The sequence below is a fragment of the Terrapene carolina genome, unplaced genomic scaffold, assembly GCF_002925995.2.
Source record: "Terrapene carolina triunguis isolate 2854851 unplaced genomic scaffold, T_m_triunguis-2.0 Scaffold234, whole genome shotgun sequence".
NCBI lineage: Eukaryota > Metazoa > Chordata > Testudines > Emydidae > Terrapene > Terrapene triunguis.
In genome coordinates, this window is record NW_020664585.1 from 6,613,760 (window position 1) to 6,737,214 (window position 123,455).

The 123,455-nt window shown below is 41.5% G+C and overlaps 4 protein-coding genes and 1 long non-coding RNA gene across 7 annotated transcripts in view; 2 read left to right on the plus strand and 3 right to left on the minus strand.

The window, feature by feature from the left end:
- The window catches only part of SETD1B (SET domain containing 1B, histone lysine methyltransferase), a 65,383-nt gene extending 47,057 nt beyond the window's left edge, over positions 1–18,326 (minus strand). Inside the window, exons 1-6 of the mRNA XM_029912633.1 lie at positions 18,169–18,326; positions 17,818–17,972; positions 17,292–17,390; positions 16,566–16,836; positions 11,822–11,934; positions 7,306–8,481 (exon numbers count right to left, since the gene is read on the minus strand). Coding sequence (XP_029768493.1) covers positions 7,306–8,481; positions 11,822–11,934; positions 16,566–16,836; positions 17,292–17,390; positions 17,818–17,972; positions 18,169–18,241 — 1,887 coding nt within the window. The 5' untranslated portion in view covers positions 18,242–18,326. The remainder of the gene's footprint in view (positions 1–7,305; positions 8,482–11,821; positions 11,935–16,565; positions 16,837–17,291; positions 17,391–17,817; positions 17,973–18,168) is intronic.
- Positions 18,327–40,658: 22,332 nt separating this feature from the next.
- On the plus strand, positions 40,659–64,540 carry RHOF (ras homolog family member F, filopodia associated). Its single transcript, XM_026656930.2, has 5 exons — positions 40,659–41,008; positions 42,164–42,251; positions 58,626–58,735; positions 60,813–60,947; positions 62,962–64,540. Exons 1-5 carry the CDS (start codon positions 40,838–40,840, stop codon positions 63,124–63,126), a joined length of 669 nt encoding a protein of 222 aa, XP_026512715.1. The 5' UTR covers positions 40,659–40,837; the 3' UTR covers positions 63,127–64,540.
- On the minus strand, positions 49,974–60,871 carry LOC113407665. The gene is made up of 3 exons (XR_003370042.2): positions 60,787–60,871; positions 57,497–57,715; positions 49,974–50,065 (listed from the first exon to the last, which is right to left on the minus strand). It is a non-coding gene; the product is annotated as an uncharacterized LOC113407665 (long non-coding RNA).
- A 694-nt stretch (positions 64,541–65,234) lies between the features above and the next one.
- TMEM120B (transmembrane protein 120B) lies at positions 65,235–103,246 on the minus strand. Of its 3 annotated transcripts, none has more exons than XM_024196195.1 (12): positions 98,739–98,874; positions 93,931–94,049; positions 90,332–90,448; positions 89,430–89,489; positions 87,288–87,383; positions 84,192–84,281; positions 74,758–74,823; positions 73,647–73,708; positions 72,917–73,009; positions 72,368–72,432; positions 68,169–68,237; positions 65,235–66,123 (listed from the first exon to the last, which is right to left on the minus strand). In XM_024196195.1, exons 1-12 carry the CDS (start codon positions 98,838–98,840, stop codon positions 66,010–66,012), a joined length of 1,053 nt encoding a protein of 350 aa, XP_024051963.1. In that variant the 5' UTR covers positions 98,841–98,874; the 3' UTR covers positions 65,235–66,009. The 3 variants fall into 3 exon arrangements, with proteins under 3 accessions (XP_024051963.1, XP_024051964.1, XP_024051965.1); XM_024196196.2 differs by lacking the exon at positions 98,739–98,874 and adding an exon at positions 103,059–103,246 and having other exon boundaries at positions 65,236–66,123; XM_024196197.1 differs by lacking the exon at positions 98,739–98,874 and adding an exon at positions 102,622–102,679 and having other exon boundaries at positions 65,237–66,123.
- A 15,696-nt stretch (positions 103,247–118,942) lies between these two features.
- MORN3 (MORN repeat containing 3) overlaps positions 118,943–123,455 on the plus strand; it is a 24,371-nt gene continuing 19,858 nt past the window's right edge. The window contains exon 1 of the mRNA XM_024196111.1: positions 118,943–118,968. The gene's annotated coding sequence lies outside the window, so the exon portion shown is untranslated. The remainder of the gene's footprint in view (positions 118,969–123,455) is intronic.

Consider the following 123,455-nt stretch of genomic DNA (forward strand, 5'->3'; position numbering starts at 1 on the left):
ACACACACACACACACACACACACACACACACACACACACACACACAGCCTTAAAAGCTGCAGTATGACCTTAGAGTATGAGAACTTCTACAGATTTCACAATGCAAATTCTGAGCAGTATGCTTACTTATTATTTAAATAGGAATAATATATAGCCATTCCTTTAAATGGCTGAAAATGTTAAGAAAACCACATACGGTAAAACTGTGAGAAAACTGAATTAAAAGAGGATATATAACCAGCAACAGTGATTTATAAAAGGGTATGAAAATGTCACTTATATTAGATATGCAAACTTTAAAAGCCTCAAAGTCCTAGCATGACACCAGACAGTGAAAGAAGCACTGGACCTCTCAACCACAACATGCTTTCTATTTTTCAGTCAGACTCAAAAGCATTTCACCATTTCTAGTTTTGTTACTAACAAGACACGTGTTCCTTTGTTCTTCTGTTTCACTATCAGGGCTATGTATAAAAATCTAGTGAAATATTTCTTCATTTAAAAAACACATTTATCCCTGCATATATGTATGTATGAACGCAATACAGTACGTACATAACCAAACTGAAGTTCTGACCAGTCCTATGTAGTTCTACTCTGAAAAGTGACTGTAAAAAAATGCAATTCCGGGTTTGTCATCTCCCTTCAACTCCATATCCGATGTGCTCTGTTCAGAAGCAAGTTACTATTTTCCTAACTACCCGCCCTGCAAATGCAACCAGGTATGTGAGAATCAAGTTGGTCTCCTTCTCGCACCATCACCAATAATATGGATTCTACAGAGCAAATTATGACTGAAGGTAACAATTGTGCAACTCCTTTGCCTTCAATGAGGTTTCGTAGAAGGGACCAACTGGAAGTTAGAAAACAAATCCAAGACTGTACGAGGAAGAGAGCCCGTCCATTTCAGTCTCTTAGCCGTACTGGCTCTGCCGGCGTATAAACCAGTAACAGCTCATTTTCACCACTCAGAGCAGCAGACAGGACACCAAATCCACACAAAGGTTGAAATCCTGTGCTGGACCTCCAGGAGGCTCTGGGGGAGGGAAAAGGTGGCTTTCGTTTAAGCAATTTTTGCACCCTCAGAATTCTGCACTGCTTCAGGAGCCAGCGCAGCCCCCAATTTACAAGAGCCTCGTGAGGGCGGCCTCTGGTTTGCTCTGCAGCCTGGAGCAGTCCAAAATTCCCCCCCCTAGCACTTGGGGGCATGAACCTGCCCCTAGCATGCCCTCTACCCTGAGGTTTAAAGGGTGGTCAGGGTACTGAGTGCCTGTGCCAGGATGGGGGTGGGAATTCTCCTATGGCCCTTTTGAGGGCTATTTGTGGTCCCTATATGCTGCTGCGGTGGCTCCTATCCTAGGGTGACCAGATGTCTCAATAATAGGGGCTTTGTCTTATATAAGCAACAATGCGCACAAACACCCCGAGAAAATAGTGCCCTGATTTATCACTCTTGCTATCTGGTCACACTCTACACAAGAGCAGAACCTGTCCCAAGGAGCACATTCAAATAAAATGATTATACATAGTCTGTTTTTACAGTAGACCCACACTTGGAAATGAACAGACCTCTGAGGATTTGAAAAAGATAAATGTAATGTCCTGTTTAAATAATCTTTTAATGGATTTGAGCATTTGCCTTCCCTTGAGTAACCTTACACTCTTAGGGTCCAATCCTCCAGTAACAATGTCTTCTATGAGGCACTTTGTTTGAGTAAAAAATGACAGAACGGAATCCATAGTTTAAGTAGTTCTCTCTCACTGCTTACATTGCACAAGCTTGGCATAAGTGACATCATGCACATATACAACAGAGCTACTGTGCCAGACTCTGCTACACTGACATTGGCTGGCTGCATAGATGGAAATTAATGGTCACAACATGTACCTATTTCTTGAATTTCGATTATGAGCAGGTTCTGTGAAGCATGATCGCATTCTAGAGACCTCAGAGCTCAGAAAAATGCCTGCTTTATTTGAATCACACAAGGTGTGTTTATGAGACTGGGCAATAAGTCATAGGTCTCAGGGTTTTTTCATCTTTAATTAACACAAAGAAATTCAGTGCAACTTTCCCACACAACTACCCCGTCCTGAGATGATGGTTCCTATTTTAGCTGTAAATGGGGTCCCAGGTCCGCATACAAATAATGCACATACATAACAGTTTGCACAGCTATTTATGGGCATGAGTGCTGAGACACTGCTACTGTGGAAACCATAGCTCTGAATTTCCTGGCTCTTAGGTTTTAAATTCTCAGCCTCAATGTGCATTTACATTGCTTTTTGCCTTGAATTAAAACTTCTGTGCCTTACAGAAAAGGATACGGCAGAAACGTCCAGCCTCAACAAATATGAACCGAATCACTGTGTATTTAAAGGATCCCCAAGCAGTTAACATATGATGAGCCAGATCATGCCCTGGGTTGAGTGGGAATGAGAATGGGGAAAAGATGACATGGGGGGGTCTCTTCCGCCCCACTCAGCAGCATTTAAGGATCTTAACCTTTTGAACTATAGGCAGGGGCGCTGGTTCTTGCCTGCACAATGCAGCATAGCTCCAAAAAGATATGGGCCACACTCCCTGATCAAGAGAGAGCTTCCCAGGCAGCTCATGCATCCTTTTACAAAGCAGCAGCAAGGCGTAGCTGGCTAGGAGTGCTCCTGTGGCCCCCCTTCACTGGCACGATGGTTCTAGTACTAGAAGCACAGATGGCATTGCTCTGCTCCCCTGAACAGTCACTACTGCGAAAGGCAAATTTAGATGGACGTTTAATAGGAATTCATTCAACAGCTACTGAAATGCAACCAACTCTAGGGTGCGAATATAGCTGCTGTTTGACAGCACACAACTCTCTGCAGTACTTTAGAACAGGAGGGGAGGAAGAATGCCATATCCAGTTAAAACTGAGGAGGGGAATTAGGGAGGTAGAATGGAACTGGCTTGTCTGATATTTTTACAGAGACAAAGTGAGTGAGGTGAAAGAGACAAGTTTTCGAGCACACACAGCTCTTCTTCAGGTCAGCTCCACGGTAAAGTTTCCAAAGTCTAGGCATAACTACGGAGGAACAAAAGCTCAAATACATTTAAACATGTAGGGCAAATTCATCCTGGATGGAACTCCAATGACTTCAGTGGAGCTTAACTAGGGATGAATTTGGCTCATTTCAATTTATGCTGATCAATAATTTTAGATGTAGAAAGTCTCTACAAAAAAAAATATAAAATAAAGTAACTGCAATCCTGTGATGACACATTTCAGCATCAACTGACAAAGAAAAACTGTGCCACCGCATTAAAACAAAGTTTGCTCTTGGAGCTGGTTTCATCAGCAGTTTTTAGGTGTCCTCAGGACAACTGCATATTATGTAATCTCCATTTCTGTCACAAAACCCTTCACTAAAACTTACAGCAAGTAAAGTACAGAGCAGAGCAACAGCCTCCTCATTATTATTTCCGAGGAGTCCTATTTTCATTATCATCTTAGGCATTTATAAGGCACCCGTCACTCTGGTATCTAGGTGCATAGGCAATTTACAAGGACGGTTGGTAGGCTGTTGATCATCAACATAAAAGTATTTCCTAATAAGTGAAGTGCTAATCGGATGACATTCTTATCATAAAAAAAGCTGCTTTAAAAAAAAAAAAAAACACCCCAAAGTCTTCATACGCTGGAACACAAAAGGCACCATCAATATAAAACAAAGTGACTTGTTCTGATCCTACCGTCCTCCCCAATATGCATATGCAGGGCCTCTTCCTGTAGCAGGCCTCAAGCAAAAACAAGACCTGGCTCAAATGGGATGTCAAAACATCAAATGTTACATATTTAACTCTTGCGCTTCTGAAACCCCACGCAAAGATTTTTTTTTTTTTTTAAAAGAGCTTGATATGATTACACCTTCCTCACTGTCGCTCAGTTAGGCAGGACAAAAGGTTTTTCTCAGTGTTACCTATGGAATCTTGCTAAAATAAAATTTTAACTAAACTCTATTTCACTGCCCCAGTTTTTGTTCCCAAACTCGAGACTACTTTGAATGAGCTCTACAGGTTTTCTTAAATTCTTGCATGTGCTTTTTGTAAAGGATCCCTTCCTCCTGCCCCCGCCCCTTTCCCCGCAGCCCACATTTCAACTCCACTTTAGGCTCTGCTTCTTAAGCGTCCCTTGGCTGAAAGAAAGCAGCTAACAGGACTTTCTTTGGAGCCCATAATCACTATCCTGAGATTAGCCGTGGGTAGGTGTTGCCGATAGAAGCATGGCATTCCCTTTCTCAGAGCCAAACACACTGCCAAGCTCAACGAGTCAGGCCAGATCCTGGAATCAAACTCGGGTGTCTTGCAGAGTTAATGCGGGACCAGCCTCACTCTCTTCATTTTAACCTCTGCAACTGCAACTCTGGGTTTCCTGCCTTTATGCAGGGTCCATGGTGCTTTCCCTAGAGAAGAAGAGTTACTGCATAACAGCAATTCTGAGGTAGAGCCAAAACCTGCTCCCACTGACAAAACTCCCATTCATTTTGGTGGAAGCAGGATTGGGCCCATGAAAAGCTGCTGCCACCTTAAACGAAAACTTCCCTGCTACCTTTTGGGGGGTATTATTATTACAAGTATTGAGACGTCACAGTCTGCGTGTGTACAGACAGAGCGTGCACTCAGACTGTACATCAATACACAGATGGACACTTTAAAAGCGAATTATGAAGGAAAGAGGTTCCAAGTATCTGCCCTTGATTGCTTCTTTAAGACACAAAGATGGCTACCACGGGCCCCTCCCCACCCAAATATTAATTCTGGCTCTGCTCTTCCCCCTCACACATTAGAAATACTAGGTCCTGGCTTCCTTGTTTGCTGAAGGATTCTTTGAAGGACTGGAGCTGAACAGTAACATCACAATAGGCTGATGCCTGAGCTGCAGTTTTCCCAGCCCAAGACTCAGTACTCCTTTCTGACTCACTTGAAGTTTGGAAAGCTACAGCTCAAATTTCAGCCTCTGGTGGAGTCGCTATTCAACTCCAGTCCTTCAAAGAATCCTTCAGCAAAAGGGAGGGTAGCCAGGACCTAGTTTGTGGAAAACTGGGAGGGGGCGGTCACTGGGGGGAGAGAAGCAAAAAAGCACCCAGCCCACACATCATAAAGGAGCAGTGAAAGGCACATACATTTTTTTAAATGCACTGGAATAGTTTTAGGGTGATTTGTAAATAATAGGAAGTTCTGAACAAACAGCTCTAAGAAGAAAAAAAAAATAGAATACCTTTTTGTAAGAAGACAACAACAGCAAGGAGAATAGGTTTTGAGATACTGTTAGCAACTTTTTGACTTTTAAATAGGCTTTTAGAACGTATTCCGTTTTGTGCAACAAAACCGTGAAGATGAACTTCTGACACTGATATCTCGCTAAGGGAAGACTAAGATTAATCACAGGCTTCAACTTCTGCACACTGTTGTCCCATGTTACAATCTGTTAATACAATATACCGGGAACTCCTCTGAGGCCAGTAAGGGACGTTAACATTGCAGTTGTAGAAAGTCCCTGACCCCAAACTATCACAGTGGCATTCGTCCAATTTTTAAAATGTGATGAAATGCTCGTCGTTAGAAGAAAGCAGATTCACGCCCATAATGCCCAACAGATCATGCAGAGTTTCCATCTGTGAATAAGCTAGTCACAAAACGTGGGTTTTTCAAAAATATCCTCTCTCAATCCTGCAGGGCCAGTCTTCTGGTTTAAAACCCACTTCCCAACCAAGACTGGGGCGTCAAAGGAAACATGTATTAGAGAGTATCAGAGGGGTAGCCGTGTTAGTCTGGATCTGTAAAAAGCAACAAAGAGTCCTGTGGCACCTTATAGACTAACAGATGTATTGGAGCATAAGCTTTCGTGGGTGAATACCCACTTCGTCAGACCTCTCCAGTCATGTTACCAGAGGGGTGGAGACTGGGTCAGCCTATAAAAAGAATGGGGGCACACCAAGTGGTTGAGCTGCTTCTAAAGCAGGACCAGCACTGCCGTCCAAGTTCAAAAAGATTTGAACAGGTACTTACTTACAAAACACACACAAAGTATCGGTCATCATTTAGGCATAAAAAATAGATCTGAGGAGAATGTTCCTATTAGCCTTATTTAACATTTTAAAACGTGTGATCTGATGATTGCGGTGCCTTTCAACCAAACAATCCCAAAGCATTTTGCAAACCACAGATGCACAGGAATGATGCACCTGCTCCTGAAATGCAGCCACTTCTAGGGTGAAAACACAGCAACTGTTTACTGGAGCATGGAAGTATTTTCTGCCAGTTTAATTACAGAAATGCTTTATAAATAAAGCAAATGATCTTTTACACCGTGTTCACTTATTAGACAGAACCAACCTAGAATACTAGATGTCTCCCTGAATGCGTTTTTTTCTTTTACTCAAATTATAATAATTTCATCTGCTTGAGATCCTGTTATAAACAGTACTGAATAGAAGGGTCAGGCACTTGTGTAGATATATATTTTGACTGTCAGTGACATGTTATACTGGGACCCAACTGTACATTACAGTATGTTACTCACATTTGTTTCAATTGAAACACCAAATAAAACACCCACTGCAATGCACTCTCTGTCTGCTGGCAGCATTCCATATAGTTACGCTCCTGAAGTCGTTCATCCCCAAATGCTCCATTAGAGGCAGCAGGCTGTGCTCTATTGTTGGAAGACTCAGTGGAACACATCCCCAGTAGGTCAGTTACCTCTCGTCTAAATCGCTTAAGGAAAGAGTATGTTAGAACCCAACAACTGTTTCCTGTTCACACCTGATGGAATAAACAATTTGACAACTACCAAAGTAGATGTATTTTTTAAAAGGGACATCAGAGCTGGCAAGCGGAATTGGACTGACAGCTCTGGTGACTCAAAAATCTGTTGATCCACAGGACAGTAACTGCATGAGCAGCGGTAACGCAAATTTCCTCAGTCTCACCAATAAGTTTCAACCCTAAGCTGGAATGAAGCACCACCAAGATGGAATTCAGTTTTTATGGCCTATTCAATCTTAGAGCTCCCTACGTGAAACTACCAATTACAGGGGTTGTCCTTGAAATAGGGATGCCTGTTAACCAGGAACCGGACTAAGACCGGTCACATCTACCCCATTACCAACTCCCTGAGTCAAACCTGGTTAAAACCACCCTCGCTCAAAAAACAACAAACAAACAAACCACAGCAGTTTCTAAAGACCACTTTTTGAATAGAGTACATGCTCCACCTTGTTCTAGTCACATAGACATTCATGTAGCTGATCTGAATTCTCTCTCTTACCTCATCCATTTTTTCTGATGTTGGTGTCTGGTCACCAGGCAGCATTTCTTTAGTCTCAGAAGTCTCAACTTTGGATGTCCTACTCAGCTGATCAATAGGAGTCATACTGGCCTCTGACGTTCCTCTTGAATTCTGACTCAGAGGAGCTGTCCCAGGGATTGGCTCGTCGTCATCAGAATCTGGTAACGGTGTTGGACTAATGTCCTCCAAGCCAGTGCTGGAGGGACGTGAGGATGGGGTTTGAGCTCTATAACTGGGCTGAGAGTTAGAGCCATACAATGGGATAGGAGAAAGCTGGGAGGAGGAGGAAGAGATAGGGCTACCTTCCATTCGGATCTCATTGTCCGAATCATGTTCGTTGAGAAAAGGTAACTTTGTTCTCTGCTCTTTCAAGAGCATCTCAATCCTTGAGTCTAAACTGTTATGCTGCATTTCAGACTCCATGGTTGGGGTGCCAGGTGTCTCACTCCTTTCTGGAGTCTGAGAGAAGGATGCTGTACTTTGTTCGGTAAGACAGTTTGACTGCGGCAGGGATGGGAGTTCCTCCTGTTTTTCTTTCACAGGAACAAAATCAATATTCGTAGCAGCACTACTTTCTACTAAGATCTCAGCTGGAGGTGGTGCAGGTCTCCGGTACTCAGTGTCTCTGGAAGTTTGGGGATACTGCTGTTCATCAGATGGGGGAAATACAGCTGGTGCTTGGTATGGAGAGAAGGCAGATTTATAACTTGAAGAACCAGAGTGGCTCAAGGGAGGAGTGTGAGAATATTGTACTGGCTCTTGCTGATGAGACTTGAACGTGCTAAACTGATGTTCTGACCCTCTGTAAACACCTGCCGAGTTATGGACATAGTGATGTCCTGGTCGTCTATTATAGGCATCTGTAAATTTTGTTTCATGTCTCCTGGGTTTATACCCAGAGTCCTGTCCGTAATGGTAAGCTGGTGTCGTTTGACGACTGGAATAGGTTGAATCTTGGGAAAACGGAGTCCCCAGTCGGGGGGTGAGTGGGGTTCCTTGGGACTGTGGGGTATACTGGCTATACGAGTTTGGGGTGTCTTGCCGACTGCTGGAATAGGCTGTATCATGGGAAAACGGGGTGCTACTGTTTGGGGTAATGGATGATCCCGCAGAAGAAAGGTTACTGTCTTTCAGACGTTTTACAGAATCAGTCAACTATAAAAAATAAAATAAAAGTAAATAATAGATATAGATATATACACACACACATACACATTCAAAAACTATTTGTCTGATTTTCTGAGAAGCTGAGCACCAAGACTTCCAACTGACTTCCATGGCAGTAGTGGGTGCTTGCAGCTCTGAAAACCAAGTCATACACAAATAATTATCCGTTAAAATATGTAGGCAGTTATTTTGGTTTTAAAAGTCTGTAGGAGAGGAAGTGAAGGAAATGGGCAAATACTATTTATTCTTTGGCAGCAATGTTAAGGTCAAGAGAATCAGGTGAACACGAGACATCAAGAATACTGAAAATAAAATAAAAAATTCTGTCAACAGTTTCTGAATGTAACTAGAGAAGAGAATGAAAGAGTACCATTGAAACCAAAAGATTAAGACTGTTTTACACAGTATGAAGGGTCTCAAGTAGCTAGTTTACATATCAGACCATATACATATCAAATCAGACCATATACATATACACACTGGCCCCACACCTGCAATCAGTTCCACATAGTAGACCCGTATGCAAGCACAGAACCTGTGGAAGTCAATGGGGCTTTGTGTTGGTCTGATTGTCAGCTCAGACCCCCGATCTGCCCACCTGCCACATGTTAAGCTCTAGCAGAAGAGTCAATCTATCTACTATATGTAAAGAGGTTGTGTTTGAACTGCAAACAAACAAACAAAAATTAAACAGAAACTTCACAAAGACACATGATCAGGTAGAGTGTTTCCAGATATGGAATCTAAAAACTAAAAAACACAAACCTCGCAGAACAGCCAAATAATCGATCTCAATGAAATTTACTTCAAAGGTACATTGAGGGGTTTATCCAAACAATCCGATTAAAGTTTGAAGCCAGTAACAAAAAAGAAAGAAAGAAAAAAAAAATCCCTCAAACAATGATGAGTCATATCAGCATCATGCCAAAATCAATGTTCAGTAATGTAGATAGGCAGCAGAGAGTTACCCAGTCCAAATCCCTTTCAGATCAGCAGGATATGGCCTGAGCTCTAACACAGCAACAACAAAAAACAGAAACAACCAACCAAAAAACAGAGAAGATTTTATTGAGGCCGCAGTGAAGTAATAGTTTTTAAAGTTCCTATTTAAAAGTTATCTGCTACTTTTTTAATTAAAATTCACATTTCAGTGGCTCCACAGAATCATCGCCACTGTCAGGTTTCGTGCAGCACCCAACTGTCTGATACACTGACACAAACACACTTACAGATTTAGTTATTTTTTGCATGGTACGGCTGTTGCAGACCATAAAGATTTGGCAGTTGAACTTTCTCTTCCTCACTCCACCCCCTCCTCCAAAGGTTACAAAGGCAGCTTAGGTCATACTTACTCCTCCTATAATTAATTTATGTATCAACTCCCTGGGTATTTGATTGCCTGCAGGTGAGAGCCAAGAGCGCACTCCCAGCCAAGGGCAACATAAGAGCCAGATCCAAAGCCCGCTGAAGTCAATGGGAATTTTTCCATTGACTTCAATAGGCTTTGGATCAGGCCCTGAGTGAGGGAGGGCTCTAAGGAGGGAGCAGGCAGACCAGCTGACCTTTGGGGCTGAAACAGGGGGAGAGGAGGCAAATCAAGAAATTTCAAGCTACTCTACTGGAATTACTACAGCACATTAGCAGTGTCTTGGGAGAATCTGGTAGATATTAACTGAAGGAATCACCAGAATTATTGTTCTGTGGGTCACCCCAAAAAAATTCAGTTCAGGGTAATATTGTATAATAAATTGCAAGACCTTTAATCAAACAATAATGGTGGTGACTGATGTAAACAAAAAATGATGAAGCAATTAGAGGTCTCATTAATAACTGTGAAAACCAACCCACAATAGTGGACGTGTACACATTCATTTTGGATCCTCTGTAACGAGGCAATAAGTACAACCCTGTGAAGTGCCGAGCACCATCCACTCCTTCTGAAGTCACTGGGAGTGGAAGGTGCCCAACATGGGATGCTCAGCACGTGGCAGGACTGGGCTATCTAGTCAAATCACAACCTCTTTCAGCTCCACTCTTCCACATTTAAGGGTGACCTGCTGAGGAGGAAATGAGGCCTCTTTATGATGGAGAAAGATGACCTGAAAGGTTTTGCTTTGAGGGACTTTGGAGATTGGGGGGGGGGGGGGGGGGGGAAACAGTTTGGTGTTCACGTTCAGTATTCAAGACTTGTCTATCTGGAGAACTAGTGAAATGAGGATATAAGAAGAATCAAAGAGAGAGAAAGGTGAGCAACTGAGAGGGGGGAAAAGATTTATAGCTACAATGTTTAAAACTATTAAAGCCAAAACTTCCAAACCTGGATGCCTCAAGTCGGGCACCTAAATCCATAATCAGACTCCTACATAAATGTGGACAGAAATCCATGGGAGCGCAGGGTGCTCAAGACCACCGAAAAAAGTCAGGCCACTTTTATTTGGAAGTCTATGGCTCCAAACCAGCAAGTGATTGCACACAGAACGTGGGCCCATAAGAGTCTCTCTAATTTAAATGGAGGTCCGTGAAGAAGCAGGTGACTGCCTGTCAGTCAGTTGCAAGAGAGTTGTTTACACAGACTACTACTTAAGAGCCAAACTTTAGACACCCCAGTTTGGAACTTCTTGGCTCTGTTTTTGTTAACCAAGTGATTCCAATGACCATTTTGGAGAACTGATGTGTCTTTAACAATGACACAACACCTCTATTCTTCATTTTAAAAGGTGTGAGGAAAAAATCTCAAACGCATGAGACAACCTCCTGAAAAACTACGGAGGAACCAGGATGGGCATTCCTGATATTTTTAAAGAGAAAAAAAGCAGAAAAGATACCCTAACCTTTAAAATTCAAAACACACATCTTTCCCATCTTCTAGCAAAAACCTAGAATAACCTTTAAAGTGAAAGAAAAGAGGACAAGTTTATCCTTCAAGTCACTCCATGGACTTCAACAGGGGGACTCGATGGATGGATTTGGCCCGGCATCCTTAATTATAGAAATTACTAAAGTTACTTGGATGCATTTAGTTGGTTCTGTATATTTATAACAGGACACAGATCACTCACAATATTCACTTAGACACAGCGTGAATTTGCACATGACACTTATAAAGAATTAAATTTGCTCTGGCAAGTTCCAGTTATTAAATTCAATGTATTTAAATACAGATAATGAATTTTAAAGTAATTTTTACAATGTACTGACAAAACTACCCCATGATGGAATAAAACAATACCACACGTCACATGTCATAGGAGAATCGATTTGAATCAACCACTGTCTGCTTGTAAGTTTTTAGAAATGTACTATTAAAATACACCCAAGCAAACTGTACCTGCTGAGTTTCATTCACAGTTGGCGAGACATCCTGCTCATTGCCTACAGGAAGGGTCTGCGGAGTGTAAAGACCATTAACCAGCAGTTCATAGAACCGCATACGGGTTTCACCTGCACAAACCACAATGAAAGTTTATTAAAAAAAAAAAAAAAAAGCCACACACCGTACATCGAAAGTCTCTTTATTAAGCCTTCCCCAGACACAGCTAGCCCTCTTAATAGCCCCCATTTCAGCAAACATCTTTCCACCAAAGGAGGCCAGGGCAACACTTAAGGTAAGTGCCACCGTTTCTTAAAAATCTGCCGGACAAGTGATGCAAGGCGCTCCCTTCTCTGATGATGGGAGCGACCACATCTTCAACCACAGCATCTGAAAAAATGCATTAACAATAGGCCACCTCTCTTTGAGACAAATGGGAAAGGGTACCAGAAAGCATTAAAAAAATTAGCCAGGGCAAAATCCAGCATTAGTAGTTACACTTGAAACTTGATGTATATATAATTAAGGATACTGTAGTCTCTGTTAATGTGCTCCCTTGAGAGGGGTTTCTAAGTAGTCTTTTTCCCTCTTATTCTATTTGGCTGCTCTTTCTCTGTGCCATGCTTTCTGGAAAGCAGTAATCTCTTTCTTCGCAGAAGTGTCAAATGGTTTACGTGTGTCAGAACTGTAACTTTTAGAAAAGCTTCATCTCACTAAATGCAACACCAATTCTGCCAATACCTGTAGCCAGTTTAGAAGCCTTTTTCACATAAACCTTTCCAATAGAATATGAGGTGTTATTAATACAAATGAGATGCAATCTAACACAATGGACAAAATAATTATCACTTCTTTTCCAAGAAGGTTCTGGCTAACCTGTGTTTTGATGTAATGCGTATGTAGCACTTTCCTAGCATGAACATTCTAAAGCAGTGGTTTTCAAACTGCGGGTCGCAACCCAGTACTGGGTCATGGAATGTAAGGTACTGGGTCACGGCGGCTCTGGTCAGCACCGCCGACCGGGCTGTTAAAAGTCCCATCGGCGGTGCTGCCCAGTTAAGGCAGGCTAGTCCCTACCTGTTCTGACACTGCGCTGTGCCCTGGAAGCGGCCAGCAGGTCTGGCTCTTGGGCGGGTGGGGCCATGGGGATCCTGAGCTGGAGGGGGCTTGTGCACCTCCGCCTAGGAGCCAGACCTGCTGCTGGCCGCTTCCAGGGCACAGCGCAGTCCGCGGTGCCAGGACATGCAGGAAGCCTGCCTTAGCACCCCCGCTGCGCCGCTGACCAGGAGCCGCCTAAGGTAAGCCCATGCCCCAACCCTACACCCCAATCCCCTGTCCCAGCCATTAGCACCCCCCAAACCCAGCACCCCTTCCTGCACCCAAAACCCATCTCTGGCCCCACCCCAGAGCCTGCACCCCCAGCCCAGAGTCCTGACCCCCTCCTGCATCCCAACCTCCTGCCCCAGCCCTGAGGCCCCCCCAAACCCAGAGCCCCCTCCTGCACCCCAAACCCATCATCCCTGGCCCGACTCCAGAGCCTGGACCCCCAGCCCAGAGCACTGATCCCCTCCCGCACCTCAACCCCCTGCACCAGCCCACAGCCCCCTCCCACACTCTGAACTCCTCATTCCTGGCTCCACCCCACAGCCCTCACCCCTGCACCCCAACCCTCTCATTCCCCAGCTCTGTTGGGTCGCAGGCATCAACAATTTTCTTCAACTGGGTCGCCAGAAAAGAAGGTTGAAAACCACTGTTCTAAAGAATGCAAACCCTCATGCAATACTGATATCTGTGTTTAACATTCTTATTTTCAGGCTGCTGAATTCTAGTAAATACACAGTTTCTTAATATTAGACAAGTTTGTTTACTTTGAGCCTGAGCCTGCTCATTTTGCAGTCAGTAAGTTTTTCACGGATTTCAAAAGAAGCTGGATCAGACCCTTTGAGATATTTTCAGTTTTGCTTACATGCGGGGTGGGTTCTTTGTTTTTTTAGAATGTGAGAATAATTTTTTTTAAATTGAAAGTTTAAGTCAACACAGCAGAAGATGTTTCTTACCGAGGGTTTTTATCTTTTTCTTTTCAATTACAAATAAAAAAAAAAAGTAATGTATAACTGAAAAAGAAATAAAATATAGTAAAAATGCACAACCCCAACGCGTGAACCTGCAGCTCACACACACATAGTATGTATTCATGTGAGTGAGTACTCCCACTTAACAGGACTACACGAGTAAGTGCTGCAGGATCAAACACCCAATTCTCGTACATAATTGTGCATAACTAGTATCTACAAATGCACTTGTCTAAAGAATCTGCTCCAGATTAAGACCTTGATCCTGCATTATTCAGATTAAACGCCCATTAAATAAATACTGCCTATCAGTCTCCAATAATGTTCGGTTTTACAACACTGCTTCACATATATAAATATTGGGCCAGATTTTCAACTTGTGTAAACTGTCATCGCCCAGTTAATGCAGCTATGACAATTTGCAGCTGGAGATCTGGCCCAGAGCATTTGAAATATTGAATTCACATGAAATTATAGCACTTGCCATCAATGTTCTAAAGTAGAAGTAAGTTTAAAATTAGTTTTTTTAAATAGCACATATACCTTAGCTTCCTCATTCCCCTTTTTATTCAGTAAAACATTAATAAATACTTAGTATTTATATTTTCGTTTTCACAGAGCTTTGAATTACCCCCATAGAGGTACTGAGGTAGGTAATTAACTATTATATCCATTCTACAGATGGAGAAAGATAAATTAACTGAATTGCCTTAAGCTACAAAGGAAGTCCATCTCAGAACTGGGAATTGAACTCATGAATTCCAAGCTCCTAGTCCTGTGCTCTGACCACATGATCATTAAAAATACAGATAAAACACTTCTTGCACTCCTTTTTATACTCATTTATTTTACTAAAATTTGGAATCCAATATTGAATTTTTATAAAAGTATATTTTACTACCTTCTTGAAAAGCTGAATATTGTGAATAAATGGATAAGTAAAATAAAAATTATAGACTGTGTAGCCAAAGATGTCATAAGCTACAACTGCTATTTTTAGCATTATATTTTAACTGATCTTGCCATACCACAAAGCATTGCTGGTATTATTGCATCTTTTAAAAGAACCAAAGTAGCCACAAGTTTTTAAAAGGTTAAAATTAGAGGCATAGAGAGAGTTTATGAGTTATATGTAAAAATAAAAGTGCAATTTAAAATTAAGAAGTCTTCGTGTTTTCACCAAAGTAATTAAAACATGCAAAACCACGAACTTCTTAACATGCACTTAACTTTCCTAGCTCTTGAACGACCACCTGTTCTAGGATTACAAAAGTGAAATATAAAATCAACAAAAAACAGAGAAAAACTCTCCAATCAGCTTGCTCAAGAAGTCTCTTAATACCTACTTTCACCCCCTGTGAATCCACTTTAATTCCCATTATTAAAACTGAAAGTGGCTTTTGCTCCAATTTCAATGTATATGTTAATCTTCCTCAAATTTCAAATCAACAGGATATATATCAATTTAAGATGAAATAGTGCTAAAAATATTAAATCCCAAAATCAAAGCATATGCATTTCACAGTCATGGTTTATTTATACTGGCAAATGATTTAAAACACTTTTCTGGGTGTTCTTTTACTATTTAGGCAGTAATGTCAAAAATTATTCCATTATACTCACATAACATGTGTTACATACCCAATGTTATGTAAACACTGCACTTGAAGGTTGTTGAAACTTTTTTTTATACTTTGTATGGTTAACTGAGACAAACATAGCACTTTTTTTCTTTGAGAGAAAGGTGTTCATGGGCTCTTCCTCTTTCTTAAAGAAAAACAGTGCAACACGTGCTTCAAACTCGAATTATCATGCTTACAATGCAAATAAAATAATAATAATAATAATAATAATAAAAATTACAAATAAATGCCTGTAACGTTTTGCGTACTTCGCTGCTTTAGCTTTTAGCCAGATGTTTAGAAAGGTCCTTCACTAGCATGCTTGGGGAAAAAACAACACACATAAAACAATAATAATAAGCAGAATTTTAATATTTTCAGTACTTGAATAGTTACTGCACTGTTAATTCCTATAGTACCACCATTGTGGCTCAATCACGCTGAGGATTAAAAGTGTTACTGTCCCTTTAAGAGAGAGAGGAGACACACACACACTCGCTCACTCTCACACAGTGTCAAGTGCTGTACACTTTTTACTGCCAGACTTGGGTTTGTTGCTAAGTACCAGTGAAACACCAGGAGCTCAAAAAATAGGATCCTGCTGGAGTTCAGTGTGGTGTTTTTTTTTATATATATATATATATAGTAGTTTCTAAGCCAGGAAAAAACTTTACAACCATATTTCGAAGTGCATTTCTAAGCCTCTGAAAACGGTCACCAGTTTAGATCAAGGCATTTGTAAAGAGATTCTGAAAAGGGACGAGGGCGATGGCAAGGGCAGAGTTTGCCAAACCGGGTGTCAGTGTGAGTGAATGAAATGGACAGGATGGCAGCATTTTGTAAATTACAGGACTGTCTCCTAGCAACAGACAACACATTCAGCTCCACGTGACTTCCAATGGCCCAGAGAAAAGGAGAGACAGACAGAGGGGGAAGGAGCAACATTCACTTATTAGTATTTTTAATCATCCAGTCCCTCCAGTCTGGAAAAGCATCTCACTTTAAGAGGGGAGAGGGGATGCAGGGGTTGCAACTAGACAGAGCATGGAGCTAAAATCTGCTTCCCACCTTTTGTATCCAGTTCCACGTGGATGATGTTGCCCATGACTGATGTGTTGTGCAGGTGCTGGACGGCTTCCCTGGCACCCTTCACTGTGGCAAAGATCACTTTGGCAATGCCCAGGTGCTTCTTATTCTTGGGATTGTAGAGAATCTCTACTTCTTCCACTTCACCATATTTCTTGCACATGTCGGTCAGAAAGTTTTCACGGATGTTGTCATTCAACTTGGCAAAGGTTACCTGCTTGGGGGGCACTGGCCCCACGTAAAACTCATCAATCTGGAGATTTATACAAACACAAAATTAAATACAAATAATTAAGAACCAGGAGGGAGACTGGCAGCAGAAAATTAAATCATTTGGAACCGACAGACAGAGTTAGTCTCCTTAGAACTCTTGGGAAAGAAACTGTCTACAAACAATGTCACACCAGTCTGAAGAGAAATCCAGCCTCTACACTCTCAGAAATTTATATGGAAATGGTTACTTTTTCCATCTTAAAAACGTATTTTCAGCAGCTATATCAAGCATCAGAGTTCTAACTCAAAACAGGTAAACTGATCCTATCAGACAGATGTATTGATTTCTTTATGGAATAGGATTATTGTTAAACGGTTTGCCAGATAATGTTAATAAGAATCTGTCATTTAAATGGCCCATTACATTATTGCAAACTCAAGCTCAGTTGACAGATAACAAGAATCCAAACTATACCTAAAGGCTAGGGCAGGTACCTTGAATTTGGGAACAGAAAGCTCCAACTCCTTGGTTTTGGTCCATATTCTTCCTATCCTGGGATCTCTGACACAATCCACCGGGGCAATTCCCGAGTTCTACAAGGGGGGGGGGTGGATAGAACACACAAAAAACATCAATAATATTGCTAGAAATTTCGGGGGGGGGGGAAACATACCACAAGGAAGCAGGGGAAGCCTCAGGGGGAAGAGAAAAGCACACATACACACGTGTCAAATTGCAATACTGCTGGGAAATAGACACAGATTGGAACCACAGAGAAATAAAGCTCCAGGTTTTAGCTCGTTCTTGGGATCCTGACAGTTGAATACATTGTGTCAGGTGTCAGTAACTTTCGTGCCTTTTCCTCCCCTCACCCTCCAACATTTGTTACAACATGAATTATTACAGCATTAAAAATCCCTTTCCCCCATCACACCTCCCCTAAACAAGGTCTGCTAGAGAGGGGGGCGAGGTAGGGGTCTGCGGGGGGTATATCATTTATTTAAAAAACAAAACACTTACAGGCATGCTAAAATTTTGCCCATCATAACGATAGAGTTTATGCTGTCCTTTTTTCAGAGCTGGGTCAATAATCAATTTGTAACTTCTCCAGTGGTGATTTCTTTTCTCGACAGAAGTGCTGGCTTGTGTGCTATTCTCCATTCCGTTGATCCAACCTGGGGGGGGGAAAAACACAAAGTTTTTAAAAAATGTAATAAAGATCCCATTTTAAGAATCACCCATTAAACACATCAAAGCTGCGGGGGGGAAATACACAACCGGGAAGACTCTAAAATGGGGGAATTCTTAGACAACCCCTTCACCCCCGTGAGACAAGAGACAGAAAGGGGGGAAAAAAAGACCCAATCTCACTTGAACTCTGTTTTTTGCCATGATCTTCTGGGTGCTTGGCTTTTTCCCCTGCCTTGATCTCCTTGAAAGACATTGTGTGAGGTGGCCGATCGTCTCCTTGCAGCGAAAGGCGAGCTCCTTTTCACATTTGGCTGGTCACATTACACTGCTTTTGAAAGGCTCCTGCCTCCTTTTTTTGCGAGCCAACACATATTGTGTGTGTGCTTTCTGCTTGCTTCTCAGGCATCCCACAATACACCACTATGGAGCTCGGCTAATGGCTAACCGCCCTCAACCGGAGGCACATTCACGGCAGCTGCAGCGCGCCGCGATGCCCCCAGCCCCGCCGAGCCGTGGCACCTCCCCACCCGAAATAAAGGGCCATGCATTTTCCCGAGCCCGGCTCGCCTCGGGAGGGGAGTTTCCCCCGCTTTAATTGCATGCAGGGAATTCCTTGGAATCTGCGGGCTGCGTTTACCTTAGCGCAAACTGTTTCTAAACAAGATGGACAGAGGTGGGACAAGTTTGGGGGCACTCATTGAGCCTTGCAGGGACAGCCAGGGAGCAGCCCGGGGCACGGGGTGACGAGCTGTGGGTCTGCCCCTCCCTGCTACAGTGTTTCCCCGCAGCCCCACCGAGCCCCGCTGGCTCGCGAGCCGCGTTGTTACAATGTGTCCATTGCACAGGACGGGAACAAGGGGGAGAAAGTAGCAGTTTTGCTTATTAAAGGTCCTGGGGTTGCACCAGCCAATCAGCGTGGAGCTTCCATTTTGTTTGAGCGGTGAAAGGCAGCTGGGGATCTCTCTTTTTGCCTCTTTTCCTGGGCGAGGAGCGTCTCGCCTGGCTTTGGGCTTCATGTTGTTTTAGCTCATCTTGTGCTTTTGGTTTGTAATTTGGCCGTGGTTAGGTAATTGGCTGGTTAAAGGCACCAGGAGCCCGCAGCCAATCAGCGCGCAGCTTCCATTTGGCTTGAGTTATTAGACGCTGATCTAAAAACATCCTTCACCAGACAGCTAAGGAGAGGCCAACAGATCAGGCAGCCATTTTTCTGCAATGGAATTAAATGGCCAACTGGGTTTTCCTTTGTTCCAAAAGGGGATACTTTATTTGAATCCACACCATCCATTTCAGGACTTCTCAGTGTTGTATTAATGTCTGACAACATTTGAAAGGACTCAATGAAGAAGGAAGATAAAAAAGATTTGGATTTTTCCTTATGATTTGGAATCCATCTTTGTCTTGTGTAACTAGGTCATGGCACACCCTTATGTCAGCAGTAACAATTTTGAATTCAAAAATAAGTAAATACATAATTTTTGTTTGGGTTTTTTAAGCTTTAGAACTATATTATGACTGAACAATAAATTTAAAAAAAAAGTTCCTGTATTAAACACTTAATTCCTGGCCATTTTTATTAACTCCTTTGGTGCTTATAAGGTAACGTTTTAAATATAGACTTAGGAATAGTGAATTCTGGCATAAAAATTTAATATGATAAACTTTTTTTCTTTTACATTGTAAGTACCCAATCCATTCTGTCCTTACTAAGTGTAGTTTTCATGTTAATGTTACTGGAGTTGTCCTTATTTCTGAGCCTTCATTTGCATGTCTTATGTTTTTTTTGTCTGTTTAGCTAAAACAATTTTATGCTTTTAAAATATTTTATTTATAAAGCAAAATATCTAGCGAGAGATGTTTTTAAAATGTTTACATACAGTAAATGTTAACCAGGTGTTTTCACACTAACATGTACAGACTAAAATATTTGGGGGAAACATTTTTGAGTTGCTGTGTAGTCTGGAAAGCCACTGGTTGTCCTTTTAATGTACAGCGTAAATCTGTCACAGGAACCTAGATTTAAACCTCGAGTACCAGTTCTAACGAGACTGCCAGTCACCAGAACTGGACAACATTTTCTATAGCTTTTTGATGCTACACCATTGCCATATAACGATCTCTAAATGTCTTAACAAGATACGTTTTGACTTGCAAATTTACCAGAGAAGTGGGGATACAGATTATATAGCTTATATATTTATAAATCTGTTTTTTAAAAAAGCTAAACAACACAACTTCACCTTCAGAACTGCATTCATCAGTGGTGAGCGGGTAAGTAAACCCTTTTGCCCTTGCAGAGAATCAGATAGCCCAGGCCTGTTCGACAAATGTGATTGCCCTGGACAGAGAGAGCCTAATGGTCGTCTGTAAAACGGTAGCTATCTTGTTCTTGTGTCATCGATACATATACAGACTATATTAATATCTATTTTTCAGAGGTTGATTTCTTTTTCTCCACAAAGCGCTTGTTAGCAGCTCTGCTGTTTGTGGAAGGAGACTGAGGATCCATGCTGGCACTACATGGCTGTTAAATTCTCCCCCCCCCTCCCCCCGAGCTACCTCCAAACAGTAAGATTAGGAAGGAGGATTTTAGAAGACGAAAGGGAACCCCCCTTACGTGTTTATCCATCTAATTACTGAAGAATCTGGCTCGCGAAAAACAAAAAGGGACTGTTTTCAGAACGGTGACCAGGAGCCTGTAAAGGGCTCACTAAAATGCGCTGCAAAATCCTTCCCCACGAGAGGCAGCTACTTTAGAAACGGTCTGAGAATAGATCCAAAATGAGGGAGGCTGCCTCCAAAGGAGGGACACGCTGCAGCCTGGATTGTTACAGTCGGGAAGAAGTGACGCAGTTGATGTTCACAGCAGTTCTGTGCTTTCATGCAGCTACTGAGCCCCTGCAACTAACTCCCAGCTGAGTTTTATTTTAAAATCTGCTAATGCACCAAGCCTGTAATGCCTTTGCAGCCCAGTGCCACGAGAAAAAACCGGGAGGCTGTCTGGCATTTCAGCATGCAGCTCCAGGTTGTACTCCATATTGTTTGTGAGAGGTGGGGTGGGGTAGTGGTTCGTAATGGCTTCTTCTCTGTAATGCTGTATTCTTGTCAGGTTTGGGGGCAGCAGCACGTCTGTGTCTCCCAGTGTCTAGCGTTGTTTCTATTTCCGATCATTGCAGGGAGGTGACTGCCCGCCCCCCCCTTGGTGAGGCTCGTGGAAAGTGAAGAAGAGAAGTAAGAGGGGGGTTTGTTTTTTAAGGCGCAGGGGGGAAAATGGTTGCCATTTCGTGAAAGCCCTTTGCAGCAGCAGAAGGAAGCGAGCAGGGGCTTGTAATCGGAGATCCTGGCAGGGCTCCAGCTGTTGCCTGCTGTTCTGCTAGGCACTCCCAGGGGGGTTGGGGGGGGGGGCGGGAGGGGGAGGGGAGGCCAGGCCAGGGCTAGGCTGGCAGCTCTCTTAAAGAAACAGGACACTAGCTTGGGGAAGACAAAGCAGGATCGAGTAATGCAGTCAAAGCCCTCCTGGCTATAAATAACACGATTGTTGCTATGAAGATCCTCCAGGTCACTTTTTTTAAAACTTAAAAAAACAATGACCGTAGCACAGCACAGGCATTTGAAAAGCGAGTGCAATACAAAAACAGCCAAATGGCCAGGAAATGGCATGAGGCGCCCTTCTCGCTCTAGAAGGCGGTGTTTTCTTTAAACAGATCAGACGACGGGCTCGCTGTCTGGAGTTCAGATGAATGTAATGGGGTTTATGCTGCTAGCAACGTCTAAGGCTACGTAGAGACCGGGACAAGTCCTGTGATCTTGAGTTCAGCCTTTTAAACCGTCCCCTAGCTCTTAGCCCATTGTTTTTCAAAGTAGGTTTCACTGGATGTTGCTAATCTTCCTCTGTCCTCTTCGGCCCATCAACAGGGTGGGTCCAACGTTGAGATGGGAGGGAGGAGCAGCTGACAGCAGAGCGCATGGCCTGTGCCAGATCAGGTTGCTGGCTGCCCTTGCTTCTCTGCTGACTGCACGGATCTGTCTGTTCATTGTAGATCCTGCGGCCATTGTATTACTTATGGTCTCTGCACCACGCTGTGTACGTGCAGGGGGATCCTTGCCTTTCCAAAAGGAGTTGGAGAGGCCTCTCTCCCTCACTTCTCGCCTATTGTCAGCCTCAACTTTTAGTAAATGGAGGGTCATATTAGTCCATTGATCCATTTCTCTCCACTTACAGAAAGGATCAAGGCGAGAGGCCAGCTCATATTCTGTATTTCTAGAAAAAAAAATCTAGGGCACGATTGAAACTAGTGTAGGAGGTTCGCTCACAAGGAGAATTAACAGATGTCCGTTTTCAGTGCAGTTAAATCCATTATGGGTGGTTTTGAAATGCAAAATGTGTCCGATTAAATAGATTTTCCTACATCTAGCTAAGTATGAGGGTATTCTGGTTGTTTCAGAGTTTATAATACTCATTTTGCTCTTTGGGGAGTTGTTCATTCCACTCCACTCCACTCCATATTAAAATTAGATCAGATAGTGCAACCTGCCTTAATCAACCATCCAAAGGGCCAGCAAAACCCAGTTGTAGAGGTGGCCTTCTCTTAAGGGTAGAAGAAAATCATACTGTGAACCTTTATGGGAGGAAAAAAGGTAAGTGGCTACTTAAGACAGATGCTTGCCTCTTGGAGGTGGGATCCATAGTGCAGGGTTTACTGTACCAGTTTGTCTGTAAAGTTAGTCATTTTCTTGTTTTTTGTAAAAGGTTTGGTATGTGATGAGAAGGTTACGGTAGGGTAGGGTAGGGTTGTGCAAATAAGGCATTGCATTTTCATCTTTTTCACAATAAATATAAGGGTTTATTTTACTCTTAACAGTTGACTATATTTTCATCCATAATCCTTCCACAACCTGAATCAAACTGTTATACTAGAACAAGCAATGAACCTGCGTGTGTGTGTGTGTGTGTGTGTGTGTGTATGTGTATGTATATATATATATGTGTGTGTCTATATGGGATACACAAACAGAAAGAAACTCCCACGTGAAAATGCCTCTAAAACACAAGGCTTACTATTAAAATTAGAAAACTGGCTCCCCTGCCTTCCCTCTCCAAGCCACCTCTCCTCTCTAATTGGGGTGCAGTGGTTCAAAAACATTACTTTTTTTGTTTTTCTTCCCCTGCTTTTCTGGAATCGCTTTGGAGCCATTATGCACTTGAGCCTTCTTGTCCCTTGTATAGTGAAACAGGAAACTATCTGGGCTAATTTCAGAAAGTGGAGTGCATATTTGTATTCAGTAAAATATCTCTTTGTTAGCAACATGTAAAACTCAGAGTGCCCTAACCCATGAAGTCATATTCATGTGCATGGCTCTTGCTCATGCCTGTAGTTCTGATCACTTTAAATAATAAATAGTAAAGATATTTGCATAAACTACTATATAGTTTTTCTTTACCATAAATCCTTGTTAAGATGTTCCTTGACTATTTTTTATTAGACTAGACGTCAAAACCATTTTAATTTACTGAAAGACAATTAAAACCAAACAGCATCCAAATCAAAACAGTGCTGCAGATTATTTTTTACTATAGTAAAACAGTTCTAGATCTTGCACTATATTGTGCAAGCTGAACATATAAGTGATGAATGAGGAAGTGGTCAGTTAATTTTAAGCAACATCTCTCAACTTTCTGGTGCTTGTTTTTTATTTTGAAATGCATATTAAACTATAAGTGTTCAGATATTTTAACAGATGTTAAAACTGAAATTATCACCTCCTTCTCCCCTCGTCCCCCAAAAATGGTTTAATACTGAAGTTCTGTTCTTCAGTTATACCCAACTGTGATTATGGTTTCCAAATAGTAGGTGATCTTGTGTATCAAGGCCCTACTTTTGTGTGTGTTTGCACAACTCTGTCCAAGCACACATCTGTGTAGTTACTTTTCCAGTGCTAATTCCTTTGTGTGCAATTAACCACTTTGCAGCATGCAAAACCATCACCTGTGTCCTCAGGCGGTGGAATCTTACAATCTATGAATTGCCCTAGCAAGTATTGGTGCTAGAAAAGTATGTGTAGAGAGTTGCACGTACACCTCTACCTCGATATAATGCTGTCCTCGGGAGCCAAAAAATCTTACTGTGTTATAGGTGAAACCGCGTTATATTGAACTTGCTTTGATCCACCGGAGTGCGCAGCCCCGCCCCCCCGGAGCACTGCTTTACTGCGTTATATCTCAATTCGTGTTATATCGGGTCGCGTTATATCGAGGTAGCGGTGTATATGCAAGTGAAAGCCAGTGTGATGGAGCACTGAAAACCCGGGCCCAAATGTGCTGCAGTAAGTACCATAAAGTGGGTTGAGGCAGAGATTAGTGGCCTATTTTTCAGAAGTGCTGAGCACCTGCAGCTTTTGATGAATAAGAGGCTACCTAGCACCCCTGAAAATCACATCATATATGTCTGAACTTGGAATTTCCTTGCTTTTGTAAGGTTGTTAAATAGTAAGTGTTTTTAAATGTAGTCTAAAAGTTGTTGAGGCAATCTGAGCGCAGTTATAACTGTAGAGTGGATGGCTTAGCGACCAAGCATCAGGTCTGAAACACTGGGTTATCACTGCATTTTAAATTCCAGAAAGGTCAGCCCAGACTTTCTTTGTATTAGACTGACTCAGTTTTAGTCCTGAGATTTCTGCTCTGTGTGCTCCCTAATGATTCAGTAATGCTCCTTCTCATAGAAACAGGATTTGTTCTTGCCCAACGTATCCCACTGCTTCATTATTGAGCAGCATGCTCTGTGCCAGTCGTCCAAGTGGCTGTCATCTCTAGGATGAGAGACACTATAGAAGCAGATATTTATATGATAAGTTTTGTAGCTACCCTGGTAAACTTTAATTTTGACTGTATTCAGTCTCACGACACTTATACGAGGGTCCTGTACCAGTTTTTTTACAATAGTAAATTAGAAACTAATACAGTAGTACAGTGTCTGTGCAGGCATGTGTAGCTACTCTCATGCGGCTTTGGACACTAGATTAATAGAAGGACAGACGGTATCACTGTGATCATCTAGTCTGACTTCCTGCATAACACAGTCCATAGGACTTCCTGCAGGTAATGACTGCTTCAGGTCCAATAGTTGCGGTTGAACTAGAGTATATCTTTTAGAAAAATATCAAGTCTTGGTTTTAACCTTTCTAGGGTGGAGAATCCATCATACTCCTTGATAAATTGTTTCTGTGATTAATTACCCTCATTTACAAAAAAAATGCAATAGCCCTATGTTATCAAACTTCTGTTTGTAGGTACTTGTACTTCTAGACTGTAATCACATTACCCCTTAACCTTCTTTTGGTCACCTAAATGGATTGAGCTCCTTAAGTCTCTCACTATAAGGCATGTTTACCAATCCTTTAATCAGTCTCATGGCTTTTCTCTGAATTTTCTCCAATTTTTCAACCACCTTCTTGAAATATACACACATGAATTGCTCACAGTATTCCAGTAACAGTGTCCAATACAGAGGTAATATGACTTCTCTACTCCTACTTAATATTCCCATGTTTATAAATCCATGGATCATATTAGCTCTTTTTGGCCACAGCATCGCACTGCAAGCTCATATTCAGATGTTTATCCACAATGCCCCCAAGTTCTTTGAGTTATTGTGTCTCAGAGTCTCCCATCTTGGAGGCATGGCCTGGATTTTTTGTTCCCAGATGTATGTCTTTACGTTTGGCCATAATAAAACACTTGGCTATATTAAAAATATTGTTTGCTTGAGCCCAGTTTACCAAGCAATCCAGATCACTCTGTATCAATGACCTGTCCTCTGCATTATTTACCCACTACCCCACTCTGTCATCTGCATACTTTGTCAGTAACCATTTTATATTTTCTTCCACGTCATTGATAAAAAAATATTTAATAACATAAGGCGAAGAACCAATCCCTGCAGGATCCCACTGGGAACATTCCCACTCATTGATTTCCTGTTAACAATTTACATTTTGAGACCTATCAGTTAGACAGTTTTGAATCCATGTTGATTTTATATCGTTCTAGTTTCTTAATCAAAATGTTGTACGGAGTCAAGTCAAATGCCTTACAGAAGTCTATTACATCAACACTGTTACCTTTATCAACCAAACTTGTAATCTTATCAGAACATTATATAATTTACACTAGAACCTAAAATAGTAAGAATGGGAACGTTCACCAAGGAAGATGGTTTTCCTTTAGAGAGAGAGAGAGAGAGAGAGTGTGTGTGTGTGTGTGTGTGTGTGTGTGTGTGTGTGTGTGCGCCATACAATTTTTAACCTCTGCCAGAGTGGGGCAGAAAAGATGTCTGTAATTTCTCAGCTAAAGTATGCCATCTCTAGATAGGGCAGCCTTTCACCTTTATCCTATCCTGCAATATATTCACTGGGAATATACATATGATCTAGCACAGGGTTTCTCAACCCATGGGTCGGGACCCAAAATTGGGTCACCAGAATGTTTCGAAGGATTACATGGCAACTTCTGTTGCTCCTGTCCCACAGGGCTGAGTGGGATTGCCTCCCTGCTCCAGGTACTGCAACCTCAGGGGGTCCTAGCACCGCTCAGGTTTGGCCCAGCTGTCACGATGACGAGAGTCTGGGTTGGCCAAATTTGAGTGAGTGGCACTGCAACCCCATGATCCAGGTCACAATTCCACTCTCACAAATCTGGTCCAGTCAGGGAGCCGGGGCCAAACCTGAGTGGTGCTGCAACCATGGAGGTTGAAACACCTGGAGTGGAGAGCCAAGTCCAGCCAGCCTCACAGCACAAGAGCTGCAGGAGCTGCCATTGTGGGGCAAGTGCTGGGCAAGCAGGACTCAACCCCCCAGGGATAGGATCTGACTGAAACCACCCCAGGGCCTCCACCCCCTACCCCACCCCAGTCTATTTTCTGGGTCGCAACAGGCCATAAACATTTGCAAATGGGTCCTGAGCCCAAAAAGGTTGAGAACCATTGATCTAGCATGAGACTTGGAACCTTTTATCTATTGTATTGTTTTCACGGTCTTGATACAAGATCTGTGTCCATAGCTAATCACATATGATGGAAAGAACATGTCTGTCGTCAGAAAAAAAATCCATATGACACTTGATGCACATATGATTTTTGTAACGTCAATATATTGGTTATTCATTATACTTTCTGTAATACTAAGCATGAGCAGCACATCAAGACAGTTTTTGGATGCTTTAAAAAATTATAATTTTTGAGCTATAAAAGAATAACAAAGCAAATTCAATTCCTGTCATACCCCAGCTTGTTGCATCTCATTTCATTCACAATTGAAATAGAGCTACTGCTGAAGTGAAATGATTCCTTTTGTGTTTACAGCTGGTAATTGTATAAAGTACTTTGAAACTTTCAAAAGTTGTTAAAAACTGATCAATACTTAGAAGTCATGACATCATTTCAAAATTTTAGCTTAATGCTTCTTGGCCTAAAACTGTCAAGTTTTAAACAAATTACTTCAGTAGTTATGAATTTTGGCATTCATTGAGGTTGTGTTATTGATAGGAAATGAAAGCATACACTATGAGTGGTAAACTACAAACATATATGGATCAAAATACTTGTGTATTGAGGCTTCAATCGCTCAAACTGTCTAGAGACACTATTGTACTTGAGCTGTTTTAACAAGTGTGAACGCAGAGCGTGTGATAATTATAACTGGCTGATGGAAAATGCTGTTAGAAGTTATTTTTAAAAAAAAAAGTTGTGAGCTATTGTCTTTTTTTCTCTTGTGATGACTTTCAAATTTGTTCAGCTTATAAGTGAAACAGTTTTTTCTAACTGCTGCATTGCAAGCTCCACTTGTGATATGAAATCAAGCTGAGTTCTTTCTCCCCCGTATGTTATCGCTATTCCTGATGGTATCCCAGTTTTGATTATTTTTGGACAGGGCAGTTGGAGTGCTCCAGCTGGTTTATTAAGCCAGGGTTTTTCAGTAGAACTGGCTTGGATATGTGGCTGCCTAATATTGGCTGGTCCACTATAGCCCTATTCTGCTGCATAGCACAGCAGCTTACAGTTGCTAAGCAGCTGCAGATTCTTCTTTACCTTAGCTACCAATCAGCTGTTCAGTGGAAGAAACATCAGTTCCCTTTGATCCATTAAGAAGCATAAGCAGCATGAAAACATGAGCAGTGGCCATGGCAAAACTGTTCCTTTTCTGCTGGCTGGTAGGGCCCCTGGCAAAAATACTCGAAGATGAGAGATGAAGGTAAACTTTATGGAGCAGAGGAAGGAAGTGCTGAGGAAAGAGACATTGATGGCAGCGGTGAGGGAGAACTAGCATATGTGCACAATGTAGATTACAAAGAGAGCAGATCTTACACAGAGCAGGGGAACACAGTGAGGGGAAAAGAAATAGGAGAGAGGCCAAGAGCGCAACTCAGAAGGGAAAGAAACAGGAGAGAGAACAGTATACACAGGAGCAAGAAATAAGGCAGGAACTTAAAGGCCTGCAAATGATGGGATAGAAAATATAGGAAGAAGAAAACAGCTTATTTCACCTGCACCCTGTGTAGACACTTATCCCAGTGCAAAGTGGGTGAAAACTGCTACCACATTAGAATAGTACCTTGCATTTATGCACATTTCTTGCTTAATCCTACGTGCATTTTTAACCCTTGCCTTTTATATTTTTTAAAATTTATTATAGCCAAGCCTATTTCCAAATATTTGTTTTTATTTTTAACCCTTTCAGACTACTTTCAGATTGCAAGACAGCTCTAATCCCCGAACTCAAGTAAACTCTCTCCACGCCTCCAGAGAGCTGCGGCCTGCTCATTTTCTCCACTCCCTCCTGAGAGGAGTTGGTGATGATGAGCAGAGCTCACTTTACTTCCCAGCACCTTCCCTGCTGATGAAGTCCTTCCTTTTCTCTCAGTGCAACTCCTCTCTCGACTGATTACTAATATGCTGAGGTAAGACTAGCGGCTATTGGGGTGGGAGCAGGTTTCTGTGACAGGGAAAGTATTACATAAGAATGGCCATACTGGGTCAGACCAAATGTCCATCTAGCCCAGTATCCTGTCTTCTGACAGTAGCCAATGCCAGGTGCCCCAGAGGGAATGAACAGAACAGGTAAACATCAAGTGATCCATCCCCTGTCGCCCATTCCCAGCTTCTGGCAAACAGAGGTTAGGGACACCATCCTGCCCATCCTGGCTAATAGTCATTGATGGACCTGTCCTCCATGAACTTACCTAGTTTTTTTTTTTAACTCTGTTATAGTCTTGGCCTTCACAACATCCTCTGGCAAGGAGTTCCACAGGTTGACTGTGTTGTGTGTGTGTGGGGGGGGGGAACTTGCTTTTGTTTGTTTTTTAAAACTGCTGCCTATTAATTTCATTTGGTTACCCCTAGTTATTGTGTTATGAGAAGGAGTAAATAACCCTTCCTTATTTACTTTCTCCACACAAGTCATGATTTTTATAGACCTCTATCATATCCCCCCTTATTGGTCTCTTTTCCAAGGTGAAAAGTCCCAGTCTCATTAATCTGTCCTCATATGGAAGCCGTTCCATACCCCTAATAATTTTTGTTGCACTTTTCTGAACCTTTTCCAATTCCAGTACATATTTTTTGAGATGGGGCAAACACATCTGCACACAGTATTGCCTGTGCTCCTCCCATTCCAGGTCTCTTTCTCCTGAGAGGACTCTGTAAACCAGCCTCCTGAGGGAGATGCTCTCAAGGACCAGGTATTGGACTACAGGAGGGGGCTGGTGCCACAAAGGACCGGAGGAATCAGTTTGTAGTGCCCAAAAATTATTCCTATCTGACAGCTGTTCAGTTATCCATATTAAATAAGCTGATGATTTGTGCCCATCTCCTAGTGTGTAGTTATTCACATCATAGAAAACAACCACGGCTGGCATTTGTTGGCAGAGAAGTCAAGGACTGAATGGAGAGTAGGGATGTAAAAGGTTAACTGGTAAGCATTAGGCTTACCGTTAAACGACCTTAACCATTAACCTCGGCGGGCCCGCACCAGCTGGAACAACCTGAGCCCCGGCTGCCTTGTGTCTGCCATCCAGAGGGACCCCAGCCCCAGCCGTGCCAGGCCCGCCGGAGCAACCTCGGTTAACCAGTTAAACGATATAATTTTAATTGGTTAACCTTTTTAACCGATATTTACATCCCTAATGGAGAGGTAGCTTGCACTCTCCTCTGTTCAACCCCTCCAGAGCAGAGTTGAGGGACATATTCTGGGGGAGCGTGGAAGGAGGAGAAGCTTCCATAGCTGCTGCCTACGGTGTGCCTTCTCAGTGGACAGTGCGCTTCAGCTTCTAGGGCTGTGAGCACCACCCCTTTCACCAGTGCTAATTCACTCAACACTGAGATTCGGAAAGTCATGTCAGCCACATAAATACCCCTGGCCCACATGATTGACACCCCTGATTTAAGGGATATCAGAGAAAATAACCTGAAGAGGAACAGTATGCATTCCCTATGAATGTCTTCTACCTAGAAAACAGCTAATCTGTGGTTTATGAACCAGATCTGTCCCATCTACGTAAGAGTTGCTGAACATTCCCTGCCTGGTTTTGCTGAGTTGTGCTTCTAGTTTGGCTGTCAGTTCCATTTTCCTGCCACAGACAGTTGTCCAGTTTTCCTTTTTTTAGCCCTTTGAACATTATGGTAGCATTTGGATGGTTTATATGCATAGTTTGCCTAAGTGTTTGCACTGGGTTAGTGCATGAGCCACTTTGAGCCAGATTAAACAGGAACTCTGTTTCCAAGACATGGAAAAGCAGATAGAGTATTTTCTCATTGAAATTTCCTTTTTCCACATTACTTAATATTCTAGAAAATTGTTTTAGCAGCTTTCTGCTGAAAAGAATTGGACAGTGTATTATTTCCTACTTGGCCAAGTAACAATTTAATAATGTTATGGTTTGGGCTAAACCTTATTTAAACTGGTGCGTGTAACAGCCACCTTTCATTCTGGATAAGTGTAAAAAAGTAATTGAGCTCCTTTATGGAACAAAAAAAAAACAACCAACGAGGAGTCCTTGTGGCACCTTAGAAACTAACAAATTTATTTGGGCATAAGCTTTCGTGGGCTAGAACCCACTTCATCAGATGCATGAAGTGAAAAATATAGGAGCAGGTATAAATACATGAAAGTATGGGGGGGTTGCTTTACCAAGTGTGAGGTCAGTCTAACAAGATAAATCAATTAACAGCAGGATACCAAGGGAGGAAATACCACTTCAAAAGAGATAAGAGAGTGGCCCGTTACAGAGAGTTGACAAGAAGGTGTGAGTAACAGTAGGGCGAAATTAGTATTGGGGAAATTAAATTTAGGTTTTGTAATGACCCAACCACTCCCAGTCTTTATTCAGGCCTAATTTGATGGTATCCAGTTTGCAAATTAATTCCAGTTCTGCAGCTTCACGTTGGAGTCTGTTTTTGAATTTTTTTTGTTGAAGAATTGCCACTTTTAGGTCTGTTGTTGAGTGACCAGAGAGATTGAAGTGTTCTCCTACTGTTTTTTGAATGTTATGATTCCTGATGTCAGATTTGTGTCCATTTATTCTTTTGCACAGAGACTGTCGGGTTTGGCCAATGTACATGGCAGAAGAGCATTGCTGGCACATGATAGCATATATCACATTGGTAGATGTGCAGGTGAACGAGTCCCGGATGGTGTGGCTGATGTGGTTAGGTCCTATGATGCTGTTCCTTGAATAGATATGTGGACAGAGTTGGCACCAGGGTTTATAGCAGGGTTTGGTTCCTGGGTTGGTGTTTTTGTTGTGTGGTGTGTAGTTGCTGGTGAGTATTTGCTTCAGGTTGGGGGGCTGTCTGTAGGCGAGGACTGGCCTGTCTCCCAAGGTCTGTGAGTGAGGGATTGTCCTTCAGGATAGGTTGTAGATCCTTGATGATGCGCTGGAGAGGTTTTAGTTGGGGGCTGTAGGTAACGGCTAGTGGCGTTCTGTTACATTCTTTGTTGGGCCTGTCTTGTGACTTCTCGGTACCCTTCTGGCTCTGTCAATCTGTTTCTTAACTTCACCAGGTGGGTATTGCCATTTTAAGAACGCTTGATAGAGATTCTGTAGGTGTTTATCTCTGTTTGAAGGATAGGAGCAAATGCGGTTGTATCTTAGAGCTTGGCTGTAGACAATGGATCATGTAATGTGGTCTGGATGAAAGCTGGAGGCATGTAGGTAAGTATAGCAGTCAGTAGGTTTCCGGTATAGAGTGGTGTAGTGTTTAGGAAGTGGACCTCTTGTGTGGACTGGTCCAGGCTGAGGTTGATGGTAGGGTGAAAATCGTTGAAATCTTGGTGGAATTCCTCAAGGGTCTCTTTCCCATGGGTCCAGATGATGAAGATGTCATCAATGTAGCGCAAGTAGAGTAGGGGCGTAAGGGGACGAGAGCTGAGAAAGCGTTGTTCTAAGTCAGCCATAAAAATGTTGGCGTACTGAGGGGCCATGCGGGTACCCATAGCAGTCCTGCTGACTTGAAGGTATAAATTGTCCCCAAATCTGAAATAGTTGTGGGTGAGGACAAAGTCATAAAGTTCAGCCACCAGGTTTGCCGTGATGGTATCGGGGATGCTATTCCTGATGGCTTGTAGTCCATCTTTGTGTGGAATGTTGGTGTAGAGGGCTTCTACATCCATAGTGGCTAGGATGGTGTTTTCTGGAAGATCAGCAAAGGATTGTAGTTTCCTCAGGAAGTCAGTGGTGTCTCGAAGATAGCTGGGAGTGCTGGGAGTGTAGGGCCTGAGGAGAGAGTCTACATGAAGTACTACCCAAACGTAGGCACAAGGTAGGGCTTGAGTAAAAGCTGAACAATGTGGCCCAAGAGGTTTCTCTGGGGACTGGTATGGCAAAGGCAGGGGGTAGAGCAGTGACTGATGAAGCTGGTTGTGAGAGAAGTAGAGCGACACACCACAGAAACAGACATGGAGAAAGCAGAATGATCTTGAGCATGGCCCTGAGAAAAAGCCTAGAGAACTTTTTGTCTGAGCGATGGTTGAAAGAGGCTTGGAACTGTGAGCAAAGAAACTCTCTCCTGTTTGATTCCTACTGTGCTGAGGGAAACAAGACTTTGACCATTCTTTGTAAATAAACAGGATTCCATAAAAAAAAAACCACCTGTCTCCGTCATCAGTTTCTTCTCCTAACTGAAACAACCTGCAGGACTCTGGAAATTAGGTAACCACTTGGGACAAAAAGAGGTAACAATAACTTGTACTGATCGTGCTTTGCTCTTACATAGTGCCTTTCATGGGTGGAGCTTGAACTGCTTTACAAACATTACAATTCACAGTATCCCATTGACCTATTTTTGTATGCATTTTACAGGTAGCACAAAAGTTAAATGACTTAACTAAATTCATGTAGGCCTAGTTTATACAAATCTGCGCTCTTACTGGTATAGCTAATTTCATTTGTGGGGGGTGGCTTTACTATACCAGTACAAAGCACAGTTTTGCCATTATAGCTGCATCCACACTAGGAATGCTTTGCTGGAATAGTATCCTGATATTCCAAAATCAGTAAGTGCTTAGTGTAGACACAGCCTAGGAGGTTTTTGCTAGTTTAGCTATGCTGGTTGGTGTAACTATCTTGGCAAAATTTTCGTAGTGTAGACAAGGCCATAGAGCGGTGGTGATGCCGACAAAAAAATTGACAATGCTCCTGTGCAGAGACCGCAGCCTAAAATGCTGACCAATACTGTCTCATTATTTACTCATATTCCCCCTTCTGTCTATATATGCATCTGTTGTCTCATGTTATATTTAGATTGTAAGCTGTTTGGGACAGGGACTGTCTCTCTGTTCTGTGTTTTTACTGCACCTTGCACAGTGGGGTCCTGGTCCATGACGAGGGCTCCTGGGTGCTATGGTCATACAAATAATAACAGTAGAGCGGGGAAATGAATTCAGTATCCAAATGTCTGCTCCCTCACTCTAAACACTAGCTCATGCTTCCTGAATGGCATGTGGGAAAGATGTTAAATATAATACACTATTATCTTTCCTAAACAGGCTTCCTCCCTAAAATTAATGTGAAAATATAGCCTACCTTGATGAGAAAACATTCTGTGTGGTAATACAGAAACTAGTTTGCTTTGCCACTCATTGGCAGACAGCATATCAACTTGTCATTTCTCTGGAAGTATAGGATTTGAGGGAAACATTAAGAAACTGTTAAGTTCTTAAGTGTTGCTTAATTACTGAGTCATCAGTGTAGCACGATATTAATATATTCCATGATTAGATTTTTTTTTTTTTAAGACAATGCAAAAATCTGTAAAGTGAAAATTGTAGTCCTGAGGCAGGGGCTTCAGGATTAAATTAGCAATTCAAATTAAAACAAGTTGAGCTATTTACAGGATCAGATTTTTTTTTTTTTATTGGAAGATTATATGAGTCAAACTATATGTTTTTAGAATATTGTTACTCAGAAGAAGAAAATTCTGCCTCAGGACTGGTTGAAAAGAGTCTTGTGACAGTTTACTAAGTTTCTGTTTACCTTCTTAGCACCAGATTTCATTACTGTTGAACTATCAGATTCCAATGGGGCTCTGCACTGAGACAGGGCTATGCCTGAGTGCGTCACATCACAGGGTATTGACATGTATGGGAATTATATGTTCCAGTGTGTGATATACCTATACATGCTCTAAAACATATTTTAATCACATTATTAAAAAGTTGTGCCTGAATATAAAAAAAAAAGACTATTTGGCATCTAATTTCTGGGATAGAATGCTTCCAGTTTCCTCTGCCTTGGCTTGATACCTGCAAAATTTATAAGATGAATTTCAAGTGCTGCAGGGTGGGATTCACAGGTTGCTCATGTTAATTTCAACCTAAATTCTCCGTCCTGGGCCTTCAGAGTAAAGTGGATACAAATAAATGTTTTTAATCAGATTTTTTTATTTAAATTTGTTTTTATTTAAGTGTATTTTTATTTTTAAATATAAACCTGCTTAAACTTAAATTTGAAATTGACAACCTATGTTCAGAGCTAAATTTACTGTAAACTACTAAAATAAAAATTTAAAAATATGCTGCATCAATGACCCCTCTTTGAATTTTAATGAATTAAAGGATGTTACTTTTTAAATTTATATATAGAATTAGGAGGAAACATTTTTAACTTTTGAGATCAACTCCAGCTTTATAAATATGTCACAATATCATGCATCTCATTAAGTGTATCTCTCTCTTTTTTATTTTTATTTTTATTTATATATATATATATATATATATATATATATAAAAAAAAATTACTGTCAGTCTTTACAATGGAGAGAATGCTGCTATTTACATTTTTCGAAATGTAAGTTATTTCAGTTTCTGTTGCACAGAAAAGATTTTGCCTTAATTACTTTTGTTTTCAGTTTAATTAGCAGGTGGAGAGAGAGTTAAGCACCTAAACTTCTGCAAATCTCACTAGGCACCTATCTGGATCTTTAGGTACATATCCATGATGACAGGAAATGATCCATCAGTTCACTATTTACTGTTCATTCTTCCATTGTTTTGCATTTGAAACTGATTTATTAAACATGTTTTGATAAACTTACTTTTTCTTGATATAATCCAGCACATTTAAGGTAGCTTTATTTAATAAAAACATTTTTAAAATGCCATTTTTGTATATTTTAATCAAATTTATATTTCTGTTCAAATGCAGCTTGATACAAATAGAGAGTAAAATTATCTAATAAGAAATGAATCATTCACCATTTTCTAATATAAAAGTAAAAATATAAAGTAAAAATTAAGACTGAATAAATGTATGTTAAGCTACATAATTACTTAAGTATATATGTAAAGATATAGTGCTGTCCTTGTTAGCAAAAAAAAACAACCCCAACACCCCCCCCACCACCACCACCAAATTTGGTACATAGGCAATCAGATGTGTTTTAATTATTATACCAACCAATTAAATAAGTTTATTCTTTAGAAAAATAAAAAGTACAAATGCAAAACAAGATTAAATTCAGTTATTTAAATCAAAGTTTCCTGTTCTGATTTTTAAATCACTTTTATTAACATCAGTCCATGCCATTTGAGTGTATTTACCCTCTGAATTTAGGCAAGCTCTGTCAGCTCAGTGTATGAAAGCACAAGGTCTTTCATACAAAAGCAAAATGCAGTCTGACAAATCAAACCTGCAAATTTTGAATAATAAAAAAAAAAAGAATAAAACTGCAATCATGTGTGTAGCTTTTTATTTTTTGAAACTTAATACTAATAACTAGTAGGTTTTTTGTTGATGTATTTTAATGTTTTTAGTGACTTCAGTACTGCTGAAAAGTATGGGATTGACAGCTCTTGACCACTGAGTTCTCTTATTGATCCACCATAAAGAAATATCCTTGACACTGGCATTAAACTTCCCCACAGGGTCCTAATCATTTGCCTCAACCTTAACATGATGTGCTTTCATTATGTCTTGGGGGCAGAGGAGTTCAATCTTTATGCCCCTTCAATCCCTGTCCTCTGCTGAAACTGTCAATTAGTGCCAGTTGTGATGAGGACACACAATCACTGACTACTGCTCTAAGACCACTAAACTTATCTCTCATTGGGTACCCAAGATTATATAACGACTCTCAGTAGCTACCAGTCTGGGCTAGATTTGAACTGGCAACCCATAAGTGAAAGTCTCTATATCCCAATGCAAAGAACCAAATATATTTTTAAAGCAAAAATCTATTCTTTATTGCCTTTTTATATTAATTACAACAAAATTTTTAAGTGCAATCCTAGCATCCCCTCTCAAATAAAAGGAAGTTCTTCTTCACACAATGCACAGTCAACTTGTGGAACTCCTTGCCTGAGGAGGTTGTGAAGTCTAGACTATAACAGCGTTTAAAAGAGAACTGGATACATTCATGGAGGTTAAGTCCATTAATGGCTATTAGCCAGGATGGGTAAGGAATGGTGTCCCTAGCCTCTGTTTGTCAGAGGGTGGAGATGGATGGCAGGAGAGAGATCACTTGATCATTACCTGTTAGGTTCACTCCCTCTGGGGCACCTGGCATTGGCCACTGTCGGTAGACAGGATACTGGGCTAGATGGACCTTTGGTCTGACCCAGTACAGCCGTTCTTATGCTCCCCACTTAGATTGGTAATATACAAAATTTCTCTATCTTCTGCTATTGTTTTCATTTCATATTATCTACCTAAAAAAAAAATGCTGATTTTTCTTCCCAAGAAAAACACAATAATTCAGGTGGATTGCTGTGTAGTAATATCTGCTTAACGGATTGACTTTAACTGCAGTTTGTAAAGTAGATAAAACATTTTAAAATGATAGGGTTCCAGCATGGTTTTCGTGGAAGTGTGGACAATGTTTTCTCTTTTTCTCCTGATAACTATGTCACCAAATCACAATAGACAGTTCCCCTCTACTAAATACACTACGGCATGGTTTTATGACACCCGCAGGCCAAAAATCCTTGTCCACCTTGGTTAAAGAACCCCTCTTCTAATGTTAATTTTTAAACATGGCTATACCTAGCATCATTTTGCCTCCAGTGTAAACAGGACCCCAATTTAATGTACAATCTATTTCATTTGTGTCTTGTGGCAAACATAAACCAAGTATCAGTTGATGAAGTGGTGAGCACTGTACATTTAATTTGGTAACCGATATTGGTGGTAATAAAAATGCAATATAGACAAAACATGTACATACCACTATCAGCAGATTCTTGTTTTTCCAGAGTCACTGCATGTGTTTATATGCTTAGTGCTTCACAGTATGTAGTGGATAAGAGTTGAGCTTTAATGTACTGGTGCTAGACTTGTTATATCTGCAATAAATAAATAAATGGGATAAATACTTACAGGTTTTAAAAATCATATTTGCAATTTGTTAATAAAAGGCCAGGCCCTGCTTCCACTGAAGTCAGTGGCAAAACTTCCACTCAGGATCAGACTCATAATACAGGTGTGTGCATTTATCACAACTAGGAAAAATACTTAGCATTTATATACTACTTTATATGTGCAAAACATTGTGCAAACATTAATTTAAAATAATGAATGTAACCAAAATATTGAATGATTCCATTTTTCAAATGTTAGGTTGACTATCTATTACTTTAAAATACTATATCTATCTATATGTTGATGAGAGTAGACTAAATTGCTCATTTGTATTATGTTGAGTCCTGAATCTAAAATGCTTCCCCTAACACAAAGTATTAAAGGGGAAGTTTAGACATATTTTTTGTAAACAATCAAACAAATCCTACCTTGAATTAGTTATTGAATTAAAACTCTACGAATTACAGTAATTCATTCAAGGAACATGAAGAAGCATATTTATGGGTTATAACATATCTGTTGATTTTGAGATGAGTATAAGGGCCTAATCTAGCAAAATGCTGAGCCATTCCTGGGCAGTGCTGAGTTCCTTCAGCTGAAGTCCATACAAGTTGAGTCCCTTACCATCTTGCAGGATCAGACTTTAAGAGCATGTTTAGGTCAGGAATGTTCATAAGGTTTTGTATTATCTTTTGACAGATGTATATACTCTAAATGTTTGTTATATTTTCTCAAAAATAAAATGTTAACATCATATAGGAGTGAGCTCAGATGCCCATTGTCTTTAAATTTTGATTTTACAGCTCCTACCTGGGTATTTATATGCCCCCCCCCCCCACTGTAATATCACCTCCTTTTTCTAATCAGTTCTCTGTATATGAACCAATGTCTTCCTTGAAACATCACTGACTCCAAGGGCATGAGACAATTCACTGGTAGTGAAAGTGTGTTTTGCATGCAGTCTCGAAGGCCATCTAGTGACACAACTATGCAGGAAGAAATGTCAGACCCCATGTGAACTGTAATTTAAAAAAAAAATGAAGTAAAATTGGGGAATGATAAACTCAACAGTTCCGTTGGTGGATTGTTACCCCTTACACAAGTAATATTTCAGAAAGTTTTAGGGGTGAGCCAAATTTCCCAAGGAATTTAGATTTGCAAGGTAAATAGGAGAAGAGTTGAGACACTCTTCACTCAAGAGGGAGCAAGTGGTTCATCTATGCTAGGTATAGGACTTAGTCCCTACAGAGAGTGGGGCCCAATTTTGATCTCAATTACCACATTGTAAATGCAGAGTAACTCCAGTGAAATGCAAGATCGGGGCCATATTTATAATCTTATCCCTTTGGTTCTTATCTTTAAACAGATGCTACTTATGTGTGTACAGTTAAGTCTGTGCATAAACATTTACACAGGGTTTGGTCTATGTAACTGAAATAAACACAATATTAGAGCTAAATTTGATGACAGTAAGGTTAGTATTTTACCAATAACTTTGAACACAGTTGACATTTCCTAATTTAAGACTAGGGCAGCTAAGTACCATGGTGATAGATGCATTAGAAATTAATAAAGTGAGCCACATGAATCTCTGGTGAAATACTGACATAATCTGGAGTTTCATCAAGGATGAACTTGCCTCAGTACGTTACCTTCATTGTCCTAACAGCTGTTCTTTTCGCCTGTGATACCGCATCACTTGCAGCCTGAAAAGGAGTACCTGGTGTGTCAGATATAAATATTTTTGGCTGCTTTTATTTCTGGAGAGAGTAAAAACCATGTTGCTCCTCCAACAAGTGTTTCCTGCAGCTGCCAGAGACTTTAAACAAATAAAATACATGTTTAAAGCCCAAGGAAATGCTCTTGAGAAAAGGTGAGGATGCCAGAACAGTTAGGGGGAGGGCAGGGCTTAGGAACAGTGCAGTGGAGCTCCTGTAAAGGGATGGATATCTGACAGGGGGCTTCTCAATTCACCAGGTGCTTCTGAGTGTAAGTACCTATGTACAAGTCTGTCATACACTGAAGATTCCTATATAAATGGGGTTGATCTCGGTGCAATGTGAGGGGTCTGCATGAAGGTTTCCAGATAGAAGTCCATGGGGGGGGGTCTTAATGCACCCTCTTGTGTGTGTAAAGGGGTCTCAGTTCCCTAAGGCCCCTGGGTGTGTAGGGGAAGGGGGTCTCAATTCCCTAGGGCCCCTGGGTGTAGGGGAGTCTCAGTTCCCATAGGGCCCTTGTGTGTGGGGGGGGTCTCAGTTTCCATAGGGCCCCTGGATGTAGGGGGGGGTCGTCTCAGTTCCCATAGGGCCCCTGTGTGTAAAGGGGTCTCAGTTTCCTAGGGCCCCTGGGTGTATGGGGGGTCTCAGTTCCCTAGGGCCCCTGGGTGTAGGGGGGGGTCTCAGTTCCCATAGGGCCCTTGTGTGTGAGGGAGTCTCAGTTCCCTAGGGCCCTTGTGTGTGTGTGTGTGTGGGGGGGGTCTCAGTTCCCATAAGGCCCCTGGATGTAGGGGGGGGTCTCAGTTCCCTAGGGCCCCTGGGTGTAGGAGGATCTGTGTGTGGGGGGGGGTGCGGGGGTGTCTCAGTGCCCATGGGGCCCCTGTGTGAGGGGGTATGTGGGTGGGGGGTGTCTCAGTGGCTGCACTGAAGGCTCCCGTAGCGACGTCTGCCTACGGGCCGTGAGGCGGAGGCGGGTTTACGGGCAATGGCGCCACCGCGGGGCGGGGTCCGGCTCTGCGGTGTGTGGGGCACCTCCAGGGAGCGGAGCCGAGCCGGGGCTGCTGCGGCTGGCGCAGGCGGCTCGAGCCGAGCGCGTTCCCCTCAGCCAATCCCCGGCGGAGCCGGGAGCGGGGCAGCTCGGCCCCTTCCCCGCCCTCCTCAGCCCGGAGCTCGCGGAGAGCAGCGACCCCCGGCCGCACAGGGAGCCGAGCTGACAGCGATGCCGCCCGCTCCCGCAGGGCTGCTGCTGCTCTAGAGCCGGGACCATCCCCCCGCACTCCGGGGACCCCCGCCCATGGCGGTGCCGAACGGGTCCGTCCCCGGCGGGGGACCCGGGGACCCCAAGAAGAGCGAGAGCCCGCCCGCCCCCTCCGGGAAGAAGGAGCTGAAGATCGTGATCGTGGGGGATGGAGGCTGCGGGAAAACGTCTCTGCTCATGGTGTACGCGAAGGGAGCCTTCCCGGAGGTGAGTGCCGGGGCCTGACCCCCATCCTGCCCCTCCCTGAGGAGCCCCTGCCCGGCAGCCCTCCCGCCCCAGCAGGGGGCAGCCCGCTGGCATCTCCAGGAGCCCCCCCTGCAGCCCACGACAAGAGGGGGCTCTGCCCACCTCCCCCAGGACTACCCCCAAGAGGACGAGCCTAGCCCTCCCCTGGGCCGCCGGGCTCCCCCTCCCCCCACCCAGGGGCTCATTTGCGGAGCTCTTGCCCGGAGGCCGGAGAGATGAGGGGACACTCATGCCCTAGAAGTGGTTCCTCGCTGGCCAGAGCTGCAAGAGCGACAGCAGGTGCCGCGCCGGGCTCGGCGCTAGACGAGGCAGAGGCGCGCGCTGCTGGCGCTAGCGAGAGGCTGGGGAGGTTTGTCATGGGGGTGCAGGGGGTTTCCAGGAAGCGGGGTGGGGGCTTTCTGGAGCCTGTTCAACTCATCGCTAAACCAAGTCGTGGCAGGATGTGCAGGCGACTGGTTTGTACCTGCCTGAGAGAAGCAACTGCCAGGCGGTGGCTGAGCTATTCTGAGTAAATTTGAGAGTTGGTTTTAGACCCCTATCTTGCCAGTTGTGCCTTCAATTTTTTTAAGTTCAAGAATGACTTTCCTTCTGGGCATTTGTAAACAGCCTTATTTTCAGAGACGTCTCTGTATTGAAACCTGTAATGTGAAGATATGGTTGGGGCTTTCTGGTAACACAAAAGGTTTAGGAGGGAGAATACCGGGTATCGGGCTCAGAAAACAGCTGTACCTAGAATATTGGTGGGGAGGTTCAACTAAAGCTTGAAACCTGTAACAGCTGAATCATTCCTTTCTCTTTGTATAGATGCATTTCAGAGAATTAAAACTTGTTGTTAGAGTACATACACCAAATATATGGGAACATAGCCTACAGGAGATGTCAGTGCTGTTTCTAGCCCTTCTGCTCTTTGCCACCTGAAAGTGGACAAGTCATTTTAACCTGTCTGCTTCACCTTCCTCATCAGTAAAATGGGGATAATATCTGTCTACCATAGTTCCTGTAAGGCTTAATTCATTCATGCTTATAAAGTGCTTTGAGATCCCTGGAGTGAAGGGATTACTGAACTGCAAAATAGTATTATCATTTAACTAGAATTGTATTTCCTTTTTTTGACAGAAATATGCACCTTCTGTATTTGAGAAGTATACCACCAGTATTACCGTTGGCAATAAAGAAGTAATTCTGAATTTGTATGACACTGCAGGTAAATCACTTTAAACAAGATCTTGCTTATTTGAAAAATAAATAAGTAAACCAGCACAGCCAATTTTTCTGCAGCACCTGGTAAGGGATTACACAGGGGGACTGACCTTAGGCAAGTAGGAAGCTGGCTGAAATTTTTTTGTGGTATTAATAGCAATACAGCAGATCAATTTTTGCACTACAGAAATGATTTAGTTGATTGTGCTTTTTTATTTGATATATCAAGTATTCTTTAATATTTCAGACATTTGAGGGGATGTTATTTATGTGACCCCTTTTACCAGCAAAATACTAGACATTCACCAAACTAGATTGTTCTTGTTCTCTTTTGGATGTACAGCAGGCTGATATTGGAAAGATTGTAAAACCAAGCAAATTTTCTTTTTGCTTTCAGTTAAGGTACTTTTATTGGTTGTGTTAGAGTTAAAACTACAAGAGGTCAAAACACACAGAACCCTTAAAGAATAAAACAACTTCTATTATCAATTTAGTCATGTCTATGTGACTGCCAGTGAGAAGAACGTCACTAGTCCTAATGAATTTACAGTTTTAGTCATGGCTTTGTTCTTAATAGTGAAGACTATTAAGAAAGTCACCAAATAGCATGCATATCTTGAAGGTATTAAAAATCAAGTGCCCAGAAGCAAAATGTAATGTAATCAACCAGGAAAATACTTTAATCTCCCACCATGTGTGATCAAAACAGTAAAAGGGATTTTTGAAAAAGCCTGTTAGTGTTCAAAATAGAAAGCCCACAATGCTAAATGTATGTTAGAACATTGACAGTTTTTATGGTTTCTTCCCAGGGATGAATGGAATGGTTTGTGTTCAACTTTGTTCATTATAGTTTCTATAGCAATGACTCTCAATTGTCCAACTGTGTTCCAAAAGAGAACCCTAACATTAAGATACACTGTGTCAAATTCTGCTCTGTTACACCAGTTTGAACGAGGAGCAATTCTATTTGGTAAATAATTAAGAGGACAGGTCACTGATTCAGAGCGATCTGGATTGCTTGGTAAACTGGGTGCAGGCAAACAATATGTATTTTAATATGGCTAAATGTAAACGTTTACATCTAGGAACAAAGAATGCAGGCCACACTTACACGATAGGAGACTCTATCCTGGGAAGCAGTGACTCTGAAAAAGATTTGGGTGTCGTGAGAAATAATCTACTGACCACAAGCTTCCAGTGTGTCCAAAACATGACCCAGTGACCAAAAGAGCTAATGCAGTCCTGGTGTGCATAAACAGGAAAATCTCAAGTAGGATTAGAGAGGATATTTTACCTCTGTATTTGGCGCTGGTGCATCCACTGCTGGAATACTGTGCCCTGTTCTGGTGTCCACAATTCAAGAAGGATGTTGATAAATTGGAGAGGGTTCAGAGAAGAGCCACAAAAATGATTAAAAGATTAGAAAACATGCCTTATAGTGATAGCCTCAAGGAGCTCAATCTATTTAGTTTAACAAAGAGAAGGTTAAGGGGTGACCTGGTTACTGTCTATAGGTATCTACATGGGCAACAAATAGTTCATAATGGGCTCTTTAATCTAGCAAAGAACTGTATAACACGATACTGGCTGGAAGTTGAACCGAGACAAACTCAGAGAGCAAATAAGGCGTACATTTATAAAGGTGAGAGTAATTAACCACTGGAACAATTTACCAAAAGTTGTAGTAGGTTTACCACCACTGACAATTTTGGATTGGATGTTTTTCTAAAAGGTATGCTCTAGGAATTATTTTGGGGAAGTTCTATGGCCTGTATTATATTTGAAGTCAGCCTAGATGATCCAGTGTCCCTTCTGGTTGTGGAATCTATTAATTTATGAACGCAGTGCAGTTACTCCAAATTTACATCAGTTTAACTTACAGCTGAAATTGGCTGATTAAGCAATTTTTTAATTTTTATATTTAAAAAAATAGTTGGCCTTTTAAATCCATTGTAGGACATCAGAGTAATCTTCTTTCAGCACTATTTTTTATATTAAATGATCTTTGCGGTGAACCTTTTGTCTAGTACAGTAGGATCTTGATTACCCACATTTTCCTAATAAATTGCCAGTATGTCTCCCTATTTTTTTTGACACACTTGCTCTTGAATCCAGTGACACAGATAATCTGGATCCTACCATACACTAGTTTGGAGTTTTTTTTAAGTTCAGGAAAGAACGGTGTGAAATCTACTATGCATAACCAATGTCTGGAACTTGTTAATGTAGAATTTTGGGGTGCAAATACTGTGTCACTTATTTTTTGTAAACTTGCTGGGTCATATTGACTGTCCTCTGTCAGTGCAGGGTTTTATCTATTAGACAGTTTTCTAGGGTTTTGTCAAGTCTAATTTTAAATGACTCAGTGATGTGTTTTCTACCACGTGTCTTGTGAGACCATTCCAGTTTCTTATGGACTATGTGGCCATGCCCACAAAACACTGTGGTTAAAACTATGATTGTTGCTAGCACAGTTTCAAGCATAGATCCCAATTCTTTACTGCGATCTGCTAGTGTGGATCCTTATCCCAATATGGAGTCCCATTAAAGTCAATGGGGCCTTTTTTGGCGGTTTGGGTCCACACTACCAGATCTCAGTGTTGGACTGGGTTCACACCGTAAAGAATAGATCCTCTTAAATTCACCTTTTTCTGAAGTTGGTAGTTTACTCAGAGTAAAAGTTTATAATATGAGTACATCTTCTAAGGTCCAAACGTGCTCCAAGGGGCTAAACTCCCATTGACTTCTTTGGTTGCAGGATTAGGGCCAAGAATTATGTGTTCTTTCTTGTAAATCTTAATGGTGCAGTACTATGGGGGGAGGGATAGCTCAGTGGTTTGAGCATTGGCCTGCTAAACCCAGCGTTGTGAGTTCAATCTGTGAGGGGGCCACTTAGGGATCTAGGGCAAAATCAGTACTTGGTCCTGCTAGTGAAGGCAGGGGGCTGGACTCGATGACCTTTCGGGGTCCCTTCCAGTTCTATGAGATAGGTATATCTTTATATTATTATTATTAAAAGTGGGCTTAAGAGAGCATTTAACTGGAACAGAACACTATCAAAGGATGGGGTTTGTCCTTCTGCTACATAAGTGCTGAGGAATTCATTTTCAGGACACGAGATGTTGGTACAGGATCAATGTTCCAGTACAGTGACTTTATTTCTATCATATCACATGACTTAGGTATATTAAATCACTTTGCCAGATGAATGTTGATGCACTAATGTGGCAGTTACGTATGGTAGCATTATTGAATTACTGCATTCCCATTGGGCTAGAGAAAAGCCCTCGTGTGTGCTATAGCCTAATGGAGACCAGTTTTGTCATAAAAGTATCTATCTTAAAAGCACATTATATTGGCTGCAGTTTATTAATAAATTTCTGATTAGCTGAAATGTTTGGGGTTTTGTTTTAATTTTTTTTAAAGATGAGTCATGCAGCCATCGGACTAGGTGACCCTGTTTCCACTAGCAGAATGGCCTACATTTCCAAAAGTGTCTAATGATTTTTGGTGCTTCCATTTTTCAGTACCCATCATGAGACACCTTATTGCACCAATCACTATGGGGCCTGGTCTATTACTGGGGCCCCTAGGCACTACCATAGTACAAATAGTACTACTACTACTACTAAAAAATAAAGTCCCACATGACCTTATCATGAGCAAACTAGGGAAATATGGTCTAGATGAAATTACTGTAAGGTGGGTGCAAATCTGGTTGAAAGACCCTATTCAAAGATTAGTTATCAATGATTCACCATCAAATTGGGGGGGGGGGGCATATCTCGTGGGATGCTGCAGGAGTCTGTCTTGGGTCCAGTACTATTCAATATTTTCATTATTGACTTGGATAATGGAGTGGAGAACATGCTTATAAAATTGTCAGATGACATAAGCTGGGAGGTGTTGCTAGCAGTTTGGAGGACACGATTAGAATTCAAAATGACCTTGACAAAATGGAGAATAGGTCTGAAATCATCAAGCTGAAATTCAATAAAGACAAGTACAAAGCATGACACTTTGGAAGAAAAAAATCACATGCACAACTATAAAATGAGGAATAACCGGCTAGGCAGTAATACTGCTGAAAAGGATTTGGGGGTCATAGTGGATCACAAACTGAATGAGTCAATGTGATGCAGTTGCAAAAAGAGCTAATATCATTGTGGGATGTAATAACAGGAGTGTTATAAGGTAATAGTCCCGACCACTCAGCGCTGGTGAGGCCTCAGCTGGAGTACTGTGTCCAGTTCTGGGTGCCACACTTTAGAAAAGATGTGGACAAATTGGAGAGAGTCCAGAGGGGAGCAACAAAAACAATAAACGTTTTAGAAAAGCTGACCTATGAGGAAAGGTTAAAAAAAACTGGGCATATTCATCTTGAGAAAAGAAGGCTGAGGGGGGACCTGATAGCAGTCTTCAAATATGTTAAGGGCTGTTAAAAGAGGACAGTGATCAATTGTTCTCCACATCCAGAATGATATTAGCCCAAGAAGTAATCAGCTGAACCTGTAACAAGGGAGATTTAAGTTAGATACAGTTAGAAAGTTTTTCCTAATAAGGATAGTTAAGCACTGGAACAGACTTACAAGGGAGGTTATGGAATCCTCCTCATTGGAGGTTTTTAAGAACATGTTGGACAAACACCTGTCAGGTATGGTCTAGGTATACTAGGTCCAGCCTCAGCACCAGGGAATGGACAAGATGACCTCTCAAGGTCCCTCTCAACCCTACATTTTTATGATTCAGGGGCCTAATTTTCAAAGGGAAGATGCTCCGTATATCTAAGGTATCCCGAGTTGGGCATCCAAAATCACTGGTCACTTTTGCAAATTTAGTCCAATATATTTTATAGTGTCCAGAGCCAATGAAGTTATTCAGTTGTTTCAGATGCTGTGACCCAGGATCCTCTTAGTGCCAACTTGCAAGGGACACACAGGGGGGTGAATAGGAACTACAGGAATCTCCTGGGTCTGGTATATACATTCTGGTTCACCAATGAGTGTCATGTGAGGTCTCAGAAAAATCCCGGTATTACAGTGGTCATCAGTATCATTGCAAAACACACATATGAATGTTGTGTAAGAAGTTACGTATGTACGCTGAAAATTATGTTCTTAAGAGCTATGCGTAGGGACTGGTCATCAGCAATGGTGAAAAACAGGTTTTCTGTCAGACAAGATACGTTTATCTAGGTGTCTGTTTACATGTAAATTATGTGTTGTATCATTCCCAGTGGGGCTCCTCCCACTGGTCTGAACCAAATGCTAAAGAAGGATTGTGAAAACTTCAAAGAGAGAAAAATAACCAGAGGAAGTAAGGAGTGGGGATGGGGGATGACCCTAGTTTGATGTGCACATGAATGGTTAGCTCTAGTACATTTGGGGGACAAAGAAGACATCCTGGCATCCTTCGCCTAGGAAGGACAATGAGTTTGCTTGGCAAGGGGTTGCCAGGCTTGGTTGAAAACACTGGAGAGAACTTTGGTCGAGATAAGCTTCTTTAGACAAGTGGTAAACTTGTTAGTTAAGTTTAGTCTCTAGAAAGAGTGTTGTGATAGATAGATAGAGAGATATATAAATAACCATTTGTTTCCATTATTCTTACTCACTATCACTTGAACTCTGTTCTTTGGTAATAAACTTATTCTTGTTTTCACTATAAATATATCCAAGTGCTGTGGTGTAAAGCAAAATGATCCTGAGCTGAATCTTACAAGCTGGTGTGTACTGTTTCTTTGGGAACAGCAGGCCTGGTAATTCTGTGAGTGTTCAGTGGAAAAAGCGCTGAACTCTGCGGGGAACCTTTGGAGGTCTCCGGGGTTGGTGTGTGCCTATCACTCTCCTGCATAGAGAGAGCAAGGCCTGCGGAGGCCTGGAAGGCAGTGCTCATGTTGCCAGAGCCTGGTGGTTTCAAGGAGCTGATCCACAGCACTTCTGCACACCTAGGGCAGGTGGTAGTGAGGTGCCTCGCAACCCTAGGTGTCCTGGGGAGCACCATAGATGCTTTAGATCATAGCAGCAGTTAAATTATTTTAGCTACTTATATGGCCATTGTTACAACAGTATCTGAGTTTCTCACCATTTTTAATGCATTTTTCCTCAGAACACCCCTGTGAGGCAGGGAAGTACTTTCATTTCCCCATCTGTAAAGAGGAGATAAAACACAGAGAGACTAAGGCCTGGATCCTGAAAGATATTTAGTCTCCTAACTTTCATAAATCAATAGAATTGAGGAGCCTAAGTACCTTTGTGGATCTGGGCCAAGTGACTTGCCCAAGGTCACATAGGAATTTGACCTAATCATTGGATCATGCTTTCTGTCTGACTGCCTCAAAGCCAGTGGAAAGCCCTTTCAATTACTGATTGAACAGTATCTATCACCAGATTTGACTAGCAGTAGATTGAATTAATGCCACTTGAGGTTTACATATTCAAATGTATACATTCTTATTTCCCCCCCCCCATTTAGCTCATATAGCTGTGACATAAAGAATATCAGAGATTATTAAATTATTCTTCTGATGTCAAACCAGGGTTTGTTCAGAATATGAGTCCATGAGAAAATGGAAGTGCTGATATATAAAAGGCATGAAGAATGAATTTTATTAATATTTAAAACATTTGAGGCAAATTTTCCATTTCAATTAAAATTGTAATAAAGCAACTGGTAACTATTTTATGTTCTGTACTAATAGAAACATTTCTGAAAATGTACTATTACTATATTTCACATTTTTATTGCAATAGAACATAGAAGTCCAAACGAGTTAAAGGCCCCATTGTGTATATAGTTAACATTTTTGTCACCAGGGAAGCAGTTGAAACTTAAAGCTGAGGTTGTCAACTAGTGGGTGTTTAACTATGCTTTTGCAATGAGACGTGTTATAAAATTAGTATAACTTATCTGAAGGCAAAAGAACATTGTTTAAAATGTGATTCTTGTAAAATAAACTTACTAAGGTCATGGAAAATCTTGACCAAAAACCATCATATAGTTACAAGTATATGGCATTTATAAGCCCAAGATCTCCCAGATTCTTCTGTTGATAAGAAAATAACAAAGTTTGAAACCTTAATATTGCAAACTGTAATAGGATTGTAGTATGAGATTTCTGACCAGCTCAGTGAAAAGGAAGATAAACTGAGCAGTTGAAGTAATACTTTTAAACATGTTGGAGCTGTTTCATCCCCCAGTAATCTATTTAAACACAAAACAATTGAAATTGTTTCCAGTGAAACAAATCTTTGGGTCTCTAAGAAAGTTATTACATAAATATCGAGGTAGTTTTGGACATTTCTCTTTCACTCTTCATATATAAACAACAGGAGATCATTAGCTATTTTGTCAAGTACAGAATAGTGACCTATATGCAAAACTAGAACGAAACTCTAATAAGAGTTTACATTTCTGTAGTGCTTTTCATTCTGGAGGATCCCAGAACATTTCACAAACTATAAGTCTACAGTACCACAGAAATGCAGCCATCTCTGGGGTGAAGGGCTTCAACCAACTGGCACACCTGACAACAGTGTCAGAGGGGAAACTGGCATGGGATACGGAGTCAAATCTCATTTCTTCAAGAAAGTGCTGTTGGGTCTTCAGTATTCACACAGAGCAAACAGGACTTCAAAGTTGTTTAAGGTCTTGTCCAAGACACCCCCACATATTAAAATTTATATAACTCAATGTATTACCTCAGTAGGATGAAGGGATGAGTTGTGTTAAGCCTGTAGTTTCAAGGACTCTGTATTTCAAACCTGATGTCTAGGTCTCTAAGCCATTCCCTCCCACTTTGTGAGGACATGAACAAGGAGACTATGGAGAAATATTAAAAATAAAAATGGAGGAGAGTTTTAATATATTTCACAGGTTTAATTCAAATTAGGGGAAAATTTTCATTATATATGATCAGTTTAGCAACAACTGGAAATCATGAATTGGAATAAAAGTGGATAGAATAAGAATTTTTCACAGTAGATCTTTTGTATTATTGTGTGCTACTTTCTCTATAATCTTCCTTATCAGAAACATCTCTTGCTGTAGCAGGAAGTTGGTGGTCTGTGTGCTGCAACCCACAAAGAGTTTGCAATACATTGTTTTGCCTGCAAATACATGTTGCATCAGCTTATTCAATTAAAATGCCTCACTGTAAAGTGAGGTAAAGGAATTGAGAGGTAAATTAACTCCTTTCATTTAGCATGTAAAGAATTACAATCCACTGGTGGTAATGCTTTATGTTGTAATTCAGGAGATCTGGGTTTAATTTCTGATGCTGGTCTCCCCCTCCACTGCCATCTCAGGAGGTTAGGTAAGAGCATATTCCGCTCCGGAGGGACGCATGGGAGGGGAGGGTAATGCCTTTTGTCACACATACTGCTCACTGTGGCTGATTAAAAGTGACATTGACAATCTCTAGCTGGAGTCCTTCCAGTCCTACATGACCACAAAGATGGTTGCCACTAAAATCCAAAACCTTCTGATGAGGAGTTTAGAAAAGTGCATGTGTGACCCAAGAACCCCTTAATGGCAATTGGCAACAGGGTTACAAGAATATCTTGATTCTGGCATGTACATTCTAGTTCATCAGAGAATGTAATGTCAGATCTTAAATGAAAAGCAGGATCACACTGGTCATCAATATCATTGTGAAATATATGTACAGATGCTATCTAAGGAGTTATGTATATATACTGAAACTATGTTTTTAAAGTCTGTATCAAGGCAGAAGTGAAAACAGAGTTTCCTCCGGACAGGAGGTAAGAAATGTCTGTCTCTGTCAGGATGTAAATTAAACATTGTAAGCTAACACAATGGATGTCCATTTACATACAAAGTCAAGTTAGCAAGGAGATCTGAAGTCAGCAGGGAAGCAGCACACAGGAAAAATAAGTCTCAGGTGGTTATCCTGGCTGTGTACAAAGCCAATGAACTTTGGGGGCATATTTATGAGGCAAAAAAGACACCCCATTATCCTACACCTAGGAAGTAAATGGGCAGTGCATTTACATTCATGAACATGGGATCTCAGCCAACCTTGGTTGAAGATGCTGTAAAATATTTTGGGGTGAGAAACTTAATCCTCAGATGAATGTCCTTGCTAATGAAGTTTAGTCTCTAGAAAGCATGTTATGATTTTGTTTTATAAGTAACCATTTGTTTCCAATATCCTTACTCACTATCTCCTGAATCTTTAGTCTTTAATGATAAAAACTTTCTTTTGTTTTTACTATCGGTATATCTAAATGGTGTGATCCTGAGCTGGATCATACAAGCTGGTAGGTATATTGTTCCTTTGGAACAGTGGACTTGGTAGTTCTGTGAGTAACCAGTGTCAGGGGCTGGATATCACAGGGGAATGCTTCAAAGGACCTGGGGGGCACATGTTGTTAATCTGCAAGACAAAGTAAAGGGTAGGACTGCACAGAGGAGATTGTTTGAGTGGCTCACAGTCTGGTGGAGTTAGGGAGCTGACACCCAGCCAAGCACAAGACTCCCTCATGCAGGAGCTGGGGGGTAACAAGGTGACTCACAGGGCCCTCCTGGGAAAAAATGTAAGGCTGTAAATATTGTCATATTTAATTTTTGATTCATTTCTGCCAGGAAGAAAGTAAATTTCCCCAAGTTTTCTAAACTGAGTTCTGAAAGTTAGCCTTAGCTAACATACCACAGACTAAACAAAAGATAATTCAGAATTTTTCTTTAACTATAGGGGTTCTCAGTTATGTGATAGAAATGTTCATTTAAATAGGAAATATACCCTTCGTAGCACTATCAATTGCCACCAGCTGCCAGGCTGGAAAGGAGATTATTTTCAATCTTCATGTAGTTAGGATCCTGCATACCACTTCACAGGTCATGCCAACATGCTGCCTCAAATTAGGTATGTCTACATTGCATTCAGAGGTGAGATTACAGCTCAGATAGGCATATCTGTACCAGCTTTAATCTAGCGACCACAGCTAAATATAGCAGTGAAGACATGGTTGCATGTGCTTGCAATGCAAGTGTGTACCCAGAGTCCCAGGTGAGCTTGTACAGCCCATGTGGCCCCATCTTCACTGATATTTTTAGTCATGCTAGCTAAATTAAAGCTAGCACATTTGTACCTACCCACGCTGCAGTCCCATCTTCAACTGCTATGTAGACCGGGGTCGTCAACCTTTCAGAAGTGGTGTGCCGAGTCTTCATTTATTCACTCTAATTTAAGGTTTCGTGTGCCAGTCATACATTTTAATGTTTTTAGAAGGTCTCTTTCTATAAGTCTATAATATATAACTAAACTATTGTTGTATGTAAAGTAAATAAGGTTTTTAAAATGTTTAAGAAGCTTAATTTAAAATTAAATTAAAATGCAGAGCCCCCCGGACTGGTGGCCAGGACCTGGACAGTGTGAGTGCCACTGAAAATCAGTTTGCGTGCTGCCTTTGGTGCCCGTGCCATAGGTTGCCTACCCCTGATGTAGACATACCCAGAGAGAGGAGCACTCTTGCTGGTCAGTTCATAGGATGCCACTGACATTTAGCTTTAAATAAATATTTTTCCCTTGTCTGTCAATTGTAGTCCCATGGGACCTTTTCTAGCCAGAGAATATATTCTAGAAGTAAATAATTAAAATATTTGGAAAAATCTAAAAATAAGTGTAAAGTCCATTATACCGATGGCTTGCATTTTTTCAACATTATTATGAAGTACACAGGCAATACATTTAAAACTGATAAACAGAAATATTTTATCAGACAATATGTAATTAATTCATGAAACTCACTGCCACAAGAAATTAATGAAGAAATGAGTTTAGATTAAAAGAGAATCCTATTTATTTAAATAAGTTACAGTAACACCAGCTAGGATTATAATTTATAAGAGATATAAGCTTTCATGCTTCAGGACAGAATCTAGACATGAATGGACAGGGGTTAGGAAGAAACATCTGTTGTGGGTAGGCTATTGTATAATTGTCTGTTACAGGAGTTTAACGCCTTCCTTTAAAGTCATGTTCTCTGAGACCTGGTCTAAGAATTCTTAGGTGTTGGTCCTCTTTGCATGGACAGCATGTTATAGAATAGAGAAATAGTTCATTTGTAGGAACCTACTGAATAACTACAACAAAGCACAATGGTCATTAAGCTGATTGAAAGTATCAGGATATATTCCCAAGGATCTTGGATGCAAGAGAGAATTTTAATTACGTCCCCATGTAGAGTGCAGGGTGGGTAGTCTATGCAAGCAATCCAAGCTGCTTAGGGCCTCATGCAGACTGAGAAACTCAAACTAGCCCAATTTTCCCTTCTGGCAGCGAGACTGGAGAGAGTGCAACTCGTGGCCTAATTTCCTCCTCTCTTCCTGTCCCCCATCAGACTGAAGCCCCACCTGTTCTGAAGGCCAAGTTGTGACAGCCTGGGCTAGTTGCCATTTCAGGCAAAGGAGCGAGCATGTGTCTTTGGCAAGGAATTAAGCATCTCATGTGAAATTAGCTGTACCAAGTGAAGCACTGTGCAGGCAGCTTCTTAAAGGCACAAAGATGCAGGAAATTAATGCTAAATGGCAATTATTTTACAATACACCTCTACCCGGATAGAACGCGACCCGATAGAACGCGGTAAAGCAGCGCTCCGGGGGGGGCGGGGCGGGGCTGTGCACTCCGGCAGATCAAAGCAAGTTCGATTTAACGCGGTTTCACCTATAACGTGGTAAGATTTTTTGGCTCCCGAGGACAGCGTTATATCAAGGTAGAGGTGTACTGTGGGAAGAGAGATTGAAAATTTTGAAAGAAAAAATATATATAAAAGAACCTTAATGAAATTTTCATACACCAATTTTGACAACACAACAGAGAGAGAAGAATTAAAACGGAGACTGAACACAAGTAATCAAAGGTTTTGTCTGAGCTAAGTGGCCCCTTCTGTTCAGTCCTGCGAGTTTGTTTTATGTCATCTTGCAGAATTTTTGTTTTAAAGCCACAGTGAAGAAAAATTCTGACCACAGCCTGAGTAACCTTACTGAAAAAGGGTGTTCTCACACTACTGTTCTTGCATGTCATCATCCGGATGCAATGGTGAAAGCTGTGAAAGGGCAAGTCTTTGATAAGGTTTTGGATTTTTGTGTGTGTGAGAGGATGATGAGAATTTGGTGTGTCTGCCATTTTGACAATTCTCATCACTGTGTTTGAGGGCAAGAAGAAAGGCATGTATAGCTTAGTTTTTGGATCTAACTGGACCCAGATTAATTAAGGCACCACGGTCCGGTCTCTCAAAATGTTATGTAATGTAATAGCTTCCTGTCAAACCTGGGGCATTGCAAACAGGTTGAAATTTACAATCATCTGATTATTATTCATTGGCCTAAATTAAGAGATTTTACTCCACTTCCTAGAAGACAGTTGTCCATATTACACAGACCACCACCACAACTGAACTTTAATTAGCCCTTGTGTTGACCATCTCGGTAGGAGGACCAAGGAATGAAAGGAGATTGACTAGGAAAATGGAATCTGCCATCCAGAGTTGGATGAAGCAAATTGGTTTAGTTGGATGTCCTTTTCCTTTTCCTAAAATGTCAGAGGAGGTTTTTTGTTTTGGTTAATTAACATTTCCATATTTAAAAAATGTTTGCATCCTAAATAAGTCATATTGGTGTCTGACAAAAGCTTTCAAATATGGAATTACTGGGCCTTGCAGCACCAAGGGGTCTGATGATGTAATCACTAAACCAGGGGTAGACAACCTGCGGCACGTGATCTGATTTTCAGTGGCACTCACACTGCCTGGGTCCTGGCACTGGTCCGGGGGGCTCTGCATTTTAATTTAATTTTAAATTAAACTTCTTAAACATTTTAAAAACCTTATTTACTTTACATACAATAGTTTAGTTATATATTATAGACTTATAGAAAGAGACCTTCTAAAAACGTTGAAATGTATTACTGGCACATGAAACCTTACCTCAGAGTGAATAAATGAAGACTCGGCACACCACTTCTGAAAGGCTGCCGACCCCTGTGCTAAACCGAGGTATCTCAATTGGTGATGCCAGTGAGGTGTTGGCATGGATCCCTTCTGCAGCCAGCTTTCAGGTTGCTGCCTTCAATCTGCTGCACACACAGGATCTTTCCTGAGCCTGATCCCCTCTGCCTCCTGATGTAGTTCTTTTGATTGATCACTCTGGGTAACATGGTGCCCTCTATTAGCTAGATATTGATTTGGGTTGCTGCCCCTCCCAGAGGGCTGTGGCCCAACCCTTTCCCCACACTTGTTCTGGGAGCTGGGGATGGAAGTCATCCAGCAGCTTAGTTACAATATGCACATTTCTGACCTCCTCCTCCAACTTCTTTATGGCAATTAAACACTAAAACATTTGGGGTATGTGTATACTCTACTCATAGGGTGTGATTACAGCTTGAGGAGACATACCAAAGCTAAACCTGTACAAGCCCACTGAGAACCCTGGGCAATTGTTTACGGGGCTACTCGGTGCTGAAGCACTCACTGCTACAGCTTCAACCTAGCTTGATTAAAGCTAGCTCGGGTATGTCTATGCGAATACAGTATAAACAAACCCTTAGTTCCATCATTCCTTCTTTCACACAGGTTTTGTTATTTTGCTTTTTACAAAAAAGAGAAAGCACAATAGCTCAGACAATAGGATTTCACATATGGGCAAACATTTCCTATTGCACTATTCTATGTATATATCTACCACAACATAAGTGCTAAAGTATCTATATTTGCAATAGAGAGAACTTGAAAGTGTCCTTCTTCCAATGTTGTTTAAGATGTCAGTTTCAGCCTGCTAAAGTTATAACACAACTGTTTTTAAGAACAACGCTGTAGCTGTTAATTTTGGCAGAGTTGAAGAGAAACAAATAAGCGCACACTGGAATCAGATCATGTTATATTTCCATAAACCATGTCCTTTCTAGCCTTCCCATTATGGTGTGTGTATTTTAGCTTTTGCTATGCTCTGTATTTGCCATTCCTGAGGTGTATGAAATACTTAAGAAAAAACGTGTTATGCCTGTGTAAATCTAGATTTCCTCATGTCTTTATCTGGTTATCTTAGTCTACAATTAAAAATAAATACCTGGTTCTTCTCAACCCACCCTCAACTTTGACTGTGAAGATGAAGCCATGTGATGTCATATCTATCTGTTCTGTTTCTCGTTATGGCACATCAGTTTCATTTACACCATCAAAAGCAGCTCTTTTGAGATCCCTGGCATGTTCATCAGACTAAGTGTTTTTGCTCTGTTCCAACTTGGGCCAGGTCATCATGACTTTGTAAAATGGAACATCCATCAATCTGCTTCACCAATCACAAGTGTTATGGCAAAGTAGCCGCAAATGAGTTGAGAGGCTGGAGTGGTTACTGTGGGTAATTTTATAACTGGCTGCTAGAGGATAGCTTGATTTCATAAAGTTGCCTTTGTGGAGGCTAAGAGTAATAAACGTGAGTGAAAGAAGCACGTGTACAAACACACACATCCCAGCCATATTGCTTTACAACTAATTTCCTTCTCATTTTTTTTCTCCTGAAATTTAATACAACTTTAGATGATCACCTAAGCAAAGCATTACATTACCCCCCCCCAAAAAAAAAGTGGTAAATCTGGTGCAAACAACTAGGTGGATTTCAGAAAATGAGAAGGATTAGAAATACAGTTGTTGCATGTTATATAAACACTGCAGAGCACAATAAATTCCTTAATTGTCTTATTCTGGGATTAAAAATTTAAGGGCCCAATTCTGCACTGTTTTGGAGCGTCTCCTCTGAAATACTAAATGCTCTTAACTCCACTGAAATTAAGGGCTCTTGGCACCATCTAGAATTGGGTCCTAACCCACCACCATCCCTTTATGCAAATAGTTGGGAATCCTGTTACCAGCAGGGGTTAAATATTCAGGTGAAAGATTTGAACGCTCTGTAGCGATATTGTTCTTTCTATATCCATGCCCTTCTTGATAGCACCATACTTTAGAGTCAAGCATTTTGAGTACAATAAGAAGTGCAGGGCTTTGTGTTGAATACCATGATACAACAGCTGTATATTAGAAAGTATGTTGAGATAATGGTTAGCAGAGGGGTACGCTCTACGTAATTTGTGATCTCCTTTGGGCAGGAATTGCCTCTGTGTTTTTGTATAGTATCAGGCACACATGGTGCTCAGTAAATACATGAAAATAATAATGCAAAAAGGATTGGCATCCCTGACTCACTTCTTGGAAAGTCAAAAACTTCCTGCTGACATACCTGACACAGGGGGCAGCACCCAAGTGGTCATCAGAGTCTTCACTGTCTTCTTAAACATCCGCTGGTGCCTTCTGGAAAACTCTGAAAAACATCCTATTGAAGTATTGGCCTTTGATGAAACAGGATCTTTGATTTCTTAGTTCAACTGCCTCTGGTGCTGATTGGCCACCTCCAGATGCTTGCTCAGTGTGACATCACAATGCTCTGGTTTGAAGGTGACTGGTATGTCATAAATACAGGGAAATAAGCAGACCAGTTTTCTCATGTGAATGTGTGTGAATAGTAAAATGAATTCCCCACGTCAAATTATTCCGAAAAGGAAATTTTTACAAACATTTCCAGGCGGCATCAGCAGCTCTTAAGGCCCATTTCATAGATCAGTTAAGACTGGCTCATGTTGCTGTGTATCTTGTAAAATCAGCTAGCAGCTGGTAGTAGTACTCTTTAGAATTGGGCATGTTGCGCGGTGTAGCTTGGTGAGGCTACGTGCTCACTAATGGATAGCAATCCATCTGAGGGGTGGCAGTTGTCATGCTCATTACCTCACTCCATTCACTGATGTCGGTAAGAGAGGGGCATTTGTTATTTAAGCCTTTTTATTATGCTGCATTCACATCTGGCAAAAAGTAGGCATGCTTCCTGCCCATTGAACCCTGTATGTCAATAAGACCCTTGCCAATTCCACAGTTTTTAATCAGTAATAAGCTTCCAGTCTAGACTCATGCATTTGTCTCTGCTAGTGAATGACAATCCAGCCTTCATGTTTCAGATCCTGCACCATATGGCTTTGTGTCCTGCTTAGTATCAAGTTGCAAAATATTGAACATTTAGACAAAAAAAATCCTTTTGCTTCATACTGAGATTTCACAAGGACTCGATTTTTATAGACCTTTTTACTATCAAGTTGATTCTCTTAAACATATCTTCTTATACATTTTCAAACAAGGAACTCATCCTATTAAGGCCAATGATTTATTAAAAATGTTTACAATCTACGTCATTACTGTTTTTAAGACAAGACATACTGCAGGCAATGGGAATGCATTTTAAAATATCTGTATTGGAATATGGTAAAGAATGAGGTTTTTTATCCAAAGCATTATCACCTTTTTTCCCCCCTGTGTTTCAGGGCAGGAGGATTATGATCGGCTACGACCACTTTCATACCAGAATACAAACATGGTCTTAATTTGTTATGATGTTATGAACCCTACTAGCTATGATAACGTTTTAATTAAGGTAAGAGACCTCATAATTACTTGGCTCATTCATGTTAAATTTACTATGCTATATGGGTAACAATGACTGATTTGTAACAATGCTTTTAGCAGCCCCACTCCCTAAGATAAATGAACAGTGCATTTATTAGTTATCACCACACATCTAGCAATGGGCCTGAGACAAGGTGCTGAGATCTGGATAAGAGTTTCTCCAACATTTATGGGTGTTCAGATTTCGGGATTGGGTTTATGGCCCTCTTAGTTTCAATACAATATAAAAAAAAATACAGAGAAATCAGAAGAGCAAGATCTAATTCTCCAGGAGTACCTCATATAAAGCTTGTCTTCTCTCCCTCTCTTTTTATTCATATATTTTTGTTCTATTGTTATTTGCCCCAAAGAACTCTTACACCTGGCTTTTAACAACACGTAATCCTATTTGTGACCCCCTGCTGCAAGGTTGACTGGGACCCCAGATCCAGAAGGCAGAAAGTTCAAGGTCAATCCCCTTGCTCGAGTTACTAAGAGAAATTTACTATAACTTAGTTTCAGTTCTGTGATTGATTACAGATCTTTAGGCTGAAACATCTAAAGGGAGACTACTGCACCCTTAAGGCTCAAAATGTGACCTACAGCACGTGAAAGTGGTTGTACTCTGATGGAGAATGTCCTCTGGATCATAAATCTTTTTGTTAGTTAAAATCCACAGTTCCATCACTGCCTTAAAAAGAAATCTTATTTTTTACAGAATTTATAAAAAAGTGTTCCACACTCTTGGTTTTCACTCTATTGACTCTTCATCAACACTGTCAGTGTGCGCAGCTATTCTTGCTGCCAGTCTGTATAAATTAGAACAAAATTCTTATTTTCAAAATTTTTTAAGATGGTATTAAACATTGAAGAGTAAAGCGCAAAAAAAAAAAAAAAAGCCCCTCAGTATAATAGCTGTCAGTGTCCCTCTAATCTCTCTAAGTAGCATACACTCCATCTGTTTCAGAATATATGATGGGCTAGCCCTTCACTCTCTTAAAGGGTTTGGAATTTTTTAGTCTGTTTTCTAAGCAATTCTGAAATCAACAACAGTGAGATAACACTAGGTTTGAGTGTAATGGAGGTGAATTTGATTCTAAAGTTAATGATGTATGGTATTGGGTACAGGGGAGACAGAGGTAGGCACCTCTTTATATCTTTGAATTTAGTATTTCTGCTCAGTCTTTGTGATGCTCCAAAGTGAAAGCTTAAGACTAAAAACAGATAAATGAAACTAAGTACAACTGGTCTGGATTCTGATCTTGTACCTGACTTTAGAGGATTTATTCTGGATTTACACTAGTGTAAGTGAGCTCTTTGGGGGCAGGGACCATATCTTACCTACATGATTATACAATACCTGATGCTGATTGGGGCTTTTAGGTGCTTTCATTATATAAATAATCTGTCTAGATGCGGCAGCTGCTCAGCTAAAAAAAAAAAGTTACTTCAATTGGCTATTTTATTGAAAGCTTGCTCGTTATGGGGCTAATCCTGCTTTCTTGAAGTCAATAGCAACATTTCGTTGCTCAGGACAGAAATGTTGGGTGTGCAAGAAATGCAAGTTCATGTCCTAAAGAAACTGCCAGCTTTTCCAAACTGCTCTCTATCTCAATCTTCACTCATGTCCTAAAACACAATGTAGGAGATATAGCAGTGGTTTTCAACCTATTTACCAGTGTGTTCTGTGGGCCGCATCCAATACTACCTGTATGGCGTTGAGGATGTCACATGGGCTGCAGCTGTGTGGTGATTGGACTGCAAGCGGCCCACGGTTTAAGAACCACTGAGATATAGGAAGTCCCATGCAGAGTTAACCCTCCATGAGCAGAGCATAATTTACCTCTGAGTACTTTAAGGAAAGGAGGGGCCCCACATATTTACAGGTCAGGTTGCAGTATATCTATAAATACTCACTTAAACAAATAATATCCTACCCTGTTCCTAGCACTGGATACTTTCTACAGTTTTGTTGTAAATTGAATGCTGATTTTGCTCCTAGGCATTGTCATTTTGATTTTTTTTTTTTTTTAAGCTTACCTAAATGTTTCATTTTCCACCATCAGTGGTATCCTGAAGTAAGTCACTTCTGCCGGGGAGTCCCTCTAATACTTATCGGCTGCAAAACAGACCTTCGAAAGGACGAAGAACATTTACGTAAGCTCATGTCTTCTGAGCAGGAACCAATCACCTATAACCAGGTAAAGAGGATTGCATTTAAGAGTTCTGTCCTTTGCACGAGCAATAGGCACATTTCCTATAATATGGTATTATTACTCATGAATAGTAAGCACTGCCATGAAAATCTTGACACAAAAAGGAGCATCTCACCTCAAAGGTTACTGATGCTTATTGATGCAAAATTTACCATTCAAGCACCACTTTACAAACATTAACCAAGCCTCACAACACCCATGTTATGTAGGCAAGTATCGCTATCCCCACTTTACAGATGGGGATGATTAGTCAGTGGTGGAGTGACTTGTGCCTTGTCGCACAGGAAGCTTCTACAGAAATGAAACTAGAACCTAGGTCTGCTGATTCCCTGTTCTTTCCTATAACATACGGTCATCCCTCCTGTTACAGGTCACTAAGACAGCAGCAACATTTGAGTATTCTGTATACAAGTTTGGGCAACAGCTTGATGTGTACCAAAATTTTGCAATATTAAAAAAGGAACTATTGCTGCATCGGTGTCAGAAATTACGGTGTTCTTTCCAGTCAGTCAGAAACGAAAATGTTCATCTTGTGAAATTCTGCATACTGCCTCCATTGCACTTAGTGACTCTTCACCAATGTCAGGCATATAGTATTTTATTATTTAGTTCAGCTCAGGTGCTGCCAGGAGCCTTGATACTGTTATTCCCACAAGAAATTGTAGACATTTATGAAAGCTCCTTTCTAAGAAAATCTATCAGTATGGCTTAAAAGGACTGAGGGCGGGTCTGCACTCCAGGGAGATCAACGCTCCTGCAATCGATGCAGCAGGGGTCGATTTAGCAGGATACAGAGCGCTCTCCGGTTGACCTGGTACTTCAGCTCCCCAAGAAGATTAAAATAAGTCGATGGGAGAGCGTCTCCCGTCAATGCAGCGCAGCGAAGACACCGGGATAAGTCGACCTAAGCTATGTCGACTCCAGCTAGATTATTCACGTAGCTGGAGTAGCGTAACTTAGGTCAGCTTATCCTGGTAGTGAAGACAAGCCCCTAGTTCACAAACTTTTCAGACTCTTTACAACAACGTGGCAAACTAAAACTTTCCTACGGGGGGAGATCTTCCTTCAGCTCAAGCTATGGAACTGCTGCTTTGGTCCCTAAATACCCTGGCTTCAGTCCCAGCTTTGAGTGGATTCTTCACAGGCTCCTCTGACATACATAGATACAGTATACATTTCCAGATAGAGGTCAATCACCAAATGGATAACAGGCATATACCAGCAGTTTGTATTGTAGAAACGTAAATATACAGAATTCTTATGGCTATCGGTTAGTAAGAAGCTTCTTTTGGGGGCAGTGTGCTTCAGGATTTCTTGTCTCTTATGCTCCATTTCCTCCTCATTGAATACCCTACCTAAAAAACTGACCCATCCTTCTGGTTGAGTCGTCTTCTGAAACTCATCCACTCTGTTCCTGGCTCAGGCAGATGGGGCCACTCATGCAACACAAGATATTTCTAATGCTAAGAACTGAGTTTGGGATTCAAACACTGATCCCTCCATCTCCGGAGCCTGCTGACATCTGAAAGTGGAGAAATTTTATGTAAAATTGCGCTTGGGTCAATTTGATTGTACTGTAGGCCCAATTTTCAAATATGGGTCCTGACAGACTGGATACACACCTTATTGCTAATTTGAGCCTTCAAGTTTGGGTTTTGGAGGTTCTGTTTAGAGCCTAAACTTTAAAAAAGTTGGGCTTTAACACACAACAAGGTAGGCAACCAAGGAATCTCCACTGCATTGCACTTCCAAGCTGGCTTTTAGATTAAACTTTTAAAAATCAATAAAGTTGTTCTATAAGTGGAGCCTATTAATTTATTATTAAATATGTGTTTTACGGTAGTGCCTAGGACTAATACTACTTATTCCTTAACTCTACAAACAAAAGCATCTGCCTTCTTTTGCCTGACCCCATTGTATAAAGATATCTTCAGAATTATTCACTTCTTCCCACTGTAACTCCAAGAACACTTACGTCTGTTACCTTCCTTTCTTCTAGGGTGAAGCAACTTGTCAGCAGATGAAGGCACAAGCTTATTTGGAGTGCTCAGCCAAGTGTCGAGAAAACATAGAGGATGTTTTTAAAGAAGCAACAAACATTGCACTGAATGCCATGAAAAAAGCTAAGCGCCGAAAAAAGAGGAAACGGTGTTCGATATTATGATGATCCAGACCACTGGGACTATAGAAGAGCTTGTTAAAATCTTGATACGTTTATTACCAATTGTTTATTTTTATAATTTGTCTTTTTTTCAGTACATTTTTATTCCTACTTTGATTTTATTTTTAAAATTTGATTTTGTAATAGTGTGTGCTTTTTGTTGCACCTCATATGAAGATTTCAAAGCGCTTTATCAATATTAGTTTGTGGTAGATGGCTACGTTTATCTGGATTTTGTTCCCGACCGTAAATGACTGTCAGCCAGGTTCCAAATCCACTCTCTTATTTATACACTGACAGTTTGACTGGCAGTCTTTATTGCTCATAGTTTTATTCTAGCACATAGGTGCTGGTAGATCTGGCTCTGATTTATTGGTCTTGTTCACTGCTGAATTGACATGGAAAGGATAGAAATGGCTACTTCTCTCAAAGGAAGAGTGAAGTTAAATCAGAGCAGATGGTCAGATTCAGAGAGGATAAAAATCAAAGTTCTATATTGATGAGTTCTAATTATAATTACAAAGCAACAGCTCTATTAACCATTCTTCTCAGAGTAGCCTCAAGCAACTGCCCCAAACTATGTACTATTCTGCTGCACCTTTATTAGAATGTCCACTTCGTAAAGCAGCTGTTTGAAAATCTATTGTGTGGTCTCTCCAGATTGGATTTATGAAAATAGAAAGTGTTTTACATCCTTCATTATAGTCTACTCAGAAAGCCACTCAGTGCAGATATGATGCATTTTGCTAAATGCTTTACCTCTGGCAGGTAACAGCAGCCCCTATTTTGATACCCAGAGAGAGGATCTAATGTGCAATACAAGCAAAACTTACTTTAAAATAAACAAAAGTGCAATTTATTCAACACCGTGTGCTTGTAGGGTGTGTGGCAAATTGAGCTGTGCTACTTACATGTGTGTTAAGAATTACATGGTGAAATCATCCCTGCTGCTCCACAATGACTATTTTACCTTCAAGGACATCTAGTTAACAATGCATGCAGGTGTCCTAGTTGCTTCCCATTTAAAGTGAAAGGAACCATCCCATTCAAATTAGTACCTGCACTCCAAGGCTTTAAAGTTTTGTGAGAAATTTCTCTGTACATGAGGTTACTACAGCTGAAGATCTTTTTCACAATAATGTGACACTACAGAAATAGCATGTTTTAAATCGATATTTTGCAGCAGAGGTGTTTTTTCTGAAATATGCCATGGTTTGGGCTGTAATATACAGTCCATCCTAGGGGGGAGTAGGTTGTGTTCATAGCATGTCACCAAGTTATTTCTCTGTCTGGGAGGCTTACATTTGCTGTTTTTGCCAGGATTCCTGTTAACAGCCTGAAAAATTCCAAAGGTCAGGTTATTAGGTTAGAAACAGTACATTTCCAGTCTTCTCTTCATTTGGTTGTGAATACAGCTGATAGATCACTCCAAGGTGGATTTTTCTATTTCCTTTGTGTTGTATGCTAATGGGATGCAGAGGTTTTGTTAACTTGGAATTGATCCCAAAACAAGCCTGCAAAAAATCCAAGGACCATTAAGATTCATGGAGGCCTTTACATACCTCCAAGCTTAAAATGGAATAATTTGTAAATCCAAAACAAAACAAGCTTTGGACATTCTACTCCTCTCTAGAGGCAGTATGCTCAGACTGAACATGAAGGGAAGGAGGGAAAACCTCCATTGCTGTATGGAAAAAGCTCTGATTCAGGAACTACATAGCCCTCATTAGGTGGAAAAACATAGTAAGATGTGGATGTGTGTTTTCTTAACAAAGAGGGATAAATTTTTTTTTACTGCAAAGCAAGCTATAGCATATAGGCAAAAATTCAGTATACAGTACTCTAAAAAGCAATGCCTTAGATTGACAAATACAGTGGTACTAATTCTATTTACCTCATCCAGTGCACTAAGTGCCCCATAAACAACTATGTAGGTGAAACCAAACACACAGTCGCTATGCTCTCGAATGAATTGCACACAGGAAAATAATAAGACAAAAAACACCATATCACCTGTGGGTGAACACTTTTCACAAATGAAATTAGAGGCCCAAGTGCTGCAATTACAGCCTTCGGTCAGAGCCATTTTCAGAAGAACATGGTTTTGGAAAACAATGGTAAAGGCAACATTTAAAAGAAGGTCTTGAAACAGCTCTGTGTTGTACTATTTATTTTGTGCGTTTTTCAGGGCTGACCAGATTACCTGATCTCTAGCTGAATATCACCAGGCTTCCTGCAAACAAAGCCAATAACAAAACAACATTTAAACCATTAACTTAAAAAAGTTTGTTCTTTAAATAGTTTTTAAAAAGTGTGCATAGCAGCATGGTACAAATATGGGCAAGTTTCACAGTACACACAGGTTAGCATAGGCCACTGAAAATGTAGTGTTTTAATTAACAGTTTTAGAAATAAACATTAGGTCTGCATTACTGGTTGACCTAAAACATTTTTAAAGTTTTACTAATGTAGTACCTGGAATTTCAGAAATAAAATAATGCTGGATCAAAAAAACCCAACCCAAAAACAAAACAAGAGATGAAGGAACAGAATTACAGTAAATATCACTTTCTCCCTAGACTGGCGTTTGGTTCTGGCAGGTGCATGCCACATTACTGCTGTATATACAAAGGAAAAACACCAAATGTGTTTTGTATTAAATATACTTAAATAATAGGGCTGCAGGCTGGAGAGCAGTGCTTGCATAATACTGTACAGCAGTCTGTGCTGGGAGAGTTCACTTTCTTAGCATAACACGAACAGGATTTCTTCCAAGATTTATTTGCAATATAGCTGCGGTTTACCAGGTTCAGTCTGATAAATTATTTGCTAAGAGTGGAAAGAAGAGAGATCCCACATTTTAGTGTCCACCATTGCAACCCAGTTTCACAGTTTCTTCATTTCGTCTTTGTTTTTCTGAAGCTTAGTGTGCACCACTTTTAAAGTAGTAAGAAAGTTTCCAAGGAAGAGCAGCAGAAATGTGAGAGCCAGTACAAAAACCTGGGGGTGGGGGGAAAAAAAACAACACACAAAAGTGATGATCCATGTGTTAAAAATCTTCCAATTATGACAGCAGTTAGATTTGAAAGGGTTTTTTAAAATGATAAGGAGGTCCTGGCCATAAGTAACACATGCACAACCGCCCCGCCGCTAATATCAGGCAAACTCATTACTTGCCTTAAAAAGTGAGTCACTATATATGAAAGTTGTATACAAAATGACAGGTCTTCCCTTCGACATGGGTTCTATGGAAGGGGTTTATAGACTTTCCATGCAATAGGACAAAGTCTGATATATTGGGTGTTTTCCAGCTCCGACTTCTATTGTCCTATTTTATAACCAACAACATTTGTCCTTAAGATAAGGAGGTAACCAAATCTCATGCCTCAGATTGTACATAGAATTTGGGAAGGACTGTCCTGGTCTTTGCCCCACCACCAGACCTATGATTCTGTTAGCAGTAGTAGGGGCAATGGGCACATATAGAGGGAGAAGATCCTAGTCCAATATACAGAACTCACATGGATTATTCAGTTAACAGGTGTATTTAAATGGGATTTTACAGCCTTTAACAAAGTTTACTACATTTGTACACAGATTATTTTTAAACTACTTCACTGTCTGGGAGATGTCATGGTCCAGTTCAACTACTCTGAAGAAAGTGGGGTTGTTCATGCTTATGCCAGGGCTATATTTAGTCCCAAGCCTCAGCAGATGTAGGAATGTCCATTTATATGAGAGGATCTACATGCATAATAAGATATCAAGCTAACACTGGAGGGTGCGTCCCTCCTTTTTTACTAGGAAATAAAATCTGAATGCTAGATTGTGTGATGGAGCTAGGGCATGGGGCCTGCTGAATTTAAATAAAAAACCAACAAGCAAACAAAAACCAACAGCCCGCCACATGAGATTCCCTGCCCTACTGGGTGTGCAATAACTCCTCTAGATTTCATTTGGATTCACAGATTCAAAGGCCAGAAGGTATCAGAAGGTCTGACCTCCCTGTAGAACACAGGCCAAAGAACTCCCCAAATATTCCTTTTGAAGAAGAGTATATCTTATAGAGAAACGTCCATCTTGATTTAAAGATGGTTAGTGATGGAAAATCCACCATGACTCTTGGCAAATTGTTCCAGTGGTTAATTACTGTCACTAAGAATTTACACCTTATTTCCAATTTCTCTATTTTCAACTTCCAGACAATGGATCATGTTAGACTTTTCTCTGCTAGACTGAAAGCCCATTATCAAATATTTGTTCCCCATGTAAGTACTTATAATCAAGTCACGCCCCCTCAACCGCCTCTTTGTTAAACTAAATATATTGAGCTCTTTGAGTCTATCACTACAAGGCATGTTTTCTAATCCTTTAATTGTTCTCATGGCTCTTCTCTGAACCCGCTCCAATTTATCAACATCCTTCTTGAATTGTGGGCACCAGAACTGGACACAGCCTTCCAGCAGTGGTCACACCAGGGCCAAAAACAGAGGTAAAATATCCTCTGTACACCTATTTGAGATTGCCCTGTTTATACTCCCAGGATTGCATTAGCTTTTTTGGCCACAGAGTCACACTGGGAGTTCATGTTCAGCCGATTATCCACCAGGATCCCCACATCTTTCAGAGTCACTACTTCCCAGGATAAAGTCCCCCTCACGTAAGTATGGCCTGCCTAATTCTTTGTTCCTAGATGTATACATTTCTATTTAGCCATATCAGAATGCATATTGTTTGCTTGAGCTCATCTTACCAAGCAATTCACATCATTCTATATCAAGATCAATACAAGCAACTGAATTCGAGAAAACATGTACATGTCGTTGGCAATGAGGAACACTAAGTAGAAAAGTGTCAGCATCCTTAAAGATATAGTAATAAAATGGATACTGCCATATTCTTTATAGCTACCTTCTGTTTGGTATTGTATTCAACTGATACAAAGGAAGTTATTCTGACAAATTCTATGTCAATTTTCAGACTAAGGCATTTGGATCAATATGATAACATCAGAGTTCTTGTTTATTGTAAACAGAGTTACCTACCTGCCATTCTTTGCATTCCGTATGCCTAGACAGTTCAAAAAGTGTGATTGCATTATAGAGCTGCCAAAACTAAGAGAAAAGAGAGACCACTTCATTAAAATATAATAAAAATAAAAATGATTGTTAAACAGTTTAGCCTGCTGTAAATTAGCAATTAGCACAGCAAGGGAAGCTACTTGACATGCTGGTGTGTCCTTTGGCAAAAATCTACTGAATTTGGAAGCCACAGCTATGCATGAAGTATGGGTAAGATACTTGTTGCTGACCATGAAGGATTATGTAAAACATTGCATAGATATTTATATTGGAGTCTGGTTCTTCAACAAGTCAGCACATTAACGTGACTCAGGCTTTTCATGCACAAGTGCATTCTATTGTATGATGTTCGTTTACAGGTGCATTCCCTGTGGGGGAGAGGGCGGATTTAAAAAAAAAAAAAAAAAACAAAACTACAAAACAAAAACAGTAAGATTTAAGGTATCAAAAGAATTAAAATGTTTTAAAGAGTTTGAGATTGTTGTAGGAATTAGTCTTGAATGAACCACAGCAGCAGAGCAACATTGAGCCTCCCTGCTTTTAAAACAAATCAAGAATAATCAATTTCTCCCAGGTAGATTTTCCAATTGTAGTTTTATCTACAAGAAGGGAGGAATACTTCTACATTTTAAGTCCCTTTTCTTGTTTAAAATTTTATACTGCACCCAGTATCACCATGTCATTACGTATGTATCCATGGCACATCTTTTGTACCACACGGTACACACTAAGACATGGTCCTGTCCCAGAGAGCTTAGAGTCTAAGGGCCTGAGTCTGCATTCGTTATGAGATTTCAGAGGTTACTCAAGTAAAGGATGGAGGATCGGTGCTTCAATTGGACACGTACAGTACAGGACAAATCTGTAATATACTGGAGAGCTACATGAAGGTCCAATCACAAAGTGGAGTGTAGTTTGTATTTATTGTTTTTAATTACACACTTCTGATGTTGGTGAATTATGGCTGAAATGCTCCATGGAAAATATCTTTAGAAGGTGGAATTTCAGCAAAGCAGAGTGATCAGATGGTATCCAAAGAAAGGGAGGGAACTTTAAGCATGAGGGGCAGCATAAAAGGGGATGTAGCTATGAGTGGGAGGGTACAAAAAGTGCATTTAGGAGCATAAACAGTTGGGGGATGGAGGGGAGAATGAAGGCAGAAATCTAGGTGGTAGAGTCAGGCAGAGCTTTGAAAATGAGGTGCTTGAATTATTACATTGTGATGTACATTGCACAGGTTTTTGGGTTGTTTTTTAAACTTGCTAGCAGCTGGCATAGAGGCAAGGGGATATTTGATCTATGACCCACAACCATTGTGGAAGTAAATAAAATACCCCCAATGCCCCCAACCACCAAATAAAAATGAAGCCAGAGTGGGGGAGGGGGGAAATTTGTCCTCAAAGTAATAAAAGTGGATTCAGGGAGCCTGGAAAACTGCACAGCTGATGGAGAAACCAGGTGACCTGCCACCAAGAGGGACAAACTGTTCCTTACAGTTTTCAGGCAATTTGTTCATGAACGGAGACACTGCCTTCCCATCTGAATAGTTATACCAGGCCAAGAGGGCCTGGTGGTCAGCAATATGAAGATGTAACCTCCACTCCCCCCGCCCCCCCCCACACACACCTTGAATAAACCTCTCCCCCTAAAAGGGGTTAACTGATTTGCATCCTTTTTTAGGGGGAGGGGAAGGGGGGGGCAAACAGAGGACATAGCCTTAGCTTGACCTTGACAGTGCCTTTCATTTACCATGGCCACTCCCAGTGAGCATGGTGTGGGGTGTGAATAAACCTTCTCCAGCCCCTGGGATGGAACCTGGTATTTGTGCTCTATGCACTTAGCCATTGGTTGAACAGATGAGGGGGTTTGCCACAGTGACTTGATGGGCTGCATTATCATCTCATGTACAGGAAAGGCTGAATTAGCTGGGTGCAAAACATCTATCAGCTTGTGAGGATTCTCCTCCACCAGCTCCATTTGAATGCCAAGAGATGCATCCATCCTTTTTAGTAACTTTATAGTCATCCAGAACCGGGAAGGAAGCTTCTGGTAGGAGCGCGTCATCCGGCGATGAGGATGACATATTCAGAGGAGGCAAGGCAGAAGCCTCCCGGGGCTGATCTTGCACTGCTGAGGCAGACTGCTGGCACAAGGCTGATTGGGGAAGTCCAGCCATTCTGTGTCTGGATGCTGTTCTGCACCAACCATTAGTGGTTCCTTGGTATCAGGTGGGAAGCCGCCTTTCTTGACGATCTGCTTCTATGAAGAAGCAGAGATGTTGATCTCGATGCTGGTGGTATTCCCCAAGGCCTCCAATATGGCCAATGAGGTGGCTGACACAGTATCAGAAGCCAGTTATGCCTAGGCCAGGGTTCCCTATCCCTTGATCTGCCCTTGACAGAGCAATTTCTGTGAGAGTAGGAGGCGGCCCTGGACTCTCTGAAGTGGGAAACCTGACTTTGACTATGAGTAAAAATACTCCCAAATCCTAGGTGGTGTGGTACCAGGAGGAGTCCTCGGAGCCCAGGATCTACGTCAAGACTGCAGTACCAGTGGCAGCATTGAAGGCTTCCTAGACAGTGGTACCATGTGATGAGGTGGAGGTGCCATACCCTAGGCCTACTGAGGAGGCCAATGAATGCGGTACCTGGCCTGAGACCGATGGGGCCGTAACAGACCCTGACGTTGGTGCTGATGGCCATCGCACCTGTGATGGTGCCAGAAGAGGATCTTTGACCTGAATCAGTGGCAATGGCAGAGTGGCACCGAAACGGACAGCTGCCCCACCATAAGCAGGGACGACGCATCTACAGCCATCACTCTTGAGATGGCCCATCTCAACGGTCCAGGGGTGCATATAGGAGTCAACAGCTCAGCCCTATGAGAGGGACTGCGAACTAGTACAGGAAATGGCAAGCTGAAGGGCACGCACTATATCTTTGGTACAGAGTGGCCTTCCATTGCAGAGGCGGCCCGTACCCAGGACTTCAAAGAAGTCAGTGTGTTCTTATGCTTCAAAGGACGGGAATGGTCTGTGGTCTTGCGCCTTGAAAATGATGGCCCTGGTGAAGGGGATCTCCTATAGTCTGTCTGCTGGAGAGACCACGGAAGCACTCCTACAAGAGGTGGTCAATGAACTCCCTTGTGCCAAACGAGGGGGTTCCCTGACGCCAGGCAAAGGGCCATGAGAAGTTAGCTAAGGCTCTCTTCTCTCTGCTTCTTGTTCTGGATTGGAAGCCACAGCAGATCAGACACCCATCTCTAATGTGACCCTCACCCAAGCATTTTAAATAGAAAGTCCTCAGGTCACTAATAGGCATTGGTTCATGGCAGCGGAAGCAGGGCTTAAAACCTGGAGACCTTGACATAAGTTCCCCCAGTACCGGGCAAGGCCCAGAATCCTGCTGTAGCCAAAGAAAATTAAATAAGTTAAAAAGAAAAAGGGGAAAAAAAAAAAAAAGAAAAAAAAAAAGGAGGCGAAAGAATAAAAACAGTGAGTACCGCTAAATGAAAAAAGCTAACTATAAGTAACAGTTCACAGGGGAATGAGGCTGGAAAGCCCAGGAGTGCTCTGACTACTAGCCACAGAGGGTAAGAAGAACAAAAGGATGGGTGGGGTGGGTCACGATTTATACCCTGGGCTCAGGGCAGGAGGAAGCCAGTGGACATATGGGGCTGCCTCTAAGGTTACCACTAGGGAAAAAACTCTCTGGCACTGATGCATGAGACATGCATACACCTACATAGCGTAAGGGACATATGCAATCACTAAAAGAGGGGGTTGCCAGGTAACCAAACAGAAGAACTCCAATGGCAAACTCCTCTAATTACAAAGGTTAAAGGGCTTCTTCATGATCTCATACGGAAAAAAAAACCAACCAGATGTATTTTCATTAGAAGAGAGCAAAATCTAGTGACTACAGGTTTCTGGAATAATCTGTGTTAAACTAGTCTTCCTACTTTCAACCATTTCATAACTTCTTTCTAAAAGGGATACTCAATTCCCAGCTCTGGAACACAGTTACCATATGCACTATGTGATCCAAGAGGCAACTTTGTGTTTTGCTACAATTACAGCACTAACAACTCTGAAAATCCCTGGTCTTTGTGTTCAAATAAAACAAAATCAGTGAAATATGTAGGAGCCAGGTTCTCCAACTTACATGCCCAAAGAACAGGAAGGGAAGAAGAAAGGTCAGCCCTCGCCACATCCAAGACTGAAATCCTTCTGTAAAACCAGAACATTAGGAGAGACAAATAAATTAGTACCTACAGGCCCACCACTCTCCTGCACCATCATCTGTTATTACTTTCTATGTCTTCTTCAGATAAGATGTTCAGGACAAGGAGCTCTACATTTTATGTAAACCACCCTGGATGCCTATGGCTATATATAAGATGACAAATAATAAAGATAGAATTTTTACATTTAAGATTACAAAGCCTTCAAAATATCAGTTTAATACGATCCTTTTTGTCCAACATAACAAAAGGGTCATAAATCATTTAGTTTCAGTCTCCTGTTGCTAACACCTACATACTCAAAATGATCAGGGCAGGATAGTGGAATGATGCTGGGAAGGCTTTGAGATAAACTCTGTGGAAGTGAAAACAGGCTGAGAAATCACATTTAAAACTTTAAGTCAATTAGCTGCTGAATGTAAATTAAATGGTTTTTGTAAAACTAAATTAGGGGTTACAAAAACACCCACCTACTGTAAGATCCAAGTGGTTTCTTTTCCCTAATGCACGGAGTCTGTAAAGGCAGCCACTTTGATAATAATATTGTAGGAACTGTACACAGCCTGGAAAACAAAGGAATTATTCATTTTAGTTGAAACTGGACGGGAGAAAACAAAATCATGTTGCAGTGGCTACTCTAACACGAACAGTAAGAAGAGTTAATTCATTATTATCTGCGAACTTAGGCCTGGTCCACACTAAAAAGTTAGGTCGACCCACCTACATGGCTCAGAGGTGTGAAAAATCCATATCCCAGAATGATGTAGTTAAACTGGTCTAACCCCCCCCCCCCCCCCAGTTTAAATAGAATTCTTCAACTGACCTAGTGCTATCAACATAGCTACTGCCTCTCGGTGGCACAGGTAGTGTCTATAGTGAAGCACTATAACAGTCAACTGTAGACAAGCCCTTAGTTTAATACTAATGATATACCTATCTCAGAGCTGGAAGGGACCCTGAAAGGTCATCGAGTCCAGCCCCCTACCTTCACTAGCAGGACCAAGTACTCATTTTGCTCCATCCCTAGGTGGCCCCCTCAAGGATTGAATTCACAACCCTGGGTTTAGCAGGCCAATGCTCAAACCACTGAGCTCTCTCTCTCTCTCCCCCTCCACCCCGCAGGGAACCTTAGTATTTAAGAGGCAGAAGGGTAGAGAATCCATATTTTATTCAAGAATTAACAAGGTAAGATATACTTACTCTGAAAAATTGAAAACGCTAAAAATTGATTGCGAAACATTTGATACATGAGTCCATCTGGCCTGATAGAGAGGGGGGTAAAAAAGAAAAAAGATTCACACTTTTGGTTTAATAAGAAATACAAAAACTAATATAAAGTTCCTTCTCCCTATTTCAGTCAAGTCTGAGCCCATCAGTGAATGACATAAGCAGTTATTCTTGTTATGCAGTGCGGCCCACTAGGCTGCAGATCTCAGCTTGTGGCAAAGCATATGTCAAAGCTTACGATGTCAGTAAATGTCTAAACATCACAACTCTGGGTTGTAGGCAACTTATCTCATTGGGTTTCCCTGGGTTTTTTTCTCTAACTGGGAATGTTGCCTTTTCTTGCTAATTAAATGGCAGTATTCTATAGCCAATGATCAAATCATTAAGCAATATTTGCAAAAAAACAATCAAAATAGGTGTGTGCACCTGAGGGGAGAAGTAATTTTTTTTATTGTTTTAATAAAACCTTTGTTCCTGTGGTTTTAATAAAGAAGTTAAATAGTGACTGAAATAAAAGGATTTTTATATTAAACATATATAAAAAAAGATTATAAGTGAGACTATTTTAATCAAGGTTTTGTTAAATTACACAAAACAACATTCAAATTGTTTGCATGATCACCCTAACCAGGAGATAAAAATTAAACCCAAAACAAAACCACGAGTTTGAATGTTTACTTTTATAATCTGGGTTCAGCAAAATGAAAGTAAAAAACCCAAAGATTTATTGAATATAATTCATGTCATTTATTGTCTATATAGAGAGATTTATCTGCTTGTTCTTTAATATAAATTTCTTAGCTCTTTATATAGAGCAGCAAATCAGGGAGATTCAGACATTTTGCTGCCCCCATTACAGCTACTGAGCTGTTGTTTTAATAGAGCTGTAACTGAACTCTCCAGTAGTTCTATATTTATCATTCCAAATGTCACACCAGAGAAAACATATAAGGCACAAAGCTACAGCAAGTGCTTGGAAAGACACATTTATACCAGGTCACTTTAGACGCGTCTGAGGAGGGTTTAAAACCGTTAATGTAAACCCTCAATGAAAATCTGTCAGCAGAGTAAAGAGAAAACTTACCATGTTAACATTACTCCAGATAGAAATGTGGAGACATAATGATGAGACACCCACCAGCCCTTAATCCTTAAAAAGAAAAAAGAAAAACCAAAACAGGTAATTAAGGAGGACAGTGGGGAGGAAAGTCACAAATATGCACCTTAAATATAAAGCCAGTCTTTCAATATTGAGATGGAACGTGACTGGCATAAACTGGAGAAAGTTATCAGTCTGAGCAGAATGTGCTAAAATAGTTTGGCCAGGTCAGTACTAATCATTTCTTGAGCTAGGATAAAAATCAATCAGTATAAAATAAGTGAGGTTTGAAAACCAGGAACATCACACAGTCTTGAGTCAAAACAATCTACCACTGTGAGATTAATTACATAGTCTATTCAATGTTACTGGGAGGCAAAAGCAGCCATTGTTTTATCTCTACAGTTCACAACTGTAACGGTCAACGAAATTGCAAGAAATACCAAGAAAGCCCACAGTTCCCATTCACTCTCAGTCACAAAAAACACACCAGTGAGCAGCAGACTTAATCCTCCCCAACCAGATTCCATCAGGAGTAACATTCCAATGGCTCTCAATTCTGGGTTCAGACCGTTGGCCTCTCCATTTTCCTCAGCATACATAATGGATATATTTTGTCAGTAATGCTCTCAGAGGTCACTGAACCCCACCCCACATTTTAATTATGTAATAATAGCAGAGAGTAAGTTGAAGTCTGAGTAAGCACCGTTACCTACCTCTCACACACACACACACACACACCCCATCAGCCTAGAGGGAGAATGCCCTCTTCTGGGCACCACCTGCCTAACCAGCAACATCCATGCAAGCCTTAGGCCTGCAAGCTACTTTATTTTAGAGGATGCGATACAAGTGACTGTGTGCAGCAGGAAACAGTGATGTTCAGAGAGAGAACCCACACAGGAAAGGGATGTGATGCTCAGAGGCAGAACCTACCCGCGCACCCCCACACACCTTATTTTTCTAACTGATATTTCACAAGTTGCATCAGCAACACACTACAGGAACTCATCAGGTGAGTGAGTGAGAGGGCATGGCTACACTATACTTCGCTGACAAAAGTTACGGTGGTCTAAAGCCGCCGCAGTTAGGTACATCGCTTGTGCGTGTGCATACTTGGCGCCTTGCACTGGCGCTGCAAGTACTCACCAGGAGTGCTTGTGTCAATGCACACCACAGTGCACCATGAGTAAGTATCCCAGCATGCAACTCACCACCATCCACCGCACTGTCTTTTGGGAAGTTTTGGCAATGCATGGTGGGGCAGAAACAAGTTACACAGGAGACTAGGAGGAAGAGGTCAACTTCCCAGCATCCAACTTTCTCCACCCCACATCATCGCTATCACGTAATTTGTACTACTTTTGAAAGTACCACGAACACACACAGGACTTGTTGCTGTCCAACACGTGTGACAGAAGCATGGAGCCTGCACAGCTCTGCACTCGTCATGAGCACTGCAAGCACAAGACGCACAATCCTCCAGTATTTGCAGAACGACAAGTACCACCGCGGGGAACAGGACAACATCCTGGACGTCAGATTGCTGTGGGACACAGTAAGAACCAATTCAAGATTGTTGGTGGCATTCACAGAACAGGTGCAAATGGTGGAGCACCGCTTCTGGGCCCAACAAATGAGCACTGACTGGTGGAATCACATCATAATGAAGATTTGGGATGATGAGCAGTGGCTTCAAAACTTTCGGATGCACAAGACCACATTCCTGGATCTGTGTGCTGAGTTCAACCCAGCCCTCCAGTGCAGGGACACCACAATGAGAATTGCACTGACAATGGAGAACCGAGTGGCGATCGCACTATAGAAACTTGCAACGCTGGATTGCTGCTGTGAGAAATCATTTTGGAGCTGGAAAATCCACTGGGGGGGGGGGAGGGGAAATCACTGTCATGCAAGTGTGAAGGGCCATTAATAGTCTTCTCTTGGCAACGTGCAGGACAAAAATAGATGGATTTTCAGCAATGAGGTTCCCGAACTGTGGTGGAGCAATGGACAGCATGCATATCCCTATTCTGGCACCACACTCCTTTGCCACAGAGTAATCAACAGAAAGCTCTTTTTCTGTGGTTATGCAAGCTCTCGTGGATCACTGGGGACACTTCACTGACATCAGTGTTGGCTGGTCAGGAAAGGCACATGATGTTTGCACTTTTAAGAACACAGGACTGTTCAGAAAGCTACAGGCAGGGACTTTCCCCACTGGCGGATCACCTTTGGTGATGCTGAAATGCCAATAGTTATCCTGGGGGTCCCAGCCTACCACTTACTCCCCTAGCTCATGAAGCCGTACACCATACACCTCAACAACACCGAGGAAAGATTCAACTACCGGCTCAAGCAGGCGCAAAATGACAGCCGAATGTGCTTTTGGTAGACTGAAGTGATGCTGGTGTTTACTCACAAGATTGGATGTCAGTGAGAAAAATATCAATGGTTACAACTGCCCACTGTGTCCTGCAGAATGTCTGTGATGCAAAGGGAGAAAAGTTGCTGCCAGGGTGGAGGGCACAGGTGGAATGGCTGTCTGCTGAGTTTGAACAGCCAGATACAAGGCTATCAAAAAAGCTCAACACGGAGCTACACAGCACTTAACAAGAGTCACAATAATGTGTTGTGGTGTACTGTGCTCTGCCTGGCCCTGAAGTTTGGGAACCTGTTAAGAACTGTGTGGCACTTGGTGCATTACCAGTGTTGTATTCATAGATGCGCACCTATTACTTTTGTGGTGCAGGCTGTACATTTATGATTATTACACTGTGTTTGAAATATCTCATAGGATCAATGACAAAGTGAACAATCACAAGTAAGTGGGTGCTTTCAGGACTGCCAGCCATTCTCCCAGGATTTATTTTCCAAATAATAATTTTATTGAGTAACAACACTTCAGAAAAAAAATCTGTGAAAGTTAAAAGCAAATATATTACAACCTCAATCAATTTATGGAACAGAGCATAAAGAAGGGGATGGAACATTCATGTACATATTAACTATACATACAGCAACTGTAGCTGAAGTTGTTTGTGTCCAGGATGTCTCCCCGTGTGTAGGGGGTAGGGATGCGTCCCTGATGCCACGTGGAATGTTGAGGGGGTGTAGGGAGTTGCTATACTGGCGTTCTCCATGGACTGCAAAGGGAGATGAGCCTGGGATTGCAGACCCTGTAGGTCCACTAGTGTCTGCAGCATCTGTGTTTGCTGTCGGAGAAGCTCCATTACGTCCTGGTGTTTCTCCCTGGAGTCTGCAATATTCATCCTCCAGGGCCTCTGTTCACGGTCTGACGCAGCTCTGGCTTCCAGGATCTCATTGAAATTGTCATCCTGGGTTGTCTTTTTCTCCTTCTGCCCTCAAGCAGCTGCAGATAAAACAGACAGAGGTGACTATACTGACAACGGTACAACAGAAAGCAAAAGTTAAAGTTCAGAACTCCCTTCCCTTGCTCTCGTAAAGTTTTAAACAAAACATGCTTATTGACCCTTCTGCTTCGGAGTGCTTGTGCATGGCCCCACTCACATGGTGAGTATGGCTGGCCAGGGCTGAGGGAAATGAGGTGGGAATGGCCCACTGAACACTGTCACCACTTTCCACAGGTGATGGTGATTTCAGCTGATCTCTCACTTCTGAGAGTAACAAAGGCACAGACAACACAGTTGCTGCTGGCGTTCCAAAGCCGTCTGGGCCAGTATGCTGCTAACCTGTTTATGAAATGGTGCCTGCCAAAGTTATCACTGACTGGCATGGAAAAGGATCCTTCCTCAGAGGAAGAAATAAGGCTGCCATCCCTAGAAACCTTTCCGAGAAGATTGCAAAGTACCTCCGTGGAAGTTTCATTGAGATCTCTCAGGAGAATTCGAGGGACAACCCCAGGTACATAAACTGCTCCATAAGGAGTCCCCTGCCTAACTCCACAGGGGAATGAAAAGCAGGTGTTACCTGTTGTACCACTAGCTCTTTTAGTACAAATAAAAGAAAGGAAAGTCGATAGCTATGTCCTGCTAAGTTGGGGGCACCATCACTGTAATGGGAAATACATTTACACACTTACCCAAGGTTCTTTCCCCTGTATCAGGTTCACCTGTACTCGACTGCCAGGACTGACTAGATCGTGGAGTCTCAAACAGGTCCTGGCTCACAGCACAGCTCAACAATCTCCCCGCTCACGGTCGCACATCCCCCATCCTCCCTCTTCTCCTCCTCTTCCTCACTGTTCGCACCAGGGGCCAATGACTCAGGCTCCTTGGAGACGTGCAAGATGCTGGTGGGGTTTCCTCCAAGTACAGCATGCAGTTCTTTGTAAGAGTGGCAGGTCTGTGGCTCAGCATCAAGTTGACTATTGGCCTCCCTGGCTTTCTGGTATGCCTGCCACAATTTCTTCGCTTTCGCACAGCACCGCTGCTGCTCCCTGTCAAACCCTTTCTCCTGCATCCCCCATTCAATCTGCTCATAGACGTCCACGTTTCTATGGCTGATTTGTGGCTGTGCCTTGTTTGCTTCTTTACAGTGCATAACAAAGGCCTGAAGTGGTTTGGGGGTTATTTTTATTTAAAAAAAAAAAAAAAAAAAGTAGAAATCCAGGTCATGTCTGCCCTGTTTTCCCTAGAAGACTTTATAGACAACTGGGGAACTGGTAGGATGACATCAGAGATGTCATCAAAGTGAAACCTAGTTCAAAAGAAGTTAAACAATATTTATTCAGACTGTTTTAAAACTCGGAATTAAACAGACAAACAGTCTTGGGAGCAAAGATCTGTGGTAAAGATTTAACATCTCTGCTTCAATTAAAGGCAGGTAAAAGTCACAATCCACATCTGAGACCTCCAGTGATTGCCCATCCAACCAGGGAACACCAACCTTAATGTTCCTGAAATTTAAGACAAAACGAAAGAAAAAAAAAAAAAAACAACAAAAAAAAAAAAAAAAAGACACCTTTGAAATTCTTTATTAGAAAGCATGCCCCATTCCTCCAACCACCATGTGCAGCTGATATTTAAGGGTTAAACCTCTTAATGTAAACCACATGCCATTTGATATCATTAATGGTCTAGAGCAGAGGTTTTCAAATTTTTTTTCTGGTGACCCAGTTGAAGAAAATTGTTGATGCCCACGACCTAATGGAGCTAGGGATGAGAGGCTTGGGGTGTGGGAGGGGCTTAGGGCTGGGGCAGAGGGTTGAGGTGCAGGGGTGAGGACTGCAGGGATGATGGGTTTGGGCTGCAGGAGTGGGGTCTGGGTTTGGGGGGCTCAGGGCTGGGGTGCGGGAGGGGTCAGGGCTCTGGATTGGGATGCAGGCTCTGGGGTGGGGCCAGGGATGAGGCTCTGGGCTTGGGGGGGGTCTCAGGGCTGGGGCAGGCGATTGGGGTGCATGGTTGGGGCGCAGTCTTACCTCAGGCGGCTCTTGGTCAGCGGCACAGTGGGGGTGCGGAGGCAGGCTTCCTGCCTGTCCTGGCACTGCGGACCACGCTGTGCCCTGGAAGCAGCCAGCAGCAGGTCCGGCTCCTAGGTGGAGGCGCGCAAGTGGCTCCACATGGCTCTCGCCGCAGGCACCGCCCCCCACCAGATCCCATTGGCCAGGAACCAGCCAATGGGAGTGCAGAGCAGGTGCTCAGGGCAGGGGCAGCGTGCAAAGCCTTGTGGCGCCCCCCTCACCTTGGAGCCAGACCTGCTGCTGGCCACTTCCGGGGCGCAGTGCAGTGTCAGAACAGGTAGGGACTAGCCTGCCTTAACCAGGCAGCACCGCCGACTGGACTTTTAAACGGCCCGGTCAGCCGTGCTGACCAGAGCCACTGCGACCCAGTGCCTTACATTCCGTGACCCAGTACTGGGTCATGACCTGCAGTTTGAAAACCACTAGTCTAGAGACAACTGCTTTCCTGAAATGAAACTAGAAGCAAAATAGAAGGAGATTTTTTTTTTTTTTTTTTTAAACAGTACTGTGGCTACATTTGTTAATTTTAGGCCAGTATGCTGGTACTTATAAATAATTGTTGCTACAATCCTGTGATTATATTCAGTTTTGTAGCTTCACCTGTAATACGGATTAATCTGGATGAATCATCTCTGAAGACAGCAAGCAATTGTATTAGCTAATTAGGCATGAGTTTCCCCAGAAATGTTTTGTGCACACACCCCTCAACCACCACTCCGTATGGAGATTTCCTGCCTCTCCATTTTTAGTATGTAACAGGAGAAATGACTTTAGTACAAGGCTTTGGAAAAGTGACTGACTGAGATAAATGGCCATAAACTCCTCCCAGTTGGTCATTAAATCCCAGTAAACATTCTGCACCTCATTCATTACTGCTTAATTATATGTATGCTGTGCTGTCAACACAAATCTTTTACCACCACCATTTTATTTGGTTTACTCATGTATTAAGTTCAATTAAGAGGGAGTTTATAAGCCATTTGGTTCCCCAGGGTGGTGTTTATTGGACAAGGATGCACAAGTGAAGTTGAAGTAAAGTGGTTTTGCTTATTCAAAGTGTGGCAAACAAGCCAAATTAGAGAGAGAACTAATTAATACAGCAGTAGTGTGTGTGTGTGTGTGCGCACACGCGTGTGTATTCATTATCAAGATTGTGTGTGTGTTTTCCCTTTCCCTAGTGAGGGCCAATCTACAACGGATGAGTAGCAAAACAGCAGGGGGCCATCAGATCTGACTTCACAAGCAATAATGTGTCTCTGTTACACCAGTGTACATAAGAAATAATGAAGTTAGAGTGACACCAGTGTAAAACTGGTGTGAGAAGAAGGCAGCGACCCAATTATTGTCCTTTCTAGCCAGGCACTTGAGGAATGTGAGTTGGCTGGCTACTAGGACATTGGGAGAGGTCCTGAAATGGCACTAGGTATAACCACTGCTAAAAGTGCATGCAGCACATCTCAGCATTTGCACTGGTTTATTACAGATGTCTTGCGGAATATACACAGGGCTTAAAACAACAAAGTCAGGCAAAAAGTCATCTTGCAGAGTGTTGTTTCATGTCTCATGGAGCTTTTGTTTGTTTTTTAATGGCTACATTTCCTGCCATAAGAAGGGGAATGAAGGACATCCCTAGTTCAAAGGCACTATTAGTAATGCTTCTTTGGAATGCTGTAGGACTCTGAGGATGCAACTACAATTTCCACCACTCAGACGAGGGAATCTGAACATTGAGGGGGAGGGGTCATGACGTCAGGTCCCCTAGAAGTGCAAGGTTATTCCCTACTATGGTTTGACTGAAAAGGACGCTGTCAATTTGATTTATCTTAAATTGACTGATTGTCACCTGTTTTTGTTTTTTTAGGAGGGGGAGGAGGGCAGATTCTGTTTTGTTTTTTTAATTTGCTGCTCTAAATACTATGAAATTATCTTTTTTAAATTCCTTTGAAATAAGATTCAAGAGATTTTTCTGCTCCTCCATTAATGTTTATAAAAGTCTCTTCAGCAAGAGAGACTGACTAACTATAAGGGGAACAGTGAAACTGGCTACTCACAAAGTGCTGTCAAATGCATTAAATAACTAAATTGAAAAACAGAAAAATTTTGATGTGTGTTTTTTCAGTTATAGTAATGTTCCACTTATTAGTAGCATCTAGCACTATAGTTAGGTGTGACTAAGTATATATTTTGGGGAACACTAGCGGTTTTCATGTTGATGATGTAACTTGAATTGGCAATACTGGAAACTTCCAAAGAGCAACTTCAGCTATAAATGAATCTGCAAATAATTTAGGATATTTATATTGAAAGCATACATTTTTAAAGAGGAAACATTAGATAAACAATTTAGACTATGAGGGTATTTAAAGAAATAGTGTTTGGGGGCTTTTGTTTATTTTTAATTTCTAACAGGTGTGTACTATTTTTACCTCTTAAATTATATCCACTTTAACATCCAATTCTCCCCCACTCCTCCTCCACCATTGTAGTTTAGATATATGTTTTGCTACCAATCAAGAAGTGGAAATGTGTTCATTATCTATTTCTGCAACCAGGTAAGTCACATTACAAAATCCAGATCACAGTTAGGCTTCTCTGCATTCTTTTTAGTATGGAATCAGAGTTTCTTCTGTGATTTTAAAAGAAGGGTGAGAGATATTAATGTAGTTCCAAAATTACAAAGATTCTGGAAAGTTACAAAAATATAGTCTTCTCTGTAGGCTTTTCACTAAGATCAAGTGTAGCTTTTGGCTAAGATCAAGTGTCGTCTCAGAGAATGTATACATTATTAAATTATGGGGGAGGCATTTAACATCTGCAGGGAGATGGAATCAGTGATGCAGATGATCTTCAGCTATGTCTTATGCTTACAGTAGTGTCACCTTAGACCAGGGATGGGCAAACTTTTTGGCCCAAGGGCCACATCTAGGTATGGAAATGTATGGCGGGCCATGAATGCTCATGAAATTGGGGGGGTGGAGTGCGGGGGGGGGGGGGGGGAGATGGGGGCTCCCGCTGGGGGTGGGGGCTCTGGGGTGAGGTTGGGGATGAGGGGTTAGAGGTGCAGTAGGGTGCTCTGGGCTGGGATCAAGGGGTTCGGAGGGTGGGAGGGGGATCAGGGTTGGGGCAGGGGGTCGGGGTGCAAGAGGGGGTCAGGGGTGCAGGCTCCAGGCAGCTTACCTCAAGCAGCTCCCAGAAGCCGCAGCATGTCCCCACTCTGGCTCCTACGCAGAGGCGCGGCCAGGTGGCTCTGCGCGCTGCCCTGTCCGCAGGCGCCGCCCCTGCCGCTCCCATTGGTCGCAGTTCCCGGCCAATGGGTGCTGCAGGGATGGCACTTGGAGCGGGGGGCAACGTGCAGAGCCCCTTGGTTGCCCCTAGACATAGGAGCCGGAGCGGGGACATGACACTGCCTCTGGGAGCCGCACAGAGCGGGGCAAGCCCCCAACCCCACTCCCCAGCTGAAGCGCCAGAGCAAGGCAAGCCCTGGACCACGCTCCCTGGCGGGAGCTCGAGGGCCTGATTAAAATGTCTGGAGGGTCGGATGTGGCCCCTGGGCCATAGTTTGCCCACCCCTGCCTTAGACTGAGTTAAAGGTGTGGGAAGGTAGTCAAAGGAAAGTAGAAAATTAAACCATATTTAGACTGTCAATCTTTTGCATTCACAGGAAATCCTGCCAGTTCAGTTTCTATAAAGACAGACTTGCTTATTACTAACTCACTAAAAACTAGCTTATTAATAAAAGCACATTCAGCACTCTGGTGTAAGGGATCAAGGCAGTTTCTTCATAACTTGCCTTTTTTTCTCATCCCCAAGTGAACGTGTGTGTTTGGAAATGGATGTTTAAAAGGGTCAAATAAAAAGGACTGTTCAGCAGGATTTTTATCCTAACCTCACTGGGACTCCAACAAACAAACCATCTTCGCCTTTTTGTTTTAAGTGAATCCTGTGCTTTGAATTACTTTGGAATATCATATGGTACCTTGATCCATTGCTGATGAGAATGCTTTCCCTTATTGTCAATGTGCAGTAATACCACACCAACAGGAAGTTAAACACTTCATCTGTCACCCTATTAAAAAGAGTAAAACAAACAAAAAAGCCTTATTATGATAAATATCCATTTCAAGATTATTCTCCTCCCTACCCCAAGAACAGTGCAAGTGAAAAATAGTTTGTGTGAAACCACAGACCTTAAGGCCCTGATCCTGCAAATCCTTAGGTACATGCTTAATGTTACACATGACTAGTCCTGCTGAAAAACCCCTACACAACCCCTACGTTGTGCCTTTTCTTCAACAACTATGCAAATCTGGGCAGCGGGCGGGGGAGAGAAACAGACTCCGTTACTCTGGGAGACTGGGAAAGTGCTATGTGATAAAAGACTTGGGATCCCAGGCTGATGAGCAAGTGTGTAGAGATGACATTGATTCCATTTGAAGGAGGCAGTTCTCCATAGAAGAAGCAGATGATCCAATTTACACAGGCATTTTCAGGCTAATTCAATAAGCAGATACTATTAGATCTATATAAATCCAATCAACTAATAACACAGTAGAGCACTGTACTCTGTTTTCAAGACCTGAAAAACTCCTCTATTTTGACATCCTAAAGTTTAAAGTCTAGACGACCCTGAGCATTTGTGCATTCCAGGGAATTACATCCTTAACAAATGATGTTGCATTCATGGCAGATTTAAAAGGGAACTTAGCAAAACTTGAACCTGGCCCTCCCGTTAACTATTAAATACAAGAAGTTGCCAGAGACATTTTTTTATATTTACATTTAGAAAGGACGTTTGCTTTGATTTGCACATTCCCCTGCAATGTTTGCAGTCCCAAAATTACAATGCTGTCATAGAACATGACCACCAGCAAGAAAAAAAAAAAAAATCAATGAGTCTACCATTGTCCAAGCTGAGCTAAATACAAAAACAAATGATTAAATAGTAGGGCTGTTGATTAATTGCAGTTAACTCACGCGATTAACTAAAAATAATTAATCGCGATTAATCGCAGTTTTAATCACACGGTTAAACAAGAGACTACCAATTGAAATGTATTAAATATTTTGGATGTTTTTCTACATTTTCATATACATCTTGTATTTGTGTTGTAATTTAAATCAAAGTATATATTTTTATTACAAATATTTGCACTGTAAAAATGATAAACAGAAGAAATTGTGTTTTTCAATTCACCTCATACAAGTATTGTAGTGTAATCTCTTTGACCTGAAAGTGCAACTTACGTAACTGCACTCAAAAACAAAACAATGTAAAACTTCAGAGGCTACAAGTGCATTCAGTCCTACTTCTTGTTCAGCCAATTGCTCAGACAAACAAAAACAAGGAGTCAGGTGGCACCTTAAAGGCTAACAGATTTATTTGGGCATTATTTGATGCATCTGAAGAAGTGGGCTTTTTACCCACAAAAGCTTATGCCCAAATAAATCTTTTAGTCTTTAAGGTGCCACCGGCCTCCTCGTTGTTTTTGTGGATACAGACTAACACGGCTACCCCTCGGATACTCAGACAAACAAGTTTGTTTACATTTACAGGAGATAATGCTGCTCTCTTCACCAGAATGTGAGAGCAAGCATTTGCATGGCACTTTTGTAGCCAGCATTGCAAGGTATTTACGTGCCAGATATGCTAAACATTCGTATGCCCCTTCATACTTTGGCCACCATTCCAAAGGACATGCTTCCACGCTGATGCTCATTAAAAAAGTAATGCGTTAATTAAATTTGTGACTGAACTCCTTGGGGGAGAATTGTATGTCCCCTGCTCTGTTTTACCCGCATTCTGCCATATACTTCATGTTATAGCATTCTCAGACGATGACCCAGCACCTTTCACTGCAGATTTGACAAAATGCAAAGAAGGTACCAATGTGAGATTTGTAAAGATAGCTACAGCACTCGACCCACAATTTAAGAATCTAAAGTGCCTTCCGAAATCTCAGAGGGACGAGGTAGGGAGCATGTTTTCATAAGTCTTAAAAGAGCAACACTCCAATGCAGAAACTACAGAACCCAAACCACCAAAAAAGAAAAAATCAACCTTCTGCTGTTAGCATCTGACTCAGATAATGAAAATGAACATGTGTCGGTCCGCACTGCTTTGGATGTTTTTTGAGCAGAACCAGTCATCAACATGAACGCATGTCCCCTGAATGGTGGGGGAAGCATGCACATCTGGCATGTAAATATCTTGCAACACCAACTACAACAGTACCATCAGAACGCCTGTTCTCACTTTCAGGTGACATCATAAACAAGAAGCGGGCAGCATTATCTCGTGCAAATGTAAACAAACTTGTTTGTCTGAGTGAGTGGCTGAACAAGAAGTAGAACTGAGTGGACTTGCAAGCTCTAAAATTTTACATTGTTTTATTTTTGTACACAATATTTTTGTACGCAGTATTTTTGTACATAATTCTATATTTGTAAGTTCAACTTTCATGATAAAGAGATTGCATTACAGTATTTGTATTAGGTGAATTGAAAAATACTATTTCTTTTGTCTTGTTAGAGTGCAAACACTTGTAATAAAAAATAAATATAAAGTGAGCACCGTACACTTTGTATTCTGTGTTGTAATTGAAATCAATATATTTGAAAAATGTAGAAAACGTCCAAAAATATTTAAATAAATAGTATTCTATTATTGTTTAACAGTGCGATTAATCATGATTAATTTTTTTTAATCGCTTGACAGCCCTATTAAATAGCAAATTTAAAAATTCTTTCAGCTGTAATAATTTATGGTGCAAAGGAAAGGAAATTGGTTTTAAGAGATATGGTGCCTGATCCTCCAAATATTTCCACGTGAATAACTTATGTACATAAATAGCTCCATTGAAGAAATTAGACTACTCATAAGTGTAAGTGTTTTAAGGATCAGCACTATGATTTGTCTTGACAGCACCTCTTAGCTCTGAATTCTGCACTAATCACAATAGAGTTATAACAACTTCCAATACTGAGATGCAGAGAACATAGTGGATTCTAACTAAACATTCAACACTATATTTTTATTTAAAATGTTTAATCAGAAATAAAAGTATTGCCTTACCTGTAATGAAGAATAAACCTGCATGCTACAGCACCAAGTAACAAGATTATTGTCAAATAAAGTTTGAACTTTTCATATTCATCTTTGTAGGCAAACCTGGGATGACAAAATAAAGTAAAAGCATTAATATTTCTGCCATTAAAAACAAGTAAAACATCTACATATTTGTGGTTTTAAAACTGGTTTACATTGTACAAGTAGAGTTCCCATTCTACATACATGTTGTACACTTAACACCCTATCTGTCCAAAGACAAAAAACGTCTTTAATATTCAGAGAGTTTTTTCTTGGGTGCTTTTCTTATCAACTGTCATGGGGGCAGGGGGGCACACATACAAAAACAAGCTTTAAAGTAATCCTGAAGAACATTCCTTCCTCATCTGTCCCCCCACCCCAAAAACAAAACAAAAAAACAACCACCACCCAAAACCACAAAGTAGCCCTCACTGTTCCATTTCCACCCCCCACTGAGAAAATGCAAGCATGGTATAATAGAAGTAAGACCTTTGTACTTATATGGCACCACTGAGAGAGGCTTCACTTTAATAAAGCTCTTTGTTAACATGAATTAATTCAATCTCAAACACCCTGCGAGATAAGTAAATATTATTAGACTTCTTCCTTCTGTATGGCAATAGTGGAACAGTGAAAGCAACCATGTGACTACAGCTGGATCTTAAGGTCTCTTATCCAGTTCAGAGCAGATAGGGTTGCCACCTGAATGGCTGTGACTCCTCCAGGATAAGCAATCATCTGATGTGATGTTGCCAACAGTTTACACCACGCCACAGTCGTAGTCTGGCGATTCCCTCACTTTCCTTCTATGGAGTAAGTATGCATATCTTCCATGTCAGATGCAGATATGGTTTATAGCTATATCTATGTGCCGTGGGGAGGAGAAGCCCAGCACTTGCACAGCTGGGGTGTTGCTTCCCCAAGATGTTCTTGCAAGTTTCTGTATGAAGTTGACCCTGGCCTTCATTTTCCTTCATTTTCCTTTTGGTTTGTTCAAGGTGGCGACGGAAGCGGAATGTGCAGTCCAGGGTTATCCAGGATTATGATTGTGCATCAACAGTGACCCACAGAAATTTATATTTAATGTCTTCTTGACCTGCCTATTATTCAAATGGAAAGCTGAGACCATTGTTTGAGGCATTTGGCTTTAACCACCTGGAAACAGATTTCTAAGGCTTTTAAAGTCCTGTTCTAGAACCTTTTCTGAGGCTTCAAATGAGGAAGCCTGGGTAGCCAGTGCAATGTCCACGTACATGAACTTGTAGGAGGATGTTGGTGGAATGTCACTGGTATGTAGGTTGAAAAGTGCTGGAGCTAGAACGGACCCTTCAGGGAGTCTGTTCAGTCTTTGCAGGCTGCTGACAGCATCCCTGAGATACACCGTGAATCATTATTAGACTATTAATTTTATACTTAGATTAAACCGGTTGTGGTGAAGACAGAACCAGAGCTTAGGCACCCCAACTGCCAACATATCACATTTCTACTCAAAACTATAATTATACTTCCAATTCTAGAGTTATACTCTGTCCTCAGTAACACCGGTCCTTAACATAGTCGCACAATAGGGATTCACACAGCGAATACCTTGAAGACAATGGTGTTACAGATGTTTAACTGGCGGTCACAGTCTCGTCTGCAGATTTTTTTATTACTGATGATTAGGTACAAGCCAAAGAGAACCCAGCTTAATTAAAATTTGAAGGGCTAGTTTCAGGACTGGCAGTTAAATATAACTATATTTTCTCCTTTTCTATTTATAAATGGATCAATTTTTTTCTGGAAGCCATTGAGAGCCAATATAGCTGGAATCACACTGCTATTTATACAGTTACAAAAAAAAAAGTCACAATTTATGCTCTTCTCCACTATTAAGTCCATGTGTGTAGCCCCCAAATATTAGACTAGTTGTTTAAAAACAAGTGGTCAGATTGAATTCAGTGGAATTACACCATGGATAAATATGGCACAGTATTTTGAATAGTATATAGCTCTATTGATTGATCTTGCAGGGCCAATACCCTGCTCAAGCGATGGAAAAAAATCATCTATGCCATACTTCAACATCTGTCTTCTACTAACTGGGAAGAACTGTAAAAAAAACCAGAACCAAAAAAACCCACTTACTTTGCCTGATTACTTAGAAGAGTTACATTCACATTTCCCAGCACCAGATTTAAGTACAACCTGAAAGACAAAACAGCCAAAAGACAGATCAGTCCATTTTAATTTAATACAAAAGAACCACTGCCCTGCAGGCTAGATTTAGAGAGATGATCCAATTCCAGTAAGCAATACTATATATTTTGGTCTAAATTTTTAATTATAGCAAGCAAGAGATAAAACTACAGAAATTCGTTTAAAATGCAGATGGTGCCCTAGGAATACATATCAGTGCTCTCTTCAAATTGATCCTCAATATTAGTTGGTGATTGGTTCATTTTTTAAAAATCAACATTTTAATGAGTAAGACAGATAAAAAGTTTCTGGCGGGAGGCCTCTTTACTCTCTGTAATGTTAGGGATCAGGAGAAATTACGAATCAATAGTCAAAAGAATCAGGGGCGTGGAAACTGGATTAATATTTTCACAGCAAGATAGCTACATCTGCAAGAAGCAGCCCATGAATGGCATCCCAGTACTGTTAAGACAGAGTACCACAGATGAGAGCTCTCTTGGTACCAAAGAGCAAAAGCCAATACGATTATACTGTAATATGGGAGTGTTTACATGAATATTCTGAATAATAAAATTCCATGTTAGCCAAGCCTTAGAGCCCATATAGTTTCTTTCAAAAGTGAAATTTACTTCTGATCCATCTTTCCCTCTCCATTTCAATCCTCCTGCAAGCAGGGATGTGATTAAACATCAAATAGTCTATTGTGCTACCTACCATATTACCGTTTCATTTACCTTATACTTTCCTCTCATTCTTTGCAGATATATCTGTTAAATCCTTTTAGAAAAGACACATTGATCTAAATACTCGTAACAGCTTTATATTAGGAAGATTATTTAATAAATACATACCCATTTCTCTTTGGTAAATAGGCTTCCATGTCAAAGAAAACGTTTTGCCTGTCTTTGATCTGGGTGTTAATTTGCTGTATGAGATCAGATTCTTCAGGACTAGACATGTGTTTGCACCTGTGAGGATGGTGAAAACACAGATCCCATTTTACAAAATGTATTTTAAAGGGCATAAAACCAGCTTAAACACGGCAACTTTTTTTTTTTTTTTTTTTTAATAAAGTTTTTTCCTTACCAGCACTTCTAACAGCAAGAGCTTACCTTTAAACTTTGGTTGTTAAAACTGGGGAAAAAAAATTGACTTTCCTCTGTTTACACTCTCTCTTTACTTTTACACTATGTTCAGCTTAAGCAACAGAAAGACTAGTCAATGATTATAACCTAATGTGAAAAGTTCTGATCAATTTCGCTTTTTGTTTCTCAGTTCATTAGCAGGATGCTATATGTTTCGATCCCCAAAAACTGCTAAGTAATGTTATGAATCCCTTTTCAAAAGGAGCTTTTCATTATCTTTAATTTTTTTTAAATATCGTCTTACAGATGTTTTATAAAAGCTTGCTTTTAAAAATTCTAAACTGATCTGAGTATGCTTTTAAACTGAAAAATCTCTATCCAGACCATAAACTTCATAAAAGGCAATCTGAAGAGGAAAAAAAACAAAAAAAACCCCAACAACAAACCCACGCTGTATAGCCTTTCAAAGTGACATCATGCATCCTACAGAGCCCCAAGTGAAAGGATGTTAAACTAATTTAAATTCAAGAGATCGATTTGGTCCCTACACAATTAATGGTACATTAGATGGAGGAAGGCAGGGGAAAAGGACCTTCTGATCAGCTCTTCCTGCAGTGTCTCCTCTATTGAAATCAGCAGCTCTGGGGACAGCAGGTGGTGCCAGTTTAAGCACTGCTGAATACAGACAATATTAGAGCAATAGGAGGGCTTTTCATTAACTGCTTTGTGACTCTAACCTCAATCATACTGCTGCTCAGCACACAAAGTTCTTATGGCTGGAAGGAAGAGATATAAGTGCTGAAACAGTGCAATAATGGATATTTTTAAAAAAATCTCTAAAATAGATTGTCATATGGAGCTCACTGCTTTGTACCAAAGGAGAGAGAATTTGAGGGGGGTGAGGAGGAGGGACAAATTTCATCTCCAAACTATATAGCAAGATGACACTTCTGTGGATTTTTTAAGTTCCTGCCCAGCTCTGCTAAGAGACTATTCCAGTTGCAACTGCCAATGTGTGAACAGATAGGGAACAGCCTGCCAGAGCTCAAAACAAAGGGGAAAAATGCAGATTCCTTCTACTCCTGGGGGAATTCTGCACCACTGTGTATGCACAGAATTTATGTCCCCTGCAGATTTTTTTGCTTCCCCACAGAAAAATTACTTTCTGACAGGGAAGCCACAAGAGCGGTCGGTCGATCCTCCCCAGCAGTGTGTTTCGGGTACCCAGGGCAGCCGGCAGAGAGGTAAATTACTGTGGGGGCATGGGGCGGGGGAAGACCTGGCTGGTGGCTCCTATCCTGTGCCGGGCTTAGCTGCTAGTCCCAGCCAGGCTGGGGAGGACCGGACTTCCTCTTCCTCTGCACGGCATCTGGGGCTGGGACAGACCTATCCCCAGATTTCTCCCCCAGCGGCAGGAAGCTCTGCAAACTCCCCACCCCCACCTCCTGCACCCATCACTCCTCAGCTGTACAGGGAGCTGCTCTTCCATCTGCCCAATCCCCCCATGCATCCAGACCCCCTCATACCCTGACCCTACCGCCGAGCCTCTCCCCCCCGACCCCGCACTCAGAACCCCCCAGATGAGCCCCACTCCACCTGCACCTGGACTGCCCCAACGAGCCACCCACACTTGGATTCCCACCCCACCGAGCCCCAACCAATTGCATCTGGATACCCACCCCACTGAGCCCCACCCCCTCAGCATCTGGACCCTCCCCATTGAGCCCCCACTCCCAGACCCCCACACTGAGTCCGAACCACCTTCTCACCTGGACCCCCTGACAGAGTCCCATTACCGTTACACCCAGAACCCCCCCAACAAGCCCCTGTGCATCCAGATCCTCCCCGCAGCCTGATCCCCTACTGAGCCGCCCACACCCAGATTGCCCCACACAGAACCTTCTCAACTCACACCTGGAGTCCCCCACACTAAGCCCCTCCACACTTGGATCCTGCCTTGCTGAGCCTGCCTTCCTGCCAACACCTGATGCATCTGGCACAGAGGGAGCAGGACCCTGGGGTGTTTCTGGGGCACGCCAGGTCCTTGCGCTGTGTCAGGGTTGGGTGCAACCTCACCGCTGAGTCCATGTCCGGGGGAGAGGGAGGCCTGCACAGAGATCTCCCACCTCTGTGCAGCCAGTGGCCTGTGCTCCCCAACGCCATGCTGGAGCCTCCACATTTATTTGACAAATAAAATTTGCAGAATTTTTTAAAATTCTGTGCAGAATTTTTTTTTGGATGCAGCATTTTTAATTTTCTGGCGCAGAATGCCCTCAGGAGTATTCCTTTGTAGTGGTAGAACAGAAGGAAAGGGGAGTTCCTCTTTCAACGTTTGCCACTTGTGACCCAATTTATTGTCCCATTTCCAAGTGCTCATCAGGAAATTCTGAAAAGGAAATATTAGTAGATGATAACTAAAAGTCCATGTAGTAGAACACTATCAATTCCTCATCTCCTTCTCTATAAACATGTACCTTAGTCTGGCGGTTAATCAATGCTTACATATGATCTAACACTGACAGTAAACTCTAAAAGATAAATATTTGATGAATTGGGAAGCAAATGTTAACCAATACAAATATTGCAATGTAATCTTTAAATCTCAAAAAAAAATTATAAAGACTATTCCTGTTTTAGAAGTATATTAAAGTCTCCAATAAGCCAGAAGAGATACCCCATATATTTATCTCTAAACATTAAATCATCATAGAGTTTTTGTAAATTTAGCTAGAACGTAGCTTTACTGTTGCAGGTTTTTGGGCTTAAAATATTCCTACACTACATGTGATTTGTCATAGCCTATAATTTATGGGAAAATTGGTAAAACAAAAATTAATGTGAAAATTGGAAGTAACCTGCAACCTTGAGAGACACTAAAGGCAATATTTTTAGCCTAGTGCCAATGGAATTAAGCACACAGCTCCTGTTGTTGGTGGGAGTTGAGTATCCAAGCACCACATTGGAAGAATACCACTGAAGATTAAAATTTACCTTCAAATGCAACCACATTGCTACCAGCGAATTCATATGACTTTTCCATAGTTAGAAGGAACTGAGTTTTATCTTACTAATAAAACTACAGGTAACAGACTGATGGCAATGCAGTCCTATAGTATAAAAATATTCCTAACACAAAATATATTGTAGGGAGCAATTCCATACTGGCTCCTGAGGGATACACTAGATGATCTAGGTGGTCTTTTCTACTTCTATGAATCTATTATGGTAGAAGTTAAATCAAAATTTACACAGCTGTGATAACCTAAGGCTGCTCGCTTTTTTAGGAGACTGGACATGCAGCAAAACAATAATTATAACCTGTATTTCAGTCACTCAGGAGAACCCCCCCAAGACTATCCCATTACCGTTGGAGGCTGTATTTCAAGTCTTTTAATTTCCTCTTCTGTTTACGAATGGAGCTGCTGCATGCAGTCTGCAAGTTATTGAGTTCTTCAAGTTTCTGTCTATAGACCTTGTGAGTTTCCTGCAAGAGAGCAGAGAAAATAGGCAGAAAGAAGATGTAATCTCTTTAAGTCAGAAAAACCTTAGGAGAAAAATAAAAAACAAAAACAAGGCACACCCTGTTTTTCTGGGAGAGCAGAGGCCCAGGTTGCTTCTCCGGCTTGCTCCTGCCTGCCTAAGGAACAGGTTTGCCTGTAATTGTGGGTGCTATTTTTACCATGCACCCTAGTTTTGAGATTATTAACATCTGCATCTCCCAGTGACTTCAGCTGGAGCCGTGGTTCCTCAACACCACCACCAAAAACAAAAGTAATTTTCATGATTTTGATGTCATTCCTGCTGGGGAAGGTATCTGCTGCTGAAATATGGCCAACTGCTCCCTTTATCATAAATTGGTTTCATTCTATGCAAGGTTCTCAGGATACCTATGGCACAGATGCCCAGTCCAAGTGATTATAAATTTCACATAAAAAATAAAAATAAAAAGCCTATATAAAGAGGATGGATGTCTCCTATTTTCTTCATTTCCCTTGCTGTTACTGAGGATGTCATTTATACTTCATAATGAGCTTTTCCACTCCTAAAAAAAAAAAATCTCCTCCTCCTGTCTGATCCTGCAGTAAAGTCATAATCCTATGTTTCATCCCAATCTGTTTCTGTGAAATGGCTGGTTAAATGACAGATCAAGGACTCCAATTTCACTGTACAATAAAATGGGAGATGAAGAGCTAGGAAGAAAAGAGGAAAACAGATCTTGTTTAAAACATAAAACCCTCTTTACCACTTTTGCTAATTAAACAAATTGGAATGACTAGTAACCAGTACCATATTCTGATTAACAGATATAGTTTGAAGTCTGCCACTCCCTGCAGCCTGACAAGCCCTCTTTAAAGAAGAGCCTCCTCATCAAAACCTGTCATGTTTTCACTTTCTGAACCCAGAAATTACTGTTTGACTGGCTTTTCCACCGCCTGTGAGCACATGTGCATGTTCCTTGCACCTACGCACACCCCTCATTTTAGCTTGCAGGCTAACGGGGTAATTTCTTCACTCTTTATGTTGGATTTATTGCCCTTGCTAAGTTAGTCTGGGACAAAAGTACACATTAAAGCTGCTTCAGCACCAACTATCATTCACCACATTATGGCCACACCAGCCGGCTGAAGCTAAACCCAAGCAAGACAGAGGTTATGCTGGTGGGCCCAGGAAAGAACTCTGAAGAGTTTGCAGCTATGGTGCAGTCTTATTTGGTTAAAGGTATACAGCCACAATCGGTCAATTCAGTCTGTACCTCAGGAATGCTCCTGGATTCCTACTGGCACTAAGCTCTCACATTGCACATCCATGAATAACGCTTTCTACCATCTCCCATCTACCATCGGCTAGGAAACATCATCCAGTCCTGACAAATGATGACCTGGCCTCAGTTATTCAGGCCTTCACCTCTCAGCTGGAGTAAAGCAATGTGATATACCTGGGCATGAAGCCTTCAGCTCTTAGGACGACGCTCCATCTGATACAGAATGCTGCAGTATATTGCCTTCCCAACAAACACATCAAACCTGTCCTCTGCTCTCTACGCTGGCTTCCCATAGAATATCAAATCAAGTTCAAGGTCTCTGTCCTGATCTTCAAGTTACACTGGGCCCAGGTCATTGAGTAGCTAGATCAACTAAACCTCGGAGATGAAGACCACGAGCGATAGCTTGCCTCCTCTAGCGCATTGTAAAAAGTTGCATTAAGGGTGAAGCTCCATGGTGCAGAAGACAGAACTTTCTCAGGGGCCAGTTCCAGACTGTGAAGTGAACACCTACAGGAACTAAGGAGCATCAAAAACTTCACCAACTTCCACTCCAAGTGCAAGGCATCTTCCTTTAACTTTGCCTTCTCTATCAAACATAGGGGGGGCAACATGTATTTTTGTGAATTATAAAAAAAATTCCAAAGACAAGACACTACTGCAACACACTTCTCCCCCAGGGAAAGAATGGGAGAGATCACACACACGACAGATGTAGTCACATCACTTAGTGCTCCGCTGCTATGGTGACGAGTGTGGTAGAAGAACTTATACAGAACAATTATGTCTAACAACAAGCATCTGACATAGCTTTCTCCCAGGTCCTCCCAACCTGGAGTGAAAGTGGTTGATCCCATCCACAACAGTCAGAAAACCAAGCTCAACACCAATTGTGGCAAACCATGATACCTATTGGTTAGAATGCTACACAGCCAGTTTTGTTAAAACAGATGTTCTACTCTGTTGACTGCGTCCCCACCAGTAAGACAATTGTTTTCAACACAGCCTGAAGACATGACACAACACACCCTGGACAAGCACAACTCATTTCATTGTATAGACACCAAATCCTTGTCCAAACTAGGTCAGAAGCCCTTTTCGAAACACAATTCCAGCCAGACGACACCATTTTCACCTATACACAGTATGATCACAAGCCAAATAGCAACTGTGCTATGAACTAGCTGAGGGAAGTTTGTCTATAGAGAGTTCTGCAAGCGTGATTCTAAGTGTGTAAGCAACACAAATGCCTGTTTACACTGGACACAGAAAGCGGTTGAATACTACGAAAGGGTAACCACCCATTTCTGAACAGAATCTTTATTACATACACATTTCTGTAATGCCAGTCAGTATAGCTGTTGTAGCTGGCAGAGTTCTGATTCTAACATAAAGGGTGTTCTCCTTACATTCATAATTAACCCCACCCTCTTTTTTTTTTTTTTTTAACCTCCCACAAAAGTCAATTTAACACATTAGACAGAGCCTTAATATACCCAGTGTTATGGCAAATCCATTGCCCAAGATTTTCAAAAAAACCCATCTGTGCCTACAGTTAGGCTTCACGTTCATACTTAGGCACCAAAATAAGTGGTCTGATCTTCAGAAATGCTGAGCACCCTGCAGTGCCAATTGACTTCAAAGGGCACTTCTGGATGCTCAAGATTTCTGAAACTCAGGCCACTTATTTTGGTGCCTAAATCCAACTTCATGCTACCAATTTAAAATCTTAGTCATTGCTTTATAAGATTTTGGACTGGAGAAGAGGAAGGGGTTAAAATGTATAAATAAGATGGTGATCAAGTGTTCTCCATGTCCACACAGGGTAGGACAAAAGTAATTGGTTTGCAACAATTCTAACTATAAAGCATAGTTAAGCATCGGCACGGGCTATGGTTTTAAGAACAAGTTAGACAAACATCTGCCAAGGATGTCCTAGGTATACTTAATCCTGCCTCACATGAGGAGATGGACTAGAAACTAGATTCATAGATTCTAGGACTGGAAGGGACCTCGAGAGGTCATCGAGTCTAGTCCCCTGCCCGCATGGCAGGACCAAATACTGTCTAGACCATCCCTGATGACCTCTTAAAGTCCATTCCAGAAGTACATTTCTATGATTCTATATCTGCATGGCAGGTCTATCCACTAATCACACCTCAAGTAAAGATCAGAGGGAGTTCAATTATACATTTGCCAGTTTTCTTAAGATCATTCAGCAGTACTTAGTGTGGTAAAAATACACAGACAAACACATTTGCTTCTTTTCTCATAAGGGTTTAACACATGTTCACTATATATACACGCACAATCCGAATGCAACACAAATTGTACTGTATACACTGGATTTCAGTTTCAAAACCCCCTGTAAGTAGTGGCAGCAAAGCCATAATCAAAATAACTATCTCCAGGACTGGACACAGCCCCTCAAATTAATTTTTAAGAATCAGTTATTTAATGGAAGGCAGTTTAAATATTAACTAATTCTGCTTCTCTTGAGCTTGTGCAATCAATTCTTTTGACTGTTTACATTGTCTGGTTAAAAAAAAAGTTAATTTCCAAAGGGAGTTAAAATGTTCTTAAATATATTTTACACTCTGGTTCTGCCTCAACTTTCCTTAAAAGACTTTAATTAAAAACACATAGATGTAAAAGATTGCGAGTTCCACAACTGCAGGAAAGCAGACAATTGTTGTAAAATCCACATCAATGTCCATAAGAAAAATTTTTTTACAGCGAAATTATTTACTCATTAAGAAATATCTGGGGAAAGTTTACAAAGGGTCCCTTTTTGCAGTTCAGTGGGTGCATGACTCCTATTATGTTAGCTAGCATAATCCAAAGGTCAAATACGTCCCTAGACGTTTAACTTCAGTGCATAACTTTCTATGTGGAAAACTCTGTGCTGATCATTTAAGGACTTTAGCTTCTTAGGAGAAAGGCACCTATGTGAAGTTGATAAGCTCTGCAAGGTTGTAAATACTGCAACTTTCCTTGAGTTCATAAGCTCTGCAGTGTCATGGCCTCAACGATTACCCATTTATACAAATGGAAGTCATGTTTCTACATATTTCCCCTACATATTTGGGAAATCAAAGGTGCATTCTGAGTGTAAATTGCGACCATAATATGATAGCACATTTAAATTTGTGTGTGTTTGTTTTTTTAAATAGGTCTGTTCTTCTACTACACACACCACACTTTTGATTAATTAGGCTTGTGCATGGCACATGTACACAGATACACATACACCTACTTACCTCACAGGGCTGTTGCAAGGCTTATTTAGCTGGTATATAAAGACCAGCAATATGCTGACATACCTAGTAGACAGAGATAAATTCTGTGCACATCCGCACACGTGTACACACACACACTTGATTATTTAGTCACTATGGGGAAAATCCTTACCCCACATCTTCCATAGATGCATGAGGCCCAACTAAGCAGCAGAACTGGTATGGCTGTGCCACGCAGGGCTGGAAGGAAGAAGGCAGTTTGCCAGGAGCACATGCCATGAGGTTCAGCATTTCCTGTGCACCAGAACTGTGCTCCTCAAGGTTCCAGTGTGGAGGTGTGCCTTGGGGTCCAGAACTATATAGATCCATTGGCTCCTCCCTTCCAGTCAATTAACTCAAAAACACTTTACAAACATTTAGTCTCGACATCCCTCCTACATGTACAGATTGGGAAACCAAGACATGGTAACTAGTAATTTAGGGTGCCCAGCTTCAGACAGCTTAAAGAGGCCTCATTTCTAGAGAGCAGATGATCAGCACTTGGGGGGTGGGGTGAGCCCCTTTAAGATGTCTGAAGTAAGGTACCCAAAAATCACTACTCACTTTTGAAAATTAACATGCAAGTTACTCGCTCAAGGTCACCCATCAAGTCAGTAACGGAGGAATAAACAGAATCCAAGAGTCTTATTAATTATTTGTGTTCCCATAGCACCAAGGGGCTCTAATCATGGCTCAGGACCATGGACCAGCCATTGTACAAACAGAACAAAAAGTCAGTCCCTTCCCCAGAGAGCTTACAATCTGAGTATAAGACAAGCGACAACAGGTGATACATTACAGACAGGGAAATACTACGAGACAGACTCTTGATCATCATAATAGGCAGAGTTTACAGGGAACTCCTCCCACGATCACCGCAAGCACATGGGAATGAAGATGCTGATGATGTTGGCCTCCTGGCACCCCTCGTCTACTACCTGAAGCGCCACAATTGGTCTGTACTAAAGGGCAGGAAAAATCGCGTACCGGCCCCGCAAGTAAGCACTGGATTGCAGCAGGCTGCCCCGCAGGCCTTGGCCACACAGCCACCCACAGCCCCTCCCGGGACAGGAATGTATGTACAGCTGGACAGACAGACGGGTACAGCCCACACCTCAGGACGCATTACTCTTATTTAATGTCCTCTCCCTCGGACACAGCTACTGGCCTGCTAGGCCTGGGAACGGACTCTGGGAAGGGGGGGCGGCTGCTGTCTGCACGCGGCCGCTGGGGGGCAGAAATAAACCTTCAATCTTCGGGGTGGGGGAAGGAGGGATGGCACAAAGGTGCTTGTTTGAAAATGTAACTAGTGCGTGATGGAAGCTGGCACTGTTGACGAGTCAGAGGCAGGAGTTAGCCTCTAAATAGCGAATGAGAGATGACAGGTAGGGTGGGGGGGGATGTCCATGAAAGGCCTTGAAGGTAAAGACAAAGTAGCTTGTTTGATGCGACAGAGAAGGGGGAGACAGCGGAGGGACGAAAGGGTCAAAAAACAGGCTACGAAAGTTATCCTTCCAGCAGCATTCTGAACGAGTGAAACAAGGCAGCATTTGTGAAGGCCAGAGAAAAGGGTGTTGCAGCATTAGAGCCACAAGATGATGAGTGCCTATATGAGAGTGTGGATGGATTGGAAAGCCCATGTCTTAGAAATGTTATGCATAGGGCCCTACTAAATTCATGGTCCATTTTGGTCAATTTCACGGTCATAGGATTTAAAAAAAAAAAAAAAAAAAAAAAATCATAAATGTAATGATTTCAGATATTTAAATCTGAAATTTCATGGTGTAGTAACTGTAGGGGTCCTTACCCAAAAGAGGTTTATAGGGGAGTCGCAAGTTTATTGTAGGAGGATCACAGTATTGCCACCATTACTTCTGTGCTGCTGCCTTCAGAGCTGGGTGGCCAGAGAGTGGCAGTTGCTGGCCAAGGGCCTAGCTCTGAAGGCAGCAGCACAGAAGTAAGGGTGGCAATACCATACCATGCCATCCTTACTTCTGCCCAGCTACTGGTGGCGGCAGTGCCATCTGCTCTCTGGCCACACAGCAATGCAGAAGTAAGAGTGGCAAAACTGCGACATCCCCCCACAATAACCTTGCGACTCTAAACTAACTAGACTAGAATAATTATTTATTCAGCACTTGTAAGAAACGTGATTTGCAATAAAAGTGATTTGCCAAATTGGAATTTGGTGGAGCGCTGGGGCTCACACACTTACTCTTGCAAGTAGTACTGCAGGGACTTTAATCATCTTAGAAGCTTAGGGTAATATCTTGATATGGGAACTAAATAACTTTTCATTTAAAAAGACACCAAAAAAAAAAAAAAAAACCACTCAACGCCCCTCCTCACCACATACAAATACAGTGCCTTTACATACATGCATCCCATGCTTCCTCATGCCAGACACTGAGGCTATGTAGGGGCATGTGGGCGAACTGCCCTCAGTTCCTTCTCTACACTATTGTGTAGTGTAGAGCTGGTACATGGTGAAAACTAGGCTCATTATTTATGTAGCTGCATTTAGATATAGACACACAGAGATCCACAGCATACATAGGGCACCATTTGTAATCCATCTTGCATACAAAAAGTGCTACAGAAACTACATATTCCATACAATTTTCCTAGTGTTATGCATCGCCCACCTCGGATACTTTACAGCAGTATCACATGAACACAACATGTAAATTACATATCACATCTACCTGCCCAGGCTTACTATTTAATGGTCATTTAATGCAGGCAACAATGCACTGAGACTCCTTCCTCACCTCCTTCCCTTCACATATATTCACACACAACCCTGCATTAAAGTTTCATCCTTGTAATAAATGTTTAGAGCCATGTTTAGTAATGGTGTTACTCCAGCATTACCCCTAAGACTAGCCACTTCTGTGCTGAAGTGCTACAGGATCCCCATGCTTACATCTGCATGAAATGCTTTCTCAGCTTTTCTCCACACAGAATACAGCTACAGTAAGCAGCAGAAACAGCTTTTCTGCAATTTAAGAAATAACATTAGAACCATAGACTAACTGGAAAGGATGTGCTAACGTGAATGCTTCCTGTGTAGCTTGAAAGCTTGTCTCTCTCACCAACAGAAGTTGGTCCAATAAAAGATACTACCTCATCCACCCTACCTCCTAATAAATCTTCAATGCCAAGACTCAAACTACAGCAGATTCCCTAAACAGCAACAGAAACCACAAGGTGTTAGAATCTGATCTTCTGGGATCCAAAATGCACTAATAGGAGTGAATCAAATTAAATTCAAGCTTAATATAACAAAGTGTAAAGCAGCATCTGGAAGAGTAATCATCATCATCAAGTGAACATCTTTTCATATGTCTTAGAATGTAAATTCCCCTTCCCCAGCAAATAGTATAAAGTATTGCTATTGAGATTTACAGGTGAACTAATACAGGGGATGCCAAAAGAGCTTTAATTTGGCTGTTGTATTCAAAAATGCAGTTCTATGCATAGTATTTTCTTTATTCATAATAAAATAAATTATTCTCTCTCCTAACACTGCAATAAACACCCCATAAATAAAGTTAAATAATACACTCTCCAATAGGAACAGGTATCATGAGAAACTGAAAGGCTGACTAATGGACCCTAAAAAAGTTTAAGGATATTACCTACCACTGAAGTGTTTGTAGGCTTTTTTTTAAAATATTGCTGTTCAGTTAATTATTTCATCTGAAGCAGAATAAAAATACGCCAAAAGGAATAAATCTAAGAGCTTGTCAGAAACTGTTCAATAAAAAAAAAAATCAGAATTATCTTTTTGTACAGAAAGTAGTTTTCTCTAGAAAAAATAAAATCCTTACTCAAGTAGTTTCTCTCCTCACTGACAAGCATTGCATCCATGATCCAATGCAACCTTCTACAGCCTTTTACTTTCTCCAGAAAGTTATTAGCCACAGTGAGCAAAAGGAGGGCTATAGCTAGCGGATACACAGCATAAATCCTTCCATGCACGGCAAATCCCAAGGCTTTCCCTCCTCACTTACCAATCACAGGCTTCCTCTAATGCAAGCCTAGGTTCATCTGATACTAGAGATAATCAGAACTGCCAGGTCTCACTCCAGCTGCAGAGGGTGTCCCTCACAGGGGAAGGCCGAGGGACAATTCATTTTTAGACATGTTTTAAAAAGGACACCCCCACCCCAACACACACCACTTCTGTCGGTGGTGAAGCGTTTGGGATTTTTAACAGACGTTTTTCAAATCTCCTTCTCTCAATCAGCATGACCCAGCTTGAGAGAGTCCTGCATTAGAAGCCCATTGGCTGCGATGGGGCCCGGTCCCAACCCTCTCTTAACGCATAGCTCAGGGACACAAAGGGGTGTGGATATAAACACAGCACAGCAAAGCAAAAGCTCCCCCCCCCCATCCCAAAGCAAAGCACTGGCTGGCCACTTTGCAAAACCCTGCCGCTTCCCATCACCTGGAGCTGCTGAAATTCCTCTTCCAGCTCTCGCCACTCTCGCTGATACCTCTCCAACTGCAGTAACATGGTGCAAGGACAGACAGTCAGTCCCAGCCGCGCTCAGCCCCTCAAGGAGGCTCCAGAGAGCGAGAGCGATTTTCTAGCTGCTGCAACAGCAACAGCCGCGCGAGCTTCCAGCTGGTCTTAGGGCCACGTGCACACCCTGTCCTGACGTCATCATGCGAACCCAGGGGTTGGGCGTGCTACTGAGCACGCGCGCTCCCCTGCTGTGTTTCTCACCGCCCCCTGGGCCTGGGCTAAGGAACAGCTGGGTGGTGTTGCTGCCGCCTTGCGTGAGTCTCTCTGCTGTAGCCGTGATTGTAATGCTTTGGTTGCGCTGCCCATGCACTCAGCACGCAACCTGCAGACCCGGCTCTCCGCTCATGCAGGACCTCTGTAGCTTTCATAGAAACCAGGAAAACGTCTGCTTAGAACAGCCACTGCCTCCAACCGCTGCTAAACCTGCCGTCTGTCATTGCCAGCCCAGCCAAGGTCAACTGAGATCTGCCCAAGGACACTTTGCACTTGGAGATTTATTGTTTATTTTCCAGCAATAGATATAATGCAATTAGTGCATATGATAATGATCATTCATAATTCAGTTTTATCTTCTGGAGCATAGGTGTGCATTGGCACTTCAGGGATACAAGGTAAGAGATAGGGCCTGATCAAAGGGAGTCTCATTTTCATAAATGTGTGGAAGCACCAGACTGAAAAATCATACTAGGTCATTCAGCCTGTTCCCCTCCCAGTGTGGGATTATTCCTTTTAGCACACAGTATAGTATTTTAATCATTCTATAATTAAATGTACCAAGCAGTAGGAACTGCATCCCTTGAGAGACTGTACATATTAACAGAGGTGACCATATTTTGCTTAGATTATTCTGTTAATGCACAGATACAGTGGGGGGAAGAATTCAAATTCATAATGTTGCACATGGCCCAAACAGCTAGCCAATATTTGGACCCTTGCTGTGTTGTTTCTGTTAAGAAAAATTGATTATATGAGTCAGGTGTTTCTTTCAGAAATCCAAGCCTGCTTTCTCAGTAAATACTGCCCCCAAAAAGCTCTCATGGCTCCCTCCCAGTGTCACAGTCACACTGCTTCTCTCCTGTTCCCTTGCTTTCTCATTCCTTTCACTCATATAGACAGCCATGTCAGTCCTGGAAAGTATGTACAATATTGCATGACCCTGTTGTTAGCTTCAAGGAATAATGAGGATAAATGATCCATTCACTAACTCTGTTATTAAATTATTATTAATTATTGCAAACATTTATAAGATACCCATCACTGTAATATCTAGGCTCACTTTACCGGTCTTAGCTTAAAAGCAAAATGATCTCCTAGCATAGGAAGCAAATTCCCCATGGCTCCCACAGCTCCTCATCTTAAAGGACAGAGATGAGGAGAACATTGACAATAGGCTGAATGCTTGGGGCACTAGAGCTGGCAGTTAGCAGGAAGTCTGTACAAAGTGATGAGTCTTAATAGCACTTTTTGAATGTGACCAGGCTTGGGTAAATAAGGCAGGAGAGCTTCTAGCAGAAATTAATTCCCAAGTAGATGGCCTACTACCAAGAATATCCTCCCACAGCTCCCTGAAGCCTCATCTTTGTGACAGCATAGGCATTCTGGACGAACATACGTGGCATGATTGGTCGTAGCCCATTAAGTCATTGTAGATGGTGACCAGAACCTAGAATTTCACTTCAAAGTTGACTAGCAGCCAGTGCAAGGTGAGAACCTCTGGTCTTTAACACTCCCTAGTCCACCTTGTTCAGAAGGCAGGCACCTACATCTTGCACAAGTGAAACTTCTGAGTTGCCTACTTGATTAGTATCAGGTAGAAGGCATTGCTGTATTCTAGTACTAGAAGGGACACAGGCATGGATGACTGTGATGAGCTCTGCATCAAAAAGGAACAGTCACAATCTTTTGGTCAGCTAAAAGAAGGTGTTTCTCAGCACTGGTGCTATCTGAGAATCCAGGAGCAGACATGAGTCTATAAGACCCTGATATTGCAAAGCCCTTTGAGAATGGGTGGTCAGACTTTAAAATGCTTTCTCCTATCAATCACCATCACTTCCACCTTATCCAGATTGAATCAAAAGGTTTTCCAGGTCCCTATCTCTGCCAGATATTAAGAGAGTATGGAACAGTTCTGCCTGGGCTGTTGGAAACTAGACAGACTTGAACCATCAATATATTGATGGGCATTGTAACCCATACCTCACAGTCTTTCCCCAGTAGTTTTACTTTAATGTTGAACAACAATGAGAGTGGCATGACTGAGAGCTCTAGAGAAGGCAGAGAAGTTTCCCATCACCACCATCTGGGATATCTCTGACAGGAACAAGCAGAACCACTTTGAAGTGATTCCTTCTGCCCTTGCTAGGTACTTGCAGTTCTGTCCGTTGTCCCACATAGATCACCAACCAATGAGACGCAGCCAGGACCAGGTCTGAAATGGCTGGTGTCCCTCTCATAAACAGGCATTATTAATCTCCAACAATAATGGACCCAGACATTCTCCACCTGTTTGCACATCTCTCCAAGAGAATCTAAACATCCAAATAGGGCAATGGCTGAAACTCAGGAAGGATGGTGCATTTCCTTCCCTCCTGCCTTGACACTTCTCCTATGGCTCCTGGGAGATCATCTGAACTATCATTCTCTGAAGTAGACTGACTGTTCCTCATAGTGAGAAATAATCAATTCTAAAACTGACTAGGGGCTATCAAGGCTGATCAGTCATCTTACCACTTGTAAGCTGATGGGACTCTGTTGGATGAGAAGATAAAATTCTTAGTCTCGAAACATAGCCATTGCATATAAATATGCTGTAGATATATGTTTAAGTTAGATTATCAGATTTATCAAGGGTCATCTGCTAGTGATACTTCACAGTCTGTTCCCCTCTCATTTAATCTGTCATTAGTAAAACCCATAATGATGCTGTTGAAAGGAAAGGGCATCTGGGCATTATTTCTATGGAAAGCATATTGTTGCAGTTCCCTCCAGGCCATCCATTTGCTTTCAGATAAGTAGGATAGTTTTAACTCCCTGAGAGTTTTTAGTCAAACAACATCCTACATTCTCTGAGAGCAGAGCATCCAAACGCTGGATACAGACACATCTGAGGAAGAGGAGCTATCAGCGGGCAAACAGTTAACAGTGAAGGAAAGGGGAATTTGTCCAAGGATACCAAGACAAACCCAAGACCTTATGAATAGTGCCATGGGATCTTTTACATGGTTCAAAAAACCTGCAGTTTATAGAGAGTGCTACTCTAGTATGCTATTTTGGACAAATCATATGATTTTAGAAAAAAATTATAAGGTTTGACAATCACTTTTTAGATCACAAACGCATATTAATATTTACGTGTATACATGTTAAAAACATTCTGATTCACCATAAGGATGGAATACTCCCTACTGGCAAAAGTGGAGCACGGGATCAGGTCCAAGAGGTGAATATAGTTGGACCACTTGGTAATAGTGACCATAATATAACTAAATTTAACATCCCTGTGGTGGGGAAAACACCACAGCAGCCTAACACTGTAGCATTTAATTTCAGAAAGGGGAACTACACAAAAATGAGGAGGTTAGTTAAACAGAAATTAAAAGGTACAGCACCAAAAGTAAAATCCCTGCAAACTGCATAGAAACTTTTTAAAGACACCAAAATAGAGGCTCAATTTAAATGTGTACCCCAAATTAAAAAACATTTAAAAGAGCCACCATGGCTAAACAACAAAGTAAAAGAAGCAGTGAGAGGCAAAAAGGCATCCTTTAAAAAGTGGAAGTTAAATCCTAGTAAGGAAAATAGAAAGGAGCATAAACTCTGGCAAATGAAGTGTAAAAATATAATTAAGATGACCAAAAAAGGATTTGAAGAACAGCTAGCCAAAGACTCAAAAAGTAATAGCAAAAAAATGTTTAAGTACATCAGAAGCAGGAAGCCTGCTAAACAACCAATAGGACCACTGGACGATCGAGATGCTAAAGGCGCAGTCAAGAATGATAAGGCCATTGCGGAGAAACTAAATGAATTCTTTGCATCTGTCTTCACGGTTCAGGATGTGAGGGAGAATCCCAAACCTGAGCCACTTTTTTAGGTGACAAATTTGAGGAACTGTTCCAGATTGAGGTGTCATTTGGAGGAGGTTTTGAGTCATCAGGACCAGATGGTATTCATCAAAGAGTTCTGAAGGAACTCAAATGTGACACTGCTGGACTACTAACTGTAGTCTGTAATCTATCATTTAAATCAGCTTCTGTACCAAATGACTGGAGGATAGCTAATGTGACGCCAATTTTTAAAAAGGGCTCCAGAGGTGACCCCAGCAATTACAGGCTGGTAAACCTGACTTCAGTACCGGTCAAACTGGTTGAAACTATAGTAAAGAACAAAATTGTCAGACACATAGATGAACATAATTTGTTGGGGAATAGTCAACATGGTTTTTGTAAAGGGAAATCATGCCTCACCAATCTACTAGAATTCTTTGAGGGGCATCAACAAGCATGTGGACAAGGGGGATCCAGTGGATATAGTGTATTTAGATTTTCAGAAGGCCTTTGACAAAGTCCCTCACCAAAAGCTCGTAAGCAAAGTAAGCAGTTATGGGATAAGAGGGAACGTTCTCTCATGGATTGGTAACTGGTTAAAAGATAGGAAACAAAGGGTAGGAATAAATGGTCAGTTTTCAGAATGGAGAGAGGTAAATAGTTGTGCCCCCAGGGATCTGTACTGGGCCCAGTCCTATTTAACATATTCATAAATGATCTGGGAAAAGGGGTAAACAGTGAAGTGGCAAAATTTGCAGATGATACAAAACTACTCAAGTAGTTAGTAGTTAAGTCCCAGGCAGACTGCAAAGAGCTCCGAAAGGATCTCTCAAAACTGGGTGACTGGGCAACAAAATGGCAGATGAAATTCAATGTTGATAAATGCAAAGAAATGCACATTGAAAAATATAATCCCAGCTATACATATAAAATGATGGGGTCTGAATTAGCTGTTAACACTCAATAAAGAGATCTTGGAGTCATTGTGGATAGTTCTCTGAAAACATCCACTCAATGAGCAGCAGCAGTCAAAAAAGCTAACAGAATGTTGAGAATCATTAAGAAAGGGATAGATAATATGATAGAAAATATCATATTGCCTCTATATAAATCCATTGTACGCCCACATCTTGAATACTGTGTGCAGATGTGGTCGCCCCATCTCAAAAAAGATATATTGGAATTGGAAAAGGTTCAGAAAAGGGCAACAAAAATTATTAGGGGTATGGAACGGCTGCTGTATAAGGAGAGATTAATAAGACTGTGACTTTTCATCTTGGAAAAGATACAGCTAAGGGGGGATGTGATAGAGGTCTATAAAATCATGACTGGTGTGGAGAAAGTAAATAAGGAAGTGTTATTTATTCCTTCTCATAACACAAGAACTAGGGGTCACCAAATGAAATTAATAGGCAGCAGGTTTAAAACAAAAGGAAATATTTTTTTCACACAACACACAGTCAACCTGTGGAACTCCTTGCCAGAGGATGTTGTGAAGGCCAAGACTATAACAGGGTTCAAAAAATAACTAAATAAATTCATGGAGGATAGGTCCATCAATGCCTATTAGCCAGGATCAGCAGGGATGGTGTCCCTAGCCTCTGTTTGCCAGAAGCTGGGAATGAGCAACAGGGGATGGATCACGTGATGATTACCTGTTCTGTTCATTCCCTTTGGGTCATCTGGCATTGGCCACTGTTGGAAGACAGGATACTGGGCTAGATGGACCTTTGGTCTGACTCAGTATGGCCGTTCTTATGTTCAAAATATTTTTCTTCCCTGTGTGAGAATAATCCCTCCACCTCTGCTTATTTATCCTTCAAAGATGGCCTGTTCTCACAAGCTTAAAACCATACTGCTCCAGATAATAAAAAAAACAAACAATCTATTGAGGTCTCTTGACGTGGCATGCGAGAGGTCAGATCCTGGTTGGTTGGGTCCACAACCTCCTCTGCAGTAGCTAGTGTGTAGTACAGTGTCTGGAGGCTAGTGTCTGGTGCTGAGTCCATCATCTACTTCCAGAACGCTTATACTCCACTCCCAGTACTCCAGCCACCAAACCTAGAGTGCCACAACTGCTCACCCATCCCCTTTATTTCTCCACCCCACTGCTCTGTTAATGGTAGGAGATATAATTTAGCCTCTTGTGTGTTTTGCACACTATACTTCTTAGCAAATGTTTCAGTCAATCATGGTCTGAGAGTAATACAACATTTTGTAAAATGTAAAAATATAGTCAGAGTATTTTGGGATTAGCTGGTTTCATACATATTCCCTTATTTTCTTCCATGTGTAACTGTTTGTGTATTGTTCAGTATCAGCAACTGTTTCTTATCTCTGTGGCTGTTGATAAGTTTGATACTGAAACTTCCCCTGATGAAGTCTAAGCAGATCTGAGATGACAGAATCAGGACCCAAGGATCTTTTATACAATTTCATGTCCTCTTTGACAAGTTGGGATTTCCTCATGGAATAAAAGGTAATTAAGATGACTTTGAAAGAGGTCCATCACCAGTACTTAGCTATACGAATTAACATAAGGCCATTTGCTTTTTCCTCCACCATTCACAGTACATTTCAAAAAGAGATGAACACCGAGATATCCCATGTTTACAATTCATTTAAATGCTAGGATCTTCTTTTGACCTCTGAATTATCAGAATACAGCATAGACAGGGATTGTTGATTACATTGTCAACCCTCCTCATACATATGTAAATACACAAAAACACAAACATTATCTCCCCACATGTCTTCTGTGAGTTATTTATTTTTCAGGATGTTTAACCCTTTCTAGCCATGCGTCTCGGGTGGTTATTACACAACTGTAAACAAGAACTTTTAAAAACTAGCTTGTTATTCACTTAACTGTGTGTGCCATTCACTTAACTGTGTGTACAAAAAGAGAAGGAACAGGCTCTTAGTATCATTCTTGGATTTCTGCCCTGTGTCATATTTTTGGAGCCCTGTTAAATATTTGTCAGGCTGTGAGCCAGTCTTTTACTAGATCAGGCCCTTAAGGAAAAAACACACACAAAAGCAGGAAATTATGCACTTTCCTCAACTAAGGAAGATGCAGAGAATATAATATTATTTGGGGAGTCACCAGATGGCGCTATTATGTCTGATTTTTACATCCTCTGTTACTTCTTTAACATGTGAGCAGATAAGTTAGGTCTTGAAGAAAGACTGAATTGTTGTTATTGTGAGACAGTATTTAGTGGGGAGCTCTTAAAAAGAATAAGTAAGTTTACTCTTGGTCTGAGTCTCTTGTCTGGAAGTAATTCTTATGTGTAGAAATGCCACCTACAGTGATACCCACAAAAAGATTTTAAAATATATTTACACTAACATTTGCCAATCATTAATGAGACATGTATTGTTTCAAAAGACTTGTATGCTCTTAAAGAGATTCATATAAAAGAATTTCATTAAACATGTATGGTTATATGCATAATCTGGTTACCTGTGCAGCTATTTTAAATATATGTAATCCTGTTCCCACTACAGAAGACTTCAGAAGTATGTGTAATCTCATTGTATCTACTGGAAGATTACAGGAGTTTGGATAATCTCATTATTTTAACCACATCTGTGCATATAAAACAAAACAGTGTGGCAGATTAAACTACCAGTGATTTTTATGGTAACAGAGAACTACAGAGTTACTAATTATGTACTTTCTTACTTTATTTTAGCAGAGGTGACAGTTTTATTCCCAAACTAAGAAGAGTGTATATCTTGATGATTATTTGTTTCTGCAAATTTTAACAGAACCATAACTTTGGGGCCAACATAATCTGATAAAAGCAAAATGGTCTTTATACCACATTATACGTGGCCTTGCGTGACCTTAATTGTTAATTTCTGAGCATTCTACATTTTAAAATTATTATTTTATATTTTTGAGAAAACAACATATTCCTTGGGGAATATTCTCATAAGTAATGTGAAATATTTACAATCTCTGGTTCACACTAATTACATTTTTAAACTGGGAATCTCCTTAGAATTTTAAATCGATTTTTCAAAAGTACCTGTGACACTTTGACGTGCAATGTAGGCTTCTAAAAGGGGTGTGTATTGGTCTGAACATCTGTGCGCTTATAAATGTGTTGTTGAAAATATAAGTCTGAATCAGAACTTTTCAGTCCATGGTATTCAGGAAGGGGGAGGAGATGGAAGAGAAGTTAGAAGGGCAGCTGGGGCCTGACATTTATTACCCTACATCTCTCCCTTAAAGCTTGCACCAAACAAAAAGGAGTGGGGTGGGTTCTCAAAGAATAGCTAGTTTCTCAATCTCAGACAGGTATTTGTACATTATCTTTTTTGCCCTGATTAATATTTACCTTAAGATAACAGTGCTTCTAGATTAAAAGTCCCCTGGTGATGAAAATGTACCTCAGAATAAAATTGTTTGTGGCTTAAACTGCTTTCTCCCTCACTAAAATATACTTCAGAAAACTGTTTTTCTTTTTTGTTTTTCTTTTTTTCCTTAGCTGACCTGCAGACTGACATATACCTGATCAAAAATATCAAAGCATTGTGGTTCCCCTGCTAACTACCTGACTAAAATTTACCTCAGAATCAAAGTGTTTGTGGCTTAAGTTTCCATCACCCAGCAAACATTTATCTGAGGGAAAATGTCCTCCTTCTCAACCTACTGACTAAGCTTTACTTCAGAATCAATTAGTTATGGGTTTCAGCTCTTCTGTCTAACTGAACTTTACCTCAGAATAAAAATATTTTTTGGCTAAACTACTCCCTCATTAACATTTACCACCTGAGAAAAAACATGTTTGTCGGTTAAACTGCCAACTGAATTAACATTTACCTGAGAGAAAGTGTTTTGTTGTTTAAATTCTTCCTCTGCCTTGACACAATTTACCTCATAATAAAAGCTGTTTGGGCTTTCTTGGGGTTTACGTGACAATTACTCATGTCAAACCAGTCCTAGGCTTAAGTGCCCCTTCTCCTCCATTTTTATTTTTAATTTTTGGTAAACTCAGCAAAATATACCAGTACAGTACAGTTCTGCTCCATGTGCTGGGATAAGACTTGGGAGTTTAGAGATTCCTGTGTGAATGTATCTCATCCAATAAAGGCATGATTAATAAAGTTCATAGTAACTTCTTTGCTCTCAGGACTCAAGTCACCAGTCAAGTGGCTGAAGCACAGAAGCCATACTTGTCTTGCAGCAAAGAGCTACACAGAACCCTTCTACAGTTTCTTCAAAAGCTTCTCTCTCTCACCAACGGAAGTTGGTCCAATAAAAGATATTACTTCACCCACACTGTCTCTCTCATAGTCAATGTGTCTCTCTTAGGCCTGTATCAGGTACTCTTCAAAGATGAGAAAAGCTGAAATTTCAAGGGTAATTCAGTGGAGATGAAGAAATTTTCAGGAGAAAAATAACCCTTTCATTGCACTGAACATTGGTTGTATTAGGATTTGGCAGTGGTTGAAATGAGACTGTGATTCCAGTAGACCACCACAGATATCTGTTAATATGAGGATACATTATGGTAATAGTGGAGAGAGAAGGAAGGGCCCAAAACCCTCTTCAAGGAAGGAATCAAGGAGTAGTCCACTTTATAGCAGAGAACTGCTGCGCAGACTGAAATAAGAGAATGTCTATTGTGGGTTTCTAAAAGGAGCATGTATGGGTCTGAACATTTATGTAGTACTGATGTGGTGTTGATAGAATAAATGTGAGTTAGAACGTCTCAATCCACTGCATTTGTTTGGGGGAGGAGGGAAGGGAGGCAGGAGAGGGGACAATAGTTTGGATTGGCAGTTGGGGTTTGACCTGGGTTTGGATCAATTATTGCTCTGCATAGCTCCATTAAAGCTTCTTGCTCTCCGCAGACAGGAGAGGGGTGGGTTCTCAGAAAGCAGTCAGTTTCTAAAAGCCAGACAGGTGTTTGTGCATTACATTTTCTGATCTGATTAACATTTACCTCAGGATAACATCGTTTCTACATTAAAACTCCCTGATGATGAAAATATACCTCAGAATAAAATTGTTTGTGGTTTAAATAATTGTCTCCCTCACTAAAATATACTTCAGAACACTATTCGTGTTGTTTTGTGGAGTTCTTGACTGACACCGATGTGTGAAATCAAAACATTGTGGTTCTCTTGCTAACTACCTGACTAAAATTTACCTCAGAGCCAAAGTGTTCATGGCTTAAACTCTCAACCCCCACCAAAAATTTACCTGAGGGGAAAAAGTCCTCCACTTCAAACTACTGACTGAATTTTACCTCAGAATAAATTATTATGGGTTTGTGCTCCCCTCTCTGACTGAAGTATACCTTGTAATAAAAGTAGTGCTTGGATAAACTTCCCATTTATTAACATTTACAAGGGAATAAGTATTTTGTATCTAAATGCTTCACTGTCCTGACTGTCATCTGCATTACAATCAAAGTTTTGTGGGTTTTCACTACCTTTACAAAACACAGAAATAACTCATCTATTTAAAGTAAAAGGTATATAATTCTGGCTGCCAGAGTCAGACAACAGAATTGTTCAGCATTTTTGTGCAAGGTTGTAGCACCTGTCACATAATCCTTACATTGTCTACGGAATTATCGCATCATTCTAGGGCATACTATCCTGATTCGAAGGAAAGATAGGAAGAATATGAAGAGGCCAATATGGCTTCATCAGGAGCTCTTTAATGACCTGAAAATCAAAAAGGAATCCTACAAAAAGTGGAAACATGGACAAATTGCTAAGGAGAAGTACAAAAGAATAGCACATGCATGTAGGGACAAAATCAGAAAGGCTAAGGCACAAAATGAGTTACACATAGCAGAGGCCGTAAAAGGCTCTCTATGAAGAGGCTCTATAAATACATTAGGAGAAAGAGAAAGATGAAGCAACATACAGATCCTCTACTTAGTGGTGAAGGAGAGCTAATGACTGATGACATCAAGAAGGCTGAGGTATTTAATGACTATTTTGCTTCAGTCTTTACCAAAAGGATTAATGGTGACCAGATACTCAACACAATTAATATTAACAACAAGGGGGCAGGAATACAAGCCAAAATAGTGAAAGAACAGATTAAAGAATAAATATTTAAATACATTAGATGTATGCAAGTTTGAAGGTCCTGATGAAATTCATCCTTGGGTACTTAAGGAACTAGCTGAACCAATCTCAGAATCATTACCAATGATCTTTGAGACCTCCTGGAGGACGGATAACTCTCCAGAGGACTGGAGAAGGGCAAGCATAGTACCTATCTTTAAAGGGAACAAAGAGGACCCAAGGAATAGATCAGTCACCCTAACTTCAATACTTGGAAAGATACTGGAACTAATTATTAAACAATCAGTTTGTAAGTACCTGGAGGATCATAGGGTTATAACAAATACCCAGCATGGATTTGTCAAGAACAAATCTTGCCAAACCAACCTAATTTTCTTTTTTGACAGGGTTATTGGCCGAGTGAATAGGCAAGAAGCAGTAGACATGATATATCTTGAGTTTAGTAAGGTTTTTGACATAGTCCCACATAGCAGTCTCATAAACAAACTAGAGAAATGTGATCTAGATTAAATTATTATAAAGTGGATGCACAACTGATTGAAAAACTGTGCTCAAAGAGCGACAAAGAGTCCTGTGGCACCTTATAGACTAACAGACGTATTGGAGCATAAGCTTTCGTGGGTGAATACCCACTTCGTCAGATGAAAGCTTATGCTCCAATACGTCTGTTAGTCTATAAGGTGCCACAGGACTCTTTGTTGCTTTTTACAGATCCAGACTAACATGGCTACCCCTCTGGTGCTCAAAGAGTTATCAATGGTTCACTATCAAACTGGGAGGGGTTCCTGCAGAGGTCAGTCCTGGGTTTGGTACTAGTCAATATTTTAATTAATGACTTGGATAATGCAGTGGAGAATATGCTTATAAAAGTTGCAGATGACACTAAGCTGGCAGGGGATGCAAGCACTTTGGAGGACAGGATTAGAATTCAAAATGACCTTGACAAACTGGATAATTGGTCTGAATGCAAGTAAATGAAATCAAATAAAGACAAGTGCAAAGTACTTCACTTAGGAAGGAAAAAATCAAATGTATACCTACAAAATTATAATTAACTGGCTAGGGGTTAGTACTTCTGAAAAGGATGTGGGATGATAGTGGATCACTAATTGAATATGAGTCAACACTATGATGCAGTTGGTAAAAAGGCTGATGGAATGGAAGGAGTTATGGTTTGCGGTGGTTCTTAGTTCTTCTCTGAGTTTGTTCCACAGTCTGCGATCACCCCCTAAGAAATACTGTTTCTTGCACAGAGTAATCTTTATCCTTATAGTAGAAAGTTCCATGCGGCCATGGGGAGCAGAATTTGTCAACCATAACCTTCAGCCTTTCAAAGTATAACTCCTGGTGGATCTGTGTTGTTCCCCACACTAGTAGCATTTGCGCTTTTAATGGCAAATGGAGAAAAATTATTTAACCATCGTTGTAAGCTCACCAAGGCAGCTTTTGTATGTCTGCCTCATTCAGTGACTGGGGTGGAATCAGCAGCCCACTGTATCTGAGACAGCATTACAGGCCTAGATGGTGTCATCCATGTAAGTCATAAATCATTGTCAAGTGTGTCCAAGGGCATGGAGCAGTCTTCAGCACCCTCATTTGGAATTCTTCACCATATTGTAACCACAACACTCCCTATGTGTGTCATGGGAAATGTTGACTAGATAACTGAATAGGATAACACTGTGGTATGGATATTTCTTGCACATGGCAGATGCAACAGTAGCAAAAATTGCTTTTCCATTTATGTGTTATTTGTGTTGTTTTTCATTCTTAGATTCCACCTCATCCTCTCCTATTCTATCTGAGACGACTTCCCTATACAAATCTCTGTCTCACTGCTGTTCCTCCTTTTCAGACTGCAGGCCAAACAAACTAATAACACTCTACTCAGTTCACACAAAGGAAGTGCAAATGCTCTGCTGGATGGACACAGTTACAGAGTACTCCCTGATCATATCAGTATTTGTTCTGCAGCTTCCAGGGAGGAGGTGTGAAGAACTGAGGAGGAAGCATGTCCCAACCTCCACCCTGAGTGATGAGACTGATTCAAACACTGCAGTTTAAAAACCACACAGTACTGCTCAGGGAACCCATTAGGAATTTAAAATCAAACACATTTTGTGAACATAGTGACTTTTGAGTCAAAAGCCACAGCTTAGAGCACTGAGGACCACAAGTTAGGTAGCACTTATTTGTATGAAAACTGTGCAAACCTAATTCTCCCAACTCATTGTGTTAATAAAGCAAACAGAGTCTTGCAGTGTAGCATCATTTAAACAATTGTGGTATCTGGGTTTTATATGCATAGAATCCTTTCTACTCTATTCTTCATCTCTTTACTTTCATCTACACTTTAATAAATTATTGAGAGGATTTTTAAGCATAGGAATAAAAACAAAAACATTGGAATATTTGTGACCTGAAAGTTAAGTATCTATTGAATTGACAGGTTTCAGAGTAGCAGCCGTGTTAGTCTGTATCCGCAAAAAGAACAGGAGTACTTGTGGCACTTTAGAGACTAACAAATTTATTAGAGCATAAGCTTTCGTATGCATCCGAAGAAGTGGGCTGTAGCCCACGAAAGCTTATGCTCTAATAAATTTGTTAGTCTCTAAGGTGCCACAAGTACTCCTGTTCTTTTTATTGAATTGAAATGTTCCAAACTGTATAAAGAGCTTCTGACACTGGATCTCTACCAAAACACACACACGCATCGGTTCCCCTCTGAATTCATTAGCCTTCCCACACAATTGAACATGGATGCCTAAATTTCTTTATCTTCAAGATTTTTCAGTCTGAGTTCTAGGTCAGTGAGTCAATCCTGCATGTTACTTTTTAATCTATTACATTGTTGTTTTAGCTATGCTATTCTCACATCTCTTTCTTACGGACATTCTGAAGGAAATAATGTTTTTAAATCAATGTCCTTTTACACAGAAGAGCAGTAGCTCTGAAAAATCACCCCTTTCCTTATTAATAATCAAAAGAAAATCTAGTTTTATGGAGGCATGAGTTGAGTTTCAGTAGTTAAGGTCAAGATTTATTATTGTCACAGTTCAGGGCAACTGCACCTATATTCCCCCTCTATGGTCCAACAAGAGCATCCACTCTTAAGCTTCTGGACACAGGTCTCTTTCTGTCCTGGCCAAGGTATTTCCAGGCTGCACAGTTTCCTGCCTACACTGTTGTATTCCCCCAGCAAAGCAGACCACCTAAACAGGCCTACGTCTGCACTTTGCTTACTCTTTGAAAGCTATAAACAGTGTAACTGCTGCAGTTATAAGTGATCACACAGCTTTTTTTAGGCATGTACATTTATGGTTAAGGTGACGGCATTACAGAGAAAACACACTACAAACAATAAAAGAACCTACACAGATGCTAATATGTTTACCAGAGATCACTCCAACTCCAACAAGGGCTCTGGTCAGTGAACAGTCTTTCAAATCCCACCAACAGGTTTTTCTGTACTCATAAGTTCATATCAGCTATTAGCTCAGAAACAAACACACCCATGAATCTGTGAGTCACTCTTGTATCCAGTTTGGGCCTTTTTGATCTGTCCTCATTTAACAGATCAGCAGACAAAAAGTCCCCTCCTCCGTGCAAAGCTTCAAAGGCTGAGTTCTTGCTTACCTGGAAGAGTTTATATTTGCATACACCTCCCTGTAGAGAGATCCACTTAACTTTAAAAAGCTCATGTTGTTTCAGATAGACCTTTGAAGCTTATAACACTTCCCAGGGTTTTACATTAGTCAGGTCTCCTCCTTAGAGGCCTTACATAAAATTCCACAATGATACATAAATATTTGCATTTTAACACAATGAACTAAAATACATAAATTTAATTCAGTAAAATTTAACTTGATGTAGTTAAGTTTGTCCAGAATATTGCAGGAAATTGCCATCTCTGCCACAATTCTATTATTATTTTTATTACAATTGCACCTAGGGACCCTGACTGAAACTGATGCCCCATTGTGATGGACACTATTCAAACACAGTGAGCCAATATGTTCTCCTTCCTGAGTTTCCCCCTTCCAAGCAGTGGGCACCTTTCCCGTTCTGTGAGGTTCCCCTCCTTTTACCATTCCCAATCTGCAGGGTCTCTGCTTCTCCTCCCATCTGGGAACTCCTCCTGAGGGAGCTTATGCTGTGGAGCTGCCTCCCTGCCAGCCTTTGAATTCACCAGGGAAAGCAGTGTAGAGCAGCCAGGGGGGAGGCACTCTCTGGGGGTTGTGAAAGGCTTTGGTTTGGGGACCCTTTGGAATGAAAGACATTATGAGTGTGAAATAGTCTGATAGCGTCTACCCACTCAAGCCACCTGTTTTCCTTTATTCCTAAGGACCAGGAAAATATATAGTGTTGACTTTAGTAGTAAGATTTCTGATTTATACAGTACAGGGATCAAATATAAATGGAAACACACAGATATCCCAACACAGGTTGGATGCTAAGTTTTTACTTTGAAAAAGGCTTTACCTTAGACAGTTACAATAATGGCTGTAATCAGATGCATTTGACTCCCAACCTCCCATGAACTGCATCCTAGGTACCCTTTAAACTTGGAATATGGGTTTGTCTGTTGTGAAGAGTCTGCCAGAGTTGCTATGGCTACCCCAGCAGGGGTGGGAAGTTGTGTGCACAGGCTGTACACAGCTCACGCTGCTAGCGCTACATTTCACCAGAGCTCCCCAGACTGCCTCTGCAGCAAAAACAAAGAGGTTAGTCTACCCTTATTTGCTGTTAAAAGAGGGGAGATAGAAATGACTTTATGTTAGGAACAGAGAGATTCCTTGTTACCGGTTATTCTCCTTTAATTGCTCTGGCACAGCAGGAAAAGAAAGGGTTAACAATAAAAAGGTTTCTAGTAATTAGCATAGAGGGCTTTTCCATGTCCTTCTGTGCTCACCCTCCTCCTGCTTTGCTGCTCTCAGAACTAGAACTGGACAACGGGCAGCAGAACTTGCCAGGAGAAAGGTTAAGGAATCTTTTGACATCAGGTGGGGGTATGGCTGATTCCTCCTAGCCCCTGTGGGAAGCTGCTAGTGCTAGCTCAGGACCCACTACAGAAATCTCTGCTACAGCAGCTACATACAAACTGAGATGAGCTGTCGAGAGATCATTGGCCGCCAGGGAGAAGTTAGCGCAAAAAGCAGCAGGATTTCCCCCTACTGTTAACCTCATCTCAGAAAACGAGCTCCCCAATGTAGACTCTGCAGAGAATAGTCACAGATTTCTATACAGGGTTATAGGTTATACAGGTAAGAAGGGAGGGGAGAACAGAAAAGCGCCTGGTTGCTGCTGAGGACTCAGTTGCAGCAGCTACCCAGTTGAGCGACAGGGCACCTCTGAGTGCTGCCCTCTATTAATTACTAGCTGGCAGCCCAGAACCACTGCTCATTAGAACAGAGCTGCAGGGATCAGAATGAAGGCACAACTACACCTCTACCCCGATATAACATGACCCAATATAACACAAATTCGGATATAATGTAGTAAAGCAGTGCTCCGGGGGGGGTGCTGCGCGCTCCGGAGGATCAAAGCAAGTTCGCTATAACGCGGTTTCACCTATAGCGTGGTAAGATTTTTTGGCTCTCGAGGACAGTATTATATCGGGGTAGAGGTGTATTATCTCTCAGCCTCCTAAACACTAAGGCCAGAATTCTCAGAAGAGCTCAGCACATGGGGCACATGCTGGGTGCCCAGCTTTGAAAATTTGGCTCTAAAATGTCACCTCCTTGCATATCCTAAACTTCCACTGACTTCAGCTGGAGATTTCAGGCTGCAAAGGAATGTAAGACTGGGCCCCAAGAAGATGGTGGAGACCTCCAAAGTGTGTAACAAAGAGACAAAATTCATAACAATCTTTTTCACTAGAGTACATGAAATTGTTGAGTTAAACCACTGACATTTATGTACATTCTCTGATTTCGAAAGCAATAAATATACAATACCTGTACCATTGAATTTAAAGAAAGTAAATATTGAAATTAACTCAAAACTGGCATAATAAATACGCATTATTTTAAAATGGTTCCTTGCAAGGAATGCTCCAATTGAGGGTGTTCACTTGAAGCAGTAAAATAAGCTCTATGGTTCATTTTCTTCAGTCCTCAAATTGCTGAAAGGGTTACAGCTTGCTGGGAAAAAGGGGGTAGAGTAGTTGGACAACTTGTCATCACAGACAGCAGATAGCTATCACTCTCTCTTTGGTTATGAGTTGGCTCACTCTGAGGGGAGTGCAGCAGGTTGATTTTGGGGACAAAGCTGGAGTGTTCAAGAAAGAGCAGGCTTGCTCTTAGCATCCCAAACATTCTGGCTCCAGTCAGCTTCTGCAGCTCTGCAGGTCACACTGGCAGTTTTAGGGGGTGGGGAGATGGCATCTGACAGACAAATGGTTGGAGCTGGGTGAATTCTTTGGTAAAAAAGGCTTTTAAATTAAATTTACTTGTGTTCAAATTTGTAAAATAACCATAAAACTAAATTAATTTTACAAAAATGTGAACGCCTCCCACACTGGAAGACTGATTTAAAGAAGAAATGACTTTCAAAAGATAACATTTAATCCTGGAGAGCAAATCATGACCAGCATTTCACTCTCTGACACTCTACATAAACTCTACTGAGAGATCAGGACAGACATCCTTTAATGGTGAAAACATAATCAGGGATCAGACACCATAGATTCAGAAATGCAATGAGAAAATTCAAAAGTTTGAGACAACACAAGAGACTTACTTCTTAGTCATGAAAAATATGACTCCCAATGGGAGATATTTTTAAAGGGCTCATCATTGAATGAATAAATAAATATGAGTACACTGTAAACAAAAAACAAGTTGTCATTCCAACACAAAAAAAACACTACATTGTGTAACAGTTCAAGTTGGTCAAGTACAACAACTATCACCCCAAGTACTAAGCAAGTAGGAAATCCAAAGTTATCCCAGGCATCATACACGGCATCCAAACAACAAGAATTGTAACTTAAGTATCCTGACTAATAATAAAACTTCATTAATTAAAACTTTATTTTAAAAAACAGATGAGAAACACTCGGAAACCAGGTGTTTCTGAACATTTGACCTAACCTGAGTCATCTTAATTAAAACTCAATTAAAATAAATCTTTAAGATATGGTATGCTATTGTCTCAATGTTCACATTTAAATCTCAACACAAATTTTGTTGAAGGGTCTTCTCAGACTTTAAAGTAGTTCACAGTGTTAACCACATCCACCAATAAAATTTATTCTCACCTGCTTCAAATATTCTACTATGCACATGACAGTGAACAGAAAGATATACTTTATCTCTGTGTTAAAGGGTAGCTAAACCAAGCTGTCAAGTACAGTGCACTTTAACTGATACCCCTTATACAGTCTAGCAGTTTCCAAACTGTTCTCTAGAACACTCAATTGTCAGGCTACAAAAGTTATTTACAATGAAGTAGCTCAAGTCCTCCTCCTGATTTAAACCTTTGAAAGCAGGTTCAAAGAAAATCTAGGACCCGTATGGAGCCACATGAATTAAATAGCATGTCATTAGAGACTTGCAAAAACGTGATATAAGAACATAAGGTAACATCTGGAGCGAGTATACATTTTGATAACATACCATAAAGCAAATAATTTTAGTGGGAGCAACAGCCTCTAATGGTCACAAGTGAGAACTGCAGCAAAACAACATTTTTGTTCCATTCCAGATATTTGTGAGAGGGTGAAACCTATGTATATTATGGCTATTAGTTTTATATTTCCTAACCTTTTAATTTAAACTTGCATCCTCAACACTGCATTTTTATAACACAAAAGCCTATGGTAATGCAACGTTAAGATGGCAAATTTGGAGTTAAAAACAGGAAATGCAAAAGATAATTTTCTCATATACAGCTGTTAGGTCACCTGCATTGCACATGCTGTATTTTAAGAGAGACATTTAACAGACTAATTAGTAATATGTAAATTGTCAGTGAATTAAAGTTCACATGAGAATCTTAGCTTTAACATTTCTGTTTTTTATTTAAAATTGTAACCTCAGAACTGTATAAAAATAAGCAGTTGTATTTAATATACTTGTGCTGTTTGTTCTGAGGAAAAGGAAAACAGTAGCTGAAATCCTAGAGTTTTGTGTTCTTGCAGTTTAGTGAGGGAGAGATGCTTACCGTGTTTCCTGTGTGTGCATGATTTTCCTTCTCTCCAATGAGTGGATATGCTTTGCCTCACAGAGCACTGTGTTTAGCAGTTAAGAGTCTAATCTGGTGGTGCCTGAAGGAACAGTAACATGCACTTGGTTAATCTCTCGGTGCCTCGGTTGCCCATTTGCAAAGTAGGCAGGGCCGGTGCAACCACTAGGCAAACTACGCTGTCGCCTAGGGCGCCAAGTAGTTGGGGGCGCCAAAAAGCGGTGCCCTGGCTCCAGGAGCGGCGCCAGGGTTTTTGCCGCCCTAGGTGGCAGCGCTCCTCTGAACATTCGGTGGCGGGAGTCCTTCCGCTCCGCGTCTGCCGGAGCGAGTGAAGGACCCGCCGCCAAATTTCCGCTGAAGATCCGGAGCGGAAGGACCCCCGCCGCCGAATTTCAGCCGAGGGCGGCAAAATTCAACCCCCCAAATCCTGCCGCCCTAGGCAACCGCCTAGGGTCGCCTAGTGGAAGCGCCGGCCCTGCCTGGCTCGGAAGGGAGGAGGAGCCGCCTTCCGGAGGCACTGGAGAGCCAGAGCGTCGGCTTGCAGGGGTGGCAAACCCCAGCCTTGGAGGAGCCAGTGCGACGCGGGGGGGCAGCAGCCCTGCAAAGGCGGCGGCACCGCTGGTAGGGAGTAGCTGCCCCCCCCCCCCCCTCCCGCCCACGCTGCAGCCCCGCGCCCCCCCCCCCCCGGGGGCTCCTGCAGTGGATGTATGCAGGCGGCAGCACCCGTGCGCCCCCCGCTCCCCTCTCGCCGCGCTCGGGCTCTGTGGCTCCCGGGCATGTGAGCCACCACCGCCGCCGGGGCACGGGGCCCTGAGCCTGCTCCGGGAGGGGCGGCGGTGGCTCACACTCCCAGGAGCCGCAGAGCCCAAGTGTGGTGAGGGGGTAGCCGGGGGGCACACGGGGGCTGCTGCCCACATGCATCCGCTGCAGGTGCCCCCAGGGAGGGGCAGGCGCGCTCCCCGGCTCCCCCCTCACCGTGCTCGCGTTCTGCGGCTCCCGGGTGTAGAAGAGGACGGCTGTAGGC

What these genes read in the sequence shown, in the direction of transcription:
- RHOF (XM_026656930.2), top strand. Translation starts at nt 40,838, where the DNA reads ATGGCGGTGCCGAACGGGTCCGTCCCCGGCGGGGGACCCGGGGACCCC. An exon ending in GAATTTGTATGACACTGCAG is followed by an intron (nt 42,252 to 58,625) that starts GTAAATCACTTT and finishes CCTGTGTTTCAG; the next exon opens with GGCAGGAGGATTATGATCGG. An exon ending in ATGATAACGTTTTAATTAAG is followed by an intron (nt 58,736 to 60,812) that starts GTAAGAGACCTC and finishes TTCCACCATCAG; the next exon opens with TGGTATCCTGAAGTAAGTCA.
- TMEM120B (XM_024196195.1), bottom strand. Translation starts at nt 98,840, where the DNA reads ATGTGCTCCTGGCAAACTGCCTTCTTCCTTCCAGCCCTGCGTGGCACA. An exon ending in CTTCTAAGTAATCAGGCAAA is followed by an intron (nt 87,384 to 89,429) that starts GTAAGTGGGTTT and finishes TTGTCATCCCAG; the next exon opens with GTTTGCCTACAAAGATGAAT. An exon ending in CCTTCCTGTTCTTTGGGCAT is followed by an intron (nt 68,238 to 72,367) that starts GTAAGTTGGAGA and finishes CTTTTCTCTTAG; the next exon opens with TTTTGGCAGCTCTATAATGC.